Below are 122532 nucleotides of genomic sequence, written 5' to 3' on the forward strand. Positions count from 1 at the left end.
TTTATTATGTACTACTGCACACTATAGCCTATGCGCTCAGTCTATTCAGGGTGTATTATTTTAGCTAGTTGGACATTTATTTAACGGTTATTTATCAGTATACTCCATTATAGATATAAGTACTGATAAATGCTCGGAACATGATATTTATTGGTAATAGGTTACTGAACAGTTAGCAGCGTTCGTTGGTCATTAATGTATTATATTTCTACAGCAACCTGTCATTAATATTTATTACGAGTAAATGGATCAAGTAAACGTTTTGAAAAAAATAGAACTTCATTACAAATGAAACATGCAACAATATATACTGGATTTTAAACATTTTAACATAACGCAGTGTTGGAATTCTAATACTATAAAATAAAGATCTGCACACTTATACCGATTACACGATTGATCTAAAAAATACATAATAAATTTAGGTGCATACTGCATATACTATACAATAGAGCGTTGGGGTGTAATATATTAATATAATTAAAAAACAGTGTTAATGACATTTTATAAGTTTAACAATTATATTTTATATTTGTTGGATTTAACTAGCAGAAATATTAGCTTATTAAGTCTATATTCATAAAAAGTAGTTTTTATATGTAAGTAATCCTCAGACGAGTCTAGTGCACAAATACAGTACAAAATATTTACTTTTATATTGAAAATGTAAATTTTAATTTTTATCTGAGTTTTTATATTATTTATTGAATAGGTAATCTAAATTTCATATATGAATAATAATAATTGTATAAAATATACAATTTAAATACATACAACTTATAAACTACTTGTTCCATGTTTGATTATTATAGATCGAAATTATTATTGATATCAAATTAAAAATGCACAGTGTCATCCAAAAAAATAAAAAACTTAATAAATATAATTTGTTCCCAAAAATGTTGTTTTACAATGACTTAAGTGAAAGAAATATTTTCATAGACGTTAATAGGTGTTTTGAAATAATGAGTGCGTCTTACGTTAAACGGTCATCCGCTACGTATAATATTATACTATTATACATATCGGTTATATCATATTTTATGTAATATAATTACATAAAATAATTAATTTACCTCGAACGTATCCTACTTTTTATATTACAACTGACAGAACTAAGGATGGGTATAATAATAGCCTTAGCAGGGTTCTGTTGGTTCTGAGTCTGGGAATGAAGTCCAGAATAGTCTTCTTTCTTACTTAAATAAACATTATATATTTTATGAGTTCACTGTCATGTAATATGTTAAATTTTCGTTGACATTAAGATTTATATTTTGTTCGTGTTATTATCGTAGAAATCGAATTGAATTATTTACTGTTAAACTATTTTATTTGTATTATTCTGTACTTGAGCCATTCTCGGCCTTTATGTCAATAGAATAAAAATAATAATACCATGTAAGTACGTTGATTGGGTTGCGCAGAATCTGCGAGTGGCAACGCCACCGCTGCTGCAGGTGAACCTTACCCGTTAATTGTAGCATTTAAATATAGTTAATTAGGTATATTATAGTTTTTTTTTTTTTTTTTTGGCATAATGAGTTCGTCTACAAACGAAACACCCAGTGCATATTGTAATATATTATGTTATAATAATACATAATATCGGTATAAATATCATATTTTAGGTGATACAATGATAATAATAAATAATGGTAATATCGCGTGCGTCGAGGGGGTTGCGCAGAATCCGCGAGTGCCGCCGCCGCCGCCGCCGCCGCAGATGAACCTTCCGTACACAGGGACACGAGTGTGTGACTGTGTGAGTGCGATGCGATCGGACCGGAGCGACGGCAGTCGGTACGCGGACACTAGACACGTTGCGCGCTCGATCCACCACCGGACACCAACCCGGCGTCGCGCCAGACATCGTGTCGCAGGGTCGAACCGATAAATTAACGTCGCGTTGACAATACATGCACGGCCGTTGTCGCGTCTGGTTAGTATAATAATATTATGATATTATGTGTGTATTATTACGATTCGTGCGACAAAATCCCGTCTACAGATGATGATAATAATTATTATTCCGACGTATTCGATATAATATATTATATTATTATAACAAACGTAATACTATTATTATCATATACATAGTTGATAATATTATACCGCATACCTTTGGGATAGAGCTGCAGGTAGCCCCCGTAATTAGCTATTATACATTTACAACCAAGTATAAAATAAACAATGTCTTATTAATCGTTTAATTGCGGTCAACTGTCGTGGTCTACTAACACGTGTATTATTCACAATTCACTTGTGCATATTTTATGCACTCATAAATTTAATGCACTTATAATAATAATATTGTTATTTGATGCGTTGATATGTTTTAATTATTTTTGTCTCTTTATCACTCTCTTTTACTATCTATCGTACTTGCTGACATATCTGGTCTCTATTGCTTTTACTAGGTATTTCTTTCTTTCCCTTTCTCTCTTTCTATATAATAATATAATATAATATCTATATGCATGTTCGTTTTGATAATATTATTATTTAAATTTACCGTTTTGGCGAACAAATCACGCGATAACAGCGATGCTGCAGAACTACTGTCACCCGTATCGCCACCGAACGTCACGCCGCGGCCAGGGTTGCACGTATACAATTTTAATATCGAATAGCTGTCGGTGAGTGTTTCTGTAATGTTTTTCGTTATTTCGTTTATATTTGCTGTAGTCATACTTATAAGATATGTAGGGTGTACGAGCGAATCATATTCACGTCTGTCTCACATCGTTCACGTTTTTTTATATTTTAACTTTGGTCTTAAACAAAATTCAATTTTCTCTATGGGTAGATCTATATGAAACGATTTACGGGCAGAATAAAAATTGAACAGGTAATGGAAATATTCGTATTTTTTGAAATGTGGACAAATCGGCTATCTCATTGTTTCAAACTAATAAACCCTCGTGGGAGGATTTAGTAATAATATATTATATTATTATATTTATTTATAAACCTATATAACTGTACAAGTAGGTAACTCATTAAAGCTTTTTCAGCTGTTAATATTTTCAATTATTTGTCTTTGATCTATGTCCTAAATGATGAACTAATATAAATAACAAATAAACACATCTTAAAACAGATTAAAAAAACAACAAAACATTGGAACATTAACAATATTGTTGTTTTATTGAATATAGCTAATATCCATTTGTATTTTAACTCATAATAAACAGCCAATAGATGGATATCTGATGTACCCGTTGGAAATGAATCAAATTCAAAATAATACAAAAAATCAAGAGCGCTTTAGTTGCCTACCTGAATTTATTCAATAATAAACAATTAGATTGCAATTTAATATTTCATTACAATAAAATAAATAATAAATTAAATGAATATAATATGTGATTCGTATTTTTGAAAATAAGTATTTTGGTTGATAGAATTTATATTTGCATTCATTTCAATAACAATATATAAACACAAATTATTGCCTTTACTCAGGAGTACCAAAATAGGTACTTGTTAGCTAGGTTTTGCAATATTATAAAAATGTATTAAATTCAGTAAATAAAGATTTTTAAGTGTCTTATATTTGTATCTGCATATTGTAATTAATTACTTTATAAGTGACAATAAATATATTATATTATGTTAATTTAGTTTATATTATTGTTGATTAAAACAATTATTATTATCAGAATAACTAACGAAGTAGCAGTAATATTATATACACATACAAATTAATCAATAATGACGAATAGGAAAATATATGCGATGTAAAATAGTGAAACTAAAATATTCAATAAAAATATGACTAAATATACGATGAAACTATTTGCAATAATGTTTCCAAACTATATTATAATTAATAATTATAAGTGAAAGTTAAGAGTCTTCTTATAATACCTGTTAAAATAAATATAGTAAGAAAACTAAAGCTACTTTTTATGTAAGCCAGATAGTTTTTATTATACTTTCATATTTTCAAATAAATCAATACTATTTACAATAGATTTAAAAATGTTTTTTTAAAAGATGAAATCACTGATTTTATAGAATTGAAATTATTTGTGTAATACTAAAAAATTGTACGAGAACCCCTCTGCTATACAATAGGCGTTGTGTTAACCTCGTCATAGAGTAAGGTCACTGTAATGGTTGTGTTAAATTTTCATTCAATAATAAATCATTTTATACGAAAAACGGTTCGAGTGGAGAGTACCGTAGACGGTCTGTCAGCCTATATTTATAAGTATATTTTATGACATATTTATATTGCTAATATAGTAATGGATTTTAACCTAAGTAATTTATGGTAGGTTCAATTAATTTCGACCAAACACCTTAGACAAATCAAAATATTTTGAAAATTGTACTTATATATATATATATATATGTAAAATGTAAAAACATTTGTTTAATATTTAAAGATTTTAGGGTGATTTGTTTTAGAAAATAACAAAAACGATTTTGTCAAAAACTGATTTTGTTTGAAAATTCTCATTTTTTGTTTTTCCCAAAGTTAAAGATTTAAGATTTTTTCTCCTATAAAAATAGTCTTTTTGAGTAAAAATCTAAAATACCATTGAATGTCTTAAATCATCATAATATCTACATATTCCTCGCTCCACTCAGAATCTAAAAGAGTAAATAAAATCAACGCAGCAACTACAAGTGTATCTTTATATACATACTTGGTAATATCAAAAATAAAAAGTTCGATATCATAAGCGATATTAATTGTATTCGTAATGTTAGAGTTTTCAAAAAACTAGCTGGCTATAATGTCGTAAAATGTTTTTAAAAAAATGGACAAAATATAAATAATTACAATATTCTTGTGGTTTATTTAACTTCATTGAGAAGGTGAAAGAAGGTGTAATTACATTATAATTTAATATAAGAAAGCTGACGGTTTTGAGAAAGGAATGTCTACAGGAAAAAGCTGTTTGCTCGACCATTATTATTTCATAACGTATTTCCCTAGAGACATGGAAATTCCTGAACGAATTTCATTAGCAGAGACCTCGCAGGGCTCATAACTGGCAAAAAATTGTCGGTCAATTTTTGTTCAACAATAATGTAACAAAAAACTCAAGTACGGTTTTCTTAACTGTGCCTTTCTTATATTTTCAGATGCAAATTACATCGGCTTATGTCAGAGGGGTTTTAATAATAATGACGTTAGCAGTAGTCTTATTTTTACTTATTATAGTGTACCTCTAAGAGGAAAAACCCTTCGAGCGAGAAAGTGCATAAAAGACTTTTAAAATTTCTTCAGTGCATTTACATAATAAACATTTTGTTTCGCATCACGATTTCCGGAATCAGAGAATCATATTGCTCCACTGTCACCACTCAAGGTACTAGTTTGGATTCCTGATAATGTGTAAAGTCCTCTTCAAATTATGTTGTTCACAAAGCCAATTTTAAACATTTTTAAGCTCAAAGTTATGTTCAATTATAACTCTAAACACTGTTTGGAAAATTCTTTCTATACGTTTTCAGAACTATAAACTTGCAGTTTACAACTATAGCTATGACTATTTAAAGTTTAGACAAGATGGCAGAGCGGTGCAGAAGTAATTTTATCTCTAAGCAGTAAGCACATTTTATATTTCTTCGCTTTCGTGTCAAAAGTTAAAATGGTTTTAACTACTAAAACTATTTGTTCAACATACATGAAAGTTTTCAAAAAATATTTTGCACCTACTGTAAATTTGAAATTTAAATCAGTGATTTTAATATAATTTATTATGATTGTATTAGGTATTACATTTTTGTAAATTACTTAACTGGATGGATACAATAAAAAATATGAACACTTAAAGAGACGCCTAGAAATGTTTACAGAGGATATTATTTTTCTATTTTTCCTTGTGTCTATAGATTTATCACGGACGTTGAAAATAATTACGTTGATTGTTATTCGCTGATAAACTTAAAAACATTTTAAAATTAATTTAGTTAATTACCTACATTATGTTTTTTATTTAGACCATTGCTTATCAATAACACATATAATGAACAAGTAAAATTTTTTCTCAATATATATTTTGAAAAACCTCGCAAAATTCATTGCATGGAATGTGGGATGAAAAAAATATAAAATAACCGATCACGTATCAAAGCTTCTTTGATACATGAACAATACAATGTAAACTTGGCACCATCTATGTCCTTTGTAGTTTTTAACGCCCAGTTTCTATAAAAAAAATAGTCATTTATTCACATGAAGTTTGAAATAAAAATCACGAAAGCGTAAACTTTTGATCTCACTATATTGCATCGTGATAAAATAATGTTTGTGGTTTGATATTGAGACATCTAAAATGCAATCTATTTAATCATTTACTTCCAAAGAAATATTAACAAATTATACCTATCTTATAGAAAAACGGTTTGGGTGATAATGATAAAGTATCATTAATATTTGAATAAATGTTTATAAATTTCACCAATTATTATTTATTAAAATAAATAAATTTGATTTCTATTAACTTCTAATAGTATGGTTAAATCTGTGAACATAATATTATAGGTAGGTAACTATAAATGTGTAATTTATTAAACTAGTAATGTACAGGATTAATGCATTTTTTAGAGTGATTATATGTTTGAAGTCGTTCTTTTAAATATTATTTGTATTGTATTAGGTTTTTTTTAAATGAAGCTTTATTAAAACTGAGAATGAGTGTTTGGTCAAATTTTAAAATTAAAATAGTTTCTCACATTTGCTGCATATATTATGTACTTACAAACAATAAATTATGGCCGTCACTTCTAAAAACTATCGGGAAAATGTAAATAAATATGTAAACATGACAACATTCAATTTTAAAATTGGATAGCTATGTTGTAAATCAGAGTTTTAATCTTATTAAATTTCTCTTTTTTTTTATTAAGGGTTAATACTATTAAAATGTTTTAAAACCCAGGGTCACTAACGGTGAAATATCGGAAGTGTTGTACAGGTAGACCAGACATTTGTGTCAATAGTGTACATTTGAATAAATAAAAAACAAGTTTGCTGAAAGGATTTGAAATTAAATTATTACTGCGTCAAGTCTCTATAAGAAAGTTTTATCGTGCTGACAAACTTTTATGATCACATTTTCCAATTGCTGTGCTTTAAACTTTGGTGTAATGCAGATGAATCGGCACCTATAAGTTTTTGGAAGTTATGATAGTATCATTCGGATAATGAAATGGAAAAAAAAACACCTTTTATCGAGTACATAATATTTTGTCGTGTACAGAGAGCACCCTAGCTCGTCCTACTAGTCATTTATTTTTCAACAATCAAAATATATTTAATTCGGTTTTGTTTTCCTGGGGTTTTTAACCAAACAACATTCGTTCGATTTATATTATATTATTATTTTTTTACCGACTGAAATATTATGCACGAATGATGGATGTGTTAGTGCATGATATTTATTTGTGTGTGCATTTTACGCATGTGTATGTACTATGTACGCGACTAATCCCGAAATGTCCTCTGGGATCCGATTAATTTTATTCTTCATTTCCACCACTCCTCTCTGTCGTCGTCTCTTATATAAATAACGCTTTTAGTTTCGAGTCTCCATTTATCCATCGCTCTTTGGATTACGTGCTCTGCAAACGATGCTCTACTGTTACACGCGGGTGGCGTTCTATATTACTGTAATTAATTATGGCAAACAATATCTACGTGTATAATGTCTGTAGTAGTAGTAATAATAATAATAATTGAAAGAAGCCACCTGCAAACCGTATTCGGAGAGCACATTTATACCAAAGGATCTAAAGGTTATAATATAATATTATGTGCGATACTTGCATTATAACAATCGTCGTATTGTTTTGATCACTAGGATAACGAAAGCGCATAGCTAATGTAGTATAGGTACATATATTAACTTATATTATTTAACAATTAGTAAAAATGTTGCATTACTGTTTAAGAAACGTTTTATATTTTGAAAAGTTACATTTGAATAGAATGTGAAAAATATCTTCATTTTCTGTTTATCGAGGTGTTAATTCAGATTCATTTTATTTGAATTGGTACAGAGATTAAAATTAAAAACCAGAGATGACAATTTATTTTCAATGTCTACACGTTCTCATATAAACAAATAATAATTTAAAAAATATTTATATTTATTATTGTTTTTAAATAAGATACTATGTTACCTACCTAATTTACATTTGTAATATTTAATTAATTTTATTTTCATTCAGAGGATAATATATTTGCCTTTTTTATGTAAGTAATTTTCTTTTATAAATTATTGTTAACGATATCAGAGCATCAATTTGAAGTGATTTGCAGGTTGTTTTTTCAATTTTGCCTATTTAACAAGGAATAAAATGGGCGTTGATTTTAACCTCGATATTCTGTTCTGTTAAAATATATTTATTTTTTCATCTATGAGAAAGATGGAACACGTTTCTTTAATAAAACTGTAACCATAACAACCGATGGAAAATGCGTTTTCTCAATACTTACTACATATTATTGATGTTATATTATTTTGGATTTATTCAAAAATTGATTTAATAATATAATATTACTATTCATTTACAAAAAAAAAGTAGATTTAACAATATAATATTATTATTGCCTTAAAAAATATTGTACGATTTTGATATTGACTTTTATTTTATTTTAAAAGGAAATCATGTTATTGTATGTACAGTAAACATGTTTAATAATTGATTACAAGAATTACATTTTAGTCTGTTGGATGATAGGAGAGAATTACATTATTTAATGAAATGACGGGCAACGGGTTAAACTCTTAGTAGTGTTTACAACTACATTTTAGTCGAATATAAACACATATATGTACGTTATGTGTGTGGTAATGATTTTGAACACATACAACCCTCTACTAAGCCTTTAGGGGGTTGTGTCTGTAGGGTTTAGCAAGTTCCCTGTACCATAATATACAAGGTATACACATAATAAAGCTCATAGAAGCTTAGATTACAACTTTGATTTACCGGATTTGAACATACAAACGTGTATTGGCTGAAAATGCAGAGCTGCACATTAAAACTCCTACTCAATAATAATTATCATAGAAATAGTCGACAAGAGTGATTTGAAAATCAAACTTTTATTGAGGACAAACTAACAGTTTTTATAAACATAGTATTTGATTTGTATTGCTCTTGAAACATTAAAATTCGTACAATTTTAAGACCATTTAGTCATTCGCCAATATGATATTATAAAATATAGAATTAACCAAAAATTGTTTGGATAATAATTTAAAAAATACGATGTAGACACTTGTTAAAAATTAAAAATACGAAATGTTCGAACAATTATTGTGCTTACATAATAGGTATATACTTTGGCTCTGAATAAAATAATATAAACTTTTGTAACGGCTATTTTTTTCAAGTTTTATTTCAATGTTATCAAGCATCATTAAGTTATTATAATATATCATACAACTTAAAAATACTTTTTACGATTTGAAATTCTGAGCAGAGCAATGAATGTATTGATTTCACATTGTTGTGTGGTTTTTAAAAAAAAAAACCAAAATACAAAAGTGTTTACCGTCGCCTTTTGCAACAGTAAAAATGATTATATTTTTGACATAATATTGTCTGGTATAAAATCATTAAAATTAATGTAATCACCTCTTTGGGTGGCCAAATTGTAAAAACATCCCAAAAAAATTAGGAAAAGACAGGAATTTTTATGTAAAACCAATTTTTAACAAAATTCGACATACGGATAGGTACGGCATTTCTACCTAGTAGATATTTGAAATGTTCACCAAATGTTATTGGAAATAAAAACAGTGTACAATACAATTGTCTGTATGTTATCAGTCATGATTAACAACGTGACTAGTGACTTAAACTGAAAACATAAGATAATAATTAATTAAAATAAAATATTATTATATACTAAATATTATATACTCGTATTATAACTTTTTGAACTAACTGTACAAACAACCATACATAGTATAGATTTATAACTTGGGTAGTAAATTTAAATGACTTTTAATTAACAAAATATTGTGAAAATGCTCTAACGTATAAAGTTTATGATCCATTATGACCGCTGTCATCACTACCTAGGGAAAAAGGTATCGAAGCTTTAAAATATAACAGCAGAAAATGTATTAGTGTGACAGATAACATTTTCACATTTTTCGCAAAAGCACAAAATTCACACAGACCAATGGTCACAGAAAGGTTAAACATTTATATTCGTTGTTCTTGGCTTCTTATTCAACTTAACGAAGATTTTAGTGAAATTAAATATCCTTAATACTTACAATAAACACGCAGTCTCAAGATTAAAAATAAATAAATAAAAAACTAAAGAATTTTTTTCTGTTTTATAAAGGTTTTAAGTTTATGCCTATGTAATGGATTAGTTAAATTTTAATTCAATGCATTTTATGAAAAACTATGGAAACGGTCTTGGTGTGTCAGTCTCAATTTCTCAGTATTTACATGATAACTTATTCATATAACTATGACTTATTAGTTATTTTTATTAGCAATACACTGGCAACGGCAGTCAGCAGGTTAATTTATGCGAGAAACATCGCAATAATAATAACAGTGTTTCCGACAATTATTACAAAAAAAAATTCGTAAAGGTCTTTTAAAGTTCCTGAAATTGTTCAATTCCTGTATTATTAGTTACATAATATATTTTTAATTCATACGACGACGTGAAAAACAACGTACCAGCCATTGTTTACGGAGGCTTTATTACAGGTAATCTCCATGATGAGTGGCCATAAACTGGCCACTATCCACTGGCCACCATCCGCTGATTTTGATCCACCACCGTGGAGATGACTTATTCCAAGTCTGTAAAGTAAAAGTTAATAATATTAACAACAAAAAAGTAAAAGACCATGTGAAAATAAAATGAATTTCGGTCGATTACACTTTGGTATTATACAATAATAATACGAACAGTTGTTGTAATACAAGGGTTTTAAAAAAACGAATGATTAAATTATAATTATATTTTAGATGTTTTAGGAATTTTGCTTTTTCCGTAAGCTTATGGGTCTAATATTCTAATATGACGATGGTCCGCCATAATAGTTTTTTAATTTTATAATTTATAATTAATATAAATTTTGATTTATTAGCATATTTTATTTTGCTTTTTTTTTTATTTTAAATCACTTTTTTGAGTTTTTGTTTGAGTTGGTAATATTTTGTTGTATGAAATTTGTTATATCTACATATCCACACTTGACATTTTTGAAAGGTAATATTTACTTTAACACCATGTAATATAATATGTTCTAAATGTATTAATTAACCGTTCCATCATAATAATATCATGGATGTAATTTTCATTCAATTTTTTTTTTTTTAATATTATTTAAGACTATTTAATTTAATCATCTTATTCCTTACTTTTAAGTGATCTACCAGTAATAGTTAAGGATTTTTGAGGTTATATATTTATTGCAATAGTGTATGCCTATTACCTATCCATTATACACAAATACATAATAATTAAACACCTAGATACTATTAATATTTCTTTTTTTTAAATATTTATAATATTTTTGTGATTCACTTTAATTTTTTATGCACCTTCGACATCTAAACTTAAATTTATTATAATTTATAATATATTATGTAATATTATGATATTCATTGTAGCCTGGTATGTTTTGCTATATAACATGGAGGTCGATACAAATTGTGTTATGATAATAATAATACTTGTTTGCTTAAAACTGCATGGAAGAGGGCTTCCACGAAAGTTCCCACTAGCAGAGTAGACGTTGGATTTAAATGTAAAAATGAATAAGAAAGTAGCAACTACCGTCAGGTTATACAATTAAACGAACATGAATAAGAATAATTTATGAAAAAAAAATGGCATGCAATATCTTGTCAGTTATGGTTTTTGTAATTACGATAACTTCAAAGGACGAAAAAGCTAAGTAACAAAGATACTAGAGTGAGAAAAACGAAATGAATTGGTTTATGCGAAGATAGACAGCATGCTACAGAACCATCCGTGCACTTAAATAATAATACTTATTTGGTTAATATTAGATGTAGGTACAAAAATAAAAAAAAAATTAACATTGGAAATGTATAATACAGTTGCTTAAAGATATAAAAAAGAATAGAAATATTTTAATAACTACCTAAAACGTATCATGAAAAATGCTTTTATTAATATTTGGTAATTTTGTATTTTTTTTTATTTTTTAATTACAATAAAAAAATCAACATTTGCATTTAGTCAAAAACTAGTGTTACCTACCTTAATATTCCGGGTTTTTTTAGTTCTCCTAATAATTTAAAAGTAGGTGAGCAGTTTTACCCATAACTCCAATCTCAAACCCTAGCACCCAAGTTAAAATTAGAACTGATTAGCAATCGGAAACATGTTCTCAATATTGAATATTAAAACATTTCAATGATCAATATAAATTTAAAAATAATTATTTGCGCGGAGAAAAGAATAGTAGGCAGAACAAATAAATTTATTATTATTCGAAAAAACTATGAACATTAAATAAATAAAAAATATGAACATTGAAATAATCACAATATTAGGTTTGTTCAGAAAATAATGAATATTTTATATAATTATTATTATCTATTAACACAACGTTTTAGTAATATTTCATTGAAAGTAAAAACATAGTTTCTATTTTAAATAATATATAGTAGTTAGGTAATGTAAGTTGGTATGTTTATACAATTACACTGCAACAACATTACATAGAATACCATTTGTTTTAAGTTTATTCTGATAATTGTTCTTAAATTATCTTTCTGCGACAACTACAGACACACAACTCACTTAATATAATATAATAATTGTTGTTATAATTTTAGCGTTGAGAAATGAAAAAACTACTTTTCGATTCAACTACCTACATAACAATTTGTATTTCTTTTGTCCTTTTAATTTAGTCATTATGTTGATTAAACACTCGAACGGTCATATTCATTCTTCTACAATAAAGTATTGTATAGGTAGTGTAAGTTTATAATTGCAATATTATTGAATGCTTATTATCAACACTATTTTTTTGTGATCAAACATATTATAATATGTAAGTATATGGACCTATCCATAGTTATGAAAACTAAGGTTAATCAAGATCGATTTTTCTCCTAACAACGAAATAAAACAGTTGTACAACTAGGATATAATGATTAATGCTTACTGTACCTACCCATAAAGTTATTTAACTCAAAAATAGAGCTACAAGAATACCAAGAGTATAACGTTTAAATTTAAAGTGGATTTTTAATAAAAGTCTCTCATTCCCCTTTTCAAAAACTTCATACCATTGTTTTCATTCTCATTCAAATGACAAATTTCTCTTTGTATTGCGTGTTATTTTTGAGTTAAAAAATTATACTGAGTATCGTATACGTTGAACGTTTGCATTTTTTTATGAAATTCACTTTTTCATACATACGGTATTACGAAATACCTAACTAAACAAAAACAACAATATAAAAATACAAAATATAATTGAAAATTATTTTCATAATAATAACTAAATCAACGTTTCTTAAAAAGATATATATCTGTTAAAAATCTACTTCATAAAAAATACGAGTACCATGAAATTAGTTTATTTATTTTCAACGTAATGTTTTTAAATATTTTTTTCAAACACGCCTGTATATAATATTTTACTGCTCTGTCGCTATATTAATCGCTGTATCATTCAGTTCAATGATAATAATATTCGGAATGATTTATTTTGTCTGGTTGACAGTTAAAGAGGGAAAGTCCAATGTCAAACGCATTGGGCTTTCGCATTTTGATTTGACATATTTGTCAGCCCGTCCGGAAATGAAAGGGACCTCGGGGTAAGTTTTGTAGTTGAGTATTTTCTTCAATAAATTGAATAACGAATGTAGTTATAATTGAAAATGTCACATAGGTTATTAAAAGTGAAAATTAATTACGCAGGACAAACAAAATTAAAACATAATCCACTATAATATGATGACGAATCGATAACCAATGGAAAATGTATACCTGTTAGATTATTATAATAATAATAAATTACCATCATCCATGACATGAAATTAGATAAATAAATTAATCAGCCACTAAATTGTTTCAAATCTAAAATATTAATAATTTCACGCATATGCGAATGTAATATTTTTATTTTTTTACTGAATAATTATTGTCTATACAGTTATTTTGGATAAATATTCTGTAAATTTGCATATTATGGGTATCGAAAATTGAAAAAGAAAAATAATTTCATTTTTAATGTTTATCTGAAGTAACTTGGGAACTTTTATAAACTTTAAATTTAAATTTTGGAGTACATAATTGGAATTAGAGTGGTGAAGTTTTATTTTGTGCGATTATTAAAATGACTTTCATTAAAAAAATTTAAGAATCAATTATTGCATTCAGCATAGGAATTAATGCTGATAATTATTACTGCTGAAAAAATAAGTTATTTATTTATACAGCTTGTTTAAGTAAGTTTAGTTTATTCAACGGTATTTCAACGATTCAAATCATGAGTTATTCAGAACATTTTATTTTATTTGAAGATTTAATGTACAATATTCATATTTAAGCCTGTTTGTTAATATTTGATACATTGAGCATTTTTACTTAAGTTAAATATATTTATAAACATCGAAATTAAATGATGAAATTTTTTATCTAAAGCAATAAATATAATAATATGTTCCTTTAAGAAACGATTACTTTATATTTCGTTTAATGAGGTTTTTAATCTTCTGAATAATGGTTTTTTACATAGTGATTCAATTCTATAACTAACATAATTCTAGTTACAAATAAAGCCGTTTTACTTAGTCCGATATTATCAAATAAAATATGTTTGATAACATCAAAACTTATAGAAGCCAGTCATATGATAAATTGGCATAGAAATTAATATTTCATGAGTACAAAAAATATATCAACTGTGACGATATTTCTCAATATTTAATACTAAAACATAATAAATCATTTTGCATTTTTATTTAAATCATAAATAAGTTTATGAAGATGAATTATGCGAATTTTGTAGAATAGACTCACTATAATATTACAGTAAGACAATCCCGAATATTTTCAACAAATTCACACGATGCATAATAGGTAATAAATTATAGAGTTAATATATTCAATAAACATCACCATTATTTTGATTATTATTTTTTGTTATTTTGTAATAATGCTTTAACTGTAAACTATTATACCAAGTACTATATAACTAATTATATTATTTTGTTCAATAAATAATGCTTAAAGGGTAATTAATCAAAATGTATGCATGTACTTTTTTATTTTCTGTTTATCAACTTGATTCTTAAATTCAAAATAAGAATAATAATAATAAAGCACTTTATTAGTTCTCAACATTTTTCATGATTTCAATTTATTATACTTCAGGATATACAATGTCCTAGGTAAAATACGTAAGTCAAAATTTCGTTTCATTCAATTCATACGTTTAAAATTTTAATTTATTATTCTAATTTTTTTTTTTAATTCTCGAACTCAAATTGAATCAGTTTTTTATTATCGTTTCTATAATTTTTGTTGCTGTTTCAAATATTATAAAATAAATGTTGTAAATTAATGTTTATATCATTCAAATACATTTTAATTCTTTAAATTATCAACTTTTTAAATAAATAATATTACTTTATGATAAAAACTGTGGGTTGGAATTCTGTAAGATGATAACCAACACGCTTAATCACTGTGTTCAATGCGTGTTCACAACAGTTATTGTTATGGATATAATTGTACACTACAATGAAAATCGGGGTCATTTTCAGGACCACTAAAATAAAATATAGCCCTGACTCAGGGTAGAAGAGTGGTTACTCTACCCTCAACCTTGCACCTACCTTCTACCTCGAAAAATCGAACATAATAAAAACCCACCACCAATTTCAAATTCTCTATGTATTGGGAAAGAAAAATCCATTTGACAAGCAAAAGCAACATGCTACAAATGACACCGCTCGACGAACGAGGGGATTCTCGTCGAGTTAAGCTGGCTGTCATTGGTTTGAAAGACCACCATTTATCGATAACTCGTAATCGATTATATACGAACACATTTCGCTCGGACGGTCAATTATTCGAATACCTTCGACCAGAACACTTCAACTCACCAGACCAAAGAAAATCAAGGTTGAACAATTAACAAATACATTTATTATTATTTATTCATTATTAATTTAATGAACAACCAGAAAGCAATGCGCTGTTTCGACGTATTGATAAGTGTTCAAGTCAACGGATGGATCGGAATAATATTCAGAACAATATTTTTTGTAGACTGTTAATTATTTATTTTTCTTTAAATACTTGAAAGGTTAACTTCTGATATTAATTAATTTAATCTTGCACCGTTATCGCAGTGGGGTGGCCAACCCACAGACATTAACTTACAATATTACTACCTAGCTGATAATGTAGTAATATTAACGGAAATCATCATCCGAGCATTTTTTTTTTAATTACATAAAGGTTTAATCTATTTAATTACTTAAAGGGAATAAAAACTTTCAAGATAATTCTCATTTTACTATATTTTTTTTTGACAAAGATTAGTTAATATATTAACACAAAAAATACTCAATGAGTTGGAATATTTGTGCATAATATATAACTGTTTTACCTCATTTATTATTATACGAAAAATTTTAAAATAATTGACACACACGCATTTATTTAACAGATATTTTTAAAATAGAAATTGCAAAGATTGACACATTATTGTTTTACAGTTTTACTCTATTGTAACACTTAAAACGTTACACAAATGTATATTGTTTTAGGTATTATATTTTACCGATGTCCAATACCAATATATATGTTAGTATTATAAGAACTTGAGTTAGCTTAAAAAACTTTTCCACTATATGTTCGCTATAATAGTACCCACTTTATATTTATCGGGTGAAACAATTGAATTACAAAATGTCAGTTGTTGTGTTTATTTTTCTATCAAAACTAAAACACCACCACACCATTGTTTGGTACAATATACAAGTCAGATATATGGTGTAAGTATTGTAATATCTAATATAAGGTGATCAATTTATGATATACTCTGATTATTTCTAAAAATATCACTATTTAAAAAAAATGTTTGAGTACCTACCTAAATGAAAATTATCAAGGAATATTGTAGTCTAACTCTATTTTAATTGGTAAAATATTTTAAGTTTTTTTTAAAACTTTTTGAATGACGACACACATTTTTAATCGCATACATAGAAATGGAATAATTTTTGTCGTTGATGCATGAAAACCGAATTTTGAATGAGTAGTGTTAATTATTTATAAGCACCTATTAAAAAATTAGATGAGCGGAGTAGTGCTTCAACTTCAACCAAAGTAGTATATTATACTCTTACACTGTAACAATTCAACGTAGTATTGTTTTTTAATGACGTACAATTTCGTAGATACCTATAATTTTTTCAAAAATACTTTTAAAAACAACGATCGTGTACCTCCGAATTGGATCAAATTTTGTAAGTGTACAAAATCACGTGGTTGTGCGGTATAAAGATGACAGTATTTGTATCTCTCAAAATTTGTTATATAGTTTCAACAACAATAGTTAGACGATGTACGTAGGCCGCTAGTGGTGACTGGCGAATGGTGATACGAACTTGAAGTTAACCAATGTCCACACATGCTATTAAATTACTTTCACGTGCATTCAAAATCTTCCGATGCGTGACAAAATGTGTGTTTAATATGTTGATTGTGCGATTTGTGATACCAATAAACAAAACAAGTCTGAGCACGTACACGAAATACGACCGAGTTACATCATTATAGTTTCTCGTCTTGAAAACAAAAGCACATAAATTATTGAACATTTCGTATATTTACGAGGTTTTTCCGTATATTGTTAACTGACCTTTGGATTTGCTCTTACCCAGCAGAAACTTTTATATACATATTATATATATTTTTTTTGCTTTTCTCTACCGCTGTCTCTTTTGCTCTATATCTCTCAGACTCTCTCTCTCTCTCTCTCTCTCTCTCTCTCTCTTATTTTTTCCCTTTTTTTCCTCCATTGAAGATTGATTTTTCAATTTCATAACAATACCACGATGAAAACTGATAATTTTCCTACATACCAATTTGTCATATTTACAGGATGCCGTACAGGTTTTCTGCTATCCTCTATAAATCAATGGTTTCGTCGAGACATCCGACTCTTGATTTATGTCTAAAGAAACATAATTTCCAGAATTTAAATCACATCTGTTTTTCATTTGATATTATTTCCAAGTTTCCAACATTGAAATTTCTCAAAATAAAACATGATTAGGAAACGATAACACATCAGTAGAATTCCATTTAACTTTTAAAAGCTACAAAGTGTAATTAAAATGAATGTTTTTGGTTGATGTAAATAATAAATATGTAATTTGTAATTAAAAAAATTAATTCTATGTCAGTTTATAATCAAGCCATTTATCAGATTAGTTCATATACTATGTACCTAGTTCTGGAACATATAGTTGGATAAAAATCTATCTTTTCATACTTAAATATTCAACAAATTACAATTAAACGTAATATACATTTAGGTACCATCATATATACGTACTTTATAAACATAATTAATTTATTTTGGGAATATGGTAACAACAATACGGTGGAATGAATATAAATTTAACCGACATGGTAAAACGTGATTTTAATTACGAAACGTACTCATATAGTATAGGTACTTTTATATTATGTAAAACTGTGCGCTGTAGGATGTTTTAAACTAAAATACAACTGATCGGATATATTCAAAATTGTGTAATAATAAATTTAAAAATTTAAAAAAATTAAAAAATGAAAAAGGGTATAATGGAATATTATTTCAAGGTGAAGGGAAATGTCATTTCATATTTTGTGTGTATTTTTCATTGTAAAAAATAACAATACAAATTGGAATTGTTGTTAACTTGAAAATATAAAAAACAAATACCTAGGTAGTAAATAAAATGATTTATTTTGTTTTATAGGATATAAAGATGCGATTCATTTTGGATACTGCAAGAACGAACTAAGAGTAAGTACTTAGTAGTTATTTAATTATCAGGTTATTTTTTCATCGCCACTATTAACTATTCATTGCTTGCATGTTAAAATAGTCAACATTCTATGATCCGCATAACGTCGATGACAAGAAAACTGTACAGAAAAATAAAATCACAGGATGTATTTCATAAACTAATTGACCGTAGATACGTAATTGTAGGTAACAGACAGAAAAATGTATTGATTATTTTTCATTAATTCTACAATGGAGATATCCATAGACCTTACACTAGTATACGGAGATATCACATTGGAAATTGTATCCATTAAAAGTACGGACTAAGATAATCTAACCTATCTTAGTCCGTGATTAAAAGCTTATCGTTTTGTGAATCCAAGGATACCAAACCTCAGAATCATACATTTTTCACATTGGAGGTTTTTCCGTGTCAATGACTATCACATATTATATCCGCAGATGTAGAAAACCTTGGCTATATTTAAGCCGCTAGAATAGCATTTTATTATAAATTAGTGATACAAAAAAGGAGCTAAAAATAAAAATGTAAGCTAACGTCTTACTTACTAAAGTTCATAAATATCCATTAGCCATATTTTTCTGAAACAAAAAAACATACACGTACACTTATCCCTTAAAAGTTTGATGTATTATATTATTGCGCTAGTTGAACAATGTTCACATTTTTGTAAGTTTTGTAAGCCGGAAAATAATTCTGTAATTTTCATTATAGTACAATATATTTTTTTAATTTAAAAACTTATTCGTGGCGCAATGGTATTATCAGCTAAATTAACCAATTTAAGACATTTCAATCTATAGGTATGGGTATCGTAATAAAGAGTCAGCTTCGTTTACTATGATAATACAATTGGTTGGACCTATTTAAAGATTGTTTTATAATAATGAATATGATTATTGATTATTATGAGCAATGCATCAACTGTGATCAAAATTTATAATAATTTGTTTACTGAAAAAATAAAACGTACATTCTTTCGAATAGTTTTTATAAGTACCTATAATCTATATGTCTTACATAATAATAATAATAATAATAATAATAATAATAATGGTTAATTACAATAATTAATAATATAGGTACCTACCTATACCAATTAAATTAATTATTTGACCCTATGTTCATAAATACATAAATATTTAATCTATAAATATTAGTTTAATATAATATACACTTTATTCATAAATATAACAATATAACAACTTTATTACCTGAACTTTTTTTTATGGTTTAATAAGGATATTATAGAAAAGTTCATATCTATGAGAAATCAAAACAATTTATTTTTACCAAAAAGAGTATTTTCGTAGTTTAGAATTTCACGAAAAATTAGTATCCTCAAATAGTTTTTATATACATAGAGAAGTCATTATTATTAGGTGGAGAGTATATTGTTTTTTTAGCAGGCACTTTATTTTTGGGAGTTTTAAAAAAACACTTGAAATGATCGAAATAAGAATGATAACTGTGGAAAATGTCACGTCCCACTTAATGTTGACAATGGTTTGGAGCTATGACTAAAATAAGACGGAATAACTATATTATTATATTCTAAAGAATATTATATTATTTCGATGTCCGACTTTAACTATTATTGTAATAATAATTATTACACTATACTACTATAGTCTATAATAATTATTGTCGATTGAAATCGATTCACTACACATATTTTTTACTTGTATTTTTCATTTTTATTTTGAGCACAACTTACACACATTACACACTGTGTCTATGACTCTATATAGAATAAATTGTATGGATATGTGCTATAGAATTTGCCCGATATAAAATAGGCCATTGTGTCCGAAGCAGGAAAAAAAATTAACATTGTCCGAGTATTATGTATAGTGACTAAATCTCAATGGGAAACGTTGTAGAACATGGTTATTATTACATTTCTAAGAATTTTGCATTTACATTAAAAATTAAATATTAAAGTATGCCTAAAATATGTCTAGAAAATATACGAAACAGAGTAAGATAACAATTTTATGTATTTTTTCATCGATATTGGTTATGATGATATCTTTAATGAATTATTAAAATATATCTTGTTTTTCTTTTATACAAATAAAAATAATAATTTTACTCCCACCACATTTATCAACTATATATTATCACTAATCAAGTTATTTGTATAATTTTTATTCAATTTTAAAAATCTTTATCGTTATGTTCAGTCAATTTCTTGTGAGAATTATTTTTTCTCGTATAGTTTTTGTCACTGCTCCTTATAATTTTTTTATGGTAAGTTGACTATTTACGAAATTATTATCTGATGTATCGCAATTCTTTAGAACTCTTTAGATAGGTCTTTACTTGGTATTCAGTGTTAATCGTCGAAATTAAACCGATCCAATCAAATAACAATATAACACAATTTTTACTTGAATGTTAATTCAGAGATGGACCCAACGAACCTTACACAAGATTAATTTTATATCAAATAAATGTGTATTTAAAATAACATACTATTATATAGAAATCTTGAACATGATTTTTGATAAAGTGCATTTCACCAGATCATTGGGAATCATGGTCTCATTAAATGAGTATTAATTTTAATATTATTTTTTAATTGGGTAGGTATATAATACATGAATTGTAGTTTTTATAAATTATAAAATTGAAAAACAATCAATTTGTTAATTTACATACAGTATACAGTAACATACTACATGAATTCTAAATGTTTTCTTACATTTTATTATTGTAAAAAAAAGAACTAACAAAATTAATATTTGTATTGCAAAATGTAAAATAGCTAAAAATCTAAAAAAAAAAAAAAACAAGTACATATAGTTAAGTTTCACTTTAATAGTAAAGAGTAATATAACATTTATTAACAATTTAATTTTATCCCTCTTATCGAAGACATTTTTATTTATCATAAATGTCAATGCTTTAAAACAATACAAATTTTAGAAATGCTATAAAGAATTCGACACCATTGATAAATGAAAACTAAGAGGCTGATTAAAATTTAATAGTTTTTCAAATCAAAATGTTATTGGATTTTTACTGACTAAAATAAGTTATTTTACCTGCAATTCTGACAAAACTTAATGTTTAAAATTTTATTTTATATTATTTAATTTAATGTATATTAAAAATACAAGATTTCTAAAGAAAATTTTAAAATTAGAGGATTTATTATTTACCTGCAAATCAAATAAACCACTTAGCCTAAGCCCTAAGCAGGTACAAATATATACATTTATATTACAAGAATATTTTTAATGGAATTATCGTTGAACACAAAACTGTTAATATATAAAATGAACGATTCGTATTACAAATTTTTTTCCACGCTAAATTAAACATTTTGTAATTTTCTTTCAATTTTTTTTTTTTAAATTATTAAATCTAGAAGACGAACTCTTATATTTTTTATGTAATTCTATAATTTAAGTTATATGTATAATCTACTGTTAGCTTCTAAAAACTGAACTATAAGGATTTCCAGACATTCATTTCATTAAATCTCACACCAAAAATGAAAATGTCAAACTTTACAATTTAGTTTCTTCATTTCAACTTTTTTTGACTGTTGATTTTATGATTTCCTATAATAGTATAGGGATATTTTACACCATAATATATAATTTATATGTAAATAATAATTTAAATACATTTTGTAGTAGATGGTCCTGTATAACATTACATGTAATCTTTAGAATTTTAATTTAAAAGGTTACACAATTCAGTGCATACATTTTTAATTAATTTTTAAGAATTCAAATAGTATAAATTTATAAATTTTCGAAAACTAACCATTTTACCGACCATTAAGGAGGGTTAAGTATTTCTTTTAGTTCAAATAATAATAAACATACAAGTTTCGTAAAAGCGTGTAACCCATGTCCATATAATAAGCTTGTATATATGAACGGTAGTACAATAAAAACAAATGTTTATTTTAAACTTAATTATGTTGAACTTTTTCTAAACCTTTTTTTGTTCGTTTTTTTGTTCAAATAGCTTTCATCTGTGGACTATTAAACCCACACTTTCGTGATTATTAAAATCACAGTTTACTTCATTTCATGCAGGTACAATTATTAATTAAACAATCAAATTGTTCTTCGATACTATTATAAGTATTTGATGAATATAAAAGTAATAAATTATAATTTATAAAGTATATAGGTGTACAATGTGCTCTGAACACAAAAATATTGTTACGATAATATTATTATTTTCAATGTTGATTGATAACCATATGAGTTACAATTGTAATTATTTTGTAAGAGTTTATATCGTAATACATTTTACAATAGTCTATTTATTATTATTGTTAGTACCCTATAATAATTTTGTTGAATTAAGTTGTATGTATGTATAAAAGTTATTTAGATATTACTATTATATCAGTGTCTGGTTCAAGTGTACAACTCCCGTAACATATTAATGTATGGACTACGCGTCTCCCATACCCTGCCGTTGGTTTCTAGTGCCAAAATGTTTAGAAAGAAACATCTGTCCATGTGGTATGAACCAAAGTGTATGCATTTTTTTCCAAAAAATTTTGTTAAACTTCTCCCCTCTTTCTATCTTTCCCACACGGCCCCTCACTCTACCTCTATTAATGTGTGTATAAATGGACTAAGTTGTATGATTTGTTTTTCTTATAATCTTATTTCTCGGTGTTATCAGGTCATTTTTTTAAACTTTAAAGGCCTGTTGTATAACTGTATTATGATGTTAAGATTGTGGGTAAAAGCGGTTCAACTTTATCATTTCAAGATTAAAATATACAGAAAAAAAATAAAGGTTATGTGTTGAGGAGGTACCAAATACCAATGGGTTGTTTAATTAATATAAAAATAATCAATATTATTCGATAAGAAATATACAATTTTTAAGGCAATAAAAAAAACTAACATTTCATAACTTACAAAAGATGTACAATATTATTGAACCTTAAGATCACGATATCGATATATTTGATTGACCTACTTAGGGAAAGTTTTCGGTAACCCATTTATAGGTACTACGATGATAAAAACACAAGTTAAAAAAACAAGTAGTCTTTATAAATCATGATATAGTGGGTTTTTTTTTTATAAGCAATTATTGAAAAATGTTATAGTTTTAAAAATTATTAATATCTTTCTTTTATGTAGATTTTTTTTATAATGTTCCTTAGTTTCTTAAAAGTTTTCTTTGAGTTTATTAGATCACTTATAGGAGTATTTTAACAATAATAATACACTCATACAACCATATTATGTTTTATACTTGCACGCATTGATGTTAAACGAAAATGTGGCATAATATTATATACGATGATAATAATCATCTGTTTTCAATCATACTGCGGCATCGTTTTAATATCAAATTAGTTGTTAAACATAAAACTATGAATTTTTGTTTCCACAAGGTTCGTTTATGACTTTATCTGATGGATGGTTTGACACAAAATTTCCATTTCGCTGGTGACCGGAATATTTTGTTAGTATATATCAAAAAATATATTAAATCAATATTTATATATTTTATAATATGATATATATATTTATTTATTTCATAGTAAATATTATATTGGTATGCATGTTGTGTATAGTAATTTAATTTTTTTTTTTTATAAACAGCTTAATAAACATCGTTTGTAATTTATAATTAAAGAATCTACAAGAATATACACAAAAAACAATTTAACCACAATGTTGCGCATTCGAAATACGGTAGATTTTTATAAATTAAAATATTTATGTTGTATATTTATTAAACTTTTCAATAAAAATGTATGAATAGTATATATTAATTTAAAGAATATTTTTTCTTAGAATTGTAAACAAAAATTTTTTCATCCTAAATGTTTTGAAAACATAAATTATTATGATAATTTGTACAGTTTAAGCCTTAACCTTTCTTACTAGTACCTAAACACATTCTATTAAAGTATCTAAAATTATTTCTAGACAACAGTATTATGAATATATATTTTTTAATTTTATATTCCTAATAGCATTTAGAACCAAATGTAAATTAAATATGTCCATTCAGTATTTTTTTGTAAATAATACATAATTGTTGTGCAATAGTTGCAGTAAGTGATGCAGAGTTAAATATCAATAAAACCAATTTGATAATGTAATAGGTACTATAACGCATAAGAAGAGCGACTAATTGATTTACTCCACTTAGTGTATATTTTAGTTACTTCGCGATTGGGAATAAAATATTTCAAAAGATACGTCCTATACACACAATATTGCCGTTTTAGACGTCTTTTAGATGAAATTAGTAATGTGTCTAAAAGGAAAAACTAAAAATAATGAGTTTGTCATAGAGAGCTTTTGTATGGTATTTTACAAACGAGGTTAGGAATTTCTGTGATTTTATTTAACGGTTTTTATTTTTAAATCGTTAATGACATCTCATGTAGTAACTTTGCGGGACTGGGCATTAAATGTCTCAATGTTCAGAGATATCTCAAGATGGCCATTGAGTACTTAAATACACTTCAAGGAATCAATGAGATCACTAAGTTACATCACAGAAATTTAATATTAGACATAAGGATTGTGTATCATTTCGTTGGTGATTGGAGACGTAAAACGAAGATTTAAATACTGTTCTTGGACATTTTAGCAGTACACTCAATGCCTGAATCCCATGAGATTAAACATTTTTGTAATATATTTATTTTATTAAACTCATATTCAGTTTTGAATTTTTTTAGAATTGGCTTATTAAGAGGTTGTATCTATAAGCAATAAGCATTATAGTTATATACTTGGATTTTATATGCATAGCCTAGGCCGAGCGAGGATCAACAGGTAGTAGATTTAGGAATACCATGATTAATATAAGAAGTGGGTACGTATTGTAATAGGTTTATGGGTGTATTAAATTGTAATTAAATTCATAATGTATATCTATAGCAGTAATATTTTAGAGTTATGGATATTTCCATGGTGTTAAATAAAAAACATTTTATGAAAAATTGAATGGTTGAGAAATCTAAAAAATATATTAGCAGGTAGTATAATTAATAGTATAGCAACTACTTGAACTACAAGTATAATGACTTGATTTACTTAATTAAATCATAACAAATCTGAGATATTTCAAAATTATATTATTTTATCATAATTCTGTTTTATTTATAAGACTCGCCGTGACAAGGACTACAGATACTTCATATTTTAATTTAAAGTCTTTGTAAAAAAGTTAATTTTTTTTTTTTGTATTTAAATATTTAGAAAAAGAATGAAGATAGCTATCTAATTTAAAATACCATCAATGACTTTCCAATTTTTAGACTTAAATTTTTTGAAAATCTTAACGTTCCAATATTTTATTTTCATTATCCTCATGATTTTCAATAGTTTCTTAGTTCAGGGAAACATTTCGGATTATTAATTAATACCATAGTCATTAATTTTAATGTTTTGATGTTATAATCTTGTCTCGTTTTCTGATAAGACTTATTTAATCATTTTTTGTTCCACAACATTGTAATACAAAAATTGTTTTCAAAAGTAAAAAAAAAAATACAAAATCACAGAGTTCATGAAAATAAAATGTTAAAACGACAATTAAAAAAAAAATAATGAACTGTACGAAATGGCTATCTTCATATTTTTTTTGAAAATAATTAAATGAATAATAATTGATTTAATTTTTTTTACCAAAACATTAAGTTAAACTAATATATAAAATGTTGAACTATTGTAGGGCTTCCCCCCCCCCAACACTAGTTTTAATTTATTTTAACGTAATCATTATCCCCCCCCCCCTCCCTCCCTACCATAGAAAATAATAAACAATATAACAATATGATAGCGAATCACCACGAAATCACGATTATAAAGCTATCGGCGCCGGTCGGTCTTCTACTCACGGTCCGACGACGTTTGCGGTTATGCAGGTCGCGGATATAGGCGGTCGGAAATAAGTTTTTGCATATTTCATGTCCGTTCCGATTCCCCCGGCAGAGTAATCCGAATTTAATATTTTATCCCTCGTCCCGGCCACGCCACCGTCACCGCTGTCCACACACACACACACACACACACACACACACACACACTTCAACCATATAGGTACCTATAATATACCGTTGTTCCGCGAGCGCTGATAAAGCACATTCTCTCTCTCCTCACCCCACCTACAACCCCGGTGGCTGCGGTACATCGGCCAATTCATATACATACATACACTCATATATATATATATATTACACAAGTATATAGGTACACACGTAGTTCCTCGTACGCACATCAATTATTCACGTAAACCTCGAATTTTCACTATTAATATTCGCGACCTCTGATTCTCGGCGACCGCAGCTATATACGTACATATTATGTTCCGTCTCTCTCTCTCTCTCCATCACCTCCTCATCTTCCTCCCGCCAGGCACCAACCCCGAACGAGTCGTACAAATCCCAGTCGCGAGTCGCATTATACCTATCTGTATAATAAACGTGTACGGTGTATAACTACGGTCGCCGCTCGAAACGCTACGGTCGCGTCGCCCCAAACACCTGTATTATCAGACCACGATCGCGAGGTATAAAGACCGCATTGCGTAGTGGGTACAAAATTATTATTATTATTTTTATGCGTTGTTGCCTAGGTGTTAAATTATAATATTATGTTATTTCAGCCATCATACTGTCATAATATGATATGAGATGCGATGACGTTTTCCAAGACGATGTATTTGTTCTCTTTAAAAGTAGGCGGATACCTACTATGCGGGACGTCTTGAAAAAAATTATTTCTCATATTTGTATATAATATAACTTTATTTTTTTTAAACTTTTTTAGCTTATAAGTGTTAGATTCATTTTGATATCATTATTCAAATTAAATAATATAATATGGTTTTTGCTTACCAAATTAGAACAATTAGGTTCACGTGTTGCAGGGAAAATATTAGCGATAATATTACACACACATATTTAGACGGAATACGTTTACCAAAACAAAATCCGTTATAAACCCAGGTATCTATGGTGTAGGTACACATATACATACTTTTATTTTCAATATGCCTATATTATATCGGTGGTATAATATTAAATTATATGTAAGCTGCATTGTACCTATACGTTGCATATAATTTTGTACTGAGTATTTAATATCTGCTAATATTTTATATTAATTATATTATAAGATAAAATAATTTTAATGTGTGTAAGTAAATCCAAACTGTTTAACATAAGAACAATATTGTTTATTCAATTATAACTATTATAATGATATGATTTAAAATATGTATTTCTTATTACTACACAGTGGCTTTTATCTGATATCTGATTTATATTACATTCTATATTTATAAAGACAGTGATTTTGTGCATCATTTGAAACACCAAAAATATTTAAGTTTGAAAGTTTTTAAATTTCAGTTACGCTATTTATCATGTTATTAAATCATCTATTCATTTATATTTCGTACTGTGATAGTGTGATATAGTAATATATACTTAATTTAATTTAAACTCAGTACAGAATTACTTTTAGTTTTATGTTCAACAATATTTTATTGACATTTTTTTTATTACTTCTTTATACACATTTTTGTAACAGAGGCATATCAGACTTATCATTACTTTGATCAGATGTAATATTGACAATAGTCAGTATAGGTAGGTATCTATAATAATCATAACTTAATTAATAGTGAATATACCTTAAGTTATTAATAATATGGGTGAAAATCAAAACTAGGACTTTTTATAATTTCATAGCTCAATCATATTACATAAATAGTCAAATTCTATGAATAATTGGCTCAAATTGGTCAATATAATCCTAATAATAAGAGTTATAAATTGATTTCCAAAAATAAATGATCATAAGTAATTATTTAAAAACAAAAATTAACAATTAAAATATGTGATACAGTTTAAATTATATGTTTTTAGTAGATAGATGTATTAAACTTGAAAGTTATTGCTTTAATTAATAAATTATGATATAATCCTTTAGCCTTAAACTACATCGATATGTTGCTAACTGGAAAGTGTTATTTCTTCGTCGATCATTTATAATTCTAACAAACATTAATTCCAATGATTAGGGAACCGAATTAAGGATTTGTCTTAATTAGTATCCGAAACGTAACACAAGTAAAGTTACTTAATTATTTGTAAAACTTTAATACGATTAAAAGCCGAAAATGTACTAATTCACTATACTTAATGTTGTTTAATTTTAACTTCGTAGTTACTCAATTAGTATAAGAATGTATAGTACAATAATGTTGTTTTTAATAAAATCATTATTGTATAATATACATATACGTACCTACAACTTTTTGAACAAGTTTGATTATCAATAAACTGAAGATGCAGGCAATTTTATCAGATACATAAAACTAATATTAAGACTAATATTAATTTCAAGTAATATGTGATTGTACGTCAATAAATTGTTATTATAGGTAGCTAGTTAGAAATATATTTTTAGGCTGTATATGAGTTGGGTTAAATAATTAATTTGTTCCACTAGTTGATTCTGAATTATTTTAGGTAGGTATGTGTCATTTTGACATGGCAATTTCGACTTTGAGTCAAATATTATTTATGTGACGTTAGCGATAAACATTTAACGATGATACGAACATAAACATGCAATAAACATAAACGTGTTAACATCGAAATCTTCCTAAGTTACACTTTATACTGTTATTATATTTGGTCTAAAAAAATGATTCAAACTACCACTATATACGATTATACCTACCACATCCAAATGACAATACATACATAGTATGCATTACCCATCTATTATATCTGTTAAAATTATAGGTCCTGATATACAACTGACCTTTTTTATTACCTACTTGAAATTTTCAGGCCAAAACTTACAATTAAAAATGGAATTGCGGGCCCAGTTTACATTTGCCCACGTAGCTATTGTAAGACCTACAATTTTCTGGGACTCAACTAGTTTACTTCCTATAAGTGCCCCTCGTGCAAGGGACGCATCATGTGCTCCGATTTATTAAAAATTATCATTTATCCGTTTATTATTATGGCATGTATCATTGTTGATTATACTAAGACCCTGGCTAAAATTTCCAGTTTTCCACTTGCATGGTATTACAGAAAAAAAGATACATAATAATAAATTATATAAACAACTTTATCAAAAAATAAAACATTATAAAGCTGACTGCTCACCAAGTGAGTTTCCGATTAGGCACTGTTTACTGTAAAATGTGAATAGGTAGTGATTTGTGGGATAATTCGTAAATAAAAAGGACTTATAAACGTATAATTAATAATAGCCTAATACAATTTTAATATAAAACATATTCCATTTTTAATTGAATAATCATTAATATCCGTAAACATTAAAAGTATAATATACCTTTATAAATATTTGAATTAAAATATTATATTTTCTGCAAAACTATTTGCAGGTGGTTGGTATACCGTATACGTATACATATAACATGTAGATATACGATTTTTCGAAGTTCACGTTTTGAATAAAAATAACTCTCATTTTTCAACTTGACAAATAATATATTATATTTAGTATTTACACTTAGGATGACTATAATAATAGAACAATAAAATTTTAAGCCGACGAGATTATAATACTCATGACAATATGAGTGGAAAAACTGTCTGCGAACAATGATATGGCATAATATCTTCAGCTAGTATAACGAGTATACGTCTCTTTGACGAATTAAAATTATTTATTTATTCGTCCTTTTTGAATCGCTGTGTTCTGTGTTGAATAATTGAAATGTTATCAAACGAAAACGTAACTGTTTTGACGGATGGTAGAGATATAGAAATGGCATAAAATATCATAGGTATGAAAATCCATAAAATCCTCAACATAATCCCTCGTATATTATATTTACGTTACCATAATATGTATGTAATAAATATTAAAAATCATCCAACAGTTTATAGTTACTAACAACAATATTACTTGGCATTAAATTATTCATATTTCATTCGCTTTAGATTTAGCAATTAAATAGTACATCAGTCGGTAGGTACAATATTTATTTCAAAAATAAATATAATAATATAATACCTGGTATAGATCAAGGAATTCTTATAATAATATTCAGTTTTGTATAATAAATCGGGAATAATTCATACAACTGTATGTTCAGGCTGATTGCAATTTATTTAAAATACAAAACGTAACCACTGTAGATACCTATTGCATAAATCAAGTATTCTAAAGTAGTTTTCCGTTTATACACTTATGATGGTAAGAACATTTTGAATGCTCTCATTATTCAAAGAACACTGATAACTACTGCAAAATACCTGATAGTAAATTAATAAATTGTAAAAATTAATACAATACTCAAAATTTGTGTTATTTCTTTTAAACCCAAAACAGTTATAATAAAATATTATATATTATTATATACAAATTGAAAAAATAATATTGGTAGGTCTAAGGATTTTGTCATTTTACCTATTCTAGATAATTGAAGCAACAACTAACAAAAAATATTATTATTACTTTAGTAGGAGTACCTAGGTACCTTTCTATACAGAAAAGTATTTTGACAAAAATGAATAATAAGTATTGTTTGATTTCAATATTTAATGAATAATAATTAATTATTCCACCACATTGTTTGTGTATACAAAAATTGTTTACACTTAATGGATCGCAGGAGAGTGTAGTTTGGTACTGCGCAAACAATTAAGTTTTCTAGACACAAAATACTATCTATTTTTCGACACCGAGATATCCATTTTATTTTACGACTAAGCTCACTCGGCAAATCGAGTATTCTAAAGTACTTTCCCGTTTATAGGTACACGTATAATGGTAAGAACATTTTGAGTGCTCTCATTATTCAAAGAATACAAATACCTCGACGTTATTCAAGCACAGCCTCCAAGAGACGTCAAGGTAATTATTTTCAGAGAAGCTTAGTTACATCAATTATGAAACATTCCAATACACCATGATTTTTATGTATACAACACCAATAAATGTTCTCTTATTTCAATTCTAGTTAGCTACATCGTGTTTCATGGTTTATAGGTACCTATGTTTCTGGTAATAACGATTTGAAAATGCATTAACAGATTAGCTAATAATCAATGGCCACATACTTTGTATAGTATCAGTATTATGCAAAATATAATATTTAGATATTAATCTGTTAGAGTTAACACCACCCTGCAGTGTATCGCGGCTATAATTTATGAGTTTTCATACATTTATGTTACTTAATTGTAGGTACCTACCTATACATATAATATTAGTGTGGCACTCAGTTACAATATGAGTATTAAATTATTGAACTACATTGTAATACGAATACGCAAGGTTATCAAAAAATTTGAGTTTTAACCTAATCCGACATTAGTTTCTGCCCACGAACGTCGGACACAGCGTGTGAGTGGCCCCATAGAGCTCTCAGTAGATGATCTACATGTTGTTAACAGAAGCTAATCGAATAAATATAATTTTAGTAATTTTCTGTTGTGTCAATAATTAGAGATGAACAATTTTTAAGCTTAGTTAAATATGATGCTGTGTCTAAAATAAGTATATATCAGAAAGTGGACAGAGTATAAGCACCAATTTGGTGTTGACGTAAATTATTTTTGATCATTTAATCCAATGTAAATATTATTATTCAACAATTATTTTTTCCAGTAAAAAACTAAAAATGTATGACAATGTTCCTCATAACTCATTTGTTGTGTTAGTATTGTACAAAATTGTCAACATAGTTAATTTCATATTCAATGATTTATCATTAAAATACTTTAATACATTCATTGACAATAACGGAGGTCCGTGAAGTTGGCCGCTTAACGCGCATAATTTTGTTCCAAATTTTGTCAAAAATTTGAAAGTTATTTGTAAGTTGATGTAAGCACAAATTGGGAATTTGTAAGTTCAGCCGTTTTCAATTATCCACAAAAGCTTAAATCACAAAGCTTTTGATCACAAAAGCTCTATCATTTCAAAGTTTTCGAACGAGCCTAAATGTCTTGCTCAATTCGTAAGTATTTGTCAGCAAGAATTAAAAATTTGTAAGTCATCCCTCCTTTAATTATCCCTAAAAAGAAGTAGGCCGAACTTTATCCAGCTTTTTCAACAAATGTATTCTTGCTTACAAGTACTCACAAATCCAACAGGATATTTTGGCACAGTGAACGTTGAAAAAGCTCTGTAAACTTATTTTTATCAATAATTAAGGGAGGGATGACTAACAAATTTTGTATTCGTGCTTACAAATACTTACAAATAACTTACACATTTTTGACACAATTTGGAACGAAATTAAGGATGTAAGTGGCCAACTTCAAGGAACCCGATAACGGTATAATCGACACATCAATTGCTGTACCTACCTTCTTTTTCGCTTATCAAACCAAAATAAATTTATTATATAAAATATGTTAAAAATAAAATTATTATTAACAGACAGCAGCCACGATTACTTATTCAAAATTGTTGGATACTTCTAGAATAATTTATTTTTCTAAATGTAATGGCCAATGGGTTTACAATGTTTAATTTTGTTTTTGTAAATTAACAAAAGTGGAACTGCTCTAAAAGTTTTGTTAATCTTTACTTGGAATCGTTTCTCGTCAGTGATTTATTCATTGCAGCTTTTAAGTTTATATTAAAACACCACAGACGTACTTCAAGGTGAGCAAATTTAGAAGTGTTTTCAATTTTATATATTAATAGGTATCAATGACCGAATATCTATTTTAACACAATTTTTTTACAGTGGGTTCGTTGTTCTAATGAAAACTGTTGTTATACTCGTATTCTCCGAAAAAAAAATATGATACCCTATCAATAAAGTTTAAAAAAAAATTCTTGATTTGTTTTCTTAAATCAAATTTCTGTGAATCATATCATCTATTTTGTGATATTATTTTTTTGGGAATCTCACCCCTGGTTATAATCCCGATACATAAACGTGCAAAGCCGAATTTGAATTTTACAAGTTTTCAAAAATACGCGTAACATTTTTACAATACTTTCTATACTACATAATTTAATTCTATAGTAAAATTATAAATTAATATAAAATATCTATTCATAATATACCTACGACATCCATTATAAAAGTATATGATTCATCTATTATAAAAGTATATGATTCATCTATTATAAAAGTATATGATTTATCTATTATTATGGAATATGATAATGTATTATATTAATGTAGTGATTAACTTGAAGAAATATTTAGTACATTAAGTTTTCATTTTATACAATATTATAAATAACATATTTTATGTATTAAAGGAAACTGCTGAACTAGGGATGAAAAACTATGTCTGAATTCGACCTTGTTAGTGCGTATTTTTGCTATGCCTAATTATTTATGATGTTACATCATCTAATTTATTTAGGTACAATAATGTATAGGTATTATGGGTATACGTGTATGTATTTGAAAATTGTTTTGTTTTTATTACTAGCTATTAGTCATATCAACATTATTCCAGCTACAGTTGTGTGCAGCTGCTATGGTTAATTATAATACCTATTATTGTAATATTGTCTATTATAATACCTTATTATTTACAAATGAAAATATGGCAATGGAGGAAAATACAATTGACTGCCATAATATTATAATAAATTGCAATTACTGGTACCATATTATAGTATTTATTATAACTTTACAAATATTTGTTTTTGCTGTTGGTGCATTGTAAAGACAAAATTACATCATAAAATATGTATCAATATTTATTCTGGTTACAAGCGTCTTTTCTTTTTTTCATCGTTGGAGTTATAATATATAAATAGTATATTATTATGCGGTAGTATGATAATAATATGATGTCTTGAAACTTTTTATTAAACGTAGAACAATATTTATGGACGGCTTATGTCCCGCATTATCGTGATAATAATATTTGTTTTTTTTTTAAATTTTTCTAGTAAACATATTATATATTTGTACAGTGTAATATTATTATAATGACAGTGGAATATTTCTACTTTCTAGAATATAAAATAGATACTTAAGTAGATATCATAGTTTAAGATAAATGTCATAATAATTCATCATTCCTGATAGTTCGTATTAAATACAACTCAATTTTAGTATATTATGTTGTGTATAACTTGATGGCATTTCTTGGGCATCCTAATACAATATAGACTTACTTATCCAACTCCATTATTATTATTTTTTTTTCATACATTAAAAAGGCTGAATAAAAATCAAATCTCATTTAGTATAATGACTTGAGTGTTTAAATTATATAATACGAACCTACGATATAATTAACCAATTTATTTTCTCCGGTATGTGAGCTATATTATGCAGAACATAGTATCTCGTTGGTATATCACGAATTACTCCAACTTTTCGAGGCATATCGAAACGTTCGTATACAGCAAAATAAATTATGTTGAGTGTTCGGCGTATGAAATCAAAACTCCGGTACTTGTTTCTCTTAATTAAATAATTCAGTGCAGATAAAGCTGCTAAAGTTCTTCGGTTTTTGATGTATTTTCCCGTTTCCGTAATCGTCTGTCTGCGAGAGGGGAAACGATTATTCCTCGGTGGACATGGGAAATGAATCTTAATATAACAATATTATGCTAGCGCTGTTTAACTATTGTGTACTGTCTATATAGTTGTTGTTGTTAGACGATATAATTTATACTTAAAATTGCTAATCAAGTATTAATAAAGCTATGTGAAATATGCTTTGTCTGTATACGTTATATTCTTGTAATAGTGAACGATAAATTATTTCGAACAATATATTTTTTTGGATTCTGAACAAAGCTAGTTTCATATTATCACAGAGATATTTGGGATTTAATATTAGTAATTTATCCATTGTATCAATGTCATTTTGTTTCCCATACAAAAATATAAACAAAAAATATCTGTTTTAAAAATATTGTTACCACGTGAAACATTATGTATGTTTAAAAGACAAAAAAATGTTTTTTTTGTGAACCTATTTTCGGAAAGTCAAAAACCACAAATTTTGGAAAGCCTCATTATAGTACTTATCACTCATAAATTAATACCGTTCACGATGTGTGTTTACTTTACATTATTTTTCGTTCTTTAATATTATAATAACGCGAAAGAAATTAATTTTTTTATCTTTTGCTTTTTATCAAGTTTAATCAGTATTTTAAAATAAACAGTACTTACATTAGTTAGAATACTCCAGTGTTATTATAATAAATATTTGGATAAACGAAATTAATTTAAAGTAACGTATACCATTTGTATAATATTATTTATATATCCAATAAAGCGTTATGAACTACTATAGTAAGAGTAGACGGTACATATTATCTTGACCTGTTTAGTTTCAAAATAATAAAAATTTGCTACACAGAAACCACATGAAAAAAACATCAATAGATAGAATATTAAGTAAAAATAAAAAACAAATATCAACAATAAATATAAATTAAATAACTTTTTATCCATCTACATAATTATATATATATATGTATATAAATTACCTATGTGTATTGTGTATATTACTTTGCTTTTTTATTTTTTCATTCTATTGGAGAAGAGAAATATTCACAATCTATATACAACTTAACACAATAAATAAATTTGATATCTTATACAATAAACTAGGTGTGGAGACATGAGAAAACGAGGCATCCAGTGACACTACTTTAATATTCATAAATTATTTTGTTTAATTTATATACCTTATTATGAATAATTAGCTATAATGTGCAATACACAGCGTTATTCACAAAATATATTAACTGAAATATAATAATATATTAGTTGTCACTTGTCAGAATAATACATAATGATGTATAAACAACAATTTATAATAACGTTTATATAGCACTCAAAATATTCATTTAAGTTTGAAAAATTGAAGTACACGGAAACGAAATTAAGTTAAATAAAAACTAAGTAATCCAGTATATTCACTCTCGCAGAAACAGAAAATAAACATTTCAAATTAACGATTGGACATTTTTCCAGTAGACTGGTTTCTTGTATTTTTCAAAAGAAACTACAACGTGGTTTATGCTAAGTACCATTAAAATATATTAAAATATATAAAGAATAATAATATCATAAATTTGCATAATCAATAATCTTCACGGTATATCAAAATTCATACAAAAAGATAAATGTTTTTTTTTTCAAATATATTCGAAACATGTGTACACCAATTTATTAGCTTAGCGAATTATTATAAGTAAAATATTTTTTGAACGGAAGAACTTCAAAGCTTCAACTTATTTTTTGCTTTCAAAACAAAGTAAGTATACATCTTTTCAAATCTGAACGCAGCTCGTTCTCTATATTATATTTCATGCAAAAAAATATTTATTTAATCATAGAGTTTTACTTCAACAAATACCAACAAAGTGACAACAAACTTTTATTCTCCATTTATTTTATTTCAGTTTTTTATTTTACAACAATGGCATTTATAATGTATTATAATATCGTCTGGTATGAGTGCAAATGTTTTCACTTTATTTTCACTTTATGTTTTTTCAATATTATAATACTTCACTTTCAAAGAATAGGAATGCATTGAATGTGTCTTGTAGTAGGTAGGTACTTAGTTTTAATATTAAATTACTATCATTAAAATATAAATGTATTGAAATTAAATTGAATTTAAAAAAAATGTTAACAGAAATATACGACTCGGTGGTTGATTACACTGGTCTGGAGTTGACTAATAATAAATATATTGTCCGTGTGTTGTGAAGCTGTCATACTTTTTACCATGGTATTTGATACAAACTTTTTGTAATACCTACATATAAAATCCGAAGCTAGCAATCGATTTTAATTTATGGTCTAAACGTTTTCAGTTTACTACTATTAAACTGTAAAATACAATTTGAAAAACGAGTTCAAAGACTCACATTATATTTCAGAACTTCAATTAAAAAGCAAATTCAAAATGTTATTTTAAATTAATTTATACAGAATAAAACACGAAGAATTCTTTGGTTTTAGTTTATGAAAATTTAACCATATTATAAGCGTGGAATTTAATATATATAAAATTGTAATAACAGTTTTATTTTGAGGTATACCTACACTGTACACAGGTAATAAAAGTCATTTTTTAATAAAACTAAATAATAAACACACACAATACATATTTTTTAAGTATGTATATTATATAGAGCATAGGCTGAAAGCAATTAATTTAATAATCAAACATAACAATTTTTAAAAATATATAAAACTTATCTATTCGACTAACAACATCTGACCATACATTTTTGTGTGAGCTGTGTAATACAATATTTGTACATTTTATGAAAAATAAATGTTTAAAAAAGCACGCTTATAAAGACTATTCCATCTACATATATCAATGGTAAAACGAATAAATAAAACGTGAGCCCCTTGATTGTGTCAATAAACAAAAAATAAAAAATAAATTTTTTTTCGATGACAACAGCATGAAAAATATTATTTACGATTTCTTGAAAATGTAAACACTATATTATAAGGCTTTTGATTCAAAGCAGAAAAAAATTCGTTTAATCATGTATTGTTGTGAGGGTGATTATACTGACTAACTTGGTTAGCCGAACTTTTTAAACTTAAACTCGTCAATACCTCAAACTTGTTGAGGTCCCTAGAATTTCCTAAATTATTGTATTATCATAGAATAACTCGAATTCTTGGATATTTAACTCGAACTTTTTGGCCAGTACATTGTTTAATGTCGTAACTTTGAGTAACCGACTCCGATAGTATAAAAAAAATATAATTAAAAACCAATAGATTCGATTTAATTAATAATATTTAAAACCGTAGATTAGGATTTGCTTTTATGTCAGATGAATACCATTTGAAGTCATTACAATGGTTGGTGAATATGTTATAATAGAACCAAACGCATGCAATGAAATATTAGTTTTCGTTACGTTACTATGTAATAATACCATGTAATGATTACCTATGGTAGAAATTGTTGTATTAAATTTTCAAGATATGGGTAAATTAGACTATGGAGCAATAAAATATATTATTATTTCAAAAAGGAGGTTAAGAAAATGATCTAAGTTAACAAGTAAAATTCAAAACAAACCATGCTGTTTTCACAAAGCTAAGTAATAACAACATTAAAACATACATTGGTCAAAACTAGGCTAAGGTAACATTTAAAATAAAATAACAGTTATTATAATTGTAACCACAGTCAATAAGGCCGATGTAATTAGGTTGAATTGGATGATATAGGTACCTACCTATAAAGAATGTGTGAAAACAGAATAATTGTCCAGATGTGATGATCATGTGACACGATAATAAAGTACTGACATAATATTATTTCTTCGTTTATTTGAGTACGTCTGAATTTATCGGCATATACTATATATTAAAAAATATATTTTGTTAGGCTTAAAACATTAAATATTAATATACTAAGTTCACAGTAAAATATTATACAGGCTGTGAAGAATCATCGAAAACGGCTTGACTGCGGCTCTAATAGCACTCTATTTACCGGGGGTGCGTGGATGGTTATTCGAGGGTCCACGGGTCGGTTGTGAGCTTTTTTTAAATAACCCAAAAATAAATTTGTTTGAAATTAATTCATAATAATATTGTTTGATGAACCTTTAAAGTAGAAACTATACATTTATAATATATAATAGCAAAGATAAGTAAATATATCAATTCAAGGACGAGCAGTGACACGCGTCCATAGAGTTCGAAAAAATAAACGCATTTCAGCATTTGTAAATAAAATTTCTCTTTGGAAAAGAAGACCTCAATCGGAAAATTTAGCAGACATTCCAACACGAGCTTTCAAAAAATAATATTGCTTTATCCAGTTCCATAAAAACGTGAATTTGTGCAAATCTTGAAGTTCTTGAAAATGTATTTGGCAATTATTTGGCTATTATGGATTGAGTCTACAATATAATATTGTACAGATTACGAAAAATGATCGTACCCGGCTTGACTGTGGATCTTGGAGCAGTAAATGTTTACATTTCACGTGCTATCGAATTCGTTTTAACTTTTACATAAATCATGAAAATACAAACATTATAGGTACATAATATTATAATATATTCTCTCCAGAGTTCTATTATTATTATTATTTTTTTTTTAACAGCTACAACAAAATGCATACACTTGCATCATTGCATAGCCGGGTAGGTAACACATTTTAGTAAAAGTTTTTTTTTTAAACATAAACTACACCATATATAAATTTTGTCACTTTAACGTATAGCGAGTATAAATATTTCAATAATAATTCTTATACTACTCGATTTCAGTAATGTGTTCTAAATTGTATTGGGAGGAATAATATCTGTTTTGTTCTTTAGCTCTTTTTTAGCACTGTAATTAATATTAATATAATATTAAGTCAACAATAATGTAATATTGTTTAGTAAATATCTGCTTAGGATAGCTTAAGATTTCTACAGTCTACGTATCACTCTATGTTTCGGCGTTATGAAGGGAGATTAGGAACATATATTTATGTTGTTGATGCCTTGAGGCCATTAAGTATTACTTGATTTGGTATGGTTAGCAGATATTTAAAGTAACTATTCATTTCTCTGTGTTTAGAAAAGTCCTAGCAATAGTATTTCTGGTCTATTGATAATAATAAATTCAATATTGTATTTTATTAGTCATTAGGAATTCAGGTCATATTTCTTTCTTTGATAAAAATCTATTATGAAACCTGTTATTTGAAATTCTCTGTGTTTTTAGGGTGTACAATCCATCCAATGTGTATTTTTATCGAGTGAAGTCGCGAGTTGTTTGAGTTAAGACTACATTTTCTAGTTTTCTACTATAGGTGTACTATTTTCTGCTGTCGAGCTGAAAAAGTTGACATTTACGTCCAATTTATTAATGGTATATGAGGACTTCAACGTGCGTTGGGTTTGTTCTATCTCTCGTATTTGGCGGATCGGCAAATTATAGAAGGGTGAAAAGACTGGTAGTGGTTCTGGGCATGTTGTCTAAATGGCTGATTGGAGTGTGATTAGTGATTAGGTACCACGTCAATAATGTTTTAGTTTAATTTATTCATTTAAGTTGAATGTGATGTTAGGATTACCTATGGTATTGTTGGAAATCGATCGAATGTTATTATTTTTGTTGTTGTTGTTGTTGTTGATAGAAAAGAATTTGTTTTTAAGAAAGATTTGGTGATGAGGTCGATTTTCCTGCAAATTCTTTATTAATTTCTCAGTTATATATGACAGCGTGAATCAAAAAAATATAAATGCGCACCCACAATAGGAACATGACTTGTCCCACTATCGGTTGTCAAACACACACATTTTTTTTTTTATCGTGATGAAGTTTATTTTTCTCATTTTTAACGTTATAGTATAGAAGAGATGTTGGCATTTTAATTAAAAAAATAATGTAGGTATATTGGAAGTATTATATTTATAACGTAAATAATAATAATATAAGCAATAGGCTATACATTTTTAATCGATAAAATAGAAATGTCCGTATCTTAAATGATATTGATATGAATCAAGTCTTCAATGATTAGATTTGAATAAAGTATCACGGATTTATTATTTTCAGTTCTAACTAGTACAAATAAGTTTACGATTATTATTAAATGCATTATTTAGAATAACATAATTTGTTAATTGCTTCACACAAAACAGATACTTTTTAAAAATAAAAATAACATACAATCTTAAGAATGATTTTCACTCAGCAAATACTATTGAATACTGCAGACTTGTTAATCGAACCTACTGAAAATGAAATTATTAAAAATGATAAACTACCTACTACAACTACATGACGAGTCCAAAAATTATAGAACCAAAATAAACCAAACATATTTACTATCCTGTATTATTAATACAAAAATAATATTAAAATAAAAATGCAACATATCATAAGAACCACAACTATAAAATGCTTTTGCTTTTTGACGTGTGGATGTAGTTTTTCAATGAATTCTTTCATTTAACTTTTATAAAATCATACTTTTAACAATAACTTGTAAAAAACATGGTAGTTATTATATCTTTGTTTCTGGAGCATTTTAATTGTTCGTTGAATTAGGTGTATATATATTTATATTTAATGGTTTTTTTTTCAGTATCCTTTGAGTTTTACTTCCTGAACGTTTTAAGCCCCGCGGGCATGAGAAAAAAATATTTATTTTATTTTCAGTTTCTCGTAAATTTTGTTTGTTGTCAAACGTAACTTTTTCAATTTAATAGTAATAACTTATTTTTTACGGTTTTTAAGTTGTATACCCAAATATATGTGTATATAAGTATGTTATGAGAAACGAGTAGAAAGCGCCCTTGGTGTTCTATGCTCCAGCAGTTCCTTCGACTTTTTAAATATTATTCTGGTAGAAAATAACCAAAAAAATGTGATACTCAAACACAGAAATCCCATTACACAACCCGGTGTATAACATTTTTATGTAATTTCTCGGTAAAAATAATTATGAAAAAATAAATCTTAAAATTACATTTGGCAACAAAAATGTTATCTGTCATATTCTACGCCGGTAATAGGAAGCTAGGTACTTGTACAAATATTTACGTGGTACTATCAACATTTTCTTGCACCTAATTTTTAATTTAATGTTTTAACTTGGCAAATGTACATACTTACTTATGTAAGTAATTAACATTCTAGTCACGTTGCAATCTGTATACAATCGCTGCAGGAATATTTTACACCGAAACGTATGATGCTTAAAATAGTTCATAAAATAATTATATTTTTTCATACCTTAATGAAAAATGGCATATCGTTGTCGATTACATAATATGATGATTGGTTAAGATTAAGAACGAACTTTCAAACACAACAATTTGTGTGTACAAGACTTGATCATTTTACATATTATATGTAGGCACAAAGGATTTTCATAGGGAGAGGGAGGTATTTTGTTTAAATTTGTATCTGTGATTTAAATGTCAAATCATGACACTAACTGTACCACTCTTTTTACTATAAAAACTGACATTCATAGTTGAATAAATGAAAAATATAATTCATCAAATGTCATGTATACCGTATGTCCGTATTGCACTTAGACCCTAGAGGTGACACATCAATCACATTCATTTACAAACAACAAACTTTCCTAGCTAAAAAATTTAACTGTACGTGTCTAACAAATCAAAATTATTTGAGTGACTTTATGTCCATATTCTATTATTAGTTATTATTCCTTCATTGACTTATCCACTCGAATTTCCACCAAAATCATCAAAATATTCATTATTTATTGGGATCTCCATCACTTTTGAGTACAAGTATAAATGCCGTGCCCAAAACAATACAATATAAGTAATAAATGCCAGTAGGTTTTTCATCCAGTTAATTACTGTTTATTATAATATATTACTTAATAAAGCCATATAACGTATTATGCCTTTTTGTACGAATAGTATTCAATATTATAATAAATTGAAAACATAAAAATAATTTCCAATAAAATAGTCTACAGTTTCTCTTAGAACCTACGTTTATTCTACCGTCTATATTCATAAAGTATAATTAAAACTTTCCTCGTAAACGTGTCTTGCATCTACGTACTACAACTAAAACAATAAAGTAAACTACTGTTTGTAAATCGTGTATGGGCACGCCAAAGATAAAATCGTAAATAAGTTTTTCCGATCAACCCAAGATTAAAATGAATCTCACAAAAGCGTTTAATAACTGTTGAAGTTAAATTTAGTAGGAAGTTAAAAGTTCATGCGTTAACTTATTGTTGTCATTTATATAAGTTAATTAATATTGCCCGACTTTGAGTACATAGGTTAATTACATATTCTAACAACAAGGAGTAGTATATTTTTCATGCGTTATTTTAAATGCACGCTTTATATTTTTTTAATTGGATTTTTAAAAAAAAACCGACAATCTCATAAAATATATAGTTCTTATATATTATGGATGTGTTGTGTTTTGTTTACAACAGATGTTAGTTTATTAATTTTTTTATGAGTTTATCTCTTTTAATTAAAACTTAATGGAACACGAAAATAATATAATTTATGTCCATAGAGTATATTAATTACTAACATTTAAAATAATACAACTGTATTAAATTGTAGGCAGGTATATTAACATTTTGATCATAATATTCATGAAACGTGTATCTTATTCTCTATTTTGATAATTGTTTGTAAGATTAAAGTGATGACATAATATATAGTCCCCATTGTGTTATACACGTATAACGTGTATAACATAATACCAGTGATACCAGAGATAGAATCTGAATAAGAAATACCATATGAGTATATGACATTCCCCGTCATCCCTTCCGTCTCCTGGGAACGCAATCAACAAGTGTCACGTGGATTTTTATTTTTTTTTAGTTAAGCTCTCGCATTGTGTCTACTCCAAGAGAAATATGGATCTGACGTCAATAAAAAGGAGAAGAAATTGCATGAAACTAGTCTAAACGACGAACAAGGCAATATACGGTGTATATTAAACAATAGCTGGATTATTTTTACTTTAAATATTAATAAATAAATGGTCATTGATAACTGAACGAGTTTATTGTGAAAGTGAGAGTGAAAAAATATATAAAACAGCAGAAAAACATCTGTATTTCTGCGTGTGAGATTATAACAATAGAACGCGTAGGCCTTATGCGTACATACCATGAGTTTTATTTTGCAAAAACAAAAAACCAAAATACTTAAAGCAACTCATTCGATTAGTTACCTAAGTATGTTAAGCATTTGGATTCAAATAATTAATCATTTACTTATAATTAAGTAGATGAGTATAATAATACAATTTTTAAAATATTAAGTCCTTCCTACTCGAAAAAAATTACGATTTTTCATTACCGTTTTGAATATTTAATTTATGAACTTGAATATTTTTATTTTATTTCTTGTATAGAACTTAATCAAACACTGGTTTAATTATATATTGAAAATGATACGATAAGTGTTTAAGGCTGTTATTAATAGTAGAAAAATATTTCAAACCTACACAGAACGCAGCTTGTACCTACTACCTACCTATGTAAAATCGTACTAAGGAATACTAGTTTAAAACCTTCTATAAAGTCGTATTATAATGACGTGTGGTATAATACATCGTCACTGTTTAATAAAATAAATATATCACACTATCTATCATAGAGTGGATGATAATATTTAGACGAAAAAATGGAAAATACTTTAAAAGTTTCTATGATAAATTGACAAATGGTTTCCTATTTTACGCATGTTTAGCATTCTGATCCAAAAGTTTTCTCGTGGAATATGCGTATAAAGTATAATATATTCGAAAGAGGTTTTCATTCTACGAGGAAAAACTTTACTTATGACCTTATGTATGGAAATAAAAATACAGCTACTGCACGTTAGCGATATTTTATTGATGTGGACTACAACTCTTATAGTACAAAATTCCAAGTTAAACCTTGGCCAAATCTAAATCCTTAGGAACTTAACGCGGAAAATTGAAAATATTATTCTCGTGTCATACATATATATATATATAAGTTAATCGTAATCTGTTCTTACAAGATCGAAAATCCCAATGAAAAGGAGTAGCGGCTTATTCACTTTGGAACGATGTTCGAAAATCGTTCACAAATATTTGGCCAGTCAATCACATAAATTTTGATTCAAATATGTGTACTTGTCGAGGCTTGAGATTGAATTTTATGTAGTTCAAATTGGAAGATCGATCAACCGTTAAAAGCAGAGAACAGATGTATAGCATAAGCCATAGGGTATATTATAGTATTTCAGATTGTCCGGGGGATAGACTCCCTTTGTTATTTTTTCAATATAACTGCATAAAATGCCGAGAAATAAAGCAAAGTAAGCTAATTTATTTTTAGCGAAAGAATCGAGATTTAAAATGCTGTGAATGTTTACATATTTTTAGTTCCATTCTTTGACATAATATTTATTTAGTTTTTTTATTGCTCTCCCTGCAGGTTATTATTACTATTACAGTAGGTACAATATATTATACATGTATAGTGTATACGCAACCCCATATTGTAGCTGATGTATACAGTTGAATTTTAAAAACATCGAAAACATATAATATTTTGTACAATATAATATGGCAACGTGGTTTTGTTGTATTTATTTATTTATTTCGTAATGGCCCAGCTATACATACTACGCATATAGCTATATAAGCACTTACCGGCCGAGTATTAAATTGAACAGCTACACCATAAATGGTTAACTGCGAGTGAACGAATCGAATTGTTCATCCACGTATTCCTAAAAGCTTTTACGCGACCTTTACTACTTCGACGGTAATAGGTGGTTGGTTCTTTCTTTGATTCCGTGGTAACTGTTAGGTATATACCTAGGTGCCTAATATAGACAGTAATTTTACATCACGTTACTGGAGAAACGATTGAATGATGAGAAATTACTATTACAGGAATAATTTGTTTTTTCCATTCAATAATCACATTTTATTTCGGATAAGGCGTGACGTATTCAAAAAGTGTTGTTACGTCTTTCGAGATTGAACGTCGAGTTTAGGAGAGATAATTTCCGAAATTCCCAAAAGCATTTTATTAATGTTTAGGTACGAGACGGTTTGTTGTTGCTTTTAAACACCACTGTCCCGTAGTGTTAAGGTTAACGAAGCGAGTACCTATTTTATAGAACCATAGCCTACTTCTATTCCCATGTTGAAATTCCTAAATAGTTTATTTTTCAAATAGTATTCTTCGTATACCTTACAAAGAGTTCCTAAAAAAAAAATTAAAGGGCATCTTCTATTAAAATTTCTAATCTTAGCTATGAAGAAAAAAACTCTTAAGAATTTCTAACTGAAAAATAATTTGAAAATGTTCGTGATTTTCGTGAGTTCTGTCGACATTTTAACTTTAAATGCATATAAAAATAAAAAGTACGTATTATGTATCTTTAATAATTTTAAACTGCTATTAAACATTTGATGTTGATTCTTGCTCTTGCAAAATTATCAAGCTTTTTTACTAAATAAAAAAGTTTTATCGACAAAAATTATTAAAAAAAAATACAAAATTCAAAAAACTTTTGAAAGCTATAAATAGCTCAAAAAGAGTCATAATATCTTGAAAACACTATCATATATGGAAAATGATAATATAAATAACTAATGAATAATTCAAGTGTCTACATTTATAAGTTTTTAACAACCAAAAAAATAAAATCGATTTTATCAAGAATCAATTTTGCTCCAAAATTGTTATTCTCAAAAACTACTGGGAATTTTGAATTTTGACCTCTAAAAATACCAACTAGATTCACTTTTCGATCAGAAACGATGGTGGTATTTTTATGATCCCGAATGTTGAAAATAAAACCATTGTAAATACAATACATTGATTCGCTAAGTTCAGAATCTAAAATATTATTATTTATAAAAAGTAAAAAAAATTAAGTTGTTCTACCCAGACTAAAAAAAAGTTAGCAACTGTCCTTAAAAAGCTCAAGCCATTTACTCATAACATATTATATTATTATTATTATTAAATATTATGATGGTTGCGTTATCCGCGGTGATAGACATGGAAAATTCGTTAATTTCTTAGCGGAAACGGCCAATATTATTTTGGCGGAAACAGGTAACTTACGTAGCTGGCCCACATATTTTTATCTACATGTTTTGTATAAAATATTTGTTTACCATGAATCATTTTACTACCCGGAAATTGGGCCACAAATTAAATCTGTATTTTTAAAGTGCACCCGGAGATTGGCCCATAAATATTTATTTAAATATTTGTACGTCTATCTTCGGTATTTTATTTTATTACTCTGTGGTATCAATATTATCAATTTCGGTGTTTATTTATTGATGAATAGTTTGTTATTATTATTTTGTGAAGAAACTCACTTATTATATAATACTTTTGGAAAAATACTATTCGGTTGAAAAAATTTATGAATCGAATAAAGGAGTTAAAATAAAATTTTGGGGAAAATAATATTCTAGAAAAAGACAGTTCGAGAATTTTGATTCTAGATAAATATCAGTTACAGCGTTTTGTACAGCAGGAAGTTGAAAAATATGTTCTTAAGATAGTATTACTGGTAAATCTGTGTTTCATGGCAGTTCGTTATTTTTTACTGACGTACTGATGTGACACAATGCCATTTCCTTAGAGTTTTTTGTTATTTTTTTTTTATAGCATCACAAGTGTATTATTTTATATTTTTATGTCTTGTCACATGACAAAAATGTATTGTAAATATTATTTTACGTGTTTGTTGTCTGTTATTTTTACTGACAATTTGGTCCATTGATAAAATTAATTTTTAAAACCAAATTTCTAGAACAGATTTATGGCTGAATTTCAAGCTAAATAATACACTAAAATAAGCAATATAGTAAAATAGCACTGAGTACACTAGATTTATATGTCACAGAACTTTAATATAAAAACGGTATAAAAAAAACTTTACTTTGTTGATATGTATCATGTCAATTTTCAATGTTTGTGTTCTATGTGCATATCAAACAAAAACAAACATAAAGTAAAAGTAAAAGTGTTCCTCCAACCATATAGTTCTTAACTCATAAATACATATAGTTTCATGCAATTTAAAAAAAAAGATTAATACTTGCATTGAGTCTACAAACCACCCTAAACAAATCAAGTAATAAATCTAATTTAGAAAATTGTATTTTAAAATATTTTTTTTTTTTATAACAAAACCGTTAATTTAATTTAATTTAAACTATATTATATACTAATGTTGATGGCAACTTTGTAGTATAGTTTTGTTTTCATTGAATCGGTATACCAAATATTCTAACTTTTGCTCAATCTATGATGATAAACACAAATACACAATAAATTAGATTATTATATGATGTTTAAATTACAATGGCTATATTGTAATTGTTCAGTAATTTTGTAAAAGTGAAATAATTGGGAAATAATAATACATAGTACCTAAATCATGTTAATATATAATATTATATAATTAAAGGTTTTTGAAAACAAATCCGTATAATGTTTAATTATAATTATCCATGTGGAGTGACAAGTGTATTGACACACTTTTTTATCACAAACTAAGCCACTAAACGTTCAATGTTACTTGGGAATTGAAAAACAATACAAAAAAAATTCAAATGCAAATTAAGTATCTTCATCTTATCTAGATGAAAAAATAAATTATTATCTAATTGGTATCTAAGATTTAAGTTATAGAAATCTACATAAATATCTGGATAAATCTTGTGTAATGCACTTGTATGTTTTTCAATAATCGTTTACTCATTTAGTAATTTTACATTAAATATTATAAAGTTACCACAATACTATCTACAAGCGTACAAAATAATAACATTTGCGTACTGTTTTCTCGTTATAATTTTATTCTATCCTCACATTCTGTTACCACAATTTATTAGTTTACAATATTTTATGTTTAATAAGGCGATTACGAATTAACAATAGCACTATAGCAGTAAAGTACCCGCCCACAGACTGACGTTCGGTCGTATATCAATACAAGATATAAAATATATAACACCGTGTACCCGACACCCGTATCGTCTATTGATAAACAATTTGGAAAATACTAATTCTCAACTGAACGTTCACCTTATACTTATACCTTAGTTGTATATTATTTCTGTTTTTATATAATATAATATTATATCTTACTATTTATGTGTTATTAATTTATTATACATGAGTCCTCCTTGTTTGCCTTGCTTTATCAATCACTAAACTATGAATCCAATAAAATGTCAACCATTAATAAAAAATTAGCTATTGTAAGATAAAAATCTAGATGAAAATGTTTTATCTACATAATTATCCAGATAAAAATTGAATATTCTATCTTCATATTAATCTAGATATTAATTTAGCTAGTAATATAATATTTACCTAGATGTTATTTTTGCCATCTGAACTCAACACACTGATTTCACAATCATGATAACCACTTTCTTACAGTTTTATCCTATGCAAATTAATCTATTCAAATTCAGATTGAAATTTATAAATAAATTAACAAAATATTTTCAAATACTTGGATTTAATTTAGTAGCAAACTATTTTTATACAAGTTTCTTGTTATTCATATAAGAACATACATTTGTTGATGTAAATGTATAATTTTTAAAAAGTTTTTTCTTTAAACGTTAATGAATCTAAATCAAAATTTAAACGAGTATCTAGCTACTGAATTATTTAAATGTGCATATTAAGAATAAGAAAATTGTTTTTTTTTTCATAAAATATAAAAATAAAATACAAGCTTATACAATATTTGATTTATAGAACCTACCTACCGTAACTATATTCTAACAAATTGTACAAATTATAAAATTGTAATAAATGAATACAATTAAATAATTAATTACCATAAATTGTATGGAATCATTGTCCCCAATTGTTCTTAAGTACACATACGAGCTGCAAAAAAATCAAAATTCGGATAAATTCATTATTGACATATTACATTATATTATTAACAAATTGTTTTTATTGATACAATGTGCCATAAGGTTTACAAATAATTTGAATTGATAACATATTATTATGTGTGCTTTTTCTCAATCAATATTTAGAATATTTTATTTTAAATTTTGGTTTGGAGATTGGCAGCTGTGTCGAAACAAGTTTGTTTTCATTAAACCTTCACATTTTCAAATAATATACTAATATCGCATAAGCCACTGCCCGCACAAATAAAACAGTTGTCGAAAGTACATTTTGTATTATATGCCGATATTACTGCATTACCATTTACCACTGTCTACAACTGCAGGAACAACATTTAAAACCGACAGAAAACTTGCCACAAGCATAGTTCATCCGGAACATTACTTTCAAAACAGAGACTTTCATCAAATGGTTATAAATATATATTATATACGCTTATATATTATATATACTACAATGTACTGCATTAAATGTTGTGAGCACGTTCCACTCGAATAATAAATCGATTATCATATTATTGTGTCGATTTAAAACTTTGGCTATCTTATGATATTTTTATATTATAAAGAATGATAATATAATTTAAACGTTTTTATTAATGAGCTAAGATGAAATATTATGATCCAATATCATAAGTCTCAAAACGTCTCATCGATATTATATTAGTATATATTGTCTAGTGGACAGTGTGATGCGGTGACGTGCTTTCAAAACAATTACTCATAAGGCCTTCGAGTAAATAATCGTCCAAAAAAAAAACACTCGCGGAATTCTTATTGCTTTGCCGTCAAAACTAGTTATAATACTAGTCAACAATATAGTTTTCACAACCCCCTTCCGTCGAAACTTATTTTGACTACCTTGTTAAAATTGGAATTAACCTACTGTTTAAACGTCGAAACGAAACACATAGTTATAACTGAACTGTAAGTGTGTTCAAGGTAATTAGTGTTTTGAGAACGTTTATTTCTTGCACATAAGGGTTCATCACTACAGTTAATCAAGTTCCAAGCAATAATATTTCCCTCTGTGCAGCTGCAAAATAAGTATCGACATGGTCAGAACAAGACTTTATGAGGTATATTTGCAAAAAATTATCTAAAAAAAAATCGCTGCTTGTGGAACAATCTCAATGCCACAATAGTTTGCACCACCAAAACAAATAATAATGTTGATTATAAATTCCAAATATTATTACGTTATTTCCATTACTTATAATATGTACTTATTTGATTATTTCTACTATTCTTGAAATTTCCATCATTATATTATTTCATACATAACTTATTCTAGCTAAAAAAAAAATTTGTTTAAAGTTAAAATTAGTTCTGATGTCGAGGGTTCTGGACTCTGGGCAATTCTAGTTTAAACTGACAAGTCAAAATCTTTATGAAAGGGGGATTATTTTTTTTATGAATTTCTGGTAAACCTTAAGAAATAACTGTATTTTATAATATAATATATTATATTAAGTTTTAAGTACGTGAATCAATAAATGGCAGTTTAAATTAAATAACGTTCATGACTTGATTCTTATCAAATATAATATAATTTAGAATGACTGAAAGCTAATATAATATAAATACTACATATTGAGCCTGGCGAATTTATAATATTCGTATGTGCATCATGTATGCGTGGTACAACAATTATTATTATTATTATAACGATTTTAGCTCGCACCGTCTCTGCTCAAAACAACGGCGACGACGGTTATTGCAATATGTTCATATAATATTATAATATGCTAAACGCAAGCCCCGGGAAGCCACAACATGTATAATAATTATAATAATAATACCTATTATTACAGTGTGTATCAAAGTTGCACACACCTTCCCTCCTCCATCTACGTACCAGCACCAGCAGCTGTGCTCCCTGAATTTCAACAAATTTCTGGAAGATTTAATAATAATAAAAATCATATACCGAGAACCGGATCAAAATGAAAATGCCAAAAACTGCACTGTATATAATATTTATCATCGTAATTCACCGCCTCCGGTGACTACACCGCGACTACCCCACAACAGAGTCATGGATATAGAATGCTGTTGCTACTTCTGCAGATTATGACGGGCACAAATATACCAGCGACCGGGTACCTGGTACTACAAGACGACGAGTGCACTGCGCAAAGTTAATTATTCATCCCGTGTACCTACCTACCTAGTATAATACGTAATGCGTAGTTCACTGCAGATAAAGTGCACGGTTAAAGAGAATCCGTATGATGACGATGGGGGTGAGAGCTCACCTAAAATATGTAAGAGCATTAACTACTCGACACGATACAGTAATTATTATTATTATGGCTATAAGGGTTGCTGAAACTCATTCGAGTGTTCCAGAGGAGGGAGGGGGATAAATACTACGTATATATGTTATTATTATTATATAATATTGTATAACATATGCCGTGTAGGGGTTATATAATATTATATTGCCTATCTAAAGGAGGATTTGAGGATAATTTTGTACTGAAATCATGTTATTTTAATATTATATCGTATAACTGTATACCTACATTCCCTGTATAAATCGCAAAGATTTCAATGTCGAAACAGCAAACATTTATTCGATATTGCCCATTATAATACGATAATACATCATAATAAGAATCTACGATTATAATAATTAGTTGATATTATAATATAGCTAGATTTGCAAAGCATGCCACACCGGAATACCGGATTGATGACACTTCAGTACTCTCCGATAATATATGTTTACTTGCTTACACATTTTAACCCCACCTGCATCCTCTCCACTGTAAGTTTCAAACTTTTTTTAAAACACTATCTGTCGTTTTCTCAAAAAGGACAAGGTTGACATATATCACAATATGATATTATACTCAGCTATAGTTATGCATAACATGACTTTTAGTAAATCGGTTTACTTATTTAAATTTAAACGATACATTATTTTTAATCGATTTTTTTTATAACACTATTATGTATGTTATAAATTTAAATATTTAAATAATGTAAATTTCAACAGATTGAGTTCGAAAAATGATATAACTGATCTGGTTTGTGAGTGCCTATGTCAAGACATTTAAAAATGATTATTATTCTTTCTTGTTTACAGTTTACCCAGCACATTTTTAATAAATATGCCCCATTAAATTTTATGAACCTACCTAATAACCTGGTAATACAAAATACTTTTCTCTAATAAAGTACAATTTAAGGATTTCAATACAGATTATTATAATAATAAATAAGGGTACACTTTGATAGCTTGATATTTGAAATTTGAATAGGTACCCATGTATGAAATGTAAAATAAATTGTTTGTACCTTTATTGCTTATACTATTATATTGTGTACCACTGTACCTACCTAACTGTGATTATGACATTATTTGTGCAATTTAAATAGCAATTATTCAGTGTACTTAAGTCGTCAAAAATACTTTTTATTTTTCTTAATGCACACTGTGTGTAATTTATTACTTACAATATATTTAATATTATCTTCATAAAAGCTGTAAATATTTTTGAAAATATTTCTGCAGATTTTGTTTATCATGTATGATATAACTGGACTTTTTACAGGAGGAGGAACGGTGGTGATGATTGGTGCGCCCAACCTTCGAAATCCTGGACCTAACGGGACCTTGACCAATGGCAGTAGAGCGTTTCAATGCCATCCGGAAGGAGAATCCGAGGCTACCATAACACTGACACTCGTTGGCTTGGGCATAGTTGCAAACACCGTGCTTATGGCTCTCATAATATTCAACAAACATCTGCGAAGGTAATAATAATGATTTAATTCAAATTATAGACAAGTAGAAAAATTATCATAATTACGTTTTTCCACTTAAAACAAACATACAGATGCATATTAATTATCTTGAGAGGATATTGGGCTGACAATAAAAAATGTTTTCTCTCCCAAAAACACGAGTGACATAGATAAAACGTATTCATAAAAATCGTATTTTTGTTGTTTTTGAGCAATCTTAGAGTATTCCATATTTCAAAAATTATATAGTATACAATTATTGAGAAATTGACACATCGGTTTTAAATTGTATTATTATTTCACTTTATATTTGACTTAAAAAATAAAAGTTGTAAATTGAATTTTTTCAGGCCAGTTTTAAATGAATCTATATTCCGTACCTTCAAAAATATTATTCTTAAAAATTTTTATTATTTATGATTTTATTCTAAAATAGCACAACAGCATAAAAATAATGTTTTGCATGAATACATTTTGTGTATGATGTGCGAGAGCCAAAGAAAGAAAACAAACAGTGAGCTGAATAATATTCTCTTAAAATATCAAGCAACTATTAAAATTTCACTTATATCACAATATTATGCGTGGCAAAATAGATGGGTATAGTCACAGTTGTAATAGTTTTATTCAGTTTTTACCTTTTATCTTTCACTTCCGCGCCCATGTTGTTATCCACTTATGAATGGTTGATTTTTACAATGTTAAGTGTGTATGTATATGATTGATAGCCAATAAGAAGTAGAAAACTACGATATAGGTGTAGGACAGTGTGGAGGATGTATATCGAAAAACTATTATGATACCTTTTAATTTTGTTATGACATTATATATAACTTATCGTTTCCTACATCTCACTGAGAACGTTTCTGATCGTTATGTCATGCAAGCGTTAAACGCCGAACTTAATAATAATATATGTTGCTTTATGTAGATTAACACACTCACTACAACACATTTTGGATGCCGTCAACATTAGCCTTATCTTTATTATAATAATACCGGCTAGGCGACTAGTCTAAATCACGCAAACGGTCCGAGTATCTGCACGTTACACACGTATATGTCATATTATTATTACTCATGAATTATTGATTAATATAATATTAAAATATACGCATTACACCTTATGATGATGTTAATGGAGAGTGGTACTTGTAACATTCCGCGAGTTGAAAGACGGTCCAAGACGACTTCATTATTGGGCAATAGAGCCAACCGCATATACCGAGACCCTGATTAGACTGGGATATTTTATTATGGGTTTTGTGTTTTATTTTAAGTGGAGTAGATGTTGCAGGTAAATGAGGGTGAGAATATTAAGAAACAGACTTGGAGCTTTGAAAGAATATTGTACTTTGTTGTGTTGTGAAAAGCAAAGATTGGCGTGAAAACTCCGCCAGAGAAGAAAAAAAATATATTAAATATTGATGTACAAATCATTTTGATTCGCCGACATGATGTTAATGGATCTCGGTATATGGTTGATTTATTTTGACATCATGTATTATAAAGCCTTTGATTGGACCAACGTTGTCTGGAATGGTCACAAACGACACACAGTACTCATTTTTACACGGATAAAACATAATAGTATAGTTGTCAATATTAGGTACATATTATAATATACCTACGTAAATACTGCGCTTCTATAACAAATGTTAATACTTAGCTTCAATACATGCGGTTTGTTCAAAATATCTGTACACCTTGGTTAAAACTTAACGGATATAGGATTTGTACATCATGGTTCAGTAAACTAGCAATCATACATACCTGACAATTGTAGGAGTATAATATTGAAATTGTATTCATTATACAATCTCCATATAATACATGTATTATAGATTATCTTGGGACATTATGCATATTTTGCTTAAATTATAATTATTATTTATATAATTTATATTACACATTTGCACATTCAATTTCAGCTGTCTTTTGATTATCGTTTATTATACATTATAATATTATATATATTTATATAGAAGCAAACCTCCATATTCGTTCATAACCAACCACCGACCATTTAAACCGTATAATATGATATAGTTGTGTGCATGTGGTATATTGATATATTGTAATACTTTATGTCAGGCGCGTAGCTAGGATTTTTTTAGGGGAAGGAGGGGGGGGGGGTGTTTTGAATGCACATTTAAACATATTAACATAATATATGGGGAAGCCTTACACACTCTCTCTATGATTATAATCATCAATATTCATATTAATGATATCAAATATTATAAAATATTGCTCAACAGTATGACAACAGTGTTTGTAGAAATTTAAATCAAAATAATAATATAGTGGGTACATAATATATGTTTTGCATAATGACAGCCAAGTGGAGTGGGGGTGTTTTACCGTCAAAAGGTAAAAACATCCCCCTGGCTACGTCAGTGCTATATGAATAGCAGGTAAATCGAATGCTAATACATATTATTGTATAGGATTCCTATACGAGTATATACATATTACTATATTAGTAGGTCCATTAATATTGTGACGACCGTATTGATCTGACCAGCAAACGATATTCGAGCTTAAGAAGAACATAGTAATCAATATTGATGTATTTTTAACTTATAGAGCTTTTATCGATGGTGCGTAACTCTTTTATACAATTCGAATGCTTCAGAAAAGATTATCTCGGATTAAATCATAAAAAAAAAAAAAAAAAATAGTGGCAATTAAAATATAGAGAAATGTTTATAACTGTTAAAATAACTTCCAGATAATAGCATAGTAGGTATAGGTATTTAATGATATGCACAGTAGCGTGTATTACGTCGACAAGATATAGTATTAGACCTATGGACACGTGTCTGTATACACATATATATGGCACACTATGGGTGAATTACTCAGGTACCTATATTATATATTATAATATAATATTTAATAGTGCACAAACGTCTTCACGTTCGAGACGGCGGCGACAAAAAGCTCATTCACGCCGTCAAATGCACTCGACCATATCGACCGCAACGAATAATAAGGAGGAACTTATATTATTATTATGATTATTAATATCATACCGTTGTGGTTGCGGTGCTCACTAATATTATTAAGTTTGCCCGGCCTGAATCTTCGTAGTATAGGTATGTATACAACTGCAGATATATTATTTATATATACAAATACAATACGCGTGTACAGGAACCTTTATTATATATATGCATGTGAATAGTGTATTGGTACCTACACAATCTCCGCAGTGCGATGGTGTCAACACCACAATCGGCTAATATTTCTAACGCTTAATATATGTCATAATAATTATTAACAACCATAGTATAATATTATAATAATAACAATACTGCGGTCGTATACACGTACCTACATTGTATTTTGTTGTATTCAACTATAATTTACTATTATATATAGGTCCCTAGGTTTGAAACATTATATTAAATACCTATCATTTATTGTCGGTTGCTTAAAAGAGTGATGCTGTGGTGGTGGGTGATAGGGGGACGGTGTGCTTTCTCCGCTGAAAATAATTTAAGTGGTTTAAATTGGGATGTAATATAGTATCATTATAATTTTACCCCACTAAAATCAACAAGTGATACTTAAACAGTTAAACATTAAAATTATATATCATCGGACATCTACAGTTATACCTAAGATATGTCTTTTTGTACTTAGATAGGTACAATAAATCAGTTTTTCAGTATATATATATTATAATGAAATCGTTCACGTTTAAGGTTTTTATTCGTATTCAAATATTTTTTTTAAATGAACGTTTTTTTCATGGTCGTATTAATTTCTTTAATTAACGTGTTTATTTCGTCGTCATTCCAATAATTAATAAAAAATTGATTTCTTTATACAAAAATGAGAAATCAGAAAAATCAGAAAATCAGAATAAATTCATTTAACACCTTGAAAGTAGAAATTGGACACACAAGAACACCTTTTAAGTAAATATGTTCTAATAATTTCAAACTTAACTTGAAACAAAAATGGTTGATATTTCAAAATAAACCTTTACCTTTTTCTGTAATTATAAATTCAAGTACCTATATAGCTAATAATGTACAATTCACTTAATAAAAAAAATTTAATTTTAACGGCTTGTAAAACTTTTAAGTTCTCTAAAAATACGTTTGTGTTTACTCTATTTATAAGGAATGAGTAGAGTAACGTTCACGTATCGTTCGCTAAATAAGAACTTGCAAGAAAAAAAAACAATGAACGAGTGTTCATAAAATCGTTCTCTCCAAACACTGAATAAACTATACTCAAATATTATACTGACCTCGTTGTTTTTAAAAAGCATATCTTTCAGTACAAAATCTGGCTGATGACTGTCAATATACTATTTCTCATAGCTTTTACAGTAACACTAAAAAATAACGGGAATATGCCTACAGCATAGCAAGCATTTAAATGGAATTATAAATTAATATATTATCATAGATTTGTAGGTATGAGTGTAATTGCCGCTGATAAATCATATTTAGTGATAACGTGCAATGTCTACAATTAAATTAATACGGTAGTAATCGACACAATATGTTTACATTTTGAACGCCTAAACTATTGTACCCAAATAGCTCATCTATGGTAGGGGTTATGTTCCGCCTCTCACAGACATATTGTATCATCGACAATAGGCAATTGTGTTGTAGGTGTATATCAAGCATGTCAAAAGTTCCTCGACTCTTTTTTTTAGCGGCCCTCAGCCACCAGCATCACTAAAAAATAATAGGGGATACAAAAAAATTATTTTCATTTTCATTATGTTTTGCAACTATAATATACTAGAGAGAGACAAATTTTGGTACAGGTACAATGTACATAATGATAAAACATGTAGTATTATGTTACGTACTTTCCCAGCGATAAACCGTTGTTTAATACAAATTAGGTATAGATAGAGCTGAATAACTTTTTATCGTCGGTACGTTTGCCTCTTCAATTGTTAACATTTTATCTAACTTTTCGACAATCACCGTTCATTCTGTGATGCGTCCGAATCTACTTTGTTTATGTTATTAATTCGTAAATTTAATAATTGTAAAAATAGAGGTCTCTTACAGTCGTACTCCTAATAGTTCAACACATCATGGTGGATTCAAGACCACCACCGATTCCACAGAATATTGTGTTTGTAGACATGTCGATGAGGGATGTTAACTTGATCAAAAACCTTGAAAATTTAGTACAAGGTTTCTCATTAGTAAAAGTCTATGGCCATATATTAAAAAAATCAATATTTTCAAAGGTGTCCGAAATTAGAATTTTTAAGAGATTGGTCAAAATCACAAAAATTTGCAAATTATTTTACAGTAAAAAACTCCTACTAATTTTAATATTCTCACCTATCTAAGATCTTAAAATTGAATACAGTTTTACTCATTATAAGGTCAAGTTGCTGGAATTATATTTAAAAAAAGTTAAGTGCCGTATTTTCACTATTATGTTTGACTGAAGTTAAATTTTTGACGAAATTGGATATTTACGAATAAGTAATCATGATTTGTCATCAAATGATTATTACAGACATATTAATTTAAAATGTCGACAACATCAGGTATTTAAACGAAAAATTATGATTTGAGTTATTTTGTTAAAATTAAATTCTATAGTTAATAATAGGTACTTAAAACATGTAACGTAGATTATTATATTTTATACACATACCAACTTTTTTCAATTGCAATGTTTTTGCCAAAAATGAATTCAACCTAAAATATTAGTATACAACAAGATAATTAGTAAAATAAATTACCTTAACAATAATATAATACATCACAAAAATATATTTTGAGTAGGATAGACTAACACACACCGTTTTCGCTCAGAATCGATTTTCGTAAATTATGCAATAATTTATCATCGGATTTAAATTTAACAAGTACATTAAGTAAACTTACGGACAATGATGAGGTACGCTCGACAAGTGCAACTGCGGTTGTACTGCAGAATGGTTACCTACTTTTCCCCTTTTTTGGTTTCATTTTATTTTATACTGAATTGTGGTATACCAAACTATAAAGCTTGCATTTATTAATAAAGTATTTATAAAGCATTTAATATGTATTATACTCGTCAATAAATAATAAACAAATAATTAAAATCAATAAGAAACAAAAAATTATGTATTTATGTTGAATACATTTACTTTAGTAATTTATAATGAAACGAAAAACAATTTATTCTTAAGCATATTCTAAACTCGAATCATATTAATATTCTCTTCAACGTATGATTTATGGTATCAATAGTTGATCAATCGTTTTTATATGACTTAAAACACTATTTTCATATCGGCAAAATATCGAATTAAGTCGGAGTTTCAACAAAGTATCTAGTACTGCAGAATATTATAAAAGAACCCATTATTCTTATAATAAAATAGATGTAGACAAAATGCTAATCCTATATCTCAGGAGATTTAACTTACCTATAGGTGTTTGTTCTTGATTTATATAAGAAATAAGATTTAGGTATGTAAAATTATAAAATTCGTTTTTTTTGTTAGATTTACAATACGCATTATACTGAAAGATGTTTATACTAACATTTATTATTTACAATTAATTTTAAAATAATTTTAATTTTAAAAATGCACACATTTGATGGAATACTTTACAAAACTGTTATTTTACATATTTCCACCACGAAATTTTTACATTTAATTATTTTAATTTCACAGATGCGATTTTTAAACAAAAATAATAAATAAAGTAGAATGACGAACGCGTGCTACATGCTAATGTCATTCAGAACGAGTGCTACAAAATATTCTGATTTAATATGTTAATAAATATATATTTAAATACATTTTTTTGGTAAAAATTTTTCATTTTAGATTCGCCTATACAACGCTTAAGGACGAAATAAATCAGAAAAACTCGTAAATTGTGCACGTTGAAACTGGACCATAAAACGTTATTATTATACCTCGAAATCTGCACATGAGGGGACACCGCGCACTGTTTTATTGTGCCACACAACCGTAAAAACGAGTACAATTTGCCGTCGACGTTATTTTTTTAGAGCGCATTTCGAGTGTATAAGCCACCAGACACAAAGTTCACGAAATTAAAAAAAAATATTACATTTCGGTAGCTACCATATTATATATTTTAGTACGCATATGTGTTACATTTAATAAACGATGTTATGTTTACTTTGAATTAAGGTCAATTTCCCCAGCTACCCTCTCCCCCACACCACTTTAGAATTTTGGAACCGAAAATTCATAAGCGAGCGGCACAAGAAAACTTATCAAATAAAAACATCATTGTAAAATCAATACATTTATAGCTCTCCTCTAAGGATCTTAAACTAGTGAACTCGCTCTGCTTTAGGTTACATGTAACACCTCGTTGTTGAGAAAACGTGTTAAATTTAAATTTAATGATCATTCATTGGCTGCGAAAAACAATTCTAATATTAGGAAATGGAAGAATTGGCATATTATTGGTTCTAAAAATATATTATAATCGGCAGATTAGACTGACATCGTTGAACAAAACATCGCATATTATTTTATAACTTAAAGTCAATATTGATTAAGGTACCATATAATTATGGCATGAATAGATTCTTGGTATAAATATAGATTAAAATTATAGTCTAAATATTTTGAAAATTTGTTTGAGTAAAGAAAATGTTAAATAATAACAAAATAAATATTGAAAAGTTTCTAGTACTTACCTAAAGTTAATCCTTTCTGTATTACAATAATACAATTAAATCGACTTTATCATAATTCCGATACCTCAAAGTACTAAGTACTAAGTAACTAGATTATATTTTCTACCAGACATAGTTTATAATTTTCATTAGTTATTTTATGATCACTGTATTCGAAATCAAATACCTACCTATTAATTTTTATTTTTTATCATGTAAATGTTTTTTCATTTCAATACTTTTTTTTTATCGTTGTGATGTATTTAACTGTGTAGTAATCATAAAAAATATAGCATTCTTACATACTATAATAATATGCATGGAAAAAAAATAATCTAAGATAACATGCAGAATTAAATGTTTATTCAATTCTGCTTCACATTCTAGACATATAATTATACCTTTTAATTACTTATATTCCAAAATAGTTGTGATTTAACAGCAATTTTTTGGATTTAATTTGTCCTCCATTCAACTATGTACAAACATTAATCAATCACTGTAATGCAAAGCCTTATTATACAAAATTTTATCACATCAATAAATAAAAATATAACTTAGGCTACTGCATTTCAGAGTTTAAAATAATTATAAACTTTAATACTTTAGTGTGGTTTCGTGATGGTTTCATGAGTTTGTATGTATGAGTATTATGTGTAAGCTATTTAAATTTAAATAATACAAGAAAGATAAAAAACGTTGTCGTTTAACTAAACGAAGCGCAAAAAATTAAAATAATGTATTGGGGATCAATAATACGGCTTTTTTTTCTATTTCAGTCAATAGTTATTATAAATAATTTAGTGATCCATGGACCATGGGATTCTGTTTATTTAGCACTGAACAAAAAAATATCATTTATTTACGATCACTAAATTAGCATAGGAAGGTACAAAAAATAATACCAATTATAATTGTTTAGGTATATCAGAAAAACACTGGTTATCATGGTTTTTAACCGACTTAATGAGAAAAGTTTCACCAATAATTTGTATGTATTAATCAATTATCATATATTTATGCTATATTTATATTATTAGCCACGACAGTAGAATGTAAATAAATTGATAAATGTTAATTAATAATTTAATTTCGGCCCTTGCGTGTGCACTTGTGTCATAAACATTTAACCAGCCGACTATTGCAGTCTACATGGAGTTGTCTATAGGTAATAATATTATAATATTACTATATACGGACCGTCAGCCATGCCTTCGAAATCATATTTCTTATATGTGTATTTAAGCGTCTCGACACTGTTATGAGACGGTAGCGAAAAAATGTCAATTTCCTTTATTGCTGACAACGCTACTTATACGGCACACACACACATATGGGCTCGCATTTATTACAGTACCTACCTATACCACCTAACCTAAATACTAAAAACACCACTGCAGTATTATTGTGTATTGTTACGGGACGCGAGGCGTGTGATAGGAAATCCATTATTTAACAAGTCTCTTGTGTCCAAATCAAAACAGTATATATCATATGAGTTTAAGTGTATGTGTGCGTGTGTGTGTGTGTGTGTGTGTGTGTGTGTGTGTGTGTGTTACAGCGTGTATGGCATTTGCCGCATTGTCGTTAGGTACCAATAATATACCGTATATTTATGACTCGTATACAATCTTTCAAATAATGCACCAAAATCGTAAAAAATTTCGATCTTTTCTTTTTATGTACTATATTATCGGGTAAACAATAATTATCATTGAATTGGCAATATTATATATTGCTATTTAAAAACTTTTTATTCTCGTGAAAATTCATGTATGGATAGAGCGAAGAGTGAATATTTTATGATGTATTGCGATGCCATAAACTACCGAGAAATGAAAAGAAAATAAACTATCTTTTCTTTTCTTATTTTTTGACCTTTAATTTATGTACGCAAGTAGTGTCCCTGTAATAAACACAGTGAGTTATAATTTTATAATGAAAATTTCTTAAGTGTATATTGTATATTATGATAAACACATGAATTATTCACATTGTATTATAATGAAAATCAATTTTTTTCTTTTTAAATAAATTTTTAAACAAAATAATATAAAATAAATTAAAAAATTGCCATTGAAGTTATATTTTATGAAATTATTCAAGCCACATGAACAATCACCTCAGAGTTTTTGTATTCATATATCATGAAATATATTCCTACCAACGTCCTACAAATTGCAATGTCGATTGGCATTAGAACGAATATGTTGTTTAAAAACAATTAACATTTTTCTACATTTAATTTTAATTCCGAAATAAATTGTTGGTTGTAACATATAACTTAAAAGTTATAACTAATTTGTTAAGAGTAATTTCATATGAAATATGAAAAACGTCAGTATTGTCCGCTGGACGGTTTTTAATAGCAGTTTTGTACTAAATTGAAATATTTAAAAAAAAAATACAATGTCCGTATTAATGACTACTTAATGTATATAGTTTAATATAATATACGATAAATTGTACTACAATTTTATAGAGGGCTAAACCAAACATGGTCACTATTTTATTTTGATAATAATAGGCATTAATTCTAACTCTGGTCCTTTTGGAATTTTCAAGTATACGGTATACTTATTTATAGTGACCATGTTCACAAATACTTAGATGTTTTATACCATTTAATGACTAATGCAGAGAACCTATGGCGGTATTATATTTTATGATGTTTATTTGTTAGACCAATTAGGCACTTTTAGTTAAAAACACTTATCGTCTATGTAATCGTGGTTTGAGTACATATGTGATTAACATCTCATCTTTCCGATAAGGTCATTGGAGTCTGTAGTTAAGGATAGACCTTTTGGTATGTAAACGAACAAAAGTCAATTGACAAATACGAGCGATTAGTTTAATGTCAAAATTCAGATCCTTCTAAACGTTATGCAGACGCAATGATTTAATATCATTTTTATCTGCCGTGCAATTGAATCGGCTGAATATTTTATAACATTATTATTTCCAGATTGTCGAATAATTTTCCGCACGAAACAACTGCTTGAATTAATATTTCCTGGTATTAAATTGTATACATTATAATAATTGCTATATAATCCTATATACAGACCTTTCGAAGTACATTACTAAAGTTTAGTGGTCATTATTTGTCAAATAATACGAATACACATAATATTATAAATATTGTTTTAAAAATACACAAAAACAATAACGATTGACGAACGCTCAATACAATAATAATACTAAACTCATTGAAAAAATCATTCCAGCCTCCGAAACATTGAACGAGTAGGTACTTCGAAACGTCTGTTGTATGCGAAATAATAACTCCCAATGAAAATCGAAAAAGTGGTATATTATTGGCGCACAGAAACCTATATTCATAGGTAATTCGGTACCCCGGTATCTAACGTATTAAAATATTATATTATATTTTAGATTTATAGCATATAGTCATATTATAAAGAGGTGCTTGGTAAAAAGCAGATTTTCAATATTTTATTCTCAGTGTTTTAAACACATCAGTTGTTGTCACAAGTACTGAGTAAGCTGGGGGGGGGGGGTACTTAGTAACTCTTCCACCAACAAAAAACTGATGTAATAATAATAATTGACCCACCGGCGTGGGAGGGTCTTTGGCACGAACGACAAAGGATTTAATCACGATGCGAGCACGTACCTTATTTACCAATCGAAATCGGGGCGGCACGCCGGTGGACGTCACTATATTATTTCGATATTATACATAGGTAGTTACTATTTCACGTATAAAATCATCCGGATACTACAACATTACAATTTTGGCAGTGATTCCACTGCGTATAGAACTTAGAAATATATTATAAATTCGTATTCGTTTGACCTGTTATAATATCGACATTATCAACGATTAATAATGACGTCTTTGCACGAATATACTCGAGTTTATACTATATTATAAAAAGTGAAACAAAAATAATTGACAAATTAAAACCGATGCTGTTTAAATATACGACTAAAATTATGAAAATAGTTTAGATAAAAAATAATTTTAAGAACTTACATGGAAATTCCTAGAAAAAAAATGTTTTGAAAAAATTATTAGATACGTTTTAAATTAATTAATTTCAAAAAAATATTGATATTTAAAAAAATACTACTTGGCTTAAATTATAAACATTTTGACTATAACAATTTGAACAAAAATTTTTAATTTTAAATTTACAAATTTGCTATTTTAAATTTGTCTAAATAATGTTCAGTCCAAAAAAACATATTATTGTGTGCATGTAGAGTAAAAATCTATACATTTTATGGGTATATAAAAAGAAAAAATATAAATATTTAAACATATATTTCGACAAAAGTTATTTCATTTGACGGGTCTTTCCGTTACACCTTGTATATAAATTATATTCAAGTGTTGTTCACATAGAAATAAGTTGCTCTGGTCGAAGTGACACGAAATAAGTGTAGAGGGACGAGAAATGTAAATTATAAAAGGTGGAAGGGAAGGATGCCATCCCCTCAACATTTTAAATACTGGATTTAGTTGATACGATATTATTATCTAAATATTTAAAAGTACCTATTATTAATTTCACTATACATAATATAATATAGTTGTGATTAGAGTCTTAACCTCGAGTTGAATTTATATTATAATAATAATATGCAACTTTAATATGGTACACTCTATTTCCCTTTTTGGACGTCAATATTCAATATAATTAAATGTAAGATACTAAAAATGAAAATAAATACCTATAATTTAGTATACTCGCAGTGAAAATATTTTTTTATTCGGCGGTTAATTCTTGCATATTATGGGGACGCTGTAGTATGTAAACACGACCAGCTTATTCAGACCCACTTTATCGTCTGCTGCAATGTGTGTGTTCAATCTCTCTATGCATATAATACTTATACCTATATACTTTGTACGTACTCCTGCACCTGCAAATATTCCAATCACGAAGCCTTATATTATTATCAGAATTATTATTATATCATATTCAAATACCGCGCAGAGCCAATATATTATTATAATTATAAACATCATGGATCATCGTGTATATATTATATTATATTTGTTGACTGTTGCGTCTGGAGCTCAACAGAAAACATCAATCACGATGAGTGCGTGTGTGCGTATATATAATATATTAACATTGTGCATAGGTAATAATAATAATAATAATAATAATAATGTAGATATACCGCCGTATACAGTATGAACAACGATATTGATAATTGACACGAACTATTTCAAACACATGACCCTGCAGAATATCATTCGGGTTTATTTAAAGCATACAGAACTATTACCATTGCAGTTGTATTTGAAAAATTTTTTTTTTTGAATTGAGTCCTATAAGAATATGAGTTTAATTAATTTTTTACACAATTTTGACGAAAAAAATTGATTTATTAATAGACTGATTATTGTCGATTTATGCATTCTGTATTAACTTAATTTAACAGTAAATCTACAATTTCATCAGGTTCCGTGTAAATTGTAGATAAATACATTAAAATACATTAAAAAAATACGACAAAATAAATGGCATGTATAAATCGAAACTTTAACTCAATCTCAATCCGTACATTTTTAGGATATAGAAAACAAACTTTGTTAATCAAAGGTGTTCAAACATATTAATTAAATTCAAATTCGAACTCAACAAGAGATGGATCTATTCAACCTAATTTCTTGTTCCCACGTTTAAAAAAATTAATTTAAGAATTTACACTTAAAAATAAGTGTAATATAATGTAAGTCCCTTCTGTGAAGTAAAAAAAAAAAAACTGGATTAAATCAGTGCTATGCATTCAGAATATCATGGTACCTTTCTGAACACGGTGTATAATATAATGTTTATAATATTACACATCGATAAGGTTTTTTATCGAGTACAGTCGTATTGTGCTATGCTCGGTGGATGGGGTTGGGCACACGACGACATGAATATTTTATACGAAACGGAATTCTAGCGTTCCGCAACCTTTGGCGCATTTACCTTCGGCTATATAGATTCTATATTCATACAATATAAGTACACGAGATATGAGTGTATACATACGATAATAATATACTAAAGATGCATTATAATATGTACGATATTATGCTGGTTGAAGGCAATCGTTATCTCGAAAAGTATTAAAGTTTTTGAAAATATATTTTATTCTTTTTCGATGATTTGAACTTATTAAAAAATAAGTTTTTTTTTTTTACAATAACTAACTATTATTAAGATCTTATAAGTTTTTAGATACTCAAACAAACGTTTTTGATTTCATATTATTTAGAAGTATAATACATTTTTATACATATTATGTATTGTACAAATCGATTTCGAACACGTTATACAAATTAATTTTACAATAGTACAGGTATTTAAAGTTTTTATGAGTGGAAAGACATTTATCGGACTAATCATTGTGCCACTTCACTGAAAAGAATCACTATGAGTTAAAGAGGGTATAGTTATAGCATATATTATAATAATATAATAATGCGTCTGTCGTCAATTCGTTATCACACTATGAATATTTATGTAATGAATGAAAAAAATCATATTTCCTGTGGCCACTGCCTTTCGGAATAAAGCGAAGCAGGTGCATACTCACTTTGCAGTTAGGATAACAGTGGGGAGAGGGGCTTTGGAGACAAAAAAAAAACATTTATATATTATACCTAGCAATGGTTATTAAAAGTGTCTGCATACTTTTATTTTCATGGGATTTTTATACATTTTAAATGATGTTTTTAGAAAAAAATAATTTATATAGTTTGATAACTCATCAGTGATGACACAGGGTGGCTGAACAAGTACGAAGCCAATATGAATCTGTTGATCAGCTGATTTCAAATATCAAAAAAATATTTAGAAAAGATCCATCTCGCATGCTTCTTTTTAAAACTGAGGCACCGGATTTACCTTTACCTCCAGAGCCAGTAATAACACGATGGGGCACCTGGATAAATGCAGCCATATATTACTGTGAACACTTTGAGATAATTTTCAATATTGTAAATAAATTAGATTCAGAGGATGCTTTGAGTATAAAAAATGCAAAAAAATACTTGGCAACACCTCACATTAAAAATGATTTAGTCTACATAAAATCAAATTTTAGTTCTCTTACTACATCAATTACAAAATTGCAAACTGAAGGTGTTTCTTTAGCTGATTCAATTGAAATTATTGACAATGTAAGTGTTGCAATGAAACGTCTTACTGGGACAACTGGGAAAAATATCTGTACAAAGATGGAAAATGTATTGAAGAAAAATGTTGGTCTTGCTATGCTAAAGAAAATTAAAAACATTCTTAACGGTGAATTAATTGACATGAAAGACTTACCAGAAGACTTAGATATTAATGATCTGAAATATTTTAAATATGCTCCCATCACATCGGTAAACGTAGAAAGATCATTTTCCGCCTATAAAACTTTACTTACAAATAATAGAAGGTCTTTCAAAGTCGAGAACATAAAAAAACATTTGATAATCCAGTGTAACGCAAGTAAGTACATAATTAGAATTATAAAATGATTATTTTTTAATACATAAAAATTATAATTGCTAGGTATAGAAGATGCTGAGTGTTGAAAAATCCAAAGACCTCCCATTCAACAGTTTTTACATTTTTTTTTTTTAGTAATATAGTATGTATAAAATATACATTTTTAGTAATATGTACAAGAAATGTTTTTTTTAAAATAAAATTTGAATAAGTATGTATTTTTTAATTAAAAATAAATGCATATTAAAGCGCATATTTTGATATTTTTTGGTGCATATGTATGCGCATATTTTTAAGATTTTAAGCACATAAAGTCCCGAGCCCTGATGAGTCATCACTTTCATAATATTTTATGGCAGTCTTTTTCTCGAAACTTTGTGGATCACATCAAAATTTACCTATATATCGACCACGGCTTATTATTTAGTTTTAGATTTTGAGAGGATCGGAGGATAAATAAATTTTGCTCTGATGTTTTTAAGATTCTGAGAGGAGAGATGAATGTATTGATCAAACAATGATGAGTGTTTTTTTTTGTGTCTGTATACAAGCTAATAATGCTTCGATTTTCAACTTCAGTATTTTCTCCGGTGGGAAAGCGAATCTAGTTGGTGCATTCGGGAGGTCAAAATTTAAAATTCACAGTAGTTTTCAATGACAACAAAAAAAAATAAACAAAAATTAAGGAAAACGGGAATTTTCAGTCAAAATCGGTTAAAATGTAAGGCAGCTATATAATAAGGGAAACTATAGATACCTACAGATATATTCTACTGTGAACCAGCTGATTATTCACCAAAAACCCATTTACAATTTGTACACTCTCATCATCTCAGGGGGGAGGGGGTGTCCTTATATCTAAAACTCGTCTATAACGGAAAAATCAGTGTGTACTTAGTAATTCCATTATAGCTATATTTTAATGTATATAATATATTACACCGCATACTTACGAATCAAAGAGATATGTCCAGGACAAAAGTCAATTTCAAAGAATATAAAATCAATAACATACAACGGCTACCTATGACAAAATCACCACCATAATAGTAAGTAAAGTATACCCCGCACTCTCAACCATAAACAGTGTATACAGTACAGGTTTTAATTATGTTACCAGTTCATAAAAACACCAAAGTCGACAGAGAAAACCGAAATATTCATATAATATTGTTTTAGAAAATATCACCTCGTCGTATATCACAATATCTCAATATCACAAATCATAATATTATGGATGTATATTATACAGCTATGGCCACATTAAACTATATTATATACCATAGTGTTGACTGTTGGTTACCGCCGCTTAACCGGAGCTCGCGGGAGGGAGGACGGCCGGTAGACTAATGGACTTTCGAAGAAGGGGAAAATATCAATCATAATAATAATATATTAACCTACTGTTGTTGTTGTTGTTGTTGTAATAATACAGTATATATATATATATATATATATGCTCGTGTTTATTCTAATGGCGTATTATATTGTACATAACTTTTATGTTTATGTGTTATACCTATATACAAGTTTGTGCTGTACAACTATAATACGCAGCTGGATGGTTCTCGGATGTGTTCTCGTGAACGTGAATCCGACCTTTTCGACACTTTGTGAGCCGTTTTATTCACTATATAATATGTGCGCACCCGTCGCCGGAGCATTCGTCGTCGTCGTCGTCGTCGTCGACGTCGTTGTTATAATATTGTATACGACTGACGGCGGCGGTGGTGTCACCGACAAAAGCGTATCAGAATATTACACCGGACACAATGGAACCAACCCGGTACTTAAAATTCGATTTATCATATAGCCCCGCTCGCGCAATCGTCATTTATCACTCGCCCAACCGGCTACGCCGATGCAGCTCAGTCTTCCACCGTTGCCGCCCATCACCTATGCGTTATAATATAATATCACTATAACATCATATTATATACCTTATTAATGTAAATATATGTATATATAGAGAGAGAGAGAGACACACACACACACACACACACAAGGGGTGAGATAGAGAAACAGAGAGACACTCTTTACGTATTGTTATGTTGAATTTTCGACGTGTATATAATTTGCGCACAACCCTCTCGGAAAGAGCAGACCGCGAACGAGCGTTACATTGTTTCCACCACATAATATATATGCGTGATTATAATATTCATTATTATGATGTACACGTTTTCGAAAACTAATCCTGACCCAACCGTACAATCCCAGTGTTGTGTACTCAGTTGTTAGGTACATAATTTTATTGTATCTAGTGCAAAGGTCGAACGAACCTAAAAACAGTAAAAACGTAACTACTATAAAAGAGTGAAAACGCAGAGCTCACGTTGTAAGCTTGTGTACGGGACTACATTAATTTGCCTCGTCAAATGATAACATTTACCACGCACACTCTCGGTTACCACAAATTCCAGGATCTCATAATATACTATAAACTGATTACAGAGGTCAGATATTATTCTATTGTATTTTGATAGGTAACATACGCTAGATCTCTGTTTGCACGGAATCGTAGTTACACGCTTTTTACGTGCAAAGATTTCATCTCGCGTTATTGTATTCATGTGTACCTAATAGCATTTTCTATCATTATTTTTTGTTTCATTCATTAATATAGTTTCAACAAAAGTATGTTTTTACAGAATTATAAAATATTCACAGTAAATAAAATAATATAAACATCACGAATGAACAAAGAAAAATCTTTTTTGTTATTATATTATTATTATTATAAGTTGTCTGGTTGGTCTCTAGGAGCTAGTCCATTGTTTTATAGGCATTTTAGCTTAGGATTAGTTGTTTTTTATCCCCAATTTGTTGTGGAGAGCTCCTTAGGTTTTATTTTATATTTATAAGTTATTAATGAAGTTTTTGTAAGGATTAATACTTAATTATTCATGTTGATACAGGTGAGGAAATCCCGTGTCACAGTGCAGCTGTTTGATTCGCATAGACCTGTAAGGAGCTTGGAGAGCTATTCTTAAAGTCCGGCTCACGAAAAGTAAACATTCAAGGCAAATGGTTTTTGCACAAACGGGTGTCATTGGATTTGAATTACCTTTTTAACCCCATAAAAGAGTCTTGTGATTGGCCGAACATGATAGAATATAATATATAAAAGACTAAAAATCCATTGGCCTTGAACATTTACTTTTCAAGAGTCGAACTATTGGAATTATTTAGGAGAATTTGCAATATTTTTATTTTCGTCGAGGAAGTGACATCCCATACTGGGCATGCATGCAAGTCAGCAGAGGTCCGCTATTATATAACACTATAGCAGTAGGGAGCATTTCATCAGCAGGTTTGAGGTGTATTTTAATAGGGGGTAAAAGATGATTCCCATTCTCGTGTGTCATACTCTATTATAATACTACACTGCATATCATTATTATAGGCGTTATAGTTCTAACAAACATAATATTATCTGAGGCCTTCAGTGTAGTAATGGACCAACTCACCCATTTTGAATGCTCGTGCATTATTATACGCTATATTATTGATATTCTAGTCAACGCCAAACATCAAACATCTCGAATAATAATTCATATTCTTTTCTTTTCTGCTTTTGTTCGGCCTCATTAAGCTCTGTCTTTTTCAAAATTGTTTCTTTAGAATCGAGAGAGGTTATCAGCGGGCAGTGGGCTGCATAGAAAACAAGAATAGTTATTTTTAAATATATAATACAGTACACAATAGCTGATGGTCACTTGACGTACGCAATGTATATTAGCCGACTGATGACTTCTACAGCGATACAACGATAATCACTGAAAGTGTAAAGGACATTATATGACAAAGATTCTTGTCATAGTTTTCATGAAAAGTAAACATAAATTGTTATTAATATTGTGCTGAAATGTGATGTAAAACGAATACCATACGTCATTATTATAAGGGATTTATTTTCGTTTGCACATTCACGCGGTACCCACATGTTGTAATCAGACCCGTGTCATCATTACCTCGGTCTTACTATTTACCAATAATTACGACATGTATATTTATTTTGTTTTTCGTACTCCACGAAGAAATTCTGCTCACGGGTCTACAGTTGTAATCGATGTTCCATCATATTTTTTTACAATATATCAAAATATTAGTATAGCGTAGCACCAATATAGTTACGCCAAACGTAATACACTGTAAAAATGATAAACCCATATTATTATTTAATGCATATAAAAGTATATATTTTCCATTGTGCACGCATCGATCGCGAACCGCATTTTCATACCGCAGCCACGTACGATGTAATAATAATAATATAATAACAGCAACGATAATAAATTATAATGACGCAGGTATAAAATGCATATTATTATTATTATATATTCAACGTAAGTGTGGGTTTTCGGTAATTCATCAATCATCGATACAGTTCACTTTTTTCTCTCATCTTAAAATTATAAAGTTGCGCTTGCATAGGACGCGGTTTCGATCCACTGCATTATTATTATATAGGTAGATAGGTGCAAGGGGGGGGGCGAAGCACTTGAATTATTATCAAAACCGTTCTAGTCGAAGTAGTATTTTCGTCGGGAAAAAAATGACCCGTTTTCAATCCCCTTAATGTTTCGTTTGGTTAATGTTTCGAGCACCACACTGCAGCTTAATGGGCTAAAATAATATGTCGTTCGAGTCTGACGAGAGGCTTTTTTTTCACTCCTAGGTATATGTGTGAATTGAGTACTCAGAAATGTGTCGAAAACAATCTTATAAATACTCTATTATTTTTTAATACGGTGTACCGATGTTGTAATTAATTGTACCTCACGAATTGATCGAATTATGAATGTCTTGATAAATAATAAAATATATTGTTTTGTTCTTGAACAAAAAAAAATGGCGGCTGGTTTTAAATCACCCTCTTTCCTCATCATTATCCGTAAATTAAATTTTACACAATTTTAACATTTAAAACGTCCAATCGGTTTTTTGTATAATATACAAAGAACATAATATTATTATTATTGCATGAGAACGACTTAGGGTGGGATTTTATTTTCAAATACAATTTGTTGAAAACAAAAATACTTTCAATTGTTCGGGGTCACAAGTATAATGAAAGACCGTAATTTCAACGACAAAAAAAAAAAAAATATATATATATAAAAAAAATATCACAGGAAATGTTTAGGTCCAAAAACTATTATGAAAGGTTGGCTTACAAGTATTGTTCAACAGAGTATTCTACGTAAAATTGTTCACTTTTCTGAAACAACTACCAGGTAGTAGCAGGTATATACTTTGGCAAAGTATCTTAAATTAATTTTTTGACATTTACAATTGTAAACATAATGCAGACTCTACGTGCAACCTCCGGCGTTTATATTGCAGTACAGGTCCGGAAGTCAATTAATTTATTTCAATTATATTCTGTACCGAATATAATAATAATTTTAAGGACACCTCGTTTAATAAATATTAAATTTACCACACTGCGGCGCTTGGAGTTCAGCAAACGTCGGCCACGACTTTTAGCATTGTTTAATAATGTCATCTCCATTTTATTTTAGTATACATAAATATAATATATTATTGTTATTATTATTATTATTATTATTATTACAAATAATGAAAGGCTACACAATGAAAATGTCTAAATGTTTTACATTTTATTGTTCATTTCAACAGAGCGATTATAAATGTAATATATCTATTGTTTAAAAATATTATGAGACTACAGTGCAATAATTATTATCAAGTTTGTTCTATACTAACGTACAAAATATTGACATTCTATACTCATTTTCCGTGTGTCTAATAATTAAATTATAAAGGCATGGACTTTATAAGTCTTGTCAAATACCCAATCCACTTTAAATGACAGCGAAACAATGTAATAAGTCTTTAGAAGGTTCTATTATATTATTTTGCATTATTATTTTTTTTTCCAGATATTTCGGTAAGAAAAGTTTTAAGTAATAAGTTTTGAATCGTCTCTGGAAACTTGTTAGAAAGTTGTACATGCCCGCCTATTGTAGTAAAATAACGTTTTCAAAATAATACACTGTATTGACATCAATATAAAGTTAACATGATATAGAACCAATTGAAGATTACTGTCAAGATATTATTTTTACAATTGGATTATTAATAATACACATTTTTCAATTTTGACCGAAAGAAGGATTTTTACAAAGTAAACTGAGAAGTTTATGTTATAATATGTCATCAAAATAATATTAAATATGTCTTACACATCGTCATTAATTAAACCATATTTTACCAATATTATAAAATATTGACTGAAATAATAATTAGCGAATTAACTACAAAATTATTGTCTATACGCAATACCGAAATAATACCGTAATAATAACTCTTAACATATAATATTATTTTTGAACCATTTTGTTTATGCATTATTTTTTTGGTTATTGAGTTGAAGGCTTCAACATCTGAGTTCAGCCTGGAGTATTCAGTAGGTAGGTTTATTACTATGAGGGAAGGTACGGTTGGTTAGACCCTGTGCGCTCAAAGATTTGTGACTATAAAAACGGGTGGTCACTCATTTGGAAACTATAGTAACACAGGCTGATACTTGACTTCAGAACATGTTCGGGACTGAAGACAAACGTCGCTCCACACCAGGACACTTATAAATTAATAATAAATAATAATAGATGTAATATTTATATTAATTGTATTGTATAGTCTGTATATAATATCATGAAACATTTTGGAAATCTCATTTGGTCAACACTATAATACACAGTATAATCACCTAGCATTAAAAGCTATTGTTTTTGTAACACTAATTTATAATTAATAATTCCTGTTTTTTTACTCATTAAATTTTGGTTGTTTAGCGAAAAGTTTCAGCGAGTTTGTAAAAACATGAAGGCTTGGGTTTTAATTTTTTTTTCTCTCGCATTTTGAATAAAGACAACTTCAGTATTATACATGCTTTTTGCATATTATTATCACCTCAACTTTCACTGGTTTTGCTTAAATTTAAACTTTATTCAAACAGCATAACAATTGTAAGTTTTGCTACCTAACACGATATCTAACACCTACCTGTCTATTATTATATTATGTTATTTGAATTTCATCCAATGTCACAATTTAAATTCATCCAAGTTACTTCATCTTTACGGGCGACAATATACCTACCCATCTAATTACGTTTTACTTATAAATTAATTTCCATAAGAATTTTAGGCGTAACAGACAGACGTGTATGTTTTTAGAAATATGAGCTCAAAGATTTGCAGAAGAGCTCCGCATTTTATTTGATCTTTGAGAGAGAAATATAATCCAGTCGTAAATATTTTATTAAATACTACCGAGCTATGAAGAATTATTTAAACGGATGGTGAAACACTATTTAAAGATTTAGTATAGTTAATACGTACAAATAACGGGGAAAAAACCTAGGATACCATTTAAATTTATATCAAAGTATTTTTACATGAATATGAAGTCCACGACCCTCGAATGTTTGTGATATTTTTCACCCATGCCTAATGCACCTTTGTAGGTACTCACTACTCAGTCCCTAGATCTCAGAAATATCAAAAAATGTACTTATGATAGTGTCTTTTTTCAATTCAATCAAAAGACTACAAAAGGCTATCACGTATACATTCGGGAAGACATTTGCCATAAAACGTCAATGAGATAACCATTTAGTGTACTGCGATAAAAAGAAAAAGAAAAAGAAAAAAGGAATTACCACAACGTCACTATGAAAACGGATAGGTTTTGGTAGCCACTTTTATGGAGAGAAAAAAACATTTATTACCCTCTATTTTCTTATTCTACTTTTCTGTCGGTTTTTAAAACATCTCTTCTATAAACGAAGATGTTCTTTAGAAAAGTTTTAACATCTCTACCTGCTCTAAAGCTGCTTTTCAAGATGGCTTAAGAATTATTACATCGATTTTACGTTTTTATTACAATTAGTTCAGTTTTAACAGTTTTAATGGGAATTTCTCGTAAGTGCACTTATATAAGTACTATAATACAAGTACCTACTATAACAAAAACATAGTTTATGTTTGTATTACAATTTTGAAAAATAAATTTGAATGAATTCATCATCATTAAAATGAAGTGCTGATGCTATATAGAATTACATACATATTTTCGCTAAGTCAATATATTCAATATTCTGTATTTCTGTTGTAGTATTTTGTTAATAATTTTGAAACAAAATCAATTAAAACAATTCACAATCATATTTTATCAATATTTAATTTTAATACCACCACATTTACAGTATAATAGTATAACTACTATATTATATTTATGAAACAGTTTTTTTCTGAGTTTGTTTAACTACTCGAGAAGTAAATATTTTGCAAGCTTTTATAGAGATTAAAATACATAAAAAAAATCATATTTCATTACCAGTAAATTATAATATTTTATTAATATTACGTATACTTACAACTGTTAAATGATATTATACCACTAGATTCGTAATACATAATATTATCTATGCTAGTTATTCACTAACACGCAAATCCCGAATAAAATATAACATAATATTAGTTAATTTTATATCGGACGGTCTTTTTTGAATTTTATCGTGTACCTTTTACAGTTGGAACTTACTTTAGTCTGGATCAATATGAACACGAAAAACGTTAAACGTCCGTTTTTTTTTTCGTTTCGACAAACTACAGTCTGGTCTTGTAATTGTTAAATTCAATTAAATACGTGTTCTTTAACAAGTATATTTAGAAAAACTATCTATATTAGTTCTGCCTCACCTATAGAACAATGATATACTATAATAAACATTATCATATTTATTATAATGGTGATAATGTAAAATAATATTATTTGGCGATTTTCAGCTGCACGCCAGTCAATTGTCGTAATAGCTTGTTACAGCAGTCAGCTCGGCTAGCTACACGAGAAATAAGGTCAACCCGGTATGCGTATGCGCAAAATAAAAACAAATTGGCTGACGACTATAAATTCGTCGTTATATCGTGGTTAGCAGATCTACCGCATTATTCGTTTATTTCAAAAAAAATTTAAATATCATTATTTAGATATTAAAGCGATTTATATAGAAAATACACCTAAGCGAAATCAATATAAATATGATATGATGTGACCAAAGAGAATATTCTGCAGTCTTAATTAATAAAAAAAAAAAAATGGACGACTACAAACATGTCATCATATATCACAATATAACACACTAGGTACTCATGTATTTCGAATTTAAATATTATAGTTATCTTTGTGATAATTATGATTGAACGGAATCGATAGAAAGATAATGTGACTATAAAGAGAATATTCTGGCTTTACAAAACAGATATTTCTTGGGTTAAAAAATAAAAATCGTTATGTTATAAAATACGTGTGAAATTATCTTTTGGCTGTAGAATATTCACATATTTGCATAAAATATTACTTGTAAAACAGTTCTATGTACATTGTATAACCTAATATTTTTTCGTTACGCAGAGATGAGAATCAAACATGCCTGGCTTCTTGCAGACATATAACTGTATAACATATTTATGATCTTTTTTATTTTTATTAAAATTGAACATATTTTCATATATTTTTATGAATATTTACTTTTCCCAATAATCTGATTTTAATAAAAAAAAAAAAATGTATGTATAATGTAAAAACGCATTTATAACATTTTTTGTTACAAGTATAAATTTTTGCAGGTAAATCCCCCGGAAATGAGTTTTTTTTCTTTGTACTTCCTTGTTAGTTGTTACGTTTATATATTTTTAATTTGTTTTTATCTTATCGATTATTACTCGACAAGTCATTCAAGTAATTTTTTAATCCAATTTTTAAATGCATTCGGTACATTGTGTTATTCATTAGATTTCTTAATTGTTTTGTCTTATCGTTTTTTTTTTGTCTAGTCAACCATAATTCAATTTTAATTTTAATGTATACCTATTAGTTAAAAAAATTGACGAAATATTTTATACTTTTGTACAAGTAGACATCATTTTATATTTCGGAATTTCGTCATTCCTAAATCCTCATCGTTGCATGTATTTATAAATTATAATATATTAAATATAGGTATGTCATATTATAACATATTTATATGTTTTTATATTTTTGAAATCTATCCTACCGATTATTGGCAATCATAATATTATTAGTCACTAAATAATATTTATTACACGACATTTGTATGACCCTGTATGATATTTATCTGTGTGTATGTTATCAAGTTGAAGCTCTGAATTATTATATTATGAAGACTATCCTGTTGTTGTACAGGTGGTCGCAAGGACTATTATTCCACCAAGCGATGGTGGACTGCGCAAGGGCGGCCATATTGATACCGTTGGCGCACAGCCTCCTTTATTGTGTGCCGGTGAAAAAATGTAGCCTGGTCGAAACAGCGTTCCTGTTGCTGGTCACTGTTTCTACGATAAACATGCTGACAATCGTCCTCAACGATTCGCCGGTGTTTCCGGAGGATGACGAAGAAGATGGCTATCAGGTGAGTTTCAATTCAATCAAATGTTATTATTTTCATGAACTTGGCTTTTTTTAACATATTCACACCGAGTTCATGCCATGTTTTTTTTGATTGGTGGTTTAGGGATATGTCATCATCTTATTTTGTTTTGACATTTAGTGTCATATTTTAATTTTAGTTTTATATATTTCAATGATGTAACATATAATTACTATTATTTTCATGCCGTTGCATACAGCTGATGATAATCGTTTAAAAAAAAAGTGTCATGAATATAGAAATTGCAAATACCAACCGTTTGTTACTTGTTAGACATTGGTGACCACAATAGAAAAATAATACATCCACGAATTAAATGCTTGTGTTGGTATATAATTTACAATCGTTTACCAACCAAATACTGGCATTTAGATATTCTTAGATAAAAAAAATATAAACCAGGAAATTCGTTCTGCTATGTAAAGTTAATTAGTAGGTTACGAGTGTAGTTCGTCATTGAGTATGGCACTGTAATGTTTGTGTTTAATTTGAATTCAATGATAAAGCATTGCTCATGAAAAACGAATCTAAACGGAAACAGTGCGTCAGCATCTATTTAACAGATATTTTATAATCTATTTTGTATTTCTATTTGTAATTTATTTTTCAAACAATAATATAGTAGGGAGAACAAATATTCGAAAATAAAACATAGAATATATTATAATATTATACAATATAAATTGTTCTAATAATTATTGGTATTGCATAATTTTATACTTACCAATTTGTATTGGTTAAGCCAACTACACTAATAACATACTGTTATAAAATACTGAGGATATAGGTTCGTAATTATTATAAATAGCATACAATTAGTCTGAAAATTTAAAAAAGTTCATTGTATATGCGAAATTATAATAATATACGGGATGGCAAAATGTTTCAATTAAAACAATGTAACTAAAATTGCAAGAGGATTACTCGAATATAAAAATGAAAACATTTATTCAACTTCAAATTACCAAATATTTAATGGTGACTATTATGTATCTTCGATGTTTTTTAGCTGCTATAAGAACAATTTGTGAGTTCATTGAATACATTTTTCAAGCTTTTTGACTATGCGGCAACATTTTTATTGGCATAAATATCTAAAAAAAAAAAATAATAAACGGGAAAAATTGAAAATATCTATAAATATCTAAATCAAAGCCAAAATATTTTTAAAATATATCATAATATTATTATCTTTTTTTTTTATTAAAAGACATTTACAATCTGTATACATAATAATACAATAAGTAAATGTGAGACTATAATATTATCTAGAAAATATTATTATAAATTGGGTCTTTGAGGTTCTTCCTTAATTCTTTTTGAATTTAAGTAGGTAGGTACAACAAAATTGATTTTGTCAACTGATGTCACATAAACATTTTTTTTAATTCCTCTAATTTTTTAGAGTGTTTCCCTATTATTTTAAAAGTTGACTTAGGTAAGAATAAAAATGTCTGCTCTTGACTCTCCATCACCTTCTAAAAGTACCAATCATATAAAATACCCTCAAGGATATTGTTTGCTTCATTTTTTTCTACTTTAAAACATGAAGACAAACACAATACAAATTATCAACACATCGTTGTTAAATAAAAACATTCATAAAATTGTTTAGAATCTAATGTAAAATACAATATAATCAATTTATTAAGTATCAATAAACCGTCAATTGGATAATTTCACACATTTGTGTCTGTATGTTTATTAATTAAAAAGTACTATTTAGAACTTAAAAGCTCCAATATCTCCATTATATTTATTCGTTATTGTTCATTATTATGACCACCATGCCGCGAGATTTGCTATCCATTTACGGCCCATCATATTACAATAAATTACTATAGTTATTATGATTTATGTTTGAGAATCAATTAATAATGGTAAAATATTATATTATTTAATGTTTCAATACATCTAAAATGGCCACTACTAATATTTTAATTTTTGTACAATAAATTTTATCTGTTTTTTACATTAGGCCCACATTTTAAATGTAATAAACGAAAAATAAATTATAAGAGAAATACTCTGATAAACAGATATAAAACCGAAAATATGGTTTGCCGACAAAAAAGAGTTTTCACTTTGACGGAAAAATAAATATATTATAAATGCCGGACCGGATACAGATACCGGATGTTGACTACTCGTCTCGCTTCGCTCAACTCAGTTTAGGATAGTATTCTAGTTTATAGAATTATTATAGTAGTAGTTGATGGTAGTTTCGGTGGTGGGCCATTTTGATGTACCATTCCAAAGTAATAATGAATAACCATAATAAATAATAATATAGTAAACCACCAAACCGATTCTAGATAGACTGCGATTCACATTCTTTTGAGGTGATTATGGATAGTATGTAGTTTTTTCTTAGACGTTTACCTACCTGTAGGAAAACTATTTGCGAAAAAGGATCTTTCGAAACGCCGTCTATTCTCGATTTCCTTGTTCACAGAGATGATACCTGATTTTTTGCGAACACTTTTTTCATCCGACAAAGTGTTTACAAAAAAGGCGATAGTAATAATAAAAAAAGTAATTGTAAAATATCCAATACACTATCATAACTTCGTTTCGTTCAGAATCAAAAATACTAGAACGTGCGTTTCGACGAAAAGGAAATTACCAACACGGTTCGTTTTTAGACTTATGGCGATATAATTTTCATTAGCTAAAGTGCAATAGTATATAATATATATTATATGTGGTAATGTGTTTAACTTGATGCGCTACGCTGATTTTCACTAAGTTAATTTTTGTGATTTAAGAAAAATATATTTAAAAATAAATAAATGTACAATAGGTAGTACATTTTTACAAAAAAAACTATATTGTTATTCAGTTACATAATATTTAAGTTTCTTAATGACTTTTCTTTGAGGATCTTGAGGATCTCCGGAATTTATACTTGCTAATTCAGACGTGGCAATAACAAAGTTATTTAATGATAAAGATTAATCTTAAAGAAATAAACAAACTAAAATGCAAATGTTATACTTCTTAATAAACTGTAGCTACAGACACTACACATTTTAATGATAACTACTACTATTATACTATATAATTATACATAAGAACGATTTTCAAATCCACAAATATGTCAGTATGGTGGGCCACCACCGCCGCATCTCAAACAAAAATTTAAAATCTACAGACAATACATAATATATACCTCAGAATAGTTCTAAACTCTAACACTGGTTTATGTGTAAGAAGGAATTCCACAACAACAATTCAGTTGAACAAACAGTTCTTGGTCATTTGGATCAAAGACCAACCCTAAAAATAACTTAAAAGATTCAACTCAACCGATTATCGATGGATAGCTTATCCACTACACAGTTTGGCGATACGAGAAAAACAGCCTACTGAAACCTCGCCACATCAAGTTGTCCTTTGCTATCTCCTTCGTCATAAGTTTAATTTTGTTAAATTGTGTATAATATTTACATACTTTACATTCATAATATTTATAATATTTTTATTGAAAAAATCTTTCATTTTTAATCGATTAATTAATTTAAAAGACATTGTAAAAAACATAGATACATGTTGAGACACTTAATTTAATAATAGGAATAATAAACATAGTAAGTTTCTTAATAATTTATTTTAATGTACTACCACTACTTTAATATATTTTAAATTTTATAATCAGAAGTAGATACCTTTAAAAAAAATTAAACCTTATACACGGAATATATTGTATTGAATATTAAAAATAATATATTTTTTTTATTATTATTAATAAAATGTATTTTGTTAAAATTTAAGTGTCATTGAGAATACTACCATTAATTATTATTGTTAACATTTTTATTTTTATTTTTTGTACAAAAAACTATTGTTGGAACTTATTATTACATTAATTAATATAATTGATGAAAATCACAAACATGTACTTTGAAAATTAGTGCGGCCAGTGAAATGGATCACTCCTTTATTATAATATATAATAGGTACGGGCTTCATTGATAATAATATCATTGCAAACAATATTTTATTAATAATATTATAACAACATCAAACAAATACGGTAAGCTACAAATACAATAGAGTTTTAACCTAGTGCGCAGAGTAACGAGCGGATTTGTGTTTGGCCGGAAAGTTGTGTCGAGCAATATCCGCCCCCCCCCCCTGTGAATACTAATTATTATTCTAAACATTGTTATAACTTAACAACCCTTCGGGTCATCAAGTAATTAGCAATCTTACGATCAACATAGACATCCCAAGCTATGACTTATTTATATATATATATATTGTTGTTTCAATTAAAACATAACTATGTTTCATACACAAATAATAAATGTATGCAGATACCTATGTGAATTGCTGGTTTTAGTCGAACATGTTTTTAATTTAATAAACACACAATATATAGGTATGTAAAATAGTTTAAATTCGAATGAAATCAGATTTCACGTATATACCGGATGATCTATTAAAAGTAAAATACACATTATTATTTTAAAAACCATAAAGTATAAACTTTTTTAAAAATCTTTCTTTTTTCCATAATATTAAGTCGCTAAAAAACTTACATTTATTAGTTACTAATTTTTATCGTTATTGTTTTTTGAATTTTGTTAATGACAACATGCATTTTTAATTTCTTATTCTGAAGTAGACTATTTTTTCACGTACTTCGATGTAATGTACAAAAATTGAATTATGGATGAGTAGTTTGTGAGTTATAAATATTTTAAGTTTAGATGAGCAGATTAAAGTGGTAACATATCAGTATGGCTCGCAAAATATTGGTCCACTACTGGTACTATCACGTTAGTTCAAACTTTAAATACTTAAAACTTATCTACTTGTCCAAATATTGTTGAGAGTTATAGATCAAAACGCTACGGATAATATTCTGCTTCAGAAAATGAAACTAAAAAATGTGGGTTATCATTGAAAACTTAAAAAAATATTAATAATAACGATAAAAATAGTAAAAAATATCATTGTTTCCTAAAAAATGTTGATTTTAAATACTTAAAATTATGTTAAATAAACATATTCCAAAACGACATTGTTTTCTGAAATAAATAGTGTCTAACATGTGTGTGACGTGTGTATATATCATATCAAACAAATACTGGCAAAGAGACCAGAATTAGCTGAGGTAAAAAAGTGTCTATTCCACAAAATATGTATCAATAGTCAATATCATTAGCTTAGTCTTTGTAAGTACCTTAGTACCTATACCAATATTTTATGGTGCAAGCCCTATCGTTAACCACAATATTTATACGACTGTGAAACGGGTCCTGGCATATATTGTGAAATTCTTTCATTATATTGTTTGTATTTTTTTTTTTATTTGTTATAACCTCTTGTTACTCGATGTATAGATTGTAATTTTTCATAATAAAGTCAATATATTTTTAAAAAAAAAACCTCTTGTTAAAAAAATCAATGATTTTGTACAGACTTATTCTGTTTGAAATAGGTTCAATAATATTGTTCGTTTGTAGTTTTGCAACAAAGTACCCTCGTGTAGTGGTACATACAAAATGATTGTTTACATCAGATTTATCTAATTCTATTGTGATTCTGTTAAGGTTTTATCATCATGATTGACAGCGCAACCATGATGTGTATCAATTATACAGATAATAAGCCATGACAGCAGTAATGCAGTATAATAGTTCATAAATCAGTCCTGTAAAGCATTTGAATAATATATGTATTTAAATACTGCCTTAGTCGTATATTTTGCATTTGAAAATTAAATACTTTCATGTAAATACTATCATAGACAATTCAAAAGAATAATTATTCATCACAGTGCACATTGTTTTTGATAATCATTATATTACTTTATTCATAATTAAGATCAAAATATTAAAGATTAAACACTTATTAGAATATTTATTTATTTTATATTTCATTATAACCCGTTTATTGTTTAGAATATTAAAGTATTTCAGGACTAGAATATAGCAAATTTGTATTTATTTTAATTGTTCAATATAAAATTAAGTGGGTAGTACAAAGTTATAAATTCTAATAATACTTAAATGTGACATTGCAATTTTAAATTAGTTATAGGCTAACATCTATAAATTACAAAATTAATTATTTGCCCACCTGTACAATTATAATAAAAATTAAAAACTATTTAAAAACTATTTAGAAACATGCAAGTATTTCTATATTCTAATATTGAAAATATTTGAAATGTGTTTTTAATTATTTTCTAAACGGATACATTTAAATATAGGTAATTTTAAAATTATTATTCACAAGGCTGCCATAAACTAGTCATACAATTTCAGTTATATGAGGACCCTACGTTATTTCACACACACACATGTATGATTATAAGCTTACAACATTTGCGTTCCTCGTTTCACTTTACAGTTTTGTTGATTTTAATATTGTATTAAATTTACCTTTACTAGACTTAAATGTGATAACATATTCGTACTCTCTTGTTTATTTTATTCAATATTCGAATCTTAAAGTGAATCTTAAATGTTCTTAGAATTGTTAAATAATATACAATTGTATCCAACGACTTAGTTAGTTCTAAACTTAAACTAAAGTGCCGAGGTTCATAAAAGTTTAAAATGTGATTCTAATATTCTCTAAAAAAAAAAATACACTTAAAATATCATCTTATAATTGTCCCTGAGCTAGGTAGGCAATATAATATCATGCTGAAATATATTTATATATAATCTAACTTCAAATAGTTTATAAATCAGTATACCAATGATAAGAAACTTATTATGTAAATAATTAATAGTACCAACATATATGTTTACATATCACATTAAACTCAATAAATATAATATAATATTCACAATTACTATTCATTAATAATAGCAAATCGTTTAATAATATTATGCTTACACGTTTAAACTTGAAAATCATAACACCTCCTCTTTGACAGTTGAATGATAAACAGAAAAATCCGAATGCAGTTCATACATGATACGATTACAACCTTTTGCTGTAAATATCCCAAGCGATAATATTACACATAATTGCTCTGTTATGTTGATGTATTTTCGGGTGAAAAAAACTTACATCAAAAAGGTAGGTAGATAACGATTTGGACTTTGACTTCGTTACACATTGCATTGTTTTCCAAAACAAGCCATGTTATGTTTGTAATAGAATATGTTATATTGCGTTTCACGTAATTTTGAATCGGAATAAGAAGTTGAACATTTTCATACTTAATTTTAAAAAAAAACTTTGTAACGCACCAACAATGTTCTTTTACCTAATGGAATATTACTAATCATAATTTGTCGAATGGATCCGTAAGACGTAAAATTGAGATTACGAGTAAGAAAAATTAAACGAGAATAATTCTTTTTTTCAGAATTAAAAGTCGGCTTAAAATACTTGAATTAGTGCAATTTGATAAAAAATATTTTTTTTTTGCTTCAAAACTTGTTTAAAATGAAAACAATATTATAAGTGAATTTTACCGGTACCTACAATATTATGTCAAACTTTTAGGGCATATAAGCATTTTTTAATGTGTTTCAGATCATTACTTGCCCTAATGATAACAATAATTAAACTCCGACATGAACTAAAACTTTTTTTTCAACAGGTGTCTTCGGTGCCACTGTTGTTGGACTCGCCACAGTGCGTCGTCTTCGGCACGTTCATGATATGGTTCGCGGCCATCACCATCAACCTGGGCCCGACGTTCATGAGCGGCGCGTTGGCCGCCGGCGCCGAGGTGACCAGGGACAAGCCAGGCTGTCCACTCGTGCACGGTCCATTCCGGCACTACATACTCAATGCCCTGTGGATAATCATCAATCTGCTGTGCGTGCTGCTCACGCTGTTCCACTTGCGCAAGCTGCACAGGGACCTGACCAAGGCCAACGTGGAAGCTGTCAGGGTGGCTGGACTGGTCACCACGTTGGTAAACGTAACCGGCAACAATTACTCGGACCCGCGGCATGCACCGAGGGTGAGTGACTATTGTATTATTATAATTTATAATTATTATGTAATATGTATTCTTCTTTTATCCTTCTACTGGTTCTTACACTTATGTACAAGAGTCTTTGCCGCCATCGCAACTTCACGTCACTTCTCTCAAACTTGAGCACTTAATTATGTTTCATCACTCGTATTCTAATATTCTTTCAAAATCTTTCTCGACCACATCCATCCACATTTTTCTTGGCCATCCTGGTGGCTTTTTTCTTGTTGGTATTCAGGTCTCAAGACCCCTCTAGACCGCTTTGACTGCACTAATTGTCGTTTCCACACATTAAATTATGTCCAGGCCATTGAATCCTTTGATGTCTTATGCTGATTTTAATTGGGTTCATTTCTGTTTCCTTCAACAGTTCTCAGAGTAACAAAGTTGTCATCTAAGGCATTTGCATATATTATGAATAAGCCGCGGATGTCGTAGTAGTTAAAAATTAGTCAAATGCATAACAGTTTGCACTTAAAAATTAAAAAATAAATTCTTAAATAATATTTAAATTTAAAAAAAATGTAGTTTACATTCTAGAATAACAATCTAAACACTCTGAATCCTTAATCATCATTGAAAGGAGCTGCAAGTGGTTTTTTTATTTTAATGTTCGTGTTCAAACGTTCTTCGATTCAAGATTTGGAGCCAATAAGTAAAAACCAAAGTGAAATTCATCTACGTGAATAGTTTTATAAACAAGTAAATTCAACACAATTACAACAAAATTAAAAAATTCTGAAAATTGCATTCCTAAATCCGTGCCTTAATTATTAATTATATTATCATACGAGATACAATATTATGTATGTATGACTTTGCACGCATACATTTGTATTAAAATTAACTTAGAAATATTGTGGTCCAAAGCCATTACTGCTGTTAGTTGCTATATTATTATGAAATTATAATTTAGGAAAACGGTTACGCATAAGAGAGAGAAGATAAAAATAAAATAACCTTCAAGAGAACTTTACCATTTTTATTTTTTCAATATAACAAATATAGGTATAAGGAAAAATGTTTTTTAAGGTTTAAAACATGACGTATAGCCGTATAGGTAACTTTTTTCATAGTAGTTATATCAAAAAAGAAAATAAATACTATACTAGAACACGGTCAAAGTGTTCGCCTTTGTATGATGCAAATTTAATTCCATTACTATAATATGGTTCGTCCCGCTTGATACGAACAAACAATATATTTTATGGACGTGATGTGTCCTCTTAACGCTTGATCTCACCTATATTGAGGGGCTGAAGAAAAGCTAGGTTTTTGGATATTACATTTTCGTTTAAACAATTATGTTATTTAATAAATGACTACTACTTACTTATGTATTATACATTTATACGATGTATTTATTTTAAGCCCAACGTTATTCAGTTGTTGTAAACACTTATTGCTGTATAATAAATTGTTGATTGATGAAATTAAATAAATGTGATTTTTATAATTTTTAAAAATCAAAATAATTTATAGTTTCATACTATATAATTGTACTTACATAATATGTTACAATAATGTAAACATAGTAAACTATTAATTTAGTTAAATTTCTCACCTCGGATATTTTTAAAATTTTGTTTGAAATCAAGTGTAATACGATAGTTAGTCAGTAGTGAATCAGTCTATGTTGAATTCAGACCACACACCTGTCATGAGTGTCCTTAGATCAATTTGTAAGTCGGAAGAGAGGTGAAATCTGAACTTAACACTAAGTATTTGCTTATTATTTTGAATTGCATAATATTATAAAATATTTATTTAGGTACCTTTATGAATGCGTTTTAACTCTTAAGACATTATGGATAGACAAATATTATAATCATATATAAAGGCAATAGACTTTAATATAAATGTATTAAAATGTAATCACTTAATTTATTATTAGTATATAAGTAAAATATTCAATATTGTACAACCATAAATAATATATTTACACTACAGTTTTGATTTATAATGTACCTAGGTATATAATTGTATAATATTATAATGTAGTAAATTATATTATTACTCAAAAGTTACAGAAAAATTAATAATATAAAAGCAACCAACATTTTTAAAAAGCTACAATAAACAGGTATTGATACCTCCTCACCCAGTCCTGCTGCTCTTCACACTTTCCCCTCAAAGATGCTCATGCGACCTTTGTTCATGTGTGTCCATATTATATTATGCATGTGATATTTATTTACTTCAGCCAAATCAATTACATACCTTAGTTATAATGAATTACCTACATGAATAATATCTGATACGTATATCAACTGAACTATAAACTCGTGTCTGCATATATGGTATATAATTGAATTGTATACGCAAAGGTTAAAGCATTTGATTTTTTCACGGTGGCGGGAAGGGGAATCGTTTATCATATAATATTTATATTATGTTTACTCGTTATTATAATAATATGTTTTACCCAATACATATTTGAACCCCACAACCGGATACACGTAAATTCATGTTTTTGTGGGATAACGACCTATACTATACAAATATTATACAGACGCCTACCATGGCAGACTCTAGCGAAGGAATAAATAATATTATTGTATATAATTGCACGTACCTCAGTTTTTTTAATATTTTATCGTATTTCCGACGTCGCAGGACGAATCCTTAGTTTTGTGTAATACTTTTCTTTTCTATAGATTTCTTTCTTACAAACTTATATATTTTTTTATTGAATAATCTAATTCTGAAATTCATCAGATCACTAAATCGAGTTCTTCAACCATTATTGATTTATCTCTGCAGGTCATGCAGAAGTTTTCTTTATTTATTAAGGTCTACAGATTCACTAAAATATGCGCACGGAAACATCAGATATGTTTCAGCGAGCATAATTTTTAGCATTATTTTTCATTAATTTTAGAGGTAATTTTAATTTACAAAAGTAATGACGTGTTATTTTATTTTTCACGTTTTTTTATTTTATTTTTTTTTATTAGCTTCTTGTGTATACAATATTATAGCTCAATTTTTCATGTTATATTAAAAAAATTGAGATGACAAATTGTGAAATGTGTAGATTTTTCTAAAATATTTCAAAGTTAAATTATAGTAGTTCTGGGTAATAACTACAAGATATTGTATTTTATATTCACATTTAAACACTGCAGTCTGTAAATAGAATTTTAAAATTAGTGTTCGCAAAGAAACGTAATAAATAAGGCTACTGAATTTATTGGACATAAATTAAATTATTATTATCAGAAAAATAAAAAATAATTTGTATATTTACTTAAACGATGAGGGTAATCCATATAGAATAACGTTTCTTTGGTCCTCGCCAATAGCTATGGTTGATAAAATTGTATGAAAAAAAACCAAAAAGTTTATTCCGGTACCGGGAATCGAACCCGAGCCTCCTGGGTGAAAGCCAGGTATCCTAGCCACTAGACCATACCGGATCGTTGTATTGGTGTGTTCAAACAAATATATTTAACCACAAAAGACATTTCAAAGTAACTTATTTTATTTTATTTCTTTATCATTTAACCTTATTACAAGTATTTCAAAACGTCTACATTGCCGTCTAAAAGGTACAGTCTATTTAGGTTCCTACACAATTACAACCACCCGGTACCCCGTAGAACGGATCAATATTTTTGGTACGAGGCCAGCACGGCCACACAAAACCATATTACTACAAACATAAAACATTCCTAGGATTTATTACTTGATTTAGTAGGTAACTTGTAAATTAAGTACTTTGGGTTAAATAAACCTGTTGCAGTAACCGATGCCATCGTTAATTATGTGATCCCGCCCCACCAAATCTATCATCTTAATGCCCACCGTGAGTGAAGACCCTGCTGCCCACAACCCAGTCAGCCACTCGTCCTCTCGTCCTCTTTCGTATACGTTAATAAACTTTGGATGGGATTTAAAACATTTAATGTACCTAGGTAGTTGTTTACAAAACACATAACATCTATGTAATATCAGTTTCGATTTTATTAACAAAGACAAATCGACGCAGCAATATTCTCAATTAACTAAAAAATAATGGAGACCACACTACTATTATTTATTACTAGGTATACAATAAAAGAGAAATAAAATAATATAACAGGTAAGAAGGACGGTGAGCCAATAATGCCTAACATATTAACAGTACAATTCAATAGGTATACAATATAATATATACCTAATATTATATTATTATAATATACAGCCGAGTCTCCATAGCCAGAATTATTTTATTACCCATTGAACTGGAACCTATATTAATAGTTGTGTTTGAGCCTTTGAAGTTTGATGTACAAGTACACTCGACAAATATATAAGTCGAATTTATTTTTCTTCCTGTTGAAATTCGAGTTATCGAAACTCGACTGTATTAAATTATCATATACTTATATGTACAACTATTGAACAACTATAAATTATAGTAACCTGCGCGGCTGCACCGCATTATGAAACGTTTTGGCAAGACGTACTGAAAGTTACCAACCCGGCTACATATGAAAAGCTCTAAAATATATTCGTCGAAATGATACGTACAATAATTTACGAAAGTATTTGGTCCAACACACGAGTATGTAATTCATTCCGATCACAGATGAAACATTATACTTTTCATTTCTTCGATGTCCGGCGTTCGCGACCATCGTTATAGCGAAATGCCAAAATGTCCAGTAAATAGCGTGTTTATATATATATATACATACGTATGGGTATAAGCAGGAGAGTGTATAATAGCTATTACATAACCTAAGTTAGAGGGTCAGGCAAGGTAGAACTTTGCGCTTTAATGTCGACCACTTAAACTATATTTCGGTACATTTCACTTGGGTAAACTCCGAACGGTCGTGTATAGCGGTATGATAAAGGTATATATTACGTTTTTACAAAAAAAAATTCACTCATAAACGCTGTAACAACATGAAACATGACTTAAACATTTTCGCCAACAAAAAATAAAAATGTTTATTTTGCTTTATTATATTATATTATATTATAAGCACCCGCTGAGTTAAACAACTACAGCGATCTCTGCAGGTCCCTCCGCCAGCTAACCGTGGACATATAGTTTACACCACTCACAGACCACAATTTCCAGGGCAGTACAATATACAAAATAATAACCATTTATAGCAAGTATTTTAATAAAAAATTTTTAAAAATATTGGCAAGTCATGTACATTAGGTGTCCGTGTGCACTGTGCAGGGTCACTGTAATGTGGATGTGTTCAATTTGAAATCAATGATTACAGGGAATCATTGTATACAAAAAACCCGAAGACTATCTGTCAGCCAACATTATACTAAGTCTATATTATGATATATAATATATTTATTTATATTGCTCTTAAGTTAATTAATTTTACTATTATTTATACAGTAGTTTGAGTTAAACTATACAGGAAAAAGTATCATTTTAAAAATATGTCATTGTTTAAATAAAATATAATAATATACTTTAAAGTTACTATAGTAGGTATCCAAGAATAATACTTTTAAATTACAACAAAATAACTAAACATTTTAATTTCAAATTTAGATTACATCTAAATTCGATCAAAACTTGAACTTAAAATATCAGAGATATAAAAAAAACGTAGTTAGAATATTAAAATATTAATCGACAATAGTTTTAAAAAATCGGAAATGCGTAATGGCTATAAAAATAGTTCATAGAAAATGATCACCCAATGGTGGCATATAAATATTTGCCGAAAATGTGAAGTATCTATTTGGAAAACCACGTTTTTACTTTTAACCTAAAAGCTCCAACCAAATTCACTTTCCTACCAGTAAAAGAGCTGAAGTGGAAAATCGAAGATTTTTTTATTTCCCAAAAGGTGCTAAGGTTAACAGACAGAAAAAACACACACCATATTAATCAGCTTAGCTTAAAATCTAAAAATATCAATACATAATTACATTTTACAATATTATAGTTCGATACTCCTTGCCGTGTACGTATTTGACAATTCATATAATGTTATCACGATAAATTTAATTTAGTAGGTACACAACAGCGCCGGCAGTTAAGCATCGTACATTATATATTCATCAAAAAATTTTTTTGCGATTTATATTATATTATAATAATATAAAAGCATCTGTTATTGCAGAGCACGACTTTTTTCACGATCAAAATTCAAAACGTGTACCTTTATAATAAATCTTTATGCAAATATTTTGCAATTCGCTAAATGTATATACTTTTACTATAAAATATGTTTATGAGATAAAGTTTTAATTTATTTTAGTGTATGACGTTTATTATTTATGCCAATATGGTATACCTAGCATTGTGTGTGTGTTAGTGTGTGTGTGTGTGTGTGTGTGTGTGTGTGTGTGTGTGTGTGTGTGTGTGTGTGTTTGCGAGTGTGTAATTCCCCTGAATCATAACTTAATTAACCATAATTAAATCCTTCCATATAGCTCCATTGTTGAACAAACTTTAATTTGCATATTAACATTTAAATCAAAAAAAAAAAAATAATAATAATCAAAACTTTATTGGTATGTCTAAATATATATTCAATATACATCGTATATTAAAATATTAATATGAGATTATTAACATAAGCTAGGTGCATAAGAAAAACGATGTACTTGTAGCTTATATACTCGTATAATTAAATCTTAAATACTTATTTCACCTTACCATCGTTGTGTGCAGGTTTAATTAAAATCAATTATTGAATACATTCGATTTTCAGATATATAACCTGCTGTATGAGTCCTAGGAATACAGAGTGTTTAACACTCTCAATCAAATAATAATTTAATTATTTTGTTTTCATAATGTTTACATGTTATATGAAACATGAATGGTATTAATATAATTAACTGTATGTTTATGACATGTTGATTGTTTGCATATAAATAATACTGAACCCGACATTATCATACCCTGCTATGACATGTATACATTTAAAAAAAACCGAAAGGTTTAAAACCATATTATAAAAACATTTTACTGAATTCATCGATGTTATAATATTGGCTATTATCTATATTATTGGTCGTTGCCTATGACTATTGTAGTATTTATCTGCCTTTTGATATTATTTTCTTAAATCTTAATCTATATTGAGTACGTCGCATTATTTTATATTTGAGAATTATTATTTTTTCTGAACAGCTTTTAATTAACTCAAGTGTATTATTATTATTATTATTATTATTATTATTATTATTATTATTATTATTATTATTATTATTACTACAAGTTTCTTCCACCGTAGTTATTTATCTACGTTTTAAAAGTATATCATTTTTAATTAAGTTCTAAGAAGTCAGTAAACGTATATTACGCAGTATTAAACTGAAGCCTAAATAAAAGTTATACGAGCACAGTAATTTTAATTATTTAACAATTGTAATAAAATAAATAGAACAAGTTTTAAATTTTTTTTAGTTAGTATTATTATTTATATTATATTCTGTAGAATGGACCTGAAGTTTTTTTGAGATATAGAAAAAACGTTAGCATAAAGAGTACCAGACCCACTAATTATACAATCAGATTCAAATTAAATGTTACCTATTGAAACTACAAATTGTTTTGGTTATTATTAATTTACATATATTTTAATAGGTTATTTATGATTAGTAATGTAAGATTTACAGTTAATAATTTAAATTGAAAATTTTTTGAATATTTTTGAAGCTCCTTGTGAAAAAATCGGCTTGATTTTAACGTTCGAATTGTAAGATTACCTACATTTTTTGTTCACAAGTATTATAATATTTGATTAGTTTTAAATTAATTAAATCAAATTAAAATGTAAAATGATGGGTATTCCTATAAAAAAATGTTTGTTTAGTGAAAACATTGAGTTCACTGAGAAATATTTACTGGGCTTATTTCAGATTATTATAATGACGGTTTTTTGAACTGTCAATATCGTATTACTTTCTACTATACATTAACCACTAACCACCCCAAGTAATACTATTAATACTAAATTATACTCACATAATAACATTTTTTTTTCAAAAATGGGAGGAGAAATATAGACGAGGACCGATATATTGTGTGCTCGTCTTTCTGTAATTCTCAGCACGTGCTCATTTTTTACGAAACGTCATAATAGTGACAGATAAATGTTAATTCCGTTCATCGTGTGCATATAGAAATATTATGTTATTCTATTTTATAATGCGTGTACGATCTACAGCTGAGCTTCGCTATGATATAAATAAATACCGTCATCGTTTGTCCGCTGTCGTGGTTGCCCACAGTGGTTCGGACGATTATTATAATATTATCTTATTTTAATCTTAATATAGTACACTATTTTGTTGTAAATACTGTGCACCCCTTAAAAATGCCACATGATGTTAAACAAATAAACAGATTATTGATATACCACTGTAAAACGCTTCAGATTCACAGGCGTAGTTAAATGTAATAATCGAATGAAACAAATAACAATATTATTCACATCGTCTGCTAAATATTATACAAAAGCTAAGATTTACAAGGAATACTTGGATGATGTATATAATACTACAATATAACACTGTTATAACTAATATATTATTATGTTTAAATGATTTACTTATTGCGAAATGAATATTGGATCATTTTTGGCTTTACCTACACGCACTTACCTGTATGGATAAAGGTATTTTCAATTTTGAGTTTTGTATAAACATGTATCTATATTATAATTAATTATATATATTTAGTATTTACACGTACTGCATTAGTATATTGGAGCCTCGAGGTATAGCTGTATTAGACAGGGTAAATGCCAACTCTAATACTGCATCAGTATTGTTAAGTTTCACAACGTTTAAACGCATCCCACGTGCACCACAATAATCGCATGCTAAATTAAATATTGTGCTTGATTAAAATTAATTTCTAACTTAACCTAACCGATGAATACGTCCATTGTTGTGTCTATAATATTGTATACACTGCTAAACTAATTATTCTAGTACCAAAAAATGTCTAATACGATTTTAATAATACCACTGCACATTAAAATATGTACAATATTATTATGCAATAATTATAAGTTATTATTTATTTTTTGACCAAAATGCAAAGTGTGGCATTATTCTTATTATTATTATCAACTATTAGAATATGTCATATTTTTAAGGAAGTAATAATAATTAAATATGAATTAGTGCATTTATTATGTTCTACACATTTTGTAGGTTCCGACTTTCTGAGAGGAGCAATAAATAATAAATTGATTTTACGTTTGCGTAGATATGCTTTTATAATTTGTCCGTCAACAACTTTTTTAGCAGTAAAAATGCATAGGTTTTCAACTTTGGGTGTGGTTTCTGGCAGAAAACTTGATCTTGTTAATATTTTGTGGAAAATAAAAGAAAATCAAGGAAAACGTGAATTTTACACAAAACCAGTATTGGACAAAAATAAAAAATTTCATTTCATTTTATTTTTGGTGATACTCAAAAGCAAATACAAATAAATAATAACTGTTAATACTTGAAATTTTTACCAAATGTGTAGGTGTACTAGCATTTTCTAAACATGGTGCAACATTCAAAATGTTTTAATCTTTTCTTGACATTTTACATATTCGATTTTTTTGTCTATTAATAACAATTATTTTAAGAATTAGTACGCATTACAGTTCCTCAATTTCTGTGTATTTGTATTAAGAATAAATATTAAGAATAAACTACCTCTTACATGATAACTCCCTTGTTCTTTATTCATTTGACTTAAATGTTTAGGTGATAGAGAGTTGACCATTGTTTTAAATTTTCTTTTAAAAATTAATTAATAATTCTGATATATATGAAATGTAAGCCAACGAGAATACCTATCATTCCTTATTTGATTTTTTTTTGTTATTGCATTTGTCAATGCTACTATTTGCCATTTGATATTTAAATTATTGCATTGTCATCTTTACGGTTTTTATTGTTCTCCACTTCAATTTGTGTTCGTGTATTATTGGTTGTATTATATTTGAATTTGGTTCAATTCGTCTGTATTTCAATAAACAAATAAATTAAGGAATTTAGTATAAATAATATATGATTTGATCATGTTTTATGTTTGTGAATGTATAAAACAATATACCTACGTATATATATATATCTCATATTTTAATACAGTTACACGTACCTACGCGATTTGAGACATTTAATAATAGCAACATTCAATATAGTGCATTCCTCGTGTGATTTATAAACTAAATTTGATTTATTTTACAAATGTTCTTTAAGCAAATGTTTAAAATATTTATAGAATCCAAATAATATCAAATTGTTTTTTAATTGCAATTTATTAAATAAAATTAATATATTATTACTCATATAACATCAAATGATGCAAACTGTATACTAACAACATTTAATCATAATTAAAAACTGTTTATTTACAAATGTGCGTAGAATAAATTTATAAATTTTTATTGAGTATAAAATCTAGGAATTAGTTTTGCATTTTGAAAATGTATTAGATTATAATTTATAATATAGTTGAGAGTAATGTCAATGTGTGTAGGTACAATACGCGAGTGTCTGGAGTCGATCTTTAATATCGACGTGTTATTTTACATCTAAGCTTCTAATTTCAAATCATATCCACCTATATAACAATATTATATCAGATATCAACCTACACCAAGCAGCCCAAGTATACGAAATTTGACTAGATTCCATAGCATAAAAAATATAGAGGTCATACTAGCCGATGTCTGAGGTCGCTGTACGAGCATGATTTACTTATCGTATCGGTAATAATTTTGGAGACTAACTCAGAGAGTATAAGTACAGAAACTCGGCCAATATACAGAGTGATTGGCAAAGAGTTTGATCATCCTCATTTTCACCTTTGATTGTGAATTAAATTCTGATTTTTTGTATTTTTTTAAAAATGTTAAGTATACCTTATTTATTCATTATACTGTTTAAGGAATGTACTGTAGTGATACTTATTTTTTTTTCAAATGATACCTGAAATTTTTTACTGAAAATTGCTAAGCATGTGATGTTTTTGAAAATGTTGATGAAATCGTAAATTGGGAATGTATTTTCTGAGTTTTTAAACTGTAAGTACTTTTAATATGATGGTGATAAATATTCTACAGACAGTATAAAATACAATTTATAAAATGTATTCTGGTACCTTCATATTATACTCAAAAAGTTTTTTGTAATAGATTAATATTGATTACTTTAATCTACAATTTATCATAGTACAGCTTACAAACCTATTGTTTTATATTTTGTGTGTTATTAAGTTATAGAACTTAGAAACTATTTAAACTTTTATTTAGATACATTACATAATTTTCATAAAAAAACCATACCCTTAGTAATTTAAAATAAAAAGTACTGTACTTGTTTGACAAAATAAAAATGTGTACACTTTATGATATCAAAAAACACACAAAAATTTGAATATTTTTAAATATGGTAGGTATTTTTTAAAATGTTAGTGAAAAATCAGAATTTGAATAAATGCATTTTTAAATTTTATTGAAAGGGACAAAAGGGGAGAGCATGTTTGGTGAATCACTCTGTAATACAAATATCAAGGTGCACATATCTTGTGTAATTTATGAACACGCGTAGTCGTGACTTAAAAATATAAATTGAGTTCACGAGGTAGTTTCGTGATGTCCAATGATCCCTTAGTAGACAAACGACTACTGCACTTACGCACGTGCAGCATATGATCATTATAATAAATATATATGTATATATAGCATATACATATAGGTATAGGTGAAGTTAATAACCTAACCGAAATCAAATTATTTCTACAATTTCAGAAAAACGAAAATCGCATTATGCGAGAAAATGTGAAAATCCATAAATCTATTTCGAAAACTACTGTCGATCTTTCTAAATTATGAATACTGAAGGACGTACAAGTTGTTTATATAATATTATTAAAAACTATTATTTTATTTTTAAATTTATTTATTCAAGCCATATTACATAACTACATATTAGAATGTCGCTCTGCTATAGTTTTGACAAAGTGTGTGAATCGATGTTTCTATAGGTTTCATCAAACACAGTTATTAATTTATTAAGGAAGTTCATAATTTACTGAATGATAGTTTAGTTTTGAGTTTTGATACCAAGTTCATAATTTACTAAATGAGCTCAATAATCTCAAACTATTATCTCTTTAAAAATGTACGAAGATTATGCGATGTGACTAGTATAATATTGATAGTAAGTTAACAAGTTAAGTTATACCCTGTATGTTTGTTGTTTTGTTTTTAAGCGTCCATTTCTTAGCAAAGGGAGACAGCAGGTAAAAATAAAAACATGATAATTATATAATTGAGTGTCATAAAGTTGTATTGTGATTGGAGGATAAATATGTCTAGATTCTTGTACAGTTTAAAATAAATATATTTTTGATATAAATATTGACTACAGTTGAGACGTTTTGTTTGTAATTCATCTACAATTTGATGAAGGATCTGCAATAGCCAATAATACAAAAATAATGTGGCGATACGGCGTCCTAGTTAGGCAATTTAGCTACATCAGGGTCATCGAGGTGATTCATAGATTTGAGATAGTTTTTTTGCCATTCAACATTAGGGTTCTTCTATCCCATGATCAACATCCGTTGAGTGTATAATTACACATGTCACAACTTCACTAGCATACCGTACACTTGGAAAGAGGTGTACCATAAATCATAATAACAAAATAATAGTAATAATACGTATAATATTATATACCTACTCATTATTGTAATAATAGATGTATTGATGTATTATCTTATGCAAAATGATAATATTATGGTACAAAAAGAAAATCGCTCGTCATCAAAGCTATTATCATATTATGGGTTTTATAGGGTGTTATAATATTAGCATGGACATACAAAATATGAATTTGTCAAAATATATACTGTCAATATAAATTATAATAATATTATTTATTACATTATTCTGTTAAGACAGGCGGGCCGAATGAAAAATAAAGTAAAACAATAATATTGATGAGTGATGAATGATAATTTATAAATGGGTCCATTATTATTATTATTAAATTATAATCTGATTATATTGTTACGGTAATATTGTTTTATCTTTTGTCCCGCCGTGGGAAAATATAGCTGAACCAATCAGAGCACTCTCGGTGCTGTTATTGTTTCCACGATAGTATTGTTGGATCATTAAAATTATAAACCAATTTTTGACCCATCTCAAACATTCAGTTGTATACTACAATGATCCAAATTTATTACTGAAGTAATCGACAAATAAGTCACGATAAAAAAGTTACCCGTCGATATTATTAAACTATTTTAAACCTATATGGTTATACTTAAATAATCCCGGATGATCAGTATTTCCAATCTGAGTAAATTTTTCAAGAACATTTAATATATAATTATCTATATATATATATACATATTATTATATTTCAGTACTTCTCCACTGGACCACCCCATAAGCATCTTTTATACATCTAACACAATTGTCCATAATAGTATCCATCCAAGTACACCTTTGAATTATCTAAATTAATGTAAAAATGGTTAAGGATCTTAGATCATTCTAAAAACAAATAACCTTTGGATGAATTAAAATCGATGTTGAGAATGAAAACAATTAATTTACTCGTCAACTATATTATATTGTACTTATATACTGTATAAAATGTTCAAATTAGGTTTAAATATTTTATTTTTATTATTATTATTATTTTAGTTCATTATAACACTCAGTTATTGTTATTTTACTGTCTTGCACATTGTTTTCTTGACAAATTCTTGACATGCACATCAAAAACTTCACTCATGCATAAGTTTCTAACTGCACTGTGCATTTGTATAGGTCATTAAAATGCACATGTTTAAATATTTCAAAACAATTGTGATAATTGGTAGGTGAAAATAGATTGGTTCTGTCATCTTGTACCATTTAACTATATTGTCCTTAAATATACTTCGCTGCAAAATAACTTGAGTGCATAATTTCGAGTTGCTTAAAGTTTTTTTAATAAATTTACTTCAGCAACACTTTTTTTACATCTTTTCTCCTATAACGAACTGAAGCGAAAAAATCTAATAACGAGTTTACTTTTCCAATTACAAGTTTCCAGGCCATGTATTTTCTTGCAGATGTATATATTCAGAAGACAACAATCCAACAAATTAATAATCAACTTATTAAAAAAGTTTTTGAACAGACATTCAAATGACAGTAAAAATAAAAATAAAAATAGACTATATTATATAGGTAAGCTTTATTCTTATTGTCACTTATTTCTAGACTTAACATATTTTAATTTAAGCAATTTATGTGTTTCATAAGTTATTTTTACAATAAAATACTGATGTATGATAATTTAAACAATACTATGTTTTAAACTCCATTAATAAGATAATATTAATTATGTAACTTACCGCCCAAAATAAACAACTTGATCCATTATGCATGATTCTTATGATTAAATTTGTTTATGTATTGATTTTATGGATTTAATCCAATAATCTTAATAAGGGACCACAACAAATTATTCATACTACAATATAAAGTGCGTTTTACCAACAAAAAATATTTTATGGGTTTCAAATTTATTTTTGGAAAGTATAAAATATAAGACAATAGGTATGAAAAATGATGAATGATACTTGATATTATAGCACATATAGTTTTAAGATTTATATACATATTATATTTAAAAACTGTGTATACTTTGTAGATTTATAGTTAGTAATTATGAGACTAAAAGTTTTCTACAGTTTTTGAAGAAAGGGCTGCAAGGGTGTCAAATTGCCAAAATTATCGAGGTAAATTTAAGCATTATAAACCAAAAACTTGTTAAAGCCCATGAAAAATGATACGGTTTTATACTTTTAAAAATAATTTATTATTATAATTATAAATTAATCGATATAAACGAGTTTTAATATAGTGTCTATACGAGTATATAAATAAAAAATTTTTGTTTAACATTATAATTGTATCAAATGTATATTTCAATGAGTCCTAGGCTGACGTGCAAGTATAAGTAAGATTAAGTTTCATCAAAAGTTTGTTTTAAGCTCTCAACGTAAGTTCAACACAAATAAATAAAATAAACACTCTAAAAACCTTTTAAGATGTACAACTCTAACTTCGTTAAACTGTCACCAAGTGGTCATTTGAAATTTGTAGTTTGAGGTTTTGTGTTGCCAATTACATCTACCTATCAAGAGTATCTGCTTGAGTCAAAGAACAGATGGAAACATAATTACCTTAAACTTTATTGAAAGGTAAAACTTGTGTTATAGAAACCGAAACCATTATCAAATACTTAATACAGACAATCACAAAGTGTAGGATTTCTTAAAATCAATTTATTTTTACGTATAAGTAAACAGTAGACTAGGTAGCTTATAAATTTAAGAGAATCAAATTAATTTTTTTTTTATTCATTTGTACTATGAACAAATACATTAAACAAAAACAAAAACATTAACAATGTACAACTTTTTTAAACTTACAATGTGAGCTGGATCATTACAACCAATTCATTTGTTCTTTAATGGGTTTTTTATTTTTTTCATTTCATTTATCGTACATATATAAATATAAATCTATTTGTGAAAAGGTAAAACGTATTACGACTTTTTTATGTTAGTTATAACTACTTTATTGATGAAACTGGATTAATTGCACATCAAGTTTAATATTGTATTAGTATTTTCTTGATTATTGACCAAAACTAGAATACAATTTACATTCTAAATATTATAATATTATGTTATAATAAAAATAAAATGTTAATATTATAATATTATGTTATGTGTCTATTCTACAATATCCGATAATATGATATTATACTAAATCGTCTTAAAAATTTTAACAATCCGTTTTTCGGTTTGTTTGCAGAGAAGTTTGGGTGCGGTGGAAGAGCACCAGAGGATGCGCAACTACTTGTTGCGCATTGAAAGGGAAGGAGTCCAAAAGGTTAAGATGTTCGTGGTCATCACTGCGGCATATGTGATCTTCTGGGGACCGCTATTTTTTGTCACGTTGGTACAACATCCGCTATCCGGCAATCGTTCCGACTACGAGGTAAGCTGATTTAGATATACTATTTATTTTATATATTGCAGGCCATGCCCTTAAATTTCGAAAACTAAAATGTAGAGGTTGAATGGCGTGACACGATATAAAATTATGTCGTATAATATGTCCTACTTGCAAGAAAAGGATAATTAATTGATAAATAATTTTATATTGTACCTCGAAACAATAAGTTATGCATCTGACAGTGACTGTATACCTGCATAGACGCTGTTAGATTTAGTAGTATTTATTTATTTAGAATCAGTGATTCTGGTAATATTACATAAACTATGTTGCACGCCAATTGGATGTTGCATCCTACTGATCTGGTACTTGTCGCTACATTCACTAAAAAATAATTCGTCGATCATTGGACTCATACGTATCAACACTTAATTTTAAAAAAACAAGGAAATTACTTTATTTGAGTAAGTGCTTTATACTTCTAATAACAAAATGATGGGTAGGAATCAAACATTATTAGGATAATTTAATAAAATCGATTGTCAGAATAATAAAAATAATGGTTAATTTGAGTGCCATTCGAAAGATTCAAAAATCTATTCATTTTTTTATACATTAATAAATACCTAATAAACAAAACACAGCTCACATAAAATATTTCCTAATTCCGTGACTTTGTTAACCATGTTTACCGTGTTGCTACAGTTTGTAGCACAATAAAATTATGTTGCTACTGTAAGTAGTCTCATATTTGATCCAAGTCTGAGAATTCGGAAAGGAAAAGATTAGAATTTGCTATAATACTATTAGGTTTTTATTAATTTAATATTAGGTACATTATGACGTGTAGCTCAAACAGACCCTTTTAAAGTATATGGCATGCAACCCCTTTTAACCGTCTCATGCATTTGGATGATTTTTTTTCTCGCTTTATAAATTCACTCTATCCTTAATAAACCATAGTACATTTTATATTCTCACTGTATAATATAATGTACAAATTAAAATTCACGTATGAAATGCTATTTTATAAAATTATTATTTCATAATAATATTTCGTTCACGAGCAGCGACTTCTCTTGAAGCGCACAAAAAAAAATACCATCCCCACTACTCCACTCTAGCAACTAAACAACATCAACGCGAGACTGGCAACGCCGTTTTGTTATAACTATATAATTATCATCATCATAATCATCATCACCACCATCGTGTATCCCTTTCCCCGCTCCCTCATCCAAGACATTCGTTTCCATATTATGCAAACCGCACGTCACATGCCGTGAAACAATATTGCTTATTTATGTACGTGTACAATATAATATATATTGTAATTCGTGGTACACACATTGGTATATTTCTCATTAAATTATTAAATGAAGTGTGAAATTCAGGGAAATGAGATTGAGACCTGTGCTAGGAAAACTAGAAATACTTCGATTACGGTCAAAGCCTATCATCTATATCTATGATGTTGTGTAAATAATATTAAAATAATAATTATAGATTTATAGCCCGAGAATACGTTTTCAGCTAAGTAAAAATATGCTCGGTATGATAAACATTAATTTAAAAAAAAAATAAAAAACAAAAAAACTGGTATATTAAAACAAATGAATTTGTATAATCTTATCATAAATACAATTCTAATTTTAATGATAGCAGCGTACTTGTATTTCAATTTTATATAATGCTGCAATCTATATGTAATGTCACGCGCCGAATACTGTTGTAGTTGTACATCCGTCGTGAAAAATAATTCATAATTTTCGAAACAAATACGTTGATGAGAATTTTTTATTATTATTATTATTATTATTATTATTATTAATCACGAATAAAATTCAACTTTGATGACTGATCCACCGCATAATTTATAAGACTATTATATTCCCGGTAAGATGAAAACTAGTACACGCACCGGAATACCAATATGGCTGTATATAATATATATATTTTTAGAACACAACAGGCGTATAAAATCAAAATTTCGTCTATAAGACATGTACGTAGTTGTAAAGTAGGTATAATTCACGGTATATACTATATAATGATATTATACCATCATATACGTACAATTTATTATTATTATAACGTACCTTTATAGAACCATATTATTGTTATATATTCGCAATACGCTATATTGACGCACTGAAACTAAAATAAATTTCCCTCAAGAATATCAGAGGTTGGGGAATCTCAAGAGAGTGATTCACGTCCTATATAGTATACTTATAATACGTTCATAAAACTATGGATAGGTAGCTCATTGTTTCCAAAAAGAGGAAAATCGATCATTTCGAATTGGCTTTAATAAATATTACTACACATACCTATCGTGATTTGATATATAAATATTTAATGATAATAAATAATAATAATAATTCAATAGGCGTAGGTGCAACATAATATTATTATCATGTACCTATATTGGAAGATTGCTAAAATATTTATTTCGCCTGCCATTTTGAATTTTATATTTTTATAGACGTATATTAAACTTACCCTAAGGTATCGCACTCTCGTAATTATAATATTTTTGTTCACTCAAAAACATTTGTATTTTGTACAGTCGGATCTCTGTTACTTGAATCTCCTAATACCTCTAAAAACAAATAAAACCAACTCCGTAGCTACCTACGACTACTACACGATAGTCTGCAAATTCACTTGATGAAAAAGTCTGTACGAAAAAATCCTTGACATTTCAAATATTCTTGATCCTTTCTCACTTCTATATAATAATAACAAAATTAATAATATGCAATAATCAGAGCTGTGAATTTCATGACTGTTGAATTTTATGTTAAACTATTAACTATTTTTTTTAGCAATATTATAAAATATTTACCTAACCTTACAAAGTCCATATTTTTAGAAATAAAAATACAAATTAATTTACATTTGATGTTATTATATTATTTTAGAGCATAAGTGATTTGAATAATAGTAAACATCTATAGTAAGTAGGTATAAGTACTTTTTTGAATTCATCTAAAAGTGCTTTTATAAGTGCCTAATTCATAAATTATAACAGCAACAAAACTCAAAATATTTTTTTCCCAAATAAAAATAAAATATAAATATTACTATTGGAAACAACTAAAAAAAAAAAAAATGATCAGTGCCTACTGGTGAACAATAAAAAAATGTAATATCGGCATCCGTAGAATATCCAAAAACACTCATGAAAAAATAATGTAAGTAATGATACTCATGAAAAAAAATTGAAAAATGTTCTCAAATAAAAGTATAGTTTGCTAAAATAAAAATGTTTGTACGTGGTGCACTATAATATACTATAGAAGGTATAGTGTTTTAACAAATTATTTTATTGCTATGTTCCTAATATTATAACGAATGATTATATGAAAAACAATATTGTTGATCGAACTTGTGATATCTTTGACGAAGTAACAAAGAAAAACAGCCCAAACAATAATAATAATAATCATTAATAATTATTATAACTATATAATATTGGCCAATGGTCTTGATGACTAGATCTGACTAGAAAAATAATATTATTTCATTTTGTTAGTTTTATTTATATACTTAATTAAAATGAGCATAATACATTTTTTTCGTTTTATATGGGAAAAGCAGATATTTCTGTGATTTTACCAGACTTAACTACAACATGTAACATTTTTCAATTCTACTTTTTTAATGATGTATCTATTTTTCTCCAAGTATGTGTACAGAGTGATCCATTGAACGGAAGACACTCATCATTTGAAAAACCGTAGTTTCAACGTTTTTGAATATTGTGATTGTCTTAGGGTTCAATACGATCGGTCGGTAAAGGCGAAGTTATTGGTACAACAATAATAAATGTGCTCGAATATAATACACATAAATAATAACATTCCAATTTATAATACCTAACGGTATAGTCCAATACCATCGACAATAGTTAATACGATACCGTCGACGTACTGTCGTTGCTGCAGGTGACGCTGCATGTGGCCAATGGCCATTCGTTCGTCAACGCCATGCTGTTCCTGGTGCTGCACCGGGGACTCCGTCAAGCGGCCGCCGACGCTTGCTGCACCAGCATGTCAACGGTGGCCAGGTGGCTGACGGCCGGGTGGTCGCCGGAACCGTACACGCTGGACGCATCGTTGCCGGGCATGTCGCCCGAGCCCGTGTTAGCTGCTCCGCCGCCACCGCCGCCCACCAGTCTGCCGGCGTACACCATTCGGCACACTTCGATGAGGGTAAGTCACAATAATGCACGAGGTGCACAGTGATAATAATGTAACAATAAATTATCGATATTATTATACCGTCGTTGCGAGAGTTGGGTCAGGTTGGGTCGGGTTTTTGGGCGTGGTTTCGCAGGTCGACGAGGATGCGGTGTTGCGGGTTTGTGAGAGAGTTATAGTTACTTATATAAAAGCGAAATTCAAAATGTTGAAGAAATCGACGGGAAAAGACGTTTTATTCAGTGTGCACTTGGGCCATTTTGACAGATTGACCTCGCCTAGCCGGCGGCGTGCAATAAGGTTTTCTAAGGGGCAGCGCAATAACGGCCATGAGGGGATTTAGTGGAACAAGGATGAAATGATTTCTCGACGTCTAAAAGTTCGAATATTCTCATTATATTTTACATACCACTCAAGCACTTAATAATATAGGTAGTATATCATGGAGATAAAGTATTTTGTATTTAATAATCAATTTGTCAAGTGAAATATGTACAATACCTTTTGACAAAAAGATTAGTGGGTATTTAAATATAAAATATAAAGAAAATCAGGATACCAACAACAATACCTACGTAAAACTCTATACATAATATTAATACTACGTCGATTTATTTATTTTTATAATTTATATTTTAGCATAAATTATTATAATTAACATTTTTTTTTCTATTTTAATCGCTTATGATGGTGGACCATAGGACATAGGAGCATAGAACACATGCAGTGTCGGCCTGGCCAAGGCAGCTAGGCAGCAATCTGCTTGGGCCCCCGTCTTTTTTTTTATATATATATTTATAAATGCGGTAGTGACTTGAGGCGCGAGCTAAGTAATATAATAATAGTAAATAAGTAAAAGTGGTCATTGTGTAAATCGTATAAAGTATTATAATATTATATATCCATATTTATTTAAAATTACAAATATAGAATCTCTTATATATAATGTATTACATTTTTCATAATTATGATTTATTTAATTTAATTATTATAAATAAATGTTGTAGTATGGGGGCCCCTAGCCGGCTTGGGCCCTTCCAATTAAAATCCTGCCTGGGCCCTTTAGAACCAGGCCGACACTGGACACATGCCTCGAATTAGCTAAAGGCTTCTCTCGAATCGTCTTATAATATGGGTACCTAATATTATCATAAGATGGTGAGAGAAGTTTCAATCACTCAGCGTCTGCTGAAGTAGAGTTCCATCGAATATATTTGTATCCGTTTATATTTTTAAAATGTAGCTATACTATTATAATAGTGTAATATAGTAAAACGTAAAGTGATCGTATTTCGCATAGATTTTTCGCATAGATTGTAGGGGAGCATCAGCTTGGATCTGGAGTCTTTTGCCAGGAGGCATTCGGTTAATATGTGTCCAACGGTAGTTGTGGTGTTACGCATTTACGTTGTTATTTTTGGTTCATTAGATGCTCATGAGTGTATAAGGTGTGACCAATTCTTAATATGTCGATTATGATTTGATGGTGTTTACATAGTGTTATGTTTCTTCAAATATATATTTAAAACAATTAAGATATACATTAGTTTTATGTCTTGCGGGTAAAAAGGGTATTGCATCTATCAGCTGTGTACTTTGTGAATTACTATTTTAGCTGTCTCAATTATCCTTATAATAATTATATCATACGTACTTATTGTGTATTTGTTGGCATTGGAGGTTGTCATAGGCAGATGACGAGCTGAGAACGGATGGCCTATACGCTCTACAGCATAATATTGTGCGCACTGCACTTATCATAATATGATTCGAAAAAATACTAAATTCGAAACCTGAAACGATCGAAATTATTATAACTCATTAGTCCATTAAATGAATAAATTGTGTTCTCCCGTTCAAAATTTCAAATACATTCGACGATTTTATATGGTCGTTGCATCTCACATCATCCTACCGGTCACGTCTAAACTCGTGTACATGCACAATATCATATATTTTCACACAAATAACATAGCATAGCCTCTGTGTTGTACAGTTACCGTGGCGTGTGGTGGATGTAGACTCGGAAGTGGATCCAGTGACGCGAGGCGAGAGAGATTCGGCAGTAACATATGTTATGATATACCTGTCTATGTCTTTAAAATAATATTATCATATTATCTTCCACGAAATTTTCACTTCCTCATCTCGTCCACCTCTTCGGCTCCTCCCCTCCCCTTACACTAACTCATCATACCTATACATTATATTAGTATTGTCGTTTGATATACCGCGAACTGTGGAACCGTGTAACCTATAACCCATATAGGTGTAATACTTTATAACCACCAAAAAAGTCTATGGCAGAAACTAAAATAATATTATGTTTAATGTTTATTACTACCTATATTATTATCATGTTACGTCGACAAAACTCCTGAGTCTGAGTATTTCTAAGATTTCGCTTTGATTTCACACGTATCTAAATATAAAATAATATGGAGACTCCCATATTTTTTGAATGCTAATTGTTTTTTATTTTAAAAAAATGGATTGCTCAAATAACTGTACCTGTTGTTAATATGATCTATTTTAAATATAAAAATTGTGTGAAATAATAATATTACTCAACATTAATATTTGATTATGTGGGTGTTATTACAATATGTACAATATATATAGTATATATATTATACACTATACAGCATACACTGTACACTGAACTGTTAACAACTGTATATGGAAATCATGAACCAAAATGTTGATGAAAAATATCACATTTAAGATTTTAAAAGACCATCGTATTATAATAGTCATTTACATAATATCGTATTTTCTAGATTTATCTTCAATCAAAAAGTACTAGTTTTATGTGAAATTTTTGATATTATTTAAATTTTAAACATTATAATATGTACCCACTATATAATGCCTTTATATTATAATACCTTCGAGAGTTGTATGCAAATCTGACCACTGAAATTAATTCATCTCTCATAAATGATATGTTAGGTACCTAATTAGCATACGTCATATTCTCAGGGGCGTATTTAGCATTTGCATTTTCTCGAGGGAATGAAAAATTAATTTCTTGATTGTTTACTTTACTCATAATAACAATAACAAACTCATAAACGTAAAAAATATATTTTTCTAAATTTATAATAATATAAAATAATATATTACCTATATTATTTTTCAAGGCAAAGTTATCAATAAACTTTTTTAATTTTCTTTGTGACGTAAAAACAAGACCAACCCTTAAGCTACGGATTTAACATGGTGTAAATTATAATTATCATTTGTTTATTTAATCCATTTTATTGTTTGCCTACTTTAATGATTATGTTATATTGACCATATTTATGTATCACTATAAATTGCATTGTTCTATAATTGGGCTTCCAAGTCCGTTAATAAATTAATATTTATATAATATTTTTGCTGACTCTGAAAGTCTGAAAGAAAAACTACCTTTATAATATTCTTAACCCTTAAACATTACTGCTCATTTTTGGTTTATATCTTTCACATAAATCTTTATTTTTGAGAAGTAAATTAGTATTTGAAATTTCTTATACTACTTCTTATATTCATGAATTTTTAACTTGTTGCTTGTGATTTTTTTTAAAGGGAATCGTGAAATCTATTTTCATTTAAGTTACTTGTTTCAGATTTGTATTTGATTTTTAACATGCTAGCCTAATTGAAAATAGCAAAGTCGATCTATAAGAAAACTTAAAGAAATCTTAAAGAAAACTCTAAATTATTTTCAAGAAACTTGAAAACAGGATTGAACATTTGTATGCCAAGAAAAATAATTTTTCACAGTTCACAATAAGTTATTGGCTTGGTTTTATTTTATACGAAAAAAATAATAACCACGAGATAGGTAGGTATACTGAAACAATTTAGTCAGAATTTTGGACATTCTGTTGAGGTTTCGGTTTCAGGATTCCTAAAATATGTTTGGTCCATTTTGGCAAGGTTCTAGCAGAGCAACTATCTATAATTTGTAATTCTAGACACATAAAAAAAGATACACAGTCGTGAATCTGTGACTCTCGACAGTACAATATTATAATGTACTATCATAACTTTACTTTCCCTCTCACCACAAGAAAAAAATTAGTGACCACGCACTGCAGCAGACAAATAGTATTATATAAAGCGAAACTTCTAAATACATGAGACTCTCGGTGGCTGAAATTTGTCCTACTATTCAGAGGTGTCCGTAAGGGGATATTTTACTGTATTAAGAAAACGTAGTACATGTATGTATTGTCTCTGTCTTATTTACACATATTATACTATAGGTAATTGACTTTCAGTAGTTCCCATGTTGTGTTTTAGATTAAATATTAAATAATTATCTAAACTGTTGTCAAACTTAATGGTAAGAACGCATTATCTGCTAGATATCTTGTTGGATTTTTAAGATATGTTAATTTATTAGCGAGTTATGAGAGTACGAAGTTTGTAAATTAATATTAGTACCTACTTATATTTGCTCGTAACACTATTAAAGTGTGAGTAGGTCAGTAATTATTCACTTTAATATTAAAGCACACAACTTGAAACTGATGAACATAATATACGTAAATATTACGTATTATAATATTATATGGCAGATGCAAACGGTTAAAGCAAAACAGTTATAGATTATTTTTTTTTCATGTGTTACACAGACTCGGTCGATGAATCGATTCCCAGCGGCGCACCACCGGGACCTGCACTACGACTACCATTCGTCGCATCCCAACCTGCACGACATGTCAGGCATCAACATGGGCCGGTTGTACAACAGTCACGAGTATCTGCCGAACGATTATCGCCGATACAACCACTACTACCACCACCGGGAAACGCCGCCGTGCTCGTCGCCCGAATGATTTTATTTCGCGTCATCGTCGTCATCATCGTCGTTGTCGTCGTCGTCGTCGTCGTTGTCTTTCCCGCGTGTTCGTACCGTTCCCGTTTCGCGGCCGCCGTGCCGTCGTCACCTGAATAAATCGTAAAAATAAAATCCATAAAAAATAAATAAATCTTCCGAAATCATTCTTCCGCGCGCGAGCGTGTCTAGGACTCGGGAGGCGGCAGTGGCGGGCGGCGGTAGGGTCGGAGGTGGCGCGTGTGGGTGGGCTGGCGGGTCGGTCATATATAGCGGGCCCCCCGACTACGAGAGGATTTCGCCCACCCTCGACTCACCGACCGCCACCGGGACTTCGGCGGCGGCGGATATCGAACGAACGACCGCGACAGACCGACCGACCGACCGACCGGCGGCGAACCGAAAATCCGCTCGCAGAACGAAGTGGGCACAACTGCACTCAGATATTATTATACGTACGCTGTCATAATTATTATACCATATCGTCTTTACGTGGTACAACAATAATTGTTTCCGCGTATTTATAATAATATACCGACTACGACCAATTTACAAATAGGTTGGTGTCTACCTGTACATCAATCTTCTCGAGTTCCATATCGTTCCAAGCGTTTGTTTTTCGAATTTATCTCACACGCCGCGCCACCGCCACCCCGGACCTCCCCTTTCAACACCACCCTCCGTATCCACACTCAGCCACTTTGGCCTACTTTTCGACCACCGTCGCCGTCGTCCCCGGAAATACCGCTCACCGGGCGCTCAGCCTGTTTTCGAATATACGTTTTTGTGCTAGCACGTTCTCATCATTATTTTTTACTTTATTATATACATTATATTATATTATAAAAAAAACCATTACCATTATTATTATATTATTATTATTATTATTATTATTATTATTATTGTATGTCTATTATATTGTGTCCGTGATTTACGTTTTTTGTGAAACATCAAAGTAAAACATCTATATCTATATACACTTGAATCCAATCTATACGCGTATTTTGTTTTTGATTTTCGACAGAGATCGATATGTTAGTGTAAGTTCAACAGTACCTACAATACTTATGTGAATACCTCCTATATATATCTACGGCGATTGCCGACCCTCAAGACGAAACACTCACCTTTGTACTACATATAGGTATACGCTGGTAACGGTATCAGTCGAAAGTTTCCGAAGCTTTTGCGGAGCTTTTGACGCAGCGGGCGCTGAGAAAAAAAGATATTATGTATAAGTAGAGACCTATTGGTAGAATACCCTGTTTTACCTATTATATATATATAACGTATACAATATGGTATACCGGCCCCCGCGGTTGTTGGCCTGAAACTTTCGAAAAGTTCTAAGCCCAAAATTCGTGGAGAAGAGACGACGAAGAAAACCGATACCGACGAGTACACGTATTATTTTTATAATCGTACCACAGGGTTATTCAAAATAAATTATGATGCTTTCCACCACCTGGATTCCTATAGGTCACCTGATCTTACGCCATGTGTAAACTACTGCTTCTTTTGATGATATAATGTTAAAGATAATGTGTAGTACCAACAAATTTTATCGTCGACCACAGAAGAGCTGAGCAATTAGCAGATTCGACTTTATAATGGCATGTTATAATTATTGTTATATTAATTAAATGATTATTTGAGTTCCGACTAGATGCGGTGTAAATGTGATCAGGGGAAACCACATAGAACATTTATACATCGAGTTGAATTCTGTTATTCAATGTATCATAGGCTGTACGCGTTACTCGCGTTCCGTAAGATTGCAGGTAAGTTGCGTCTCAAACGAATATTTCACGTCGAAATTATACTACAGTAGTGTCAACATAATTTGACACCTAGAATGTAATTATTTAAGATAAATAACTTGTTACAACATTGCGTAGGTGATATTTTAGTGATGTAGCGAGTGTACCTATGGTCAATTTGTAGTTTCATAACCAAACACCTAACCGTTCACTTTTATAACTTATAGTTGTATGCTTGTAGTCTACGTTATAAATTAAAATGAAAACTCAGATGTGCAGTTCGAAATTTAATAAGAATTTAATGGTTTTGAATTCAATTAGTTTTTTATCACTCACATAGTCACATCCTAATAATTTCATATTCAAAAAGTATTAAACATTTCAAATAGACATAAGTTTTACGTATTAATATGTTTTTATAAACAGTTCGATTAAAAAAAAATGAGTACAGGGGTAATCAAAAAAATAAAATAAAATTCATTGAAACTCAAATTGGCAAATTCAACAACAAAGAAATTAATAATAGTATGATGTTTATATAGCTAATAAAAATAATATAGTTTCACTCAATTATAACTTATAATAATGTTTTATTTTATTAACTACCTATAGATGCCGTGTAACAGGCGTAAGTACCTATTTCGAGTATTTTGAATTCTACAAGTATCATCACCTTTTTGGTCGCACATCAATGGTTTGTATTAAAACTTGAACGTTTTCGGAGTTGATAAAGATTGTAATTTGTTGAAAAGAATTGTATAGTTTTCTGATACGACTTGTCGACTAAGATTTTAGATAAGGCTTAGCGCTTCTAGCGTTTGACTCGCTCCGAGTAAATATCCCGCGGTGGGAGGTTTTTAACATAATCCTAAAAATTAAAAAATATTTAACATTTGAAATCGGACGAATCGTTTTGAATAACCATGTGTACTGCAGTATAATACATGGGTAGGTACTACGACATGCGTACACGATTCACGTGGTTACGCGGACTCTGCAATAGAAACAAAAAAAAAAATCGTCTCTTCTCTCCGCGTGACAATCGATTTGCGTAACGGCGGTAATGAATGTGTAGGACTATATAATATATATTATTATATGTTTGTGTTTACACAAAGCGCAAGGAAATCGCTATTAACGTTGAGCGAGGAATCAAACGATTTGCTGCTGCTCGATAACATAATGGGTGTGTGTAAAAGAGGTAATTAAAACAATATTATGAAGTCGTCCGTGGTACTTCCATTTAATTACGCAACGAACCAGTCGGAAAAATGTCGTTGGTTTTTTTTTCATTCCGATTAGTCTAAAATTTGCATCATTTCCTCAATTTACGCCACGATAATAATATATTATGTGATTGTGTAGGTACCTGTACGATAAATGTACGCTCTTATATAGCGACGTATTTCCCTGTTGGTATTGCTTATAATAGTTACAATTGCAGTGCCGGGCAAAATACATTCACGATTGATGTTTATAAACAGATTCAAATTATGCTAGTTAAACCGTCCAATATAATAATAACTTTAACATATTATTTTATTAATGCAAACAAAACTCAACGAAATCAATAGAGAAATATGATTGAAATTTAAATTATAGATTAGATAGTTATGTTCGATTTCACCAACTACTTTTTTTTATGACCATACCTACTGTAAATTTGGTTTCAACACCAATCAATATCATCCTAACCATTTAGTATCGGCTAATTGGGTGTGACGTGTGTGTTTACTGTAAAGTGGTAATCAAAATATTAATAATATTATGTTGTTCATGTACTACCTACTTCTATTTTATTACTCAACGAGTCGGTCGGAAAAATGGCGTTCGTTTTCTTTTGACGAAAATTTATATCATTTCCTCAATTTACGCCATGATGATATTATAAGATTGACTATTGTGTTTAGAAAAATGTACGTTCCTAACCACCTACCGGCGTATCCCCCTGTAGGCTGTAAGTAATGCAGCTTACAATACGCAGTGTCGGGAAAAAATCATCTGCAAGTAATGTATGTTTATAAACAGATTCATAAATGCCAGTACAACAATATACTTTTAATAATGATGCATAACATTTTTATAAATTTAAAAAACAAAAGCAAGACTAAACAAAATCAATCGTCATCTATGACTTAAATTTTAATTTTAAAGTAGGTATGATTAGCTTCACCAACTAGTTATTTTTATAACTATACTGTATTAATATTGTTTCAACACTAAGAATACAATAACATCATCCTAATCATTTAGTACCTATCGGCTAATAATTATAATTTATGTATATTTATTGCAGTTTATCAAGTTTTTACTAGTTGATATATATGTATAAACATCCTATACTTACTTTAATCAAAGCCTAATCAACGCGTGTTTCGTTATACTGATGTAATCTCGAATTTAGATTAAAATATACACTACTTGACAATATAGGTGTTACCTATAAAGTCTTCAAAAATGAACATTTGGCCTTACGCAAACAATTTTAAAATACATATATATTATGCTCACAAAACTAATCAGAAGTAAAAGATTTTAATACAATTAAACCCATTGTTACACCTTAGAAATGATTTCGATGTCATAGAATTATTGAATATGTTAAATATGTATGTAAATGTTTATCATTACGTTAGAATTTCATATTCAATCATTACAATATCTTTATTTCATAGACTCTGAACATCTTGCGAATGTCCTATTTGCTAAGAGTGTAAAGTACAAATAATTGTCCTTAGATATATTATAAATGTAGGAAAGCGTCTAATTCGAATACTTTGAAACAAATGTTATATACCGATTTACTCAGTGGTTCTAACTTTTTATGACAGAACATAAAACATTATTATTTTTATATTATTTCCTCTTTCAGAGAAACAAATTTTAAACATTTTAATCATAAAATTACTTTTTTGTTTTTCTTTAATACAGACAATATAAAAATATCAAATTTTCTAGTCATAAATTGTTATATTAATAATAGTATATTTCATATTCAAAGTCTCGGTAATCTGACATAAGTACCTATATGGGACTGGAGTATAGAAGTCAGATTATCAAATATGTCGGATTATTTTAATTTATAAACAAATAATAAGGTTCATGCATAACATCGTTCAATCGTTATGTTACATTTTATACAAAATCACGTAGGTACTACCTACATAATTATTATTATTATTATTATCATCGTAATAAATCATCTATTTTTTTGTTCTGGTTTTTCGCCTGTCATAGTATGAATATTTTTCGATACGTTGTCTCTCAATTTCCTTAGATAAAATATTTAATCGGTTTATCCGGACTATCAATAATTGTCTTTATCGATTTAATAAGCAATTTAGTCATTTTTATTAAAAAAAAAATAGGCCGGATTACTGGATGCATAGGGTTATAAAGTAACCAGATAATCGAGACTCCACTCTATTTTACACGTTATACTTTTACTTAACTTTCAATATGTTCCTATTACGAATCGCTACTGAATTCGATATCCTCATAGGTACATTGTGTAACGGTATACCACTGTGAATTTATTATTTATACAATTCTCGTGTGTCTTGTCGTATAATACCTAGATACCTATTATAATATCTATCTTAGATATAATAATTTATGGGTAGCAAATAAAACCTATATTAAATAAAATTATTTTACTTATTTAAATTTCAAATTTAATTCTCTTATATTGTTCCTCTTTAATCCATCCAAACGTCATCCTTTATCTAATTTGTGAATCATCTGTAAATACTCGGAGAACTGCAATTAAATATTTTTTTCTGAAGAAGTGAGACAATATCATTGTTGTCAATTATTATATTATCGTACATTATATTATGAGTGTATATCAAACAAGCTGTATATTTAAACAATGCTAAAAACAAAGTTTGTTTTGGTAAAAGTACCACGTAATTTTCGTGAGTATTAAATTGTATATCATAAAATACAGAAAATATATAATAATTCAATGTCAAAACAAACATGACGTATCGTTTATAATATGTGCTGATAAATTATTGGAGGTAAACACAATTTTTATTTATTTTTCCGACCTTTCAAAGTCTCGAAGCACACACACACACACACATCGGAAAGGCATTCGGCGGTGGTAAGTTCTTTGGAAAGCTACAAATTTCACGCACTGCCGTAATCGAATAAATAATAATAATAATGAAAAAAAAATGGTCGTTACCTCACGGCTTGCGTTCGATTGATTTCGGTCTAATGCGCCTTTAGCCGGCGCCTTGTTATTATTATATTGTTATATATATATATATATACGACGTGAGTGCGTGTAAATCGATTGTCGCCACTGCAGGTCTGCTGCAGGAGGCCACACGACGTCGGTTATATATATATAGTGTATGTTTTTTATACGCAAGTTTTGAAAATAATAATAATAATAATAATAAAATGTTCGCATAAAAAATAAAAAGCAAAGTGCAGTAGACGGTCGGAAAAAAAAACGCCGGCGACAGATGGACCGGGTTCTGATAAATGGAAGAAGAAGCACGGAAACGCTTTAAGGGTCCACCGCCGCCGCCGCCGCCTGCAGTCACCTACAGCATCGCCGTCTCTTGTTAGGGCCTTAGGGGTGTTTATGTTCAAACTATGATATCTGTCCGCGGAGAAAGAAAGGGTGGTAAGCGGGTGGAGATTGTGAAGAGCGGGAGAGACCGTGTATATATATATATATATATATTAATAATACGACTCGTATAGTCGAATATAGGTGTATATAATAATATTTTATACATCGTAAACCCACGCTTTTCGTTTTATTTCAATAAATATGTCTTCCCTTTTTCCAGAACACAGACAGCCGTTTTCATATACGTTTAAAGTTCGACATTTATACGCAGTTGACGTGACCGACTAGCGATTGATTGATTACCGAAAATATAGTGACATATTATATTTAATTACCTTGACATTAAAATTTTAAGACGGAGTTAATTTAAAAAAATTAAAAAATGGATTTACCACAAAGTACTAAACAATATAAAACATAATATTACCAATGCGCGTATGATACATGTTGAAAAATTGTGTTTTGTTAGTTTATCGTTAAATATAACTTATGCAGAGTTGCAGGTAGCTTGGTGAAATTTTGAAAATACCATTGTATTAGAGATCAAAAACACATTTAAAAAAAAAACGTATAGCGTCTATATCAATAGTTTACAATAATAATGGTAAAACATTCATGATATAATATATAATATATTATATTACACTGTTGAAAAAGTGTCATAAAAATTTATTTATTTAAATTAGACTAGATTAATCAAAGATGATTACTATTTTCAAAGTGCAAAAATCATTCATGGTTAAACCATATGTTTATATTTATTATTGATACAGAAAAATTAACTCGCACCACAACTTTACCATTCTCCCAATATAATCACTATTCCCTACCGGTTACCACAAGCTACATTTATTGGAGAGGTGTGAGTCGTTAATATTAATAAAGTATTGATATTATGTTCTACGTCGTTACTTGTTATACTAACAAATTAATGAATAATAATAAGTAAATAAATAGTATTTGATATTTCACAGTTGTTTTAAACTCAAACAAAACCATAAGCATCTACATGTCGAGATTGTGATTTTAAATAGAACAAAAGTGTTTTAATCGGAAAATACATTTTTTCCATAGCTTTGTGTGCCTGCTACGATTATTGTTTCGTTGCAGATGTCACTCACGGTGTGGTCGTGTTGAAAAAAAACCTTTGAATACAATATAATGATATCGACAAGTCCTCGAGTAATTTTACCTGATCGTTTATCAATTATCAAACATTCTCCGGTGAATCGATTTTTATTTTTCAAATAATACAAAAATATATTATTTAGGAAAAAAATATAAAATCGAAATTTCAAGCACGTCGTTTGATAACCATATTAAGCTTTACTGATTTGACTACAGACTATACAGTATTACTTCATGTAACGTCTTCAATTTTATATTTAATAATTATTATATATTTGACAATCTCGTGCGTTTGATCTAAAAACGAGACATGTATCAAAAGGAAACATCTTAAAAATATGTTCTTATATATTAAAGACAAGACAGCTTTATTTTATCATTTTACGTCCAATGTTTTCAAAATCTTCATAGTATTTTATTTCTTGACAAAAAATGTTTAATAACGGTGATTAAATGTTAAATACCCGAATTCATCGAACTCCAGAAACCCAAGTACACAGTATTCGGGTGCAATGGATTGGTTTTTGCCTTTTTGGGTTTCCGTAGAGTCATATAATATTATATAAATGACAGGTAGGTACAGATGAAAAAAATGTCACAACTTCAAATGGCTTACACGACCTTGAACTCGTGAATCTCCATTATGAGAAAACATACCTACGTATTAAAAATAAAAGTACTACGGCTCTAGTGTATTTACTCGACGATAAGGATTTGGTATACATTAAATACTTGTCTTTAATGTATAATTAAATCAGATTATTAAATGTTTAAAATATAATAATAATTCATGAGCATTGGTTTATGGTTACAACTTGGAAAAAATAAATTTATTAAAGACAGAAATTTGTTGTTGAGTTACTCTATGAAATATAATTACAACTAAATTACTTAAATTGTTATTCTTTGTTTAATTATGAACCTTGTATTAATTTTATAATCCTTACCTATATAAAAATTGAACACTGTAATTTTTGAACTGCAAAATAATTTGCACATTATAGTTATTTTGAAGAATTTTATCAAAATTTAAACTATAAACATACTTATAAAATAATCGTCTCAGAATATTCTTAATATTTGTAAACTTCTAAAATAACAACTTATATGGGACCTTCTACTATATTTTCAAATATTTTAACAAGACCTAAAAATATTTATTAACACTTACAAATAACAACTTTTGGACATTTAAAATACCTGTATAAATTGATTAAACAATTAGTCTAGTCTAAATATTTTGAAAATTGTATTAGAATAGAAAAAGATAATTTTATTTAAGTAACAAAGACATGTTACATTAACGATTTAATGCTCTTTGAATAACAAAAAAAAAAACTAAAATCATATTGTTATGAGAAACTGTGAGACTGTGTATTTAAATTTCAGACTCGTATGAAATAATCGAATTAAATATGATCAATATTTTTTTTATATTTCTAGTAAGAACAATTTATAAATACAACCCATACTATTTAATTTTCAAACCCTTATGCATCAACATAAAAAATTGCATGTATTTAAATTAAAAATAATTTTCAAAATAATCTACAAAATAATTTTCGAATTTTCTTGGTTTTTACTGACTTAGTCAAAACTCCAACTGGAGACGCTAATAAAAAATTATTGAAGATAATATACGTTCAGCTTTTTTTGAATTTCAATATCATAATCTTACGAGAAATCTTGTATTATATTTTTCGGCTTTTTGATCAAGCATACATTTTTTTATCGACATTTAAAAAATAAAAAAATTTAAAGAATGTCAAATATCTATCAACAATTTAAAAAGTAAAAATATTTTTTAAATTATAGATTATAATATAGGAAATGCTTTTATAAACAGTTCGTGTACATTTTAAGTATTTAAGTAATTTATTTTTTATTTACAATAAAGTAATAAAATCGGTTCTGCTTAAGAATTCGAAATCGTTTCATCTTCATTTTTTCTTTGTTTTTCTCAATTACTAAGAAAAGTACTAACTACTAAGACTATATTAATTTTTACCAACCCACGACCTACCAAAGTACTAACAAGATTCACTTTCCTGCCAGAAAAGATATTGATGCCTCTTTATTGCTCCAAAAGTTGGTGACAGATACACACACTCATATTATTGAACAAATCAATACATTCAATACGTCGCTCGTCTCAGATTCAAAATTACAACTAGATAGGTACGTCGAAACTTTTCGTCAATATTTTTAAATCAGGTAGCTCATTTAAATGATTGCATTTAAGCCTTTTATTTTGTACTGATATTGTAACATCACTGTTATATAGTGCCTATATTATGTAAATACTAA

The 122532-nt window shown here is 28.3% G+C and overlaps 2 protein-coding genes and 1 non-coding gene across 4 annotated transcripts; 2 read left to right on the forward strand and 1 right to left on the reverse strand.

The window, feature by feature from the left end:
• The first annotated feature begins 1763 nt into the window (after positions 1-1763).
• LOC111031811 lies at positions 1764-113730 on the forward strand. Of its 2 annotated transcripts, XM_022311913.1 has the most exons (9): positions 1764-1942; positions 2546-2639; positions 18985-19031; positions 53979-54180; positions 79539-79764; positions 87356-87724; positions 103564-103749; positions 107661-107927; positions 112544-113730. In XM_022311913.1, the coding sequence occupies exons 4-9, from the start codon at positions 53996-53998 to the stop codon at positions 112745-112747; spliced, it is 1437 nt and encodes a 478-aa protein (XP_022167605.1). In that variant the 5' UTR covers positions 1764-1942; positions 2546-2639; positions 18985-19031; positions 53979-53995; the 3' UTR covers positions 112748-113730. The 2 variants fall into 2 exon arrangements, with proteins under 2 accessions (XP_022167605.1, XP_022167606.1); XM_022311914.1 differs by lacking the exon at positions 2546-2639.
• On the forward strand, positions 68632-69467 carry LOC111031812. The gene is made up of 2 exons (XM_022311915.1): positions 68632-69299; positions 69363-69467. The coding sequence occupies exons 1-2, from the start codon at positions 68675-68677 to the stop codon at positions 69383-69385; spliced, it is 648 nt and encodes a 215-aa protein (XP_022167607.1). The 5' UTR covers positions 68632-68674; the 3' UTR covers positions 69386-69467.
• Positions 91087-91158, reverse strand: Trnae-uuc. Its single transcript has one exon. It is a non-coding gene; the product is annotated as a tRNA-Glu (tRNA).
• Positions 113731-122532: the final 8802 nt, after the last annotated feature.

This window comes from Myzus persicae, unplaced genomic scaffold, assembly GCF_001856785.1.
Source record: "Myzus persicae strain clone G006 unplaced genomic scaffold, MPER_G0061.0, whole genome shotgun sequence".
Lineage (NCBI taxonomy): Eukaryota > Metazoa > Arthropoda > Insecta > Hemiptera > Aphididae > Myzus > Myzus persicae.

What these genes read in the sequence shown, in the direction of transcription:
- LOC111031811 (XM_022311913.1), top strand. Translation starts at nt 53,996, where the DNA reads ATGATTGGTGCGCCCAACCTTCGAAATCCTGGACCTAACGGGACCTTG. An exon ending in ACGAAGAAGATGGCTATCAG is followed by an intron (nt 79,765 to 87,355) that starts GTGAGTTTCAAT and finishes TTTTTTCAACAG; the next exon opens with GTGTCTTCGGTGCCACTGTT. An exon ending in ACCCGCGGCATGCACCGAGG is followed by an intron (nt 87,725 to 103,563) that starts GTGAGTGACTAT and finishes GTTTGTTTGCAG; the next exon opens with AGAAGTTTGGGTGCGGTGGA.
- LOC111031812 (XM_022311915.1), top strand. Translation starts at nt 68,675, where the DNA reads ATGCTTCTTTTTAAAACTGAGGCACCGGATTTACCTTTACCTCCAGAG. An exon ending in GATAATCCAGTGTAACGCAA is followed by an intron (nt 69,300 to 69,362) that starts GTAAGTACATAA and finishes TATAATTGCTAG; the next exon opens with GTATAGAAGATGCTGAGTGT.